Source organism: Labeo rohita, chromosome 23, assembly GCF_022985175.1.
Source record: "Labeo rohita strain BAU-BD-2019 chromosome 23, IGBB_LRoh.1.0, whole genome shotgun sequence".
NCBI classification, from domain to species: domain Eukaryota; kingdom Metazoa; phylum Chordata; class Actinopteri; order Cypriniformes; family Cyprinidae; genus Labeo; species Labeo rohita.
In genome coordinates, this window is record NC_066891.1 from 2,985,838 (window position 1) to 3,107,733 (window position 121,896).

The 121,896-nt window shown below is 30.8% G+C and overlaps 1 protein-coding gene and 2 long non-coding RNA genes across 3 annotated transcripts in view; 2 read left to right on the forward strand and 1 right to left on the reverse strand.

Annotated features, from left to right (window-relative positions):
- LOC127154395 (uncharacterized) overlaps positions 1 to 6,423 on the forward strand; it is an 8,554-nt gene extending 2,131 nt beyond the window's left edge. Inside the window, exons 2-3 of the long non-coding RNA XR_007825481.1 lie at positions 2,685 to 2,886; positions 6,286 to 6,423. This is a non-coding gene — a long non-coding RNA (uncharacterized LOC127154395). The remainder of the gene's footprint in view (positions 1 to 2,684; positions 2,887 to 6,285) is intronic.
- Positions 6,424 to 40,194: 33,771 nt separating this feature from the next.
- Positions 40,195 to 58,151, reverse strand: LOC127155265 (uncharacterized). The gene is made up of 4 exons (XR_007825566.1): positions 58,003 to 58,151; positions 55,742 to 55,853; positions 48,143 to 48,267; positions 40,195 to 40,418 (listed from the first exon to the last, which is right to left on the reverse strand). It is a non-coding gene; the product is annotated as an uncharacterized LOC127155265 (long non-coding RNA).
- Positions 58,152 to 58,179: 28 nt separating this feature from the next.
- ctnnbl1 (catenin, beta like 1) lies at positions 58,180 to 118,131 on the forward strand. Its single transcript, XM_051097383.1, has 16 exons — positions 58,180 to 58,321; positions 61,032 to 61,220; positions 63,729 to 63,835; positions 63,939 to 64,078; positions 65,534 to 65,631; positions 66,889 to 66,982; positions 70,861 to 70,952; positions 73,001 to 73,073; positions 74,922 to 74,980; positions 77,158 to 77,306; positions 79,264 to 79,445; positions 92,498 to 92,595; positions 96,273 to 96,353; positions 105,276 to 105,413; positions 105,503 to 105,575; positions 117,787 to 118,131. Exons 1-16 carry the CDS (start codon positions 58,292 to 58,294, stop codon positions 117,873 to 117,875), a joined length of 1,692 nt encoding a protein of 563 aa, XP_050953340.1. The 5' UTR covers positions 58,180 to 58,291; the 3' UTR covers positions 117,876 to 118,131.
- Positions 118,132 to 121,896: the final 3,765 nt, after the last annotated feature.

Consider the following 121,896-nt stretch of genomic DNA (forward strand, 5'->3'; position numbering starts at 1 on the left):
CTTGCATTCATTTTCACCCAGTAAATCTGCATGCTTAGCTAGCGCTCAGAAGTGTGTTAACTAGATCTTCCTGACAGCAATAATGAGTCTATCGTGACCCCATTCATCGCCATTATTAACAGGTCAATACCGGACTCAATATCCCATTATAAACGCCATTGTAATGCGGCGCCGAGCCACCGGCCGGCCTCGACCATTTGTATCTAGTCACATTACAGCCGTTTCAGTTCTGTCAGAAACAACATTAGTCTCGGCTGGATCCTGCTCATCTCTGTTTGGAGGGCTAAACAGGCCCTAATGAATTTTTTCGCCCAAATTTTCATTTTGAGTCAGAAAAGTTAAAATGAACAAATGGAAGTACTGCAAAATAAAGCCATCTGAGTTTCTGTCCAAACCAGCTGTGACTGTGACAAGCGATGAACGACAGGACGTTTCGAGCAGCTGTTGTGAAATCTCATTGGTCTAAAATCCTGCTCTGCACGTTAATTATCAAGTGCTCTCTGATTGGTTGCAAATGTGTCACATATGACTTATTGAACATATTAAACCTTATTGCATCACTGCTGTTGAGTTGAGTCCTGTCCCATATGATGTAGGCTGCTATACATTGTGCACTTACTCTTCTTACTGCCATCTAGTGTATGAAATGTAAAAGTACATCATAAAATTAAATAAAACAAAATAAAAAATGACAAAAAAACAAAAATACTAAAAATTAAATATCATGAAGATGATAAACACAATAGAAATAGAATAAAAGGTATATAAAATACAATAAAATAAAAAAGAATACAAGCAAATAACAAAAATAACAGTAAAATAGAATAAAATAAAATAACAAAAATAAAATAATACAATTAAGAACAAAATAAACTAGAAAAAAGCTAAAATAAAATGAAGTAATAATAGAATAAAATTAATAACAAAATAAAATAGAAAATAATTAAATTAAATAAATTAGCAGCAGAATAAAATAAAGAACAAAAATAACCAACAATACAATAGAATAAAATAAATAAAACAGAATAAAAAGTAAATAAAACAAAATAAATAAACAATAAAATAGAATTACAAAATAATAAAATAAAATGTAAATAACATGAAATAAAGTAAAAAAAAAAATACTAAAATAAAAATAAATACAAAATAAAATAAAACAAATTTAGAAATTTAGGGAAATTTAGTTTCAAAGGTAATCACACTACAGTGCATCATACTATGCTTTTAAGTTTAAATTAAATGTTTATGTAGTTTTTATTAATTTTAATTGTTCTTCTTTAGTTTTAGTTGTTTTAGTATGTTAAATTAAACTAAATTAAAATGAGAAATGATGAAATATAGTTGAAATAAAAATAGATTAAAGTAAATAAATAGAATTTTTATATTTGGGGTTTTAGTTATTTTAGTACATAAAGTTAAACTAAATTAATATGAGAAACAATGAAATAAAACTGAAATAAAAAAGATTAAAGGAAATAATAACAAAATAAAAGATACATGACATTAAAATAAAACAAGATAAAATAAAGAAAATTACAAATAAAGCTGTGGCAAAAATAAATTAAATAAGATAAATAGTGAAACTAACTAAATAATAAATTAAAACAAGAAGTAAATAACAGAATAAGAAAATTACATATATAAATATAAAAATAAATAGAAAATAATAAAATAATATTAAAATATTTTTATTTTGGTTTTAGCTATTTTAGTACATCAAATTAAACAAAATTAAATTGAGAATGGATGAAATATAGCTGAAATGACAAAGATTAAAGTAAATAAATAGAAAAAATAAAATAAAAAATAAATAACATTAAAATAAAACAACAAAGATATAGTATAAAAAATAAATAATACCGTGACTAAAAACAAATTAAAATAAAATGTAATAAAATAAGATAAAAAAAATTTAAAATAACAAAAATAGTGAAAACTAAATAAAAAAATAAAAACAAATCAAAAATAATAAAATAAACTAATGGAATAAAAGGGAAATAACAGGAAAAATATAAATATAAAAATAAAAAATAATTGGAAAATATAAAAATATTATTTATTTCGGTTTTAGTTATTTTAGTACATCAAGTGCCTAATATGAGAAATGTGGCTTTGGCAAATACTGTTTTTTTTTTTTTTTTTTTTTCCAAATGTTTTTACATTTCATTTAGTTTTTACTTTATATCATGTTTTTTTTTTTTTTTAAGTAAACACATGTATATTTGTTTATTTTAATTATTATTATTATTATTATTATTATTATTATTATTATTTAATATTAAAGCAGCAAACTAAACTAGAGAATAATGTTGAGTAACTGGTATTTCAGACCTAATAGCACAAGTTATTTGGTTTAACTTTAGCATGAAAATCATTGCAAAAAAAGAAAGCAGCATATCAGTGAACACAAAATTAGCTGTGATGCAAACAATGAAAAGTTCCAGTGAACAAGAATGAAGTCAAAAACATAAAACTAAAAAACGACATTACTTGTCTGAAGAAATGTTAACTGTGATTTCTTTAAGAAATAATATATTTATGAGTCTTTTACTACATTGCAGTTGTCGTGTTTTATAAAGGCGATAAGTAAGAGCAGCTTATTGCTTTTTTAGCTTTATTAAGCTTTGTAGTGTTGGAGAGACAAATGCTGGTTCTGAATGAAGCTCTTGTCTGTTTGTCTGCAGATTGAGACGCGTTTGATCTGCCGGCGTGGCAATTAGCCGAGGATGAAGCACCTGAGAGCTGAGAGCAGCAGAGACTGGAGTTAATGGGACGAGATGAACGGAGTCGCCGCGGGACGCGCTCGCTTCTGCTGCCCGAGCATCAGTCACACACACAAACACACACCGCATGGAGAACACGTGCCGTCTGCTCTCGACGGCGCAGGTGATTTTTACGTGGTCTTGTTGACATTTTAATGCTGATTAATTAGTAATTGACTTGCACAAACCACTAGCTGTCAAAATTGACCATCAAACTCAACTATGTTGGAGTCAGCATTCATTTAGTGTCATTGATATACTATTTTCATAGTCTTAAATGTCTTAAATGGTACAAGAAAGTTTTAATTTTGATTTCAAGAGGTCTTAAATTTGGGAACGGAAAGAAAAGATTTGCGATATGGTTTAATGTGATGATTAAACTTCAAAAAGTTATTTTTTCATTAAATAAACGAGTGCTGCACCTGTCAAAGTTGAGTGTTGTGGTGCTTTGGGGAAACCGCTATATTTCTGCCTTGACAAAAGCGCCACCTGCTGGCAGAAGATGAATTAGCATTTTTAATAAGCCTGTCTGCTGTTTTTCAGACCATTGGAAAATCAACCCATGTTTTTACGCTGCAAACATGCAGATTTGTAAATGTGAACTGGTGGATTGACGAGAAGATGCATTATAAAAGTCTAAACAATTAAGACAATAAAATATTTTATATAGTATTTAATTTATAATTGATTGATAAAAGTTGTTTATATAATATAATAGATACTTTTGACTCCATTTTTGTAAAAATGGTTTAAAGGCTGAAATGTGAATTTAATCGTTTTGTAAAACATTTTGTTTTTGTGAAAACCTATATCTAAACTGTAAATCATGCTTTTTACAGTCATTTTACAGTTTAATATGTTAAAGGAGAAGTCCACTTCCAGAACAACAATTTACAAATAATTTATTCACCCTCTTGTCATCCAAGATGTTCATATCTTTCTGTCTTCAGTCGTAAAGAAATTATGGTTTTTGAGGAAAACATTTCAGGATTTTTCTTTATATAATGGACTTGATTGGTGCCCCGATTTTGAACTTCCAAAATGTAGTTTAAATGCAGCTTCAAAGGCTCTAAACGATCCCAGCTGAGGAAGAAGGGTTTTATCTAGTTAAACGATTGCTCATTATTTTCAAAAAGTAAAAATTTGTATACTTTTTAAGCTCAAAAGCTTGTGTAGCACAGGCTCTGGGATGCGCGTTCTTGAACGATTTCTTCATTTTGAACGGATCTTTAATGTGACTCGGGAAGAACGAGTCGTCTCGGGGAGTGATTCGTTCAGTCGCGCATGTGCAACATCCTATTAGGTTCTGTACTGGAATTAGTTCACCTGTTTTGAGTCTTCGGGTTTTTCGAGTGGTTCGTTCATCTTATGGGGCTGTCACGTGATGAACAAATGACTCAAACCCAAAAACTTGTCAGATAAGAGGTGAGCTGAGCTAATCATAGACTAAAGACCCAGGTAAACAATCTTTTCTGTTTCTTATAGCATTATAGTTTTGTCTTGTTTGTAGTGTGATCAACGTTTGTGTAAGCAGTAGATGTGTTAGGGAAGTAACATGTAACATTTTAATTATATTTTGCTAAAATGAACGAAATGACTCAAAAAAAGATTTGTTCATTTTGCTGAAAGAGACTCAAAGGTCCGAGACGGTAAAATGATCCGAACTTCCCATCACTACTATGAATCACGTCTAAGTTCATCATCTGTGTACTCCGGCTCAAAAAGGAAGAGTATGGCAAAAAACGCCATCTTATTTTTTCCTACAACTTCAGAATTGTTTGACATTGTTGTACCTTTTTGTTTGCAAACAGCGTTTGACTTGCACTTTTTTAGTCTTTGCACGTTTGGTTTGTAAACACTGGGTCTGTGGTTTCGCCTACATTCGGCGTGACCTTTTGCGCATCCCAGAGCCTGTGCTACACGAGCTTTTGTGCTTAAAAAGTATACCATTTTTTTTTCCCCGAAAACAATGACCGATCGTTTCGCTAGATAAGACCCTTCTTCCTTGTCTGGGATCGTTTAGAGCCTTTGAAGCTGCATTTAAACTACATTTTGGAAGTTCAAAATCAGGGCACCAGTGAAGTCCATAATATGAAGAAAAAACCTGAAATGTTTTCCTCAAAAAACGTAATTTCTTTACGACTGAAGACAAAAGACATGAACATCTTGAATGACAAGGGGGTGAGTAAATTATTTGTGAATTTTTATTCGGGAAGTGGACTTCTCCTTTAACATTGCTCTACACTGCTCATATGGTATTAGTTTAATTTGTTTAGGTCTTAAAAAAGGTTTCATGTAATGAAATTTTAAAATTTAATTTTCATTGTATACTTTAATAATTTGTAATAATTTCTGAATTATGTTATACCTTATTATTTCATAATTTATTTCAGACCTTAAAAATTATGGCTTAGTATGTCATAATTTCAACTTCATATTTCAATTTAGTCATAATTATAAGTTTTTAAATCGTATTTATGACTTAGTATGTCATAGCTTTGACTTTTTAATCTCATAATTTCAATTTCATAGTTTTTCAATTTCAATTTAGGTTTGTTAATCCCAGTGTTGACTTTTTGTCAGTTTTTTATTAAATAATTTACTTTTTATGTTATAATTGACTTATGTAAAAATATTGACTTCTGTCTTTTATAATGATGACTTTTAATGTCATAAACTTGACAAACATTTTGACTTTTTTCCACTTATTCTGACTTATTTCATAATTATGACACTTTATGACGTTTCGACTGTATCTAATTTTAATTTAGTCATAATTGTATGTTTTTATATCATATTTATGACTTGGTATGTCATAACTTTGACTTTTTAATCTCATAATTTAAACATTTTAATTTAGGTTTATTACCATCACTGTTTTGATTTTTTTTTTTTTTTTTTTGTCGAAATATCGTAATGTTATCAAATAATTTAGACTTTTTATATCATAATTGATGTCATAATATTGACTATTTATCTCATAATTATGACTTTTAATGCCATAAAAGTTCGACCTTTACATCTTAATTTTGACTTTTTTTCCCTCATAATTCTGATTTATTTTATAATTGACATTTTATGGCATAATTTCTTAATTTCTGTGTTTCTCAGTTATGACTTAGTGTCCTAATTTTGACATAAATGACACAATTTTGACTTTCTGATCTTGTAATATCGACTTTTTTTTTACTTATTTTTTACTTTTTATGTAATATTTTTTACTTTTTATCTATCTGTCTGTCTATCTATCTATCTATACACACACACACACAGTATAGATATATTTCTTTAATGAAAAAGATGGCCTCGGCAACTAGCTGAAATAAGATAAGTTTATGTTTGTAGTGTTTTATTTTATTTCAGTTATTGATCATTTTATTTCAAGTATCACTTTTTTAATGGTTTTAGTTAGAGATAATAACCCTGGGAGTCGGGACTGGAGCCATATATAGATTGCAGATTATTTACATGTTTATGCTCATAAATATGTAATGAGGTAATGTGTGATGGTGTCATATTTCAGAGGCGCTTTGATGGATGCATGTGATCGTTCTGCATCAGAGACAAGCGTATTTCAGCATGTCGGGCCTCAGGGCGTCATTATGACCCTCGTTTGATGAGAAACGTGTCCGTCTGTGGATGTTTAACAGCACACATCAAGAGACTCATCACAAGGCAAGTTTATTACAGTCCTTTTTACATTACACACTGAAAATGAGCATGTGTTTTCATTGTAAAGACCCAGCATGCTTTGCAGTGGGGCTCAGATTTATGAGTTTGATCTGATTGCTCACTTGGAGTATAGAAGTGTGTGAAACGGGTTTAGTTGGGTATTTATAATTGGTTGTACAGTTACAGTTCACTGTAATGTTGTATGTTAGGTATATGTGTCACCATTGTTAGCAGTGATATTTTAGTTATTATTTATATACTATGAAAGTACTTATTAACATTTTGAATTATCATTTATTTTAATATTTTCCATAAATGTTTAGCTTAGTAAATTTCGTGCATTTGTAATTTAAAAAAAAAAATATTTATAATCAGCTTTGATGTATATTTTATTTCAGTTTTAGTTTTAGTACTTCAAGTTATTTATCTTTTGTCAGTTGCCAAGGGTTTTAAGTGTGTATTTTTCATCTAATATTCATATATTGTATTTATAAAATGTTATCTTTTGGTAATTCATTTGAGATTAAAAAAAAAAAAAAATCATAATTACGACATAAAAACTGTGATTAAACCTAAATTGTAATTGAAAAATTATGAGACTGAAATAATGAGAGTAAAAAGTCAAAGCTATGACATACCAAGTCATAAATATGATATAAAAAGTTATAATTATGACTAAATTGAAATATGAAGTTGAAATTATGACATACTGAGCCATAATTATTAAAGTCTGAAATAAATTATGAAACAATAAGTTATAATGACATAATTTAGAAATTATTACAAATTATTAGATAAAGTATACAATGAAAATTAAGACAAAATTTCATTACATGGAAAGTTTAAATTACAAGATTAAAAAATCTAAATTATGACAGTAATTCATAATTGAAAAAAAAAAAAAAATCTAAATTAGATAAACTGATGTTGACAAATAAATAAATTATTACATTAAAAAGTCAAGATTATGTCATAATTATGAAATAAAAGATGAAATAAAGAAAATATAAATAAAATAGTGACTAAACATTATTTAAAATAAAATGTAATAAGATAAAAAAAAAAATAGTGAAACTACTAACTAAATAAAATAAAACAAAAAATAAATACTTTAAAGTAAAACAAATAATACAATAAAACAATAAAAATAAAAAAAAATAAAATAAACATAAAACAATAAAAAGTAAGTAACAGAATAAGAAAATCTGAAATAAATTACTAAAATAAGTTTTTTAAAAATATTTTTTTTCAGTTTTAGTTATTTTAGTACATAAAGTTAAACTAAATTAAAATGAGAAATAAAACAGCATAAACGATAAATAATATTAAAATAAAACAACAAAGATAAAAACGGTGACTAAAAAAAAATTAAAATAAAATGTAATAAAATAAGACCAAAAAATTAAAAAATAACAAAAATAGTGAAACTAAATACTAAATGACATTTTATCTCATAATTTCAACTTAACTCATAGTTGTGTTAATTATAATTTTGACTTTTTATCTCAAAATTGATTTAGTATGTCGTAATTTAATTTTTTTGTCATAATTTTGTATTTTTTTTTTAAATCTCATAATTTCAATTTTCATCTCATATTTTTTTACCTTTTGTCGCAGATTTGTTTTTATTTATTTTTGTACATTTAATGTCAATTTTCACTAATTATGACATAATTTTGACTTTTTATTCAAATAACGATTGCTAACTTTTCCCATTTTAATATAGATTTTTTTGTGCTTTTTTTCATAATTGTTATTTTGTTAGAATTTTTACTTTTATCTCTTAATTTGTACTTTTTAATTTTTTTTCAGTTAAAAAAGTAAAAAAAAAAACAAACATTTTATTTCAGTCAGTTCCCAAAGCAACATTTCTAAATTCTAAAGTTTTTCATTTTCTAATATTCTATATTAAATATAAATAATATTTGGAGCTTTACTCCAATTGAAAAAACAAAAAAACAAAAAACTTTTAATAGTTTTAGTTTACATTTAACAACAAAACTGTTGTATACGTACTATACTGTGCATGGCACACATTTTTCTATCACGGTCACTTTTTTTTAGCATATATATTAAACCTAAAATGCATGTAAATGTCTTCATGAAGATGTTTATTATCCGTTTTCCGCATGAGGGCTGTTGGCTGCTCCTCACAGTGTAGCTAATTTAAGGTTTCACTACCCTTGAAGTTTGGTCAACTTGCACATACAGACGCTTTTTCTCGTCTACAGACACCTTGAGGTCCCAAACCATTTTCTCGACACTATCTTTAACCACAGAGGGCAAATGTCGCCTTTATCTCCATGTTATTCCCTCAACATTGTGACCCGTCGGTTTAAAGTGCGTTCGGCATCACGGGTGTCGCGGTTTCCCCGCCGCGCCGCGGTCTATCAGCTCTCCCGCAGGCCGCCGCAGGAAATGGGTGTTTTATGAGAACGATATATCACCGGCCGGCAACAGCACCAACTGACACATGCGATTTTTCTTCTGCCTTAAAGGAAAGAAGGGAAATAAATGGACAGGAACAGGCCCGCGTGTTTGTGGGAAAGGTTGAACGGTCACCCGAGCTGACAGAAGACTAGCTGAAGAGGAACAACAGCCCTGACAGCATATTTCAATGTGTGTTTAATTAAATCAATACGGCAGCGCTGTCCGTTCGCTCGCCTCCTGTCTGAACGCGTGAGGCTCACTGGAGATTTACCTCTGCCACGGCTGGGAGCTGAGCCTGGGAAAGCTGATACAAGTAAAACGGGAGAAAACAATGTCACCAGCGCTCGGTGATTACAACACACCTCAACACACTGCAGGCCTGAGGGGAGGTTTTCCATTGAATGTATTATAGCTGTTCATCGTGGAGCCTGAAATCGTTCTGCATGAATAAAGTGATCAAGAAATTGTATTCACCGCAACCCGTTTTATATCCATTATGAGACATATTTATGAGCAAAATAAGATATTCCGATATAAATCTGAGACTAGACTTAATTTTATCCTTTGGTAAATGATTGGAAGAGAAACCCATTTCTGCAACATAAGGAAAAATACATGTTTTTAAAAGTCATATATATGAGATAAAGTTGAAATGTTGAAAAATAGCTTTTTAAAAATTAACTTTTTGTTATAATTATGATTTTTTTTATTTCATAATTTCATAATGCAAACAATTTTGCATTTTTATCTATTTTTTCATATTTTTAGTGTCAGTTTTGACTTAATCTCATAATTATAAATTAGTATGTCATAATTTAGATTTTTAACCTTAACATTATGAGTTTTTTATTTTGATTTATCCAATAATTACACGTTTTTTACACCTAATTATATTTGTCTGTTTAGTTATTAAAAGTAAATAATTAAAATTATGATTTAGTATGTTGTAATTTTAAGTTTTGTCAAAACATTTTTTTTTAAATCTCATTTTATCCCTTTTTTTACTTTTTGTTGCAATTTTGTATTTTTATCTATTTTTTGTACGTTTAAAATCAATTTTGACGTCATCTCATAATCATGTCGTAAATTCAGTATGTCATAATTTTGACTTTTAAACTTAATATTATGATTTATTTCAGTTCGATTTATCTAATAACTATGCCTTTATTTAAACTTTTAACTTCTTCTTGATTATAATTATGACTGTTATGATTTTTTCTTATTTTAAAATTATGATTTGGTATGTTGTAATTTTTGAGTTTTTATTTTTTATCCCATTTTTATTTATTTATTTTTATTATTTTTTTTTTATCTATTTTTTGTATGTTTGATGCAATCTGATAATGATAAGTTAGCATGTCATAATTTTAACTTTTAACCGTAATATTATGACTTTTGTTTTGATTTATCTAATAATAATGTAATTTTTCTCATTTCAACTTTTTAACTCTTAATAGACCCAATTATAGTAATGACTTAAGTGTGTTAAAATTTTGTCTTTTTATTTCAAAATTATTATTTAGTATATTGTAATTTTGAGTTTTGTTAGAATTTTGACTTAGTAAATCACAGTTATGACTATCTAATATTTAAACTTTTATCTAATAATTTTGACTTTTTATCTCATTATTTAAACTTTTTAACTCATAATTGTGTTAATTAGAATTGAGTTAATCACATTTTGTCTCAAAATTATGACTTTGTCATTTTTTGGAATCTCAATTTCAGTTTCCATCTAATTTTTGCTTTTTGTCACAATGTTGCAATGTTTTATTTATTTTAATCTCATAATTATGACTTTAGCTCATAATTATGAGATCATTTACATTTTTTTAGTACTTTTTTTTTACTGCATTGAGTCGCTGTCATAATTTTGAGTTTTTATAATTTTAGATTTAGTTTTTTCATACATATTTCTTTTCAGTCAGTCGTCAAAGTAACATTTCTAAATTATATCTAAAATCTACTTCTAATATTTATATTAACTATTTGTAGCTCTACTTCATAAAAAAACAATATTTCTATAATTTAAAATTTTTATTGATGAGAAAGTAAAAATTGCATTTTTTAAAAATATTTTTTTTTTGCTATAATTAGGACTTGTATCATGTATCATAATTTCAAATTTTTTGTCACTTTTGTCATAATTTGGACATACTAAAATTTTGCTTTTTATCTCAGACTCAACTTTTTTTTTAACTCAAAATGGTCTTAATTGTAATAATAACCGTTATAATTTTGTCTTTTTATTTCAAAATTATGATGTATGTTGTAAATTTGAGTTTTGTCATAATTTTGACTTTTTAATTTTATTTCAGTTTTTTTTTTCCTAACATATTTTATTTTAGTTAGTTGCCAAAGCAACATTTCTAAATTCTAAGTTTTCAAATCTACTTCTAATATTTCTATTTAATATTTACAGCTTTACTTCTGTTAAAAAAAAACAACAAAATATTTTATTAATTTTAGTTCAAGTTAACAAAACTGTTCTATAAGTTCGATACATTTTTCTGTCATGGTTGAGACATTTCACTTCAAATTTTTAGTTTTTATATCAATAAAAAATAATAATTATGAGATTAAAAAGTCATAATTATGAGATAAAAGTTAAACATTATGACAAGATAAAGCTGAAAGGATGAACAAGTTAAAATTGCATTTTAAAATTTGACTTTAGTTATAATTATTCAATGTTTTAAATCTGCAATTTTGCATTTTTATCTTTTTTTTGTACATTTAATATCAATTTTGATGTAATCGCATAAGTACAACTTAGTATGTCATAATTTTGACCTCTAATCTTACTATTATGATTAAAATAATTTTGATTTATCTAATAAATATGCCATTTTTCCCAACTCAACTCCTAGTAAACCTAATTATAATTAAGATTTGGTCATAATATCATAGTTTTGATATTTACATCTTAATTTTTTTGTCAAAAATGTAAACTTTTTGTCTCATATATTTGACTTATGTCATCATTTTGCCCTTTTGTTTAACATAGTGATCATTTACCAAAGCAGCATTATGTGGTACATAAACTGGAAAGAACAATCATTTCAGAGGTGAAGTTGTTTTGATGAAAGATTACAAACATGTGATGTCTTTGCAATAATATGCATTGATAAATCTTTCCCAATAAGACCAGGAAAAAGCATTGGGTAAATGGCGTCCACTTTCACGTTATGACTTTCAGTACGTCACAAAAATAAAATAAGCGTTAACCGAGGAAAGGAAGCCGCAGGCGTAATTTACAAGGACCCGATGACCTGAATGAGCTCAGGCCGCTTCCTCTTTGATAATTAGCAGTGACTCATGGACACTAAAGGTGGAAGCAGCTTTTCTTGTGCGGGAAAACTAAATGTAATCGCATTTTTTTTACTGCTTAGGATGAGCTGCGACCTCGGATGAGAAACACATTTATATTAGAGCCAGAACTGCCTGCCTTTAATTTCACGCTGGGTGCGTCTCCACGAGAGAAAAATAAGGCTTAATTTTCTGCCAAGTTTTCTAAACCGGTGGAAATGAAAGTGTGTGTTTTCGGAAAGAGAGAGAGAATAAATATCAAAGTTTATGTTGAAATGCTAATTTGTTGCTTGGGTCGTTCTCAGGAACGGCTGGCGCTCGTGGCCCGTTTGTCCGATTATATTTTGCTGCTGAAATAATTAACAGGATACTGGATTTACTCACTCGTTGATGAATTGTGCAGTGAAATGATATTTGATCGTTAAGGCTGTAATTAAACATTTTTGCACTGATCTCTAACCCCAAAACATTTTGATTAATAACATTGTCATTTTACAGTTAGAATGTGTGAATTATTATAAAACACATTTCCATTAAAAATGTAAGTATCTAAACAATTTCAGTGAAAAGTTGAAGTTGCAGTGATCGATGTCACTAGAAATACACAATCTGCAATCATATTTACATAAAAACAACATTAGATTTGTTATTATTGTCGACACCAATAGCCTCGTAGGTGGCGTGTGACAATTTGTGACAATTTTGTCAATTTTGACATTTTATTTCATAGTTTTGACTTTGTCAATTTAGCTTTTATCTAATAATTTCAACTTTTTGGTCATAAGTATGACTTAATATTTTAATTTAGCATGTAATATGTTTTTTTTTTTTAATCTCACAATTTTATATTTTTAAATATAATTTTTGACCATTTTCTCTTAATTTTGACATTTTATTTAATAATTATGACTTTATATGTCAGTTGAGCTTTTTATCTAATTTCAAGTTTTTGGTCATAAATATGACTTAATATTTCATAATTTTGATTTAGTATGTAATAATTCGTGGTGTTATTCTCACAATTGTAATTTTTTTAAATGTAATTTTTGACTCTTTTTTCATAATCTTTCTCATAATTTTTTAACCTAATAATGAAATGTTTTTGGTCATAATTATGACTTATGTCGTAATTTTAATTTAGCATGTAATTATTTGGTCTTTTAATGTCTCAATTTTTATTTTTTTAAATATAATTTTTGACCATTTTCTCATAATTTTGACATTTTATTTAATAGTTATGACTTTATATGTCAATTTAGCTTTTTAATATAATAATTTCAACGTTTTGGTCATAAGTATGACTTAACATTTTTAATTTAGTATTTTTAATTTAGCATATAATCATTTAGTTTTTTAATCTCACAATTTTTATTTTTTAAATATAATTTTTGACCCTTTTCTTTTAATTTTATTTCGTAATTATGACTTTATATGTCAATTTAGCTTTTTTTAATCTAATAATTTCAAACTTTTGCTCATAATTATTAATTAATGTCATATTTTCATTTAGTATATAATAATTTGGATTTTTAATCTTTTTGTTACCATTTTCTTATAATTTTGACAGTTTATTTTATAATTATGACTTTATATGTCATAATTATTGACATATAAAGATATTTATCTAATAATCTAAACTTTTTGGTCATATGTATATAGTTTTTTTTATTTGGTATGTAATCATTTGGACTTTTAATCTAATCATTACATTTTTTTAAATCTAATTTTTGAAAATTTTCTCATAATTTTTACTTTTTTTCATAATTATGACTTTATATTGACTTTGTAAATTTAGCTTTTTTAACCTAATAATTTCAACTTTTTGGTCACAAATATTACTTAGTATGTCATAATTTTTATGTAGTATGTAATAATTAGGAATTTTAATCTCACAATTTATATTTTTTAAATATATTTTTTGACCCCTTTGACCCATTTTATTTCATAATTATGACTTTATGTGCCAATTGAGCTTTTTATCTAATAATTGAAATTTTTTGGTCATAAGTATGACTTATATAATTTTTGATTAAGTATGTAATTTGGAATTTTAACCTCATAATTTAAAATTTTTAATCTAATTTTGGACACTTTCCTCATGATTTTGACATTTTATTTCATAATTATGACTTTAAATGTTAATTTTGCTGTTTAACCTATTAATTTCAACTTTTTGGTCATAAATATGATTTAATATGTCGTAATTTTTATTAAGTATGTAATAATTCGTTTTTTATTCTCACAATTTAATTTTTTTTATATAATTTTTGACCCTTTTCTCATAATATTGTCATTTTCATTCCATAATTATGACTTTATATGTCAATTTAGCTTTTTTAATCTAATAATTAAAAAAAACTTTTGGTCATATTTATGAATGAATATGTCATATTTTCAATTAGTATGTAATAATTAGGACTTTTAATTTCATTTACATTTTTAATGTAATTTGACAATTTTCTCATAATTTTGACAACTTATTTCATAATTATGACTTATGAGCTTTTTATCTAATAATTTTAACTTTTTGGTCACGAGTATGACTTGATATGTCGTATTTTTGATTAAGCATGTAATAATTTGTTTTTTTAATCTCACAATTTTTATTTTTTTTTTAAATATAATTGTTGACCCTTTTCTAATATTCGACATTTTATTTCATAATTCTTTTTTTTTTTCGAATGTCAATTTAGCTTTTTTTAACCTAATAATTTAAATATTTTGGTCATAATTATGATTTAAAATGTTGTAATTTTGATTTTAGCATGTAATAATTTGTTGTTTTTTTTAATGTCACGATTTCTTTTTTACAATATAATTTTTTACCTTTTTATCAGAATTTTTTCATTTTATTTCATAATTATGACTTTTAATCTCAGTTATGACTTGATGTCTTAATTTAGATTTTTTTTATTTAGTATGTAATAATTTGGATTTTTAATCTCATATTTTAATCTAATTTTTGACCGTTTTCTTATAATTTTGACCATCAACTGAGCTTTTTATCTAATAATTTCAACTATTTGGTCATAAGTATGATTTAATATGTCGTAGTTTTGATTTAGTATGTAATTATTTGTATTTTTAATTCTGACTTTTTATGGCAGAATTTCCACTTTTATTCTCAATTTCAACCTTCATAAATTTGACTTTCATAATTATTGAATATTTTATTGACTATTTCGTAAAATAATTTGGATTTTTGTTTGTTTATACTTTTGACTTGCGTAACAATCTTGACTTTGTTGAAATATCAACTTTTTAGTCTAATTTTTGACCCTTTTCTCGTAGTTCTGTCATTCTATTTTATAATTATGAATTTTAATCTCGGTTATGACTTGATGTCATCATTTGTACTTTTTTTGGTCATAAATTTTATTTAGTTTAAACCCATAATTTAGATTTTTTTTTAAATCTCAATTTCATCCTTCTTTTTCCTAATTATGACTTTTTAGCTATTTTTTTTTTTTTTTTGTCATAATTATGACTTAATGTGTCATAATTTAGATTTTTGTAATTTGGATATTTTGTCTAAATTTCAACTTTTTGACCTCTTTTCTCATAATATTGACATTTTATTTCATAATTATGACTTAGTATGTCATAACTTAGAATCAGCATGTAATAACCTGGACTTTCCAATCTCATAATTCCAATTTATGTCCATTCCTTTGATGCTGTCAGACTTATTCCAGAGCTTTTTTTACAGATGTTTTTTTAGTCAGGTCACTCTGACACCATCTTTCTGTTGATGTGTTTAAATTACTGGCTTTTTCCATCTGTGCGTTGGTTTCTGGTGGCTTTGATAGAAAGCGTGATTTAGCTGCTAACCCGAGCATCGCTCACGGATGGAGAGAGATGCCGGCTGAAATCTCTCCCGCGGCTCTGATTGATGGAGGACTTGAATAGACGAGCTGGCAGCAACGCTGAGTATCGTTCATTGTAATGCGTTTGCCCTGAATAAATGCCCTGAATATGAGCATGACTTTGCCGCATTTTCCTGCACAAATCAAAGGGGTGAAATAAAAGACAAACACGTGAAGTCCACTTATAGATGGTTTTCATGTCCCTCCATCTGACAATTAAATATGATTTTTGATACTGTAAGGTGGGCGGTCATATGTTAATGAGCTCATGAATGTGTAATGAACCCTGAGTTGTTTTCATTCCGTTTAGTCTAGTAAAGTGTGTTGAACTTGTATTTCAAAAGATCAAGCAAAATGTTATTTTCCATAAGAAATGCCAGTGAAAATAATCAAATGACCCAAGCGGACAAGCACACAGCTGATGGATTGTGTGTTGTGATAATCTCATAAAATGTTCATGCCAGTAACAGTGTGATGCACAGAAACTATAAATGTCTGTATGCTGTGTTGTAATGTGCCGTGTTATGTCATAATTGCATTTTTTGGCAACCGAAACCCTTGTAATGGGCAAACATATGCTCATTGTGGTTTGGCTGTATTCTCAATAGTATATTTTTGAGTTATTCTGCAGCATATTGAGCTGAGCAGGTTGTATATGTGGTTGATGATCAAGTCAGCATCCTGAAGAACAGCTGCTGGATTTAAAAATGTAATGTTTTTTCCTTCTTTCCCAGTAAATCGTTGTTGCTCGTCTTGCTATATGAACTTAAACACAATCTGTCCTTAACAAACAGATGAAAAGAGAGTTTGGATTTTATCTCTTAAACACACAATTCTAAGAAAAATCTGGATTGTAAGATATAAACTTGCTTTTGCGACAGAGTCACAATTGTGAAATAAAAAGTTTCAGTTGCCTTTTTACATTTTTTTTTATTTGTGGAAACAAAAAAACTGAATGGTGAGACAAACTCCAAATTGTGAAATTTAAACTTATATCCCGCAAATTCTATTTTTCAAAGTCACAATTATCTTATTTAATATAGTTTTTTTTTCCCATTCCATGGCGGAAACATTCTTCCATATTTTCATGATTCTCAATTACAATTTAGACCAAGGTGACACTGCAAAAAAAAAAAAAAAAAAAAAAAAAAAGGCTTATCATACTTGGTATTTTTGTCTTGATTCTACTCAAAATATTTTACATTTTTAAGTTAAGATGCATTTACTAGATAAGCAACAATTTACAAATAATTTACTCACCCCCTTGTCATCCAAGATGTTCATGTCTTTCTGTCTTCAGTCGTGAAGAAATTATGGTTTTTGAGAAAAACATTTCAGGATTTTTCTCCATATAATGGACTTCACTGGTGCCCCGATTTTGAACTTCCAAAATGTAGTTTAAATGCAGCTTCAAAGGCTCTAAACGATCCAGACGAAGAAGAAGGGTCTTATCTAGCGAAAAGATCAGTCATTTTTTTCAGAAAATAAAATTTTGTATACTTTTTAAGCTCAAAAGCTTGTGTAGCACAGGCTCTGGGATGCGTGTCCACGATGCTACGAATTAGTAATGTGTCGTGCTTGAACGATTCTTTCATTTTGAAAGAATCTTCAATGTGATTCGGGAAGAACGAGTCGTCTCGGGGAGTGATTCGCTCAGTCGTGCATGTGCAGCATCCTATTAGGTTCTGTACTGGAATTAGTTCACCTGTTTCATTCGTTCATCTTATGGGGCTGTCACGTGATGAACGAATGACTTAAACCCGAAAACTTGTCAGATAAGAGGTGAGGTGAGCTAATCATAGACTAAAGACCCAGGTAAACAATGAATTAATTTTTTCTGTTTCTTATAGCATTACAGTTTTGTCTTGTTTGTAGTGTGATCAACGTTTGTGTAAGCAGTAGATGTGTTAGGGAAGCAACATGTAACATATTAAAAATATTTTGCTAAAATAAACAAAATGACTCGAAAAAAGATTTGTTCATTTTGCTGAACGAGACTCAAAGGTCCGAGTCGGTAAAATGATCCAAACTTCCCATCACTACTACGAATCAAGTCTAAGTTCATCGTCTGTGTACTGAGTATGGCGAAAAACTACATCTTATTTTCTCCTACAACTTCAGAATCGTCCGACATCATTGTACCTTTTTGTTTGTAAACAGCGTTTGACTTATTTGCACTTTCTTAGTCTTTGCGCGTTCACTTTGTAAACACTGGGTCTGTGGTTCCACCTACATTCCACGTGACCTTTCGACGTGATTCAATAGTATGTGAACGCGCATCCCAGAACCTGTGCTACACAAGCTTTTATGCTTATGTTTATTTTCCAGAAAAAATGACCAATCGTTTGTCTAGATAAGACCCTTCTTCCTCGACTGGGATCGTTTAGAGCCCTTTGAAGCTGCATTTAAACTACATTTTGGAAGTTCAGAATCGGGGCACCAATGAAGTCCATTATATGAAGAAAAATCCTGAAATGTTTTCCTCAAAAACCATAATTTCTGTACGACTGAAGACAGAAAGACATGAACATCTTGGATAACAAGGGGGTGAGTAAATTATTTGTGAATAAATCATACAAAAAACACAAAGTAAATAAAATAGAAAACGCAGAATCTAGGGAAAAATAAAGTGAATTTATGGGGCCCTAAATTAAAAGTTGGCTTGAAAAAATTATTTAAAAAATAAATTAATAATAATAACAACAATATCAATAATAATAATAAATATTGATATGATATGGTAAAAATATTGTCATAATTATTTCTGGACATATCACCAGCCCCAATTTAAAATGTTATTATGAAAAAGTGCTGAAAAACGTAATTATGAAACGTTCTGAAAATGAAAGAAAGGGTAAAAGAAAAAAAAAAACACTACAGATTAAATAATTGCATATTCACATACTACATATGAACAACTCTTGCTATGTTTCACAACATAGAATAAATAAAATCAATATGTTTATTTTAAAGGGCATTAATGAAATAAAGCTGTCAGCTGTGATTGGACAGGGCAAAATTGGGCTAGTTTTAATTCCTTTTGGGTGGTTTTTGAGTAAGCTTTGGGCTGGAAATTTTTCTGGGACCTGGCAACCCTGCTGTGTGGTCAATTTATTTCCATGACATCAAATATTTTTTATTTTATTTTATTTTTTTATTTATTTATTTTTTCTTAGTGGTGATCAGAGGTGTATATTTTTGCAACAGTTTTTTTTTTTTTTTTTAAATAAAAATAATGATTTAAATATAATAAATGATAAAATTTTTATATATTTTTTATTGTTTGCTACTCTAAGTAAAATTAAGATTTTTTTTCTTAAGATTAAGAAATTGTAATTTAAAATTATAATTCAAATTAATTTTATTTTTGCTACTGTAAGTAAAATGACATAATTTAAATAATAAAATTATTTTACAAATCCTAACAAATACAATTAAAGTATAAATATATATAATTAAAATAAATATAATTTAATTAAAAATGTTCTTCTTAGTTTTACTAATATAAGTAAAATTTAATATGTAATGTAATTATACTCATATATGATGTTATTGGTGTTGCTTCAACCCACGGACATCAAAAACAACCCGCGGCAACAGTGTTAAAGTGGCCCAATTCTGTGGGAAAAATGTGGACTTGGCAACACCGCACAGCCACATCGAGGCAACTTCGATTAGCCTTGAAAGTGAGTTCTTGAGTTGTTTGTCTCTCATTCTGCTCCATATTATGAGCTCTAAAACATCCCACTCGTCTAAACACTCGTTCTGTTCTTCTACCCTTTCTCTAGGCTCATTTTCAAAACAAACATGTACTCCTCCTGCATGTTGTTGTAGTATTTATCAGCGCTGTCAGTCTGGGGTTCAGGTGAGGGTGTGTGTTATCGGAGCGCTGCAGCCGCGCCTCTGTCAGCGCAGGCCGTGCCTGTCCGGCCCGCTTTAGTTGTGGGTGTTTAAAATTAGATTTAACATCTATCATTTCTGTTGGCTGAATGGCTCGGTGTCAGGGTTTGGCAGAGGCCATCCGTCACCGACCGTGTGTCTGCCCCGTCCCACCAGATCATCCGTCAAAGCAGCGGCATCCAGAGCCGTGGCGGCGGGAGAGAGGAAACATCACCGCGGGTCGAATGCAAACACAAAACATGCCTCGCACACAAAGGGGTTTGTCTGCAATGTTATGCACACACTCATCTTTGAACAACTCATCATGTTTTATTCTAAAATGAAAAGGAAAAAAACTTAGATTTTACCCAAGTAAAATTAAGCTTATTTTTTAGGGCAAAAAAAAAAAAATAAATAAATAAAATAAAATAAATAAATAAAATAAAATATATATATATATTATTGATTCAGTATAAATTATAATAAATAATTTATAAATTAGCAAAACATAAAATAATTACAATTTACATACATGATTTATCCAAGTCCACATGATGAGATGTAATAATAATAATGTACAGTAGTATTACAAATTATATTTTTAATTTACATATATTTATATTTTTTTATTTTTGAATTATAATTAAATTAGCAGTTAAAAGTAGGTATATCAATTTATTTTAGAAATTATTTTAGAAATATGATATAATGTTCATTATATTTCAGTCCAAAATAGATTTTGCCCATGTAAAACAAAGCTTCTGGAGTTTATTATTATTATTATTATTATTATTATTATTATTATTATTATGTTAAAGTTATTTTCATGACAAAATATTTTATTTTATTCTAGTTTGTTCATTGTCAATTTTAGTGGTGATCAGTAGATGCATATTATTATAACAGTATTTTTTAAGAAAAAAAAAAGATTCACATGATTATATAATCTCATAATTAATGTTCATATAAATATTATAAATGTATTGTAAATAAATAATTGTTATTATTTGCTACTCTTAATAAAATTAAGATTGAAATTATAATTTAAAGAGTATAATTCAAATTATAATTAATAATAATAATAATTTGTGCATTAGTATTCCAAAATGATATTTTTAATTTACATATATCTATATATTTTTCTTTTTGAATTATAATTAAATTCTAAGTTAAAAGTAGGCATATCAATTAATTTTAGATTTTTTTTTTTTTTTTTTTAAGAGTCATTTTAGAGTGAATATGAGTCAGTGTCCTTGACAGGTTTCGTGAGATTCGACCTAGTACGGGACCACACGACAGGAAGGAATGCAGGTATTTAAAGAAACATCAATATGAACGCAAACACACACCGGAGAGATGCAGGAACATTGCGGATATTTTGTGCCACCTGCGGCCTGTTATGAATGTTGTGGGTCTGCAGATGAAGCAGAGGCTGCTGGAGGTGATGTGTGTGTTTCACAGCTCAGACTGTGTGGGTTTGTCTTTCAGACGGATGAAGCGTGTCTCTGACCTCCTGACTGCACACATATAAAGATCTCAGAGTGTCACGACTCTCGCTGTAAAACTTTATGGGAGAAATCAGTCATGCTGAAACCCTCCAGACCTCTGAGGAGCATCACTATCATATTCAGCTGTTTAAGTGCAATCTGTCAAATTAAATACCAGACTATGTGTTTGATTAGCTGATCAGATTTAGATGAAAAAGACTGGAAAATCTAACTTTATACTGATGAATTATATTATAATATACAATATTGTATATTTGAATCTTTCTTTTTATAAATTATATTTCTAAGAAATAAATTGATCAGGGTTCCCACAGGTCCTTGAAATCTTTCAAGGTTTGTGAATCTGAAAAAAAAAAAAAATAATAATTCAAGGCCCTGGAAAGTTTTTGAAAATGAACATACTTAGATACAGGTCCTTGAAAGTGCTTGAATTTATTTTGTGCAGGAAGTTTTCTGGAAAAAAATTCCATATTATTCCCTCCGGGCCGCTAATGTGTTATTTTGCCAACATACTACCTTGCTTGATTTCTGTTAGTTAGGGTGACCATATGTCCTCTTTTCCCCGGACATGTCCTCTTTTTGGACCTGAAAAAATGCGTCTGGCCGGGATTTCTATCGCCTAAAATATCCGTGATTCTGCTTTTTATATTAAAGCCCTATGCTGGACTGTTTTCTTGATCCCGCTCCCGCTGAATATAATTTTTAGACATCAGGGAGCAGCTATCGTATGCGGTGTGTGAGCGGCTATTCACTTTCACTTTCAATTTCGAGATCACACGTACTCTGTATAAAGGGAGCACATCCTACAAGATCAGATATGAGCACACTAAATCCTCCAGCATGATTTGCCAGCCATCTCTTCTTACTCTTGTCTTGACCCCACGATTAGTTAAATCTGATTCCTGCATCTGGGATGCAGGGTTGCCAAATTTGCGTTTTTTTGCATGGAATTGGGCTGATTTTAAATTGTTGCGAAGGGATTGAAATATTGCATAAATTACCTTTGACTGAAATGCTTGTATTGAAACATTTTGCATTCTACCTGTGATAAAACTGTGCAAGATATTAAGTTTTGGAAGGTAGGAAGCCTTTTAGCTGTGTTTATGATCAGTCTGCACAAGGGTGACTGTAAAATATACATTTTAGGTATAGAAATGAAATATTTTGAGTTTTGATGTGGAATATGGTCACTGCACTACTTTGAGGGCTATTTAATTATAATAATTAAGATTAGAAAGAATGGCTGGCCAGAGATCCAAAGGACCATCACTTGGCCAGGTGCAGTGCCAAATATTCTTCAGTTTTATGCAAAACAGTAATAAGACAAATAGAATATCAGATATCTGTCATATAAATAAAAATCCAAAATCATGTGGACTTGGATAAATCATGTATTACATTTTTTCAATTATTTTATGTTTTGCTAAATTATTATTTAAGTAATTATAAATTTATAATAAATCAATATTTTTTTTAATACAGTAGGAATAATGTAATATAATTTAAACATTTTAGTGATTACAGGTACAATTTAAATTACTTTTTTCACCAAACACCGTAATAAGTGAATATTTCAATATATTTTATTTGTATAATAATATATTACATTTTTTAATTTTGAAGTAAAAATGTGTTGCCATTCACAGTGCATTTAATATAAAACTATTAATGTAAAATTGTAATGTGAAGTGATGTACTTTCGAGTAATATATATTATTTAATATAGTATTGTATATTTTTAAATTGATATACCTGTTTTTAACTATATATAATGTAATTATAAATTTAAAAAAATGAAAATAAAAATATATAATTTTATACTTTTGCTACTACTAATTACTATTATTATTATTCTATGTTATAAAATAAAATTCTAATTGAAAAACGACTGTAATGTATGAGTATTTCAATATATTTGTATAATAATATATTACATTTTTTAATTTCGAAGTAGTGCATTTAATCTAAAATTATTAATGTAAAATTTTAATCTGAAGTATTTTAGAGTAATGTATATTATTTAATATAGTATATATTTTATATTTTATATTTGTTTACCAAAAAAGATGTGTTCAGAAATATCTTTGATTAGTTGATCAGATACTGGTAAACAATATTGTAATTTTTACTTGAAATTTGAACTTCTATTCTATTCTATTCTATTCTATTCTATTCTATTCTATTCTATTCTATTCTATATGTTATTATATATATGTTATAAATTATGTTTTTAAAAATAAATTACTATATCTATTTTTGAACTGAATTTAATTATTTAAAAAAGACTAATTGAAAATAAAAAATGTAAATAAAAAGATAATTTTATACTACTACTACTAATTCTTATTATTCTATTTTATAAAATAAAATGATGAATTAAAATATATGTCATGCATTTAAATTTTTAAATTATTTCATGTTTTTATAATTTATCATTTAAGTAATTATGATTTATAATGAGTCAGTTTAATTTTTTTTAAATTATGTTTTGCTAATACAAGTATAATACAAGTATAATGTAATATAATTCACACATTTAAATAATTACAATTACAATTTAAATTACTTTTAACACCAAACACCATAAATATATAATAATTATATTTATATTCTTATTTATTTTATTTTATTTTATTTTAATTTATTAAAAAATACATTTATATACCTTTTTTTTTTTTTACAAAAATTTAATTATAATTTAAAAGACAAATTAAAAAAAAAGGTAGTAATAAGAGGTAAATAAAATATGTAATATTATACTGCTACTACTACCACAAATAATAATAATATTCTATTATCTAAAATAAAATTATAATAATATATGTACATATATACAGTATATATACAATATACAGTATATATACAGTATATATATATATATAGCATGTATATATAAGAATGTCATTGCATTTAATGTATAATTATTAATATAAAAATGTAATCTGAAGTGATGTATTTTAGACTAATATATATATATATATATATATATATATATTATTTAACATATTGTAAATATTGTATTTGTTTACAAAAAAGACCTATGATGTCTTTAGAAATATCTTAGATCAGATACTGGTAAACAATATTGTGATTTTTACCTGAAATTATATTATATTATATTATAATACATTATAATATATTATAATTATTATTCTTAGATTGTATATGTTATGTAATTATATAAATATATAATAATTATATGTATATTCCTATTTAATTTTTTAATTTTATATTTTTTATTAAAACATAAATTGATATACCTATTTTTGTTACAATAATTTAATTATAATTAAAAAATGTAAATAAAATATGTAATATTATAATATTATATAAAATATAATATATTATATTTATATATATATACATATATATATATATAATTTTTTACTGTTATTACATTATATTATAATTATTATTCTTAGATTTTATATGTTATATAATTATATAAATATATAATAATCATATTTATATTCTTCTTTTTTTTTTAAGAATTATAATTAATAATAAATAAAACCAAATTTCTTTTTTAGAAACAAGTGCATGGATGAATCTTTCGCAGTAAGACCAGGAACATGCATTAAATTGGACCAGTTGACTTCAACATGTATTTAGTGCATACATGCATTTTTTGTTCTAAGCATTAAAAATCATGTTGTTGTACAGGAGCAGTAGGTTGAAGCGAGCGGGTTGATGGGGTGTTGACGTTGATGTGAGCCGAGGCTCCAGCATTGATTATCCTGCAGCTCTTGCTGGGTTTGTTGATTAAATCAGTGTGAGATGGGGAAAATCCAGCCGCATCTCTGTGTGTTTGGAGGGCAAAACACGCGTCCTATAACTCAGAGTCCAATCAGAGCGTGTTAAAAACACCTCCAACACCTCGTCCTGAAATAGCACCTGATCCGAGTCGCTCTTCTGCCGGATGAACATTAGGAAAGGTCAAAACCCAGCGTGCGCTTTCACCGCGTGAGTCCTGCGCCTCAGGTGAACACTGACTGAAGCTTCACTGTTGACCAGTGATTGTGATGAGTCCTGTGATTATATTGTGTTTGTGTGTAAATGAACAGCAGGATCAGTGTGTGTCTGTGACTCATTGTTCTCTCTGGATTCAGTCAGTGTTCATCTCAAAAGCTAAAATATCTCACACAAGCCGTTCCTCTCTGGCCGACTGACTTTCTCCTGGTGAAATGCCATTTGCAGTGCATTTAATGTGACGTGATGCATTTCGGAAAGAAACTGAATATTTAGCAATAATTATGAAATACTTTCATGATGATTTTATTGTGTTTGTGTAGTAATAATTAGTATTAATGATTTTATTTTTAATCACAAATACATGAATATTTCCATTTAATATATATTTGTATTATATTACTTTTTTGCATTATAGTAATGAGAATTATTGAATTGAAAATGCATTTCATGTAATTAATATGTCATTTAATAATTTAATTCAGTCAGTGGTTCTTAAAAAACAAATATAATTTGTTATATTAATTTAATATTATTTAAATAACTATAATTAAAGGTTTAATTAATATCTTTTAAGCTAATATCAGTATAATTTAATAATTTATATTGGTCAGTCATCATGAAAAAATATATTAATTTAAATAATTATATCTTAAATTATTCTAATTAAATGTTTAATTTTTTTTGTTAATTTAGGTATTAAATTATAGCTGAGATAATTTGTAATTTTCATTTTATACATTTAAAATGTATTTTTTTTACCAACATAGATATGATTTAATAAAAGTGAATATAATTTAAATAATTTTAATTAGGAATAATTATTTTATTTTTAATCAAATACATATATAAATATTCCATGTATATTTCTATAATAATTTATTACTTGTTTTGCATTATAGTAATGATAATTAAATTGAAAGTGGGTTAGCATTTACAGTGCATTTCATGTAATGAATATGTCATTTAATAATTTAAATTAAATCAGTGATTCTTAATATATATATAATTTTAATATATATTAATTAAAATATTGAAATGGCTATAATTAAAGGTTTAATTAATATCTTTCAATAATATAAGCTAATATCAGTATAATTTAATAATTTATATCAGTCAGCCATCAAGAAAAAATATATTTATTATATTAATTTAAATAATTGTAACTTAAATTATTTCAATTAAAATTTTCATTTATTTAGGGCAGTTTGGGTATAACTGAAATAATTTGTATTTTTCATTTTATAAATGTCAATTTCACATTTTTTCAAACATGTATGATTTAATAAAAGGTACTATAATTTAAATAATTATAGTTATAATTAATTACTGTTTTTAATTATAAATAGATTCATATTTCAATTTCATATATAGTTGTATTATAATATATTACTTTTTTGCATTATAGTAATGAGAATTATTAAATTGAAAATGAGTTAGCATTTACAGTGCATTTCATGTAATTAATAAGTAATTTATTTATTTAATATGTAAAAGTTTCATTTATTTAGGGCAATTGAGGTATAACTAAAATAATTAGTATTTTCACATTTTTGCAAACAAGTATGGTATGATTTAAGTTAACATTAATTTAAATAATTATAATTCATTATTTTATTTTAATCACAAAATATTTAAAATGAAAATTATATATATATATAATTTTAATAAGATAATGATAATAATTATAACATAGGTATAATTAAAAAAAAATAGAATTGAATTCTGAGTAATTATATTATTTTTAATTGCAAAATACCATGTATAAAAAATTTCAATTTCATATATATTTGTAAAATTTATAATAATTTTTTTCCCCATTACAGTAATGAGAATTATTTAAGTGAAAATGTTTTAGCAATTACAGTGCATTTCATGTAATACATTTTGGAAATAAACTTGAGCAGTATTTAGTAAATATTTTACTAAATACTTTCATGATGCTATTATAGTGTTTGTTTAGTAATTCAGTCTCAGCTATTATTAAAAAGAAAAGCATAAGTGAAACAAGTGATGATGGTTTTCATACACAAGTCTAGTGTATCTGTTTGTTTATATTTTCTGACTGTCATCTCTTTGTGCTTGCATTTCCCTTTTGCACGTCACATCTGTCTGACATGTTCGTGTGATTGGTGTTTTCTCGCTGTCACTCGTGTCGTCGGACGCTTTCGTTTCTGCTGCTTCTGCTCCCTGTGAGATGCTGGGTGGAATTACCTTCGATTTCCAGCTGACATTTCAGCTTCCTATTTTTAGGCAGGCGCTCCATTTGCGCTCAGAACACACCTGTGATCGTACGCGTGTGATATTACTGTCATTTCACCTTTGATCTCTGTCTTTCTCGGCAGGCCGCGTTTGCTTCACAGCTCCTGCTCTGTTTGACAAAAGAAAGTAGTTCAATATTTTCTTCAAACGTCACAACACGCGTCTTTCTTTGCATATTTTGTCTCTAAATTTTGACTGCGCATCTGCTGAAGTTTCATGCACTTTCTAGTCGTGTCTTTTCTTAAAACTCATCATTACAGCGACTGCAGATCATTATGTGCTCAGGTCTGTTTTTGAGAACATTTTAACATCCAAAATAGTTGGAGTAGGCGTGCGGCGCGGCAAAAATAGGAGCGAGGTGTCCGTCAACCGATTGCATCACACCACGCCACTGGCAGTTTGGACAGCTCCGTTCATTAAAATGTTTGTTTTGGGTTTGTTTATTTAAATCTCTGACCTTAAAGCAATAGTTCAGCCCAAAATGACAATTTACTAACAGTTTTCTCTTTCTCAGGCCATCCAAGGTGTAACTGAAAATATTATAATTAAATGTTATTTAATAAATAATTAAATTTATTTTTGATTAAATTTTTTCTAATATAATTTAATAGCAAATATTAAAAAAAACTAAAATATAACTTTATATTCATTTAAATATTATTTAAATGATTAAAATTAAAGGTTTAATTAACATTTAATTAAAAAATGTTTAGCTAATATTGTGGAGGGCCAAATTACTCAAAATTACATCATTAAATTTAGAAATATATAACTAAATCAACAAATAAATCAATAATTTAATTATTTAAAGCATAAATAAATAAATATTTATTTATTTATTTATTTATTGTCTCCACATTTCATTTTGAGGTTTATGGTTGTCGACATGTCACTCGACAATAGTGGGCGTCACCTTTCATTTTTTTTTTAAATTTAAATAAGTAAATAAATAAGTATTGAAATAAATAAATAGATAAATATTTAAATAAACAAATATTTTAATTAAATAAATAAAAATAAAATAAATATTAATAAAATACATGTAAAATAAAATAAATACATAAATAAATAAACATTTAATAAATAAATGCATGAATAAATATTTAAATAACTAACTAAATAAAATTAATTAATTTGTAAATAAATAAATATTTATACATTTATTTATGTGTTCAATAATTAAATTATGCATTCAATGATTTATTTATATATTTCAACATTTATTTAATGATTTAATTTTGAGTAATTTAGCCCTCCATAAATATATGTGTAATTCAATAATTTAATTTACCACCATTATAAAAAACTAAAATATAATTTATATTAATTCAAATATTAATTAATTTAATTATTATTTTAAATGATTGTAGTTAACTTAAATATTTAGTTTTTTGACTAATTCAAATGTGATTTAGATAATTATAATTTTAATGATTCAAATTATTTTATTTTTTGCTAACATGAGCATAATTTTATCATTTAATTTAATCAGCAATTATTAAATAACAAAAATATAATTTGTTAGATAATTTAAATTCTATTTAAATGATTATATTAAATGGTTAATTAATTAACTTTTAACTTTTTGTTTCGTGGACTTAAGTATAAAATTATTATAATTAACTTTATTTTATTTTATTTTTTGCTAATGTAAGTATAATTTAATAAATGATTTCAGTCAGCCATCATGAGAAAATATAATTTGTTATATTAATTTAAATAATTATAACTGAAAATGTTATAATTAAAAGTTTAAATTGTTCTTCCTTAAATTATTTTTTTGCTAATATAATTTCATAATTTAATTCAGTCAGTGATTATTAAAAAAACAAAAATATAATTATAAATAAAAAAAATAAAATAATTTTAATATAAAATATATTATAATTAACTTTTTTTTTTTTTGCTAATGGAAGTATAATTTAATAATTTATTTCAGTCAGCCATCATGAGAACATATAATTTGTTATATTAATTTAAATAATTCTAATGTAAAATATTATTTATATTATATTTTTAATTTATTTTTGATTCATTTTTTTTATAATATAAGTAAAATAATTTATATCAGTCAGCCATTATGAAAAAAATTAATATAAATAATTATAACTGAAATTATTATAATTAAATATTGATATATTGATAATTTTAAGTATAACTGAAATAATTAGAATTGAAACAATTTGTATATTTCTTATATATATATATATATATATATATATATTTTTTTTTTTTTTTTTTTTTTTTTTTTTTTTTTTTTGCTAGCATACAGTAGGTATATATATAATTTCAATAATTATAACTGAAATTAATTTTTATTTTTAATGACCAAAAAGGCAGTTTTCTCTTTCTCAGGCCATCCAAGATGTAGATGAGTTTGTTTCAAACTTGGAGAAGTGTAGCATTACATCACTTGCTCACCAATAGATGTGAATGGGTGCCGTCAGAATGAGAGTCCAAACAGCTGATAATAACAGATAGACTGGAGTGGTATGGATTACTAATGGATTATTCTGATGTTTTTATCAGGTGTTTGGACTCTCATTCTGACGGCACCCATTCACATCCATTGGTGAGCAAGTGATGCAATGCTACATTTCTTCAAATCTAATGAAGAAACAAACTCAAACTCTGTCCGTGAATTTACATTTCACCCTATGTGCACTGCTCAAACTCATGCATGACTCGTGTTTGCATTCTCTGGTAAAGTTTTATTAAAGTCTGGACTATTTCTGTCATGTTTTAATCAAATAATCCTGCGACTGCGGGAACCGCACACCTCTGATTTCACAGTTATTGTGCTCCTGCCTCGGGGCCTAGTTTCAAGGTACGAAAACAAAACTCGCTGTCATGCTTGTCATCGCCAACTACTGAATACATTTTCTGAACTCATTCTCTTGTTACACATTCGCAGCCCATTTTTTCCAGGCAGCTCAGATGTGTTCATTGTTTTCGAGCATTCGTCTTTTGGTTTGCGGATATATATATATTTTCATGCACCGGTGATGGTTATGGAAACGGGCTGGTGTTTATTGGCTGGCCGAGTGAATTGCACACAATATATCTCACTGTAAGATTAAGGACCCAGAGCGTGAAATCCAGCCTTTCCTGACTCTAATACAGATCAGAAATATGACAGCATAAAGAAATTCAGGTTCAGCCACCTTCAGGGATTTTAGATTCAATCAGATTCTGCTAGACATTCAATTAGATTTCAATAGATTAAACCAGAATAAAATCTGAAGTTGACAGGATTTTTATTCCATTTGTTCACTTTTACAAGTTTAGAACTTTAGAATCACTATATTTATGAAACAAACTACTTTGTACTCAATACATACATATTAACAGTGACATGTGATCCATGGACCGTCCGATTATTTTCAGTGAACTGGTTTGGAAAACAGACTGATTGATTCATTCGCAATTTGGACTGGGCTGCGTTTCTCAAATGCATAACAAGCTTACAGTAAATAGATCGTAGAAACCATTATATTTTAGTAAAACATTTAGTTTCTTGGTGTTTATGAATAAATAGGCTGCAGTGACGTGTGATTCGTGAACCGTCTGATTCTTTTTAATGATCTGGTTTGGAAAACAGCTGAATGATTCATTCACAATGTGGGCTGTATCTTAAAACTATCACAAACTTACATTAGCCTGAGTAGATCGTAGAAGCCTTTATATTTCCATAAATCATTTTGCTCCATGGTGTTTCTAAATAAATATATGAACTGTCTGAATTCTTTTTTTAATGAACTGATTCGGAAGATGGACCAAACGATTCGCTTGCGATTTGGACTAGGCTGTGTTTTTCAAAAGTATCACAAACTTACAGAACGTACAGAAACATTTTCATAAACATAAAAACATTTTCATAAACATGAATCGTCTGATGTTTTTTTTTAACAAACTGGTTCGAAAACAGACTGAATGATTCACTCGAGATTTGGACTGTTCTGTGTTTTGGTTTCAAAAGCATCACAAGCTTACAGTAGTTGGACTGGACTGTATCTCAAAATTGTCACAAACGTAGCTTAAGTAGATCACAGAAGCCTTTATATTTGCACTTATTCTAAACAAATAAGTGATGTTTGATCCGTGAACCATCTGATTCTTTTCAATAAACTGTTTCAGAAAACGGACCGATTCATCGGGATTTGGACTGGGCTGTGTTTTTCAAAAGCATCACAAGTTACAGAAGTTGGATCACAGAAACCCATATATTCACATAAAACATAAAAATATTGATGTGTGATTCGTGAATCATCCGATTCTTTTCAATGAACTGGTTCGGAAAACAGATGAAGAATTCATTCAAAATTTGAACTAAGCTGCATTTCTTAAAAGCACCACAAGCTTACAGAAAGTAAATCATAAAAACCATTATATTTCAATAAAACATTTAGTTCCTTGGTGTTTATGAATGAATATGTAAATAGTGATGTGCGATTTATGAACCGTCCGATTCTTTTCAGTGAGCTGGTTCTGTAAATGGGCCAAACAATTCCTTCACAACCTGGAATGGGCTGCGTTTTTCAAAAGCATCATAAGGGCACAGTAAGCGGATCATAGAAACCATTATATTGCCAATAGGGTCTGGCTGCAGACATCTGCACCTGCACTCTGAGACACCTGCACTCTCAGAAAACTGCACTTCCGGAAGTGACGTCACTTGCAGTCGATTTTATTTTTACTTTATTTTATTTTGTTTATTTATTTTTTAACTGAATCTCTCAACATTTTACAACAGTAGCCAGGTGGTGAAGACAAGAAAAAATAAACTAAATTACAATGTCACTCGCAATTGCCACTTGCACTCTCAGCTACCTGTGACGTCACTTGCAGTCCACACAAATGGTGCGTGTTGCCGATAGAGACAAGAAGCTGTGGTCGTTAAACGATTAAAACTAATTTAATAGCATAACGTAAGGGTCCTGCAAGTCATCTGTAGGAGATAAAAACAAGACCCGCAAATCCGTGGCCACAGAACAGCAGAATATGAACGCAATGTGCAAAGTCTCTCGTTAAGCTTTTTCCTCCCGTAGAAAACCATTAACACTCGATGTGGCTTAATGTATTAAGATACATATTAAGTGTAATATAGTTTATTAATTTAATGTACTTCAAGGCAAGCATATGGCCATGAATGCGCAAACTTTCACTTTTATACTTGCCCAGCAAACACTTAATGTGGCAAAACGGACTAAGATGATAAAGACCAAATTCAATATAAACCTTACTGTTGTCAAACGATATACCAGCAGATATGAACGCGCCATAAGAAAGGCATTATGTGATATTAAAAGGACCAACTCTGAATAGGCAAGCAGAAGAGCCCAGAACGCAATGCGTTAAATAGACGTTTTCCTCCCATAGAAAATCAATATAACCAAAAGACAATGATTTAAAACAGCTGTAGAGATTATTCTCTATGGGAGAATGCGAATGTACGCGGCGTTGCGTTTATTCTGTCTCACCTGCTTGTCTGTAGTTGTTTTAATAATGAATAGGAGCATATTGAGCTTAGTCTTTATCATCTTAATCCGTTATGCCACATTATGCCACGTTTTGCGAAGGAAAACACTATATAGCCTACATATACATTATATTAATAAACTGTATATCGAATTTGATCTTTTAATTGCATCTTAATACATTAAGTCATATTATGTGTTAATGGTTTTCTACGGGAGGAAAATGCTTAACGAGAGACTTCATATTCTCTCGTTCATATTCTGCTTCATATTCATATTCGTTCATATTCTGCTGTTCTGTGGCCACGGATTTGCGGGTCTTGTTTTTATCTCCTACAGATGACTTGCAGGACCCTGTATGTTATGCTAAATTAGTTTTAATGTTTAACCAACACAGCTTCTTGTCTCCACTGGCAACACGCACCATTTGTGTGGACTGCAAGTGACGTCGCAGGTAGCAGAGAGCGCAGGTGGCGATTGCGAGTGACATTGTAATTTAGTTTATTTTTTTTTAGCTCTTCACCACCTGGCTACTGTTGTAAAATGTTGAGAGATTCAATGAAAAAAATAAATAAACAACCAATATAAAGTAAAAATAAAATCGACTGCAAGTGACGTCACTTCCGGAAGTGCAGTCGTCTGAGAGTGCAGGTGCATGTCTGCAGCCAGACCCTTCTCTTATATTGCGATAAAACATTTTGTTCTGTGGTGTTTCTGAATAAATACATAAAAATAGTGATGTGCGATTTGTGAATTGACCAATTCTTTTCAATGAACTTGTTTGGAAAACGGACTGAACAATTCTCTCACGATTTGGACTGGGCTGTGTTTTCAAATCATCACAAACTTAGAGTAAGTAGATTGTGGAAACCCATATATTTTTCATAAAATGTTTTCATAAACACAAAAATAGTGACGTGCAATTTGTGAATTGTCCAATTCTTTTCAACGAGCTGGTTCGGAAAACGGACTAAATGATTCGTTCGCAATTTGGACTGGACTGTGTTTCTCAAAAGCATCACAAGTGTACACTAAGTAGATCGTAGAAACCCATATATTTTCATAAAACATTTTTATAACCCTAAAAATAGTGACATGTGATTCATGAATCATCTGATTCTTTTCAATAAACTGGTCTGAAAATGGACTGAGTGATTCACTCGAAATTTTGACTGGACTGCGTTTCTCAAAAGCATCACAAGCTTACAGTAAATAGATCGTAAAAAACATATTTCAATAAAACATTTCATTCTTTGGTGTTTATGAACAAACACATAAATAGTAACATGCGATTCGTGAACCGTCCAATTCTTTTCAGTGAACTTGTTTGGAAAACAGACTGAACAATTCACTCACAGTTTGGACTGTGCTGTGTTTTCAAAAGCATCATAAACAGTATTAAATGTTAAAAATTCTCTCAAGATTCAGTGCAGTCAGGATTCGCTGTTTTCTCAAACATCAGTGATTGTTTTAAGATTTATCGAACATTTTGCGGCCCCTGCACCGCATGCAACAACAAGTTCTCTCAGAAACTGTTTATACAGAGATCCTCCAAAGACAAGAAGAGCTGCCGAATCCTGTGGGTATGGTGGATTCTGTACAAATTCAGAGCGCAGAAGCTCCCGTGATGCTGCGGTTAAGCAGACCCAGCAGCCCGCCGATCGATCGCTTATAAATTGTTGATCAATGGCCGTGTGCAGACTCTCTCAAACGATCTGGCCTGATTCTCGTGAGACGGCGCCTCAATAAAGCGGAGAGAGGCACTGCATCTGAATCAGAGAGCTGAGACGCTTGAGCGAATCTCTCCCTGTGTAATGTCGCAGTGCTCTGAAAGGCCCGTTACCACCATCAGTGGCGGCTAATGTAGAAAGACGAGGCCTGTCTGGAGCAATCTCAGAGCTCTCAGCTCTTTTTACACCGAAAGAGAGACTAATAGAGCCGCTCAATGAGAATGAGAGAGAGGGAGACTTGAGGGCTACGCTTAAAAAACGCAGAGAAAGAAAGTTAGATAGGATGAAGTGACGAGAAAATGAGGTTAAATGAGAGAGGGAGAGAGAGAGCTGGATGGGTGGCTGAAAGAAAAAATGTGAAATAGATGCGTATTAAATGTCCTGTATTTTATATATTAGAAATAAATCTAAAAATGCAAATGCAAGAAATAAATGCAAAAACAGGTTCATTCATTGGATCTAATAGGTAGGTATGTATATATGTTTTTTATATATATTAAAAATTTGAAATATATATATATATATATATATATATATATATATAATTTCAATGTAAAATATATAAACACACACACACACACACACATATATATATATATGTTTGTGTGTGTTTTAATAAACAAAAAGCATTTTTATAATATTCTACATAATATATATAGTATTCAATTATTCAATTTTTTTAAATCACATAGATAGATCTAAACATTTTTATTATTTAAAATTATGAAAAATATATTTTTGTTTTATATACTTTAGAATACTTTGTAATATTATATACTTTATAATATATATATATATATATATATATATACATTATTTAAAATTATTAAAAATATACAAAATATATTTTGATTTTTTTGTTTTATGTACTTTATAATATTTATTAAATGTTTTTGTAATTTATTTTATATATTAAAAAATAATATATATTTAATATATTAAATATATTATAATGTTATCTTATATTTATACATTTAAAATATTTTTTAAAAACTAAAACAAATATTGACAATATGAATTTTCAGCTTTTATAATATATATATAATATATTACAATAAAATAAATAAAATATAATATAAATAATTTATAATATATAAATATATTATAATTTATATATATATATATATATATATAATGTTAATTTTCAAATAGATTTTATATATAAGAATTGCATATATTATATATTTAAAATATTTTTAAAAAATGTAAACAAATATTGACTGAATTTTCAGTTTTTATATATATTAGAATAAAATCAATATAATATAATATAATTGGTTTATATTTTATTTATATTTAATGATAATTCTATATAATATTAAAAAAAGAACAATAAATATGTTCATTTTCAAATAGATTTTTATATATAAGAACTGTATGTTTTACTTGTAATATTGATTATTACATATAATATTAGTAAAAAAGTAACGTATATGTTAACGTTGTGTATATGTATATCTATATATAAACGAAATGTTGAGTTTTTATACAATACATTTGAAAGTATCATTTTTATTTTTGTTACACATACATATATCTATATAGATGTGTGTGTATGTGTATGTATGTATGTATATATATATAGCATATTTTATGTATATTGATTATTATATGGCTGTTAAAATGAAATAACAGTATGCAGTTACAAATCAAAATACTTTATTTAAGAAGAATAAAGTAGTGGATGGACATCACACCTGAAAGTAGTAGACCACAGTCCAGTTTTCTAAAAGATGAAAGTGCATTATATGCATCAGTCTGCGTTCAGTGCATCTAAATCCAGCAAAAATACACTGCAATTAAAGAGCCGGAACGATGGGAATCAATGCGAAACGCTCTTAAGGTTTGGGAAGAGGTGAAACAAATTCATCAAATAATGTTTGGTAAGTGGTTTCGTTCTGCGGGCGGCAATTTATCATCGTTACTGGGCGAATCAGGAGGGAAGGGAATCAAGGTAATTGGGGTGGAACGCTGACAAGACTGGCTTTAAAAACACCTCGAACCCACAGACTGTGTTATTCCCTCCTGACGGCAGGAAACTTTGCTCCTGTGCTGGATTTGCTTTGCTCGAGAATAAATTCAATCTTACTTTCCAAGTAAATGTTTTGGTAGTGCAGGGACAAGCTTCAAAAAGTCGACCAGCTACTCCAATTACAGGTGTGTGTGAAATCATAAATGACATCAGATTCGTATCGCAGATGTTTCTCAATGAGATTTAGTAAAGAACAAATCAAACTTTTGTTGTTTCTCCTAATAAAAACACCCCAGTAATCTCGTGTTTTGAAACACTTTGAAGTCTGCAATCAAAGGTTGCTCATTTCTCATCGGATTCAAGTTTAAATCATGTCCATTTTATGGCTCTAAATAATGTATATATGCTGTATGAAAACTTACTATTGATAGTTTTAGAAGAAACATCTAATACAAGCGTGATACGAGACCTATGTTCGGACCTAACAACAACTTACGCATCCCAGCATAAACATTCCTGATAAATAATTTGTTATTAAAGCATCTGTGTTTACAAAACACTGTTAATGCATGTGTGATCTTAGAAAATATTAGTCAGGCATTTAAGTTAGTTCCTGTTTTTGTCATTCTGATGTCATTCACTTGTTTTGGCAATGTGTCCACAAATAGAAATGTTCATCCAATCTCATTTTGGCCTAAGTGACTTTTCTTTCTGTTTTAAAGATGTTGTCTTTTGACTACTCAAAAGAGAATATAGAAAATATAACTTAATTTGTTTCTTGGTAGCTAAATTTTACATACATGAACATAAATTTACTGGTCTAAACCTATTTTCTTTATTTATCGATCTGAAGTCGCGCTTCAAGTTTGAATCAAATGATTTGCAATTAGTGCTCAGAAGTCCCATTTTGAATAAAAAGATTTGTTTTACGCACTCCAATTTGATTTGAATCAAATGATTTGTGATTAGACTCTGAATTTCTGATCTGAATCAAATGATTCACTATTCACACTCAGAAGTCACATTTTGAATAAAAAGATTCTTTTTACGTCCTGATTTGAATCAAATGATTCCCGATTGGACTCCGAAGTCCTGGTTTAAACCAAATGATTCATGATTTGCGCTCCGTAGTCCCGTTTTGAATAACATTTTTTTTTTACTATAAGCTATTCCCAAATTGAATCAAATGATTCATGACACACGCTCCTTAGTCCCGATCTGAATCAACTTGCTCCGAAGTCATGATCTGACTTAAATGATTCTCGATATGCGGTTTAGGTTCTGATCTGAATCAAAAGATTTGCAAAATTGCTCTGAAGTCCTGATCTAAACCAAATGATTTGCGATATACATGCTTTGAAGTCCCGACCTGATCAAATAATTTGCGCTCAGAAATCACGTTTTAAATAAAAAGATGTGCTCCAAATCCCGACTTGAATCAAATGATTCACAATATGTGCACCGAAGTCCCGATCTGAATCAAACGATTTGTGATTCGCACTTAGTCCTGATTTGACTCTGATTTCTGACTCAAATGATTCTCGGTATGCGCTCCAAGTCTTGATCTGAATCAAAAGATTTGCCCAATCCCAATCTAGAGTCCCAATCTAAAAAGTCCCAATCTAAACCAAATGATTTGCGATAGACATTGGTTTGAAGTCCCGACCTGAATCAAACGATTCGCGATTCACACTCCAAAGTCCTGATTTGAATCAAATGATTTGAGATATGCGATCCGAAGTCCAGATATGCCCTGAAGCCCCGTTTGAATAAAAAGATTTGCTATGTGCACTCCAAGTCCCGATCTGAATCAAATGATTCGCGATGGGATTCCAAAGTCTCGATCTATAACAAAATGATTCGCGATTTGCACTTCAAAGTCCCGATCTAAACCAAATGATTCGCAAGATGTGCGCTCTATTCTGACCTGAATCAAATGAAACATGATTCAGTCTCTGAAGTCCTGGTTTGAATCAAATGATTTGCGATATGTGATCCAAGTCCTGATCTGAATTGAACAATTCACAATACCTCATGAAGCCCTGTTTTGAAGAACAAGATTCTCTATATGCACTCCAAGTCACGATTTGAATCAAATGATTCACGATACACACACCGAAGTCCTGATCTGCGATTCGCGCCTTAGTCCTGATTTGAATCAAATGATTCGCGATCTGACTCCCAAGTCCCGATCTAAACCAAATGATTTGCAAGATACGTGCTCTATTCCGACCTGAATCAAACAAAACACGATTCACACTCAAATTTGAATCAAATGATTTAAGATATGCGATCTGACGTCCAGATCTGAATCAAACGATTCGCATTACGCCCTGAAGCCCCATTTTGAATAAAAAGATTTGCTATATGCGCTCAAAGTCCCGATCTGAATCAAATGATTCACGACTGGATTCCAAAGTCCCGATCTAAACCAAATTTGCAATACCTCACGAAGCCCTGTTTTAAAGAAAAAGATTTGCTATATGCACTCCAAGTCCTGATCTGAATCAAACGATTTGCGATTCGCTCCAAAGCCCTGTTTTGAAGACAAAAATATATAAATAAACTTTTTCTGTATAAATAAACTTCCCTTTCCTTTCTATACATGCTCCAATTCCCGATTTAAATCAAATGATTTGCGATATGCGGCCCAAAGTCTGATCTGAATCAAATGATTCGTGATATACTCCAAAGCCCCGTTTTGAATGGAAAGATTCGAAAACGATTCTGACACTTCATGAAGCAGTGTTTTGAAACGTATTCGTCAGTACAAGAGAGAGCTTGCCTTATTTGTGTGTTATCGAGCATGTAAATGAGCTCTTTGCTTCAGGGTGAATGTTTGCAGTAACAGTTTATTTGCCTTTAGATTTTTTATTCTTAGATATTTATATTTTGTGGGAGTAAATAAAAGATTTTTGTATAAAATACCATTTTAGTTTTTATACTTCAAAAATTGTTTGAAAATTCAGTGAAAATTGTTATACACTAAATTTATTTCAGTGTAGTCAAATAATTTAGAATAGTCAAACAGATTTTTACTTGTTAATATTAAATGGAGACAAGCACTGATGAGAAACACCGGTATGCAGAGGGAATGTTTATGAAGCACTTCTTATGTTAAGGACAAGTCACAAATATCTTAGAGAGAAAGAAGAGAAAGGCACTATACCATACAAGCAGATGAAACGGCAAACAAGCAAAAAAGAGACTAGAACTCACAGTATAAAATATAAAGACAGTAGCTCATGAGAACCAACAAAACAGACTTATTTTATTCCCAAATGCATGAAGAGAAGCTTTCTATATAACATACATTTATTAGAAAGAGAAAACAGACTGAAAACAGCTTTCATTCCAGTGAAAATGCTTTGATGAAGATGAAAGTCTGAGAAGAAACTTATGATCCAGCCACACCATAGATGTAGATGTGATCGTCATCATCAAACTTGATGACGGATGGTTTTGCCTGAACCTGCTGTATGATGGTGTCCATCTTCAGCATGCCGTCCTTATTTAGACACTCCACCTGCTTCTCAAGCAGCATGGGCACTTCACCGGGCTCTCTGATCTCTGATGAATCATCTGCGTTTAATAATGAACATTCAGGCATCTTAGTCCTGCAGCATCAAAGATATGAGCTCAATATTTTTTGTAGAACTCATCATTTGATTTAAAAAGGGGAAAAAGTTACAATCTCTCATACTGACTCTTAAAAAATAAGGTTCCTGAAGTATTAGAATGATTTCTGAAGGATCATGTGACACTGAAGTCTGGAGTAATGATGCTGAAAATTCAGCTTTGATCACAGAAATAAATTACATTTTACAAGGTATTCACATAGAAAATAGTTATTTTAAATGCTAATAATATTTCACTTTTTTCGGGTAAAAAAATCCTGTATGTATAACAAGATTTTTTAATCACAAGAACATTTGATCTTCAAACAGCTGACACAAAGTCATCAGATATGAGTCACAGGTCTTTCAATATTTCAGATGCTTATCAGTAGATGTTAGATGTGGAAATGTGACCTCTCATATATAATGTGAGACAGATTTAGAGGACGGCCTATCACTCATCTTTAATAAAGCTACTAAAATTGAAGGTCCTCTCTTGAAGTGTTTTAACCTTCTACTGAGCTCCTGCTGTTTGACTGACTCATGTTGTGTTTGTGTTTGTCCTGTAGGGGCCGCTGTGAAAACAGCATGCTGGAATACTACAGACACAGCGCAGCTCCAAACAACATCAAGTCAAGGAATAAAGAGCCTGATCTGAAATCAGATGGCCTTCAGACACAAAAAGCAATCAGCATCTGACAGGAAGAAACATGAGCTGTTCACAGATCAGTGAGTGCATCCCTTTATTGGCACAAACAGATTAACACTGCATCCCTATTTACACACTTATACTGTCCTGAAGGTGTTCACTGTGGTGTATTAAGACAAGCAACAGCAGTCTATATAGACAGAAGAAAATTCAAACATGAGCCAGATGTTTTCTGCTACATCTGTGGGAAAACTACACATTTTTTTTGCGAAAAAAGTTCATTTAAATAAGTGTAGAATTCTTTGATATTAAATGTACTACATGAATATGTTTTTGTAAGTTAAATGATCTATTTTAAACTTTTAATATTTTCATTAAACTTGTATAATGAAGAGCTTTTATTAATATTTCTGTGGTCAAATGATTTGTGATACGCGGCCCCAAGTCCCAGTCTGAATCAAATGATTCATGCTCAGAAGTCACGTTTTAAAAAAAAAAGATTCGCTATACATGCTCCAAATCCAGACTTGAATCAAATGATTCGTGATGTACGATTCAAAGTCCCGATCTGAATCAATGATTCGTGATACGCCCGAAGCCCCGTTTTGAATAAAAAAAGATTCGCTATATGCGCTCCAAGTCCCAGTTTGAATCAAATGATTCGCGATATGCGACTCGAAGTCCTGATTTGAATCAAACGATTCACGATACACCCCGAAGCCACGTTTTGTACAAAAAGATTTGCTATATGCGCTCCAGGTTAGATTTGAATCAAATGATTCGCAATTTGTTGTGTAAAATAATTATTTAAATGTGCTGCCTTTAATTGCCAGTGTTATTTTAGTATGATTGAGAGACTGTTTATTTATAGTTTCATTAATGTTTTAAATCAGTGTTTATTTTTATCATTTCTGTTTTTATTTTAATTTTTATTAGAGTTTCAATAATTATAAGAGTTTTATAAGAGTTTTATAAGAGTTTCAATAATTTTGTTGTTTTTGTCATTATTAAAAAAATATTTTTAAATATAGAATTATAGTTTTTATACATTTTATTTCAGTTTTAGTTATTTTAGAATAAGTTAAGCTAAATGAAAATAATACATTTTATCTTTTTTTCAGTTATTCTTTATTTTATTTCAGTTAACACATTTTTTATGGTTTAAGTTTCAGTTTGAATTAACTATAATATAGCCCTGATAACTGCACAAGATCTTGATTACCATTTTAGTTTGATTCATTGTCCAGCCTTGTTTATTATTTTTGACTTTATTAATTTATTTATTAATTATTAGTGGTTAGTGGACTCATTCTCATTCTAGAGAGCTTCTTTGTTGAGCTGAAATGTGTTTATGCATTGCAAATTGCATTGATTAAATGCAAAGAAATAGTGAGATGAAGTAAAATCATTGCATTATAATTAACAAAAATGAACAGTAAGCAGTAAAAATCACTTTTTTGAATGTAGACAAGCTCAAAGCTGACAGACACAGAGCAGCACTAAACGGCATAAAGCTCGTTTGATTTCACAGGGTCTTTAAAGTGATTTGCGAGTGATTATCGAGGCTTCATGATGGTGTTAGACAGATAATCTGGGTTCAGTCTCTGCCACCGCAAGAAAGAGCAAAACAACAGATTGTTGTTTACCGCCAGAATCCACTCAGTGACCATGGCAACCTCATTCCCGCCAAACAGCTGACCCAATGCAGAGGTCAAATGGCTGGCGCTGCATTACATCACCGTGGAATTTTCAATCTTCCCCACGACCGACGGATTCCGCCGTGCCGAAACGGAACAAGGAACTCGTTTTGATACCTGTTCTGGAGATTTGTTTTCCACGGTAATGAAAAAAAAGCCCAGATAATGGAATAGCTTAATATATATTGATTTTATAATGTTGTGGAAAGGTTGTTTGCTAATAAGAACCGAATTGGTTTCTTTCTCTGCGTCTGGCCTCCGCCAGGCAATCAGAAATAGCCATGTGGATCTGTGGAGAAATGTAGCCTTCTCGCGCTCACGTACACACGCGCAATTTATCTCGGAGCAAATGGAAAAGCACTGAGAGAGAAAATAATTTCATCACGCCGTCCTCAGTGGTTCCGAGATGAGGAATTCTGTGAATTCATCAGGGGTGAAATATTATCACAGTTTAACGGCGGCGCATGAGATGATTCACTGTACAAGCCAACACGCTTAAACAACAGATGGACCTAAAACAGAGACGGAGGATATAGATAGACATGAAGTTTTAAGAGATGTGTGTTTAAGATATAAGTCTGTGAAACAGATGGCTTTTTCAGTTTTTAAAGTTGTGTGAAACTTAAGTAGCGATCGATATTTTCTTCACCTTTCAGAATCTGCAAATTATTATTTTACCAAAATAAGAGGGATCATACAAAATGCATGTTAGTTTTTATTTAGTAGGGACCGAATCAAGAATCGTTTGGTTCATATTGGGACTTTAAATCGCATAACCAACCAAAAACTATGTGTTTGTAAGAAACAGATCCATCATTAAGGTGTTTTTCACCTCAAATGTTTGCTTCCAGCTAAAAAAAACTTTTCACAAAAGTCCATAATCTGTAATATTACTTTCTTCAGTGAAAAAGTCATCTTATCTGAATCAGGAAAGGAATTTGCACAGATCACTATTTACAAGTCAAAACAGCTCTGGAGGAAGAGTTATTATAGATTATGGATAGTTTGGCCAGAAGCAATGGTTTAAAGTTAAAAATGTTTTAATGATGTATTTGTTTTTTACAAATGGGCAGGTTATGATTTTACAAAATGTTAATCGATTGACTGGAGTGGTGTGGATTACTTGTGGTTTATTGTGATGTTTTTATCATCTGTTTGGACTCTCATTCTGACGGCACCCATTCACATCCATTGGTGAGCAAGTGATGTAATGCTGCGTTTCTCCAAATCTGATGAAGAAACAAATTCATCTCCACCTTGAATGGCCTGAGGGTGAGTAAATCTTTAGCCAGTTTTCATTTTGGTGTTCCTTTAGGTGTTAAACATCCCCCTTTTATACTCCTTCGCATCTTCGTTTCATGTTCAGTTTTGTCCCGCAATTAAACGTTTATCCCCACAGATATGTAATTTGTGTTTGCGCGGCACACCTGCTGTAATTAAGAGTCGCCGACGAACACCTATGATTTAATGTGTCAGCTCAAACGGGACTGGTGCGGCCCTTAACGACTTCAAACCAGACTTCACACACTGCTCTCATTTACATATTAATGACATTTTCATGCTACGTTTCACTTTACGCAGTGTCACTAACCGCGGAGAGACAGTGGAAGAGAAAAGAAGAAAAGGCCGACGCATAATAACAAGCTGTAAAACGGCGAAGGTAGCTGTGAACAAAATCATAATTGCACGCCGGTGAATTGCGCGGCCCCCCGAGCGCCTGTTGAGCTGTGAATGTACTGCAGATGTAGACGAGCAATAAAAACAATAACACAAGAATAGTGCGAACCGGCGCTAACGGTCGCAGATAAACGTGAGAAGTGACTAGCATGTGCTTTAAATATGAATGAGGGGCCGTTGGCGTGTTTCTGATAACAGTAATCCGCAAAACACAGTGTTTCCTGCTGTGTGATAAAGAAACTAATTCAAGGGAGGAAAAAGAAGTGAAAGTGCTGAATATAAAGCAGACAACAAATAACTCGACATGTCGACTAGTATACTTCACTTGCATTATTCCTAAAGTGTTAAAGCTTTCCATGGTTTACTATGGTCTTTTTTATTACTTTATATACTTTGCTTAATGAATTACCCATCCAGAACCTGTTGAAGAACAATACTTTTACAGCATTTATTAATCTTAATGTTAAATTCATCATTTACTAACGCAATATTAAAATCACAAGTTGTGTTTGTTAACATGATTTAATGCACTGTGAATTAATGTGAACAAACAATGAATGATGGATTTTTATTAGCTAACATGAACAAAGATGAATGAATAATGTAATAACTGTATTGTTCATTGTTTGTTAATGTTAGTTAATACATTAACTAATGTTAATGAATGACACCTTATTGTAAAGAATTACTGATAAGTCATATGTGCTACTGGTGGCTGCCCTTTAATTAAGTAATAAATTATGGCAGATTTTCCAATTAACAGCTTGTGAAGTCATTTTTGTTGATGTAGTATGCATATTATATTTTAGTAGTATTTATATAATATTTATAATGGTTTAAATTTTAAAAAGTTTTGAAAGTTTTAAAAGCTAGAAGTTTTCAGTTTGAAGTAGTTTTAAAGAATAGATAGAGCAAGTTACTAACATGCTACTAGCATGTTTCTAGCATGATTAGCAAGTTACTAGCATGTTGTTAGTATGATTCTAACATGACTAGCAAGATACTAGCATGATTAGCATATTACTAGCATGCTGTTAGCATGATTAGCAAGTTACTAGCATATTGCTAGCATAATGATCCTAGCATGATTAACATGTTATTAGCTTGTTAGCATGAATTTAGCATGATAGACAAGTTACTAGCATGTTTCTAGCATGATTAGCATATTACTAACATGTTGTTAGCATTATTAGCAAGTTACTAGCATTTTGTCAGTGTGATTCTATAGCAAGTTATTGCATGATTAGCATGTTACTAGCACGTCACTAACATGTTTCTAGCATGATTAGCATGTTGCTAGCATGTTTCTAGCATGATTAGCAAGCTGCTAACATGTTTTTAGCATGATTAGCAAGTTACTAGCATGTTGTTAGTATGATTCTAACATGACTAGCAAGTTACTAGCATGATTAGCATATTACTAGCATCTTGTTAACATGATTAGCAAGTTACTAGCATGTTAGCATTATTCTTGCATGATTAGCAAGTTCCTAACATTTTGTCAGTGTGATTCTAACATGTATAGCAAGTTACTAGCATGTTTCTAGCATGATTAACATGTTGCTAGCATGTTTCTAGCATGATTAGCAAGTTACTAGCATGTTGTTAGTATGATTCTAACATGACTAGCAAATTACTAGCATGATTAGCATATTACTAGCATGTTGTTAACATGATTAGCAAGTTACTAGCATGTTGTTAGTATGATTCTAACATGACTAGCAAATTACTAGCATGATTAGCATATTACTAGCATGCTGTTATCATGATTAGCAAGTTACTAGCATATTGCTAGCATAATGATCCTAGCATGATTAACATGTTACTAGCTTGTTAGCATGAATTTAGCACGATAAGCAAGTTACTTACTTAGCATATTACTAGCATGTTGTTAGCATGATTAGCAAGTTACTAGCATTTTGTCAGTGATTCTAACATGTTTAGCAAGTTACTAGTATGTTTCTAGCATGATTAGCATGCTACTAGCAAGTTACTAACATGTTTCTAGCATGATTAACGTTGCTAGCATGTTTCTAGCATGATTAGCATGTTACTGGCCTGTTAGCATGAATTTAGCATGATAAGCAAGTTACTAACATGTTTCTAGCATGATTAGCATATTACTAGCATGTTGTTAGCATGATTAGCAAGTTACTAGCATTTTGTCTGATTCTAACATGTATAGCAAGTTAATAGTATGTTTCTAGCATGATTAGCATGCTACTAGCAAGTTACTAACATGTTTTTAGCATGATTAGCATGTTTCTAGCATGATTAGCAAGTTACTAGCATTTTGTCAGTGATTGTATAGCAAGTTACTAGTATGTTTCTAGCATGATTAACATGTTACTAGCAAGTTACTAACATGTTTCTAGCATGATTAGCATGTTGCTAGCATGTTTCTAGCATGATTAGCCAGTTGTTAGCATGTTGCTAGCATGTTGTTAACATGATCAGCATGTTGCTAGCATGTTTTTAGCATGATTAAGTTGTTGGCATGTTTCTAGCATGATTAGCAAGTTGATAGCATGATTCTGGTTGCTAGGCATAGATAGATAGATGAGTTTGAATAAGTTTAAATGGATTAGAAATACAGTACATAGAAGGGAAGTTTGATTGAATCTCAAGGGATTCTGGGAGTTTTGACAGTTGGAGTTTAAATAGTGTTGCTCATTTGAACATTTCGTCAATGTAAGTCTATGGGATTTTTTCCAGTTTTAATTGTCATTTTTAGGAAAATCGTAAGTCCGATCAGTTAGAAAAGATATGGCACACTCAAGTCACATCAGTTTGAAGATCTGGGCTGAGTTTGGAGTTTGTAGAGTTAAAACTCTAGGAGGAGTTAGTGTCGACAGATGTAGTCTCAGAAGAAGAAGAAGAAGTTTAATAATAAGAAATATTTTATTTAATTTCAGTTCACATTTATTTAATTTTAAGTTACAGTAATGTTTTTAATGGTTTTAGTTATGAGCTTTATGCACCAAATCATGTTTTATTTTTATATTGCATTACTATTACAATAGATAATAGTTCATACTAATGAGCTCCTAACACTGCATGCTTTTTTTATTAATTTATAAATACATAACTGTATAATACAAATACAAAGTTATAAGAACATAAAACGGAGTCAAGAATCGCTATCATTATTGCTTAAGTTTTCCAAGTGATCAAACTTGTTATTTTTGCTGTCAGGCTCCAAGGGTCACGCCAGTAATCCGGTATATGAACATCCGATAAGACTTCCACTGGAAATTCAATTAAAAATCCGACAAGCGCAGCAGCGCGATGAAGAGTCAGGTCGCGCTTATCAGGTTTGACACAGTCAAATGCAAAATCGCTTACTTTTCTGAACTTAAGAATTACCGTTGTGGCTCTCCTGACCCGTCACGTGACTTTGACATCAGGATTGATGTGCCAGTGGAGAAGAAATCACTACCAAATCACTTTAAATTAAACAGATTTCACATTACAATCATATACCTGATTACCTGCATGTCCCTTGGAGCCTACCAACAAAAATCGCAAGATTTAATAAATGCATTAAGACCAAAATGGCTTCTAAAAAAGTACAAATAATGCACCACACATAAATATTGGGATTGCATTCTCATAAGAAAACATGCAGTGCTACTTTTCTAAAGGTATCTTCATGATTCCGCTCACCTCTTAAAAATGCTGTCTGGATAGGCCAGTTTTGAAACCTGGTCTCTGTCTGTTGTTTTCCCTCGGTCTGTCTGATCTAAATCACTTTTGTTCATCAACGTTCCAGCGGTAGCAGGATGCCCCGTCTAATAAAGAGAAGAGATTGAAAATTGGGAGGTTAATGAAATTTTTCTAAAGTGTCTGTCTGGCTGTTTAAAGGCAGATTAAATCGCCACGCCATAATTAGAGTGAATTGACCTGTGAAATGACGGCGTCTCTCCTCGGTTAAGTATTGATAAATAGGTTGGAGAGATTGGCAGATCAGGTAAATCAGCATGTGGTTGTGAGAGAGAGACTCTGATTAATGTCTGCTCTGACCTGCATCAATTCAAACGCTCAAAGTTTTCACTAAGTTTTGCTTTTCTTGAGCTGTTACTCTGAGAAAATTGTAAAGCAAAAAGCCATGGAATGGAGCAGTTTATTAAATCTTTTAACAAAATATCTAATGTGTTTTTTGTTTAGTGTCATATTTGATCCATTAGGCTTTAATGGCTCATATAGTCTGAGAATATGCAGGAAAAACCAGCTCAGTTTTATTCTGTTTTAATTCTGATGCTTGTGATGTAAATCAATGAGACCTTTATATCAACATAGCAGATACTGACATAAAATGATCTAAATATCAGTGGTGGCTCTGTACCTCCAATAATGTGTCATAGTAAGATGAGATTGAAATGATCCAAACATATAATGCAATGCAATGATGATTGAGAGATGAACAAATAATGATGATCAGTTTTGAGACTCACTGATTTTTCTGCAAAATGATTCATGGAGAATCAAGTAAAGCCAAGTTGCTTCAGTCCAGTAAGTGTTTATCTGGAAATATTACTAAAGTTATTCTGACATTTAGTTGAGAAAAATCAAACAATTTCTGATTAAAGGAGAAGTCCACTTCCAGAACAACAATTTACAAATAATTTCCTCACCCCCTTGTCATCCAAGATGTTCATGTCTTTCTTTCTTCAGTCGTAAAGAAATTGTTTTTTGAGGAAAACATTTCAGCATTTTTCTCCATATAATGGACTGATATGGTGCCCCGAGTTTGAACTTCCAAAATGCAGTTTAAATGCGGCTTCAAACAATCCCAAATCCCAGCTGAGAAAGAATGGTCTTATCTAGCAAAACGATTGGTTATTTTCATAAAAATAATACAATTTATATACTTTTTAATGTCAAACACTCGTCTTGTCTTACTCTGCCTGAACTCTGTTTTGTTCCTGGTTCATGACAGTTAGGGTATGTCGAAAAACTCTCATCTCATGTTCTCCCTCAACTTCAAAATCGCCCTATATCGCTGTTTTACCTTTTTTGTTAAAGACGTCATCGGATGCAAAGTTCACTTTTTCATGTTGTTTGAACATTAATGTGTGTTGGCAGTGTATGTACACATCTACCCTTTAATGATAAAAAAAATCCATGTAGTGGTTTTTAATAAATCTGTAAAAATAATATCCCCTTTTTCAAATCGAGCTGTTCTCAGATGTGTCACCCACGGAGGCTGCTCCCATGATAGTTGATTGACATGAGCGTTTTACCTCAGATCAGCTGTAACAGTCCGACCTCCATTGTTTTGATGCCGGATCAGGGATGTAAGTTAGACAAGAATATCTCGATTGAGGTGTTGTGTTGCTGGATGTAATAATGAACATAGTTGTCGTCATTTACTCCCAACATCTGAGCCGCTGAAGATGCAGTAGATTACATTTGTTTGTGAAGGGAATGCGGCTCCCGATCTACATATATGTGTCTATGTTCGCGCAAATCATTCGTGATCCAGCTTCACTTACAGCAGAAGTGAGTATAAGTTTTTTTTTTAATGAATCTCTGCAATCACCTTTCCTAATAACGTGCTAATTAGCAAGTTTAATGGCTAAACACGGCTAAATGTGGCTAAAGTAAACAGGCTTGTCACTCCACAGAGAGAAGAGAGGGGCGGGGCGATCAGGGCTCATTAACATTTAAAGCAACCTCGACCAGATCAGGATGATTTTTGCAGAGCTGATTTTGGCAAGGTAAAAAGGGTGTTGTTTGACACAAACATTGAGGATTTTTAATCAAAGTATATTATAGACTTTTCATTAAGACCCTAAAGAATCATATCAACTTGTGGAAAATGGGCATCCGATAACCCCTTTAAGGGTGTTTGATTTTCTTTGCATGTTCACTTTGCAAAGACTGGGTCGGTACTTCTGCAGTGATGTAGGATGATTTTGAAATGATTTTTAAAGTTGAGGGAGAAAATACGATTGGAGTTTTTTGACATAACTGTCTTGAGTCAGAATACACAGAGATCAGGGAAAGCAAGACAAGACAAGCATTTGAGATTAAAAAGTATTTAAACTGTATTTTTTAATAAAATAAAACCGATCGTTTCACTAGATAAGACCCTTCTTCCTCGGCTGGGATTGTTTACATCCGCATTTGGGATTGTTTGAAGCTGCATTTAAACTGCATTTTGGAAGTTCAAACTCAGGGCACCATATCCGTCCATTATATGGAGAAAAATGCTGAAATGTTTTCCTCAAAAAAGCATCATTTCTTTGCAGCTGAAGAAAGAAAGACATGAACTTCTTGGATGACAAGGGGGTGAGTACATTATATGTGAATCTTTGTTTTGGAAGTGGACTTCTCCATTAAGTTTAAGTTTTTCAAGTTTAAGTTTTCCATCTAATATTTCTGTACGTAATAGTTCTGTTTTTATTAACAATAACAGCACTGTTCCCAGTGCCCTTGCGGTGACCTCACTACTGCGCAGTGCCTGCAGTAGTTGCAGATTGTGAGGCGGGGCGATTGGAACGAGCCCCTTTGAGCTGCTCTGTCTGTGGGGTTTGTGTTTTCGTGCTGTGCGGAGGCTAATTGGCTCCGCCCCCTGAGCAGATGTTAACACCGCACCCCCTCTGACCTCTCACACCTGTTTCAATTAGACGCCGTCACCTCGTTCCCGCGCCCGCCGAGCTGAGACTGACACACACACACACACACACACAAACACACACGCCCTCAGTCATGTAGTTCAGAAGCATTCAGCCATATACCCTTCTAATAACTCAAAATGTCAATCAATGTTAGAGAGTTACACTCACAAAACATCAATTCATGAGATGAATTGAAGAGGTTTCCAGTATTCCAAAATATTTCCAAATGCAAAGTTTCTATGGTTATCACAAGCCAAACATATGCAACATTAAAATTTTGAGTGTGTGTGTATATATATATATATATATATATATAGGTAGAAAGATAGATAGCGATATACACTGCCGTTCAAATGTTTAGGATCAGTAAAAAACAGTAATATTGTGAAATATTATTGCAATTTAAAATTGTGTTTTTCTATTTTAATATACTTTAAATTAAAATTTATTCCTGTGATCAAAGCTGAATTTTCAGCATCATTACCCACAGTCTTTAGTGTCACATGATCCTTCAGCGACACGAGATGAATACAACTTTAATGAATAAAACATTAAAAAGAACAGCATTTATTTAAAATAGAAATTTTTGTAACAATATACACTATTGTTTAAAGTTTGGGGTCAGTACATTTTTTCTTTCTTTCTTCCTTTGAAAGAAATTAATAATTTTATTTAGCAAGGATGTGTGAAATCGATCAAAAGTGATAGTAAAGACTTAAATTGTAAAGTATATGAAAATAAAAAACAGTTATTTTAAATTGAAATAATATTTCATAATATTATATTTTTCAGTATTTTTGTACAATTAAAAATTAAAAATATTAAAAATCATACTGATCCCAAACTTTTGAATATCAGCGTATACATAAAATTGTATATAAAATTTTATAAAGATATATATAAAAGATGAAATTTTGAAAAAAAAATTGAAATTTTTGGATTTGTTTTTGTTTTTTGTTTTGTTTTGTTTTGTTTTTTTTCTTTGTTTCTGTCTTTCTCTTGTTATTGAAGAAAAATGTTTGTAATATTGTTTATACAACATATGTTTTGCTTCACATTATAACTGAAAATAAAACTATAAAAAATGATATATATAAAAGATAACATTTAAAAGTAACATTGATTATGTATGTATGTATGTATGTGTATATATATATATATATATATATATGTACATAAAATTTGATATAAACATTTTAAAAGATGTATATATATAAAAGATAACATTTAAAAGTAACATTAATTATGTATATATATATATATATATATATATATATATATATATACGTACATAAAATTTGATATAAACATTTTAAAAGATGTATATATATAAAAGATAACATTTAAAAGTAACATTGATTTATGTATATATATATATATATATATATATATATATAAGGGTTTTATATATATAACAAATATTTAAAACCACATGTAAACTTTATATTTTTCAGTTAATCGTTAATTTTAGCTATTATCACATTTAATTTAATACAATTTGAAAGTATAAATAAAATTTAAGGATAAAGGTAAATAAAGTATATAATAAATATAAAAATAAAAAATTATTTACATACATATATACATACATACATATATATATATTTGTTTGTTTTTTATCACATCTGACCATTTAGATCAATTTCACTTATTTTTTCTTTAAATGCAATGCTGAATCTGAATAAAGACCTAATAATCTCATTTCCACTCACATCAATCTAAATATGTCATGTGTTCTGAGTAGGGCCCATTATAACACCCAAACCCAGTGTGATTCACCGCCTCCATCAGTCTTCAGCACCATTCACTCCAGCTTCTCTCTGTTAGTGTGAGACGTTTGTGTCTCATATTCAGTTTTACAGTGTAAAGTCATTACTCTCTGAGTGTCTCTGCTGAGAGCTTCTGCTTGTTTCCCCTTATCTGCGCCGCTTCACCAGAAACACCCGCACGTCCGCCGGCTTCATCACGTGTCCGCGCGCTTTCATTGAACACGTAGTTAGACGTGTATTCATTACTAAAGAGAGAGCACGAAAACTGCCCTTGTAGGCCGAGATATTAACATATGGTGATTTGCAAGCTGGTAAACAACATAAAAATCATGTTTTTTGCTCATGAGCATCTTTATTGTCAAGGACGCAGCATGCGAGACTCTTTAAGGTAAGTTTTCCAGGGTCAAACCTGCCACAGATTCACAGAATCACATCTGAAAATGTTGCTATAGTAACCATTCATTTGGACGGGCTAAAACAGGAGGTGACATGCAAATATCGCTCTCTGCCTCCCTCCCGCTCGCCTTTATCAGTCCTCGTCTTGCTCCTGATCTCTCGTTTCTGCATCAGTCGGGTGGATGTAGGTTGAAAGCATAAAGCCTGGTGTTGTCTGACAGCCATGTGTGATGTAAAGGTCTCTGGCATCATTTTTTATTGCACATATATTCATTATGTATGATATAATTCACAGATTTTCAAATATAGATGGTTTTTTCACTAAAATAAAGGGTTTCAGTCAGTTTCTACACAATGTCAGGTTTCTTGTGAAGCAAAGCAATCATACAGTGTAAAAAAATGATTATTTTTAAAGTTTAAATTAAAATACTGAATAATGTTTTATAAGAAAATACTATTTCAGTCATTCTGCATCAAAATTTCACATTTAATTCAAATGAAACTCAATAGCAATTTCTGACTAAAAATCCTGTTTATTAAACATGCCACTGTACCTTTAAGACTTGACCTCTCTGGGTCAGATATGTTAATGAGCTCATGGTTGTGATGTCATACAATGATTTCTGAGTCGTTTTTGCTCTTTTTAGTTCCTTTAAATGCTCTTGCTTATTAAAAGTTTGGCATTTGCATCATTACTGAAGTCTTGATTAATATGCACGCTATCCGTTACTGTGGAAACAATAACGTAAATCTGCATATTAAACGATTAACTTCACCGCGAACCAAGGAAAATGAACGTCATGTGGTTTGAGGAGCAAATTAAATGCATATGCACAACTTGCATTTGCATATTCATGTGTGCACATACATATTCATGTCGCACATTTGACTTGATACTTGTCAAGAGCATGTTTACAGCTTATATTTCACCCCAAATCAAATAAAAGAAATAAAAAATTATATTTTGCTTACAGAAATGGATAATAATGGTTATTTTTTGTAGCATGTTTTCATAGCAAATCTATATATTATATATAGCATATGGCATAAAAACATGACATATATATACATAATTATATATATAATTGGTGATATATATATATATATACATATATATAATAACAATAATAATAATCATAATAATAATAATAATGAAAATAATAAATATTAATTTGGTATCATTGTGATAGTATAGGTTTTAGTAATATTTTTACTAATATTTTATTTTAAAAATCTGGTTTGATATTCATTTAAAAGTATTTATATGTTTGTGTAGTTCTTTTGTCATTTTGATAAAAATGATTTCTGAATAATAAAATTATTTCTTAATCTATTATATATTTTATATATATATATATATAAAATTTCGGTTAAAGTTTTTGTAATTTGTGTACTTTTGTCAGTTTTCTTAGTTTTTATATCAAAATATAAATATATATCATTATTTATTATATGTGTGTGTGTATCTAATTGTACTTTAGTTATATATTTGCATATTTAATTAATAATTAAATTAATTTAATTAATTCTCTCTCTCTCTCTCTCTCTCTCTCTCTATATATACATAGAATTAGATATATTTGTAATTTTCAGTTTTTTTTTTCAAATATATATATAAATGATAATACAGTTCTACATTTTTTCTACATTTAATTATATATATTTTGAAACTGTTTTTATATTTTAGAAGTTTTAGTAATTTTGTTGCATTCTTTTGTCATTTTTCTTAGTTAAAAAATGTATATACTTTATATATTTAATTATATACATTTTGACTTTTTAAAAATATTTTCTTATAGTATTTTAACTACAATTAAAATACTATACAATTAGGCACGTACATTTATGCAACATAAAACTATGAAATAAAACATAAAAACATAAAATATATATATATATATATATATATATATAAATTATAGATATATATTGTAATATATATTTTAAAAAGCTAAGAAAAATGACAACAGCACATCAAATTACTAAAACTTTAACTACAATTAAAATACTGATGTGCTGTTGTCATTTTTCTTATCTTTTTAAAATATATATTACAATATATATCTATAATTTATATATATATATATATATATATATATATATATATTTATGTTTTTATGTTTTATTTCATAGTTTTATGTTGCATAAATGTACGTGCCTAATTGTCATATACATATCTCCTCAAATTATGATGCATTTTCTTTATGCAGCATAACTTTATGCATTTTCTTTATCTAATTTATGATTTTGTAGTGTCCTGGACATCTACTGTACAAATATCATCCATCAGAATAACATAATTTAATCAGAATTTGAAAGGCATTGGTAGCAGTTTCCAGTTGAATGAAATACGTCTGCGATGGCAGCAGAAAAGTAAGATAATATTCTCAAACGCAGCCCTGATCCGCCCTTCAGTACGGATTCATGACAGGATGAATATTCCACACGGGTCGGCCGGCGAGCAGGCGGAAAATCACCTGTTCGTGCTGGATTTATGAGTGTTGTCTCGATCGTGCCTCTGTCTTGTCAAGTCTCACAACAGCCAGTCATCCGTGACACGCAAAACAGGCCGGACAGCAGCGGTCAGACCTGAGAGCGAGAGAGATGAGAGAGACAGATGCACAAATGAGGCCTTTCAATCACTGCAGCAGCTCTGCATTATTTAAACATACGGTAAATATTAATCTGCCTACAGACCCACAGACCAGAAACATGCAACCTGAATGCCTGGACAACATATTACACACAAAAACAACATTCAGTTTGCAATACATTTACTTGTGTTGCATTATACATTATTTTCAGACACAATACAGTTTTAGTAATTTTGTTGTATAATTTTGTCATTTTTCTTATTTTTTGATATGCATATATAGCTTTCTTTAATTCTATATTAAATATATTAGGGTTATTTTAACAGGGTTCATTTAGTTAAGTTAGTATCACTGAGATACTATTGTAGTTTTTTAATAATATTTTAAGTTAGTTTTTATTTTTAGATTTTGTTTTTATTTTAATTTTAAAGTTATAAAGTTTGTTTTGTACTTTTGCCGGTTTTCTTCTTTTCTTTTTCTTCTTCTTCTTCTTCTTTTTTTTTTTTTTTTTTTAGATTTGTCTAGTTTTATTTTATATAAAAATATATTAGCATTAATTGAATAGGGTTATTTCAGTTTATGTTAATATCACTCAGGTACTATTATATTTTGTATTATTAATATTTTGAGTTAGTTTTTATTTTTGATTTTCTGTTTTCATTTTAATTTTAAAATGATAAAGTTTGTTGTGTGCTTTTGTCATTTTTCTTTTTTTTAAGATTTGTCTAGTTTGAATTTATATAAACCTATATTAGGTTTAATTTAATAGGGTTATTTCAGTTACTAGGTTACTTTAGTATCACTAAGATACTATAATAGTTTTTTTTAATTAATATTTTGAGTTAGTTTTTATTTTTAGATTTTCTTTTTTTATTTTAATGTTAAAGTTATAAAGTTTGTTGTGTACTTTTGCCATTTTTCTTTCTTTTTTTTTACATTTGTCTAGTATTAATTTATATAAAAATATATTAGGATTAATTTAATAGGGTTGTTTCAGTCATTTTATTATCACTGAGATAATATAATTTTTTTATTAATATTTTAAGTTTTTATTTTTAGATTTTCTGTTTTTATTTTAATTTTAAAGTTATAAACTGCTGTGTACTTTTGCCTTTTTTCTTCTTTTAGATTTATCTAGTTTTAATTTATATACAACATATTAGGATTAATTTAACAGGGTTATTTCAGTTACTAGGTTATTTATACTATTATAGTTTTATTATTAATATTTTGAGTTAGTTTTTATTTTTAGATTTTCTGTTTTCATTTTAATTTTAAAATGATGAAGTTTGCTGTGTACTTTTGCCGTTTTTCTTCTTTTTTAAAATGATCTAGTTTCATTAATTTATACAAATATATATTATCATTAATTTAACAGGGTTATTTCAGTTATTAGGTCATTTCAGTATCACTAAGATACTATTATAGTTTTTATTAATATTTTGAATTTGTTTTTTTTTGTTTTTTGTTTTTTTTTAAATATGTTTTCTGTTTTCATATTAATTTTAGTTAAGGTTTTAGTAATTTTTTTAGTAATTTAGTAATTTTGAGTGCTTTTGTAATTTTTCTTCGTTTTTAATTATCTTTATAGTGTTCAGTATTTTTTTTTATTATATTTTATAAATTATATATACATAATTTTTTTTTTTTTTACAAGTAAAGTTTATTTTATTTCAAGTAAATAAATAAGTAAATAAATGTACTAAACTATAAATTAACCAAACATCATTTACTGAACTAAATATGCAAAATAATAATATAATGTGAAAATGTCTAAAACATTTATCTATTGTTACATATTGCATACTGTTTCATAACAAAAATATTACGCAGTGTGCTAAAGAAGTGTGCTAGCATTCCTATCTTGTGTGAATAAAGCTATAGGGAAATGTAGCTGTGTTGCTGTGCAATCTCTGATGTGTGAATAATTAAAGCTGTCTGCTTACTTGCTTATCTCGTAAAGAAACAGATAAAAACCTGCAGCAAGGTGTGCATAAGCCAAACAGCACAAGACACAATGACAGAAATACTGCTATAGATTGGTGCAAGAGTGATAGAGGGTAAAAACATGGATATTCAAAAGACTTTTTGGCTACTGCTTATCAAAACTCTTTCAACACAGTAATCAAACGGACTTTGTTTACCTTCTTAATACGTGTTTCCGGTCTCATTGTGAACCATGAGTTATTTAATTGTGGAACCCAATACTATTATAATCGTTACAGGCACTATCTGTCCGTGTTGTCTATGTAGTGTGCAGTGTTAGTGCGTCTCCACCGCTGCAGGTGTCGCTGTTGAGTGACGTCACCCCGGCGACAGGCGCCGGTTAATCCCGCGAAGAACAGAAATCAAGTTTGTTCGTAAGCGTGTTGTGCTCGTACACTTTTATACGCAAATCTGTATTTTTAAGCATTAAACCACAAAGAAATCATCATGGATGTGGGAGAGCTGCTGAATTATCAGGTAACGTTACTGATGCGCTTGTGTCTCTCCGTGAGCTTTGTTTGGATGAATTTATTAGTGGTTGATGTGTTCTGCTGCTAATGTCAATATTATCTTAAACTTAAGTGATTTAATGCAGAAATAAACAGCTTTTGAATTGTTACAAGTGGTTTGGGTGTGTATAAGGTTGTTGTAAGAAGCTACAAGTGCTAATTAATCATTTATTGAACTAGTACACACGCATGCGGGATGTTGAGTGTTTGTTTATGTTTAAACAATCACTTATTCAGTTCATTTGTTATTTAGGGTATTAAATTAAGTGTTTATTTTATCTGGGTTTTGTATAGCTTCAGTCGTGCCTTCTTGAACTACAGTAGAAGTACTGTGGTGGTACCATAGTACTGAGATGTATTAGCTGGGTCTTTGATATATCATGGTACTGAATACTTACCGTATACACTGTGTGCAGAATTATTAGGCATGTTGATATTCTGATCGTATTTTTTTTTCCAAACACATTTTACCAATTCTAAACCACATCAGTCTTAATAACTACTGTTAATTTTGTATTTAATCATTTATATGTGATATATAACTGTCCGTGAAGGCTGGAAGTGAAAAACTCCTTATATTCAGGTGTGCATAATTATTAGGCCTGTTTTCTTTTACAGATAAAATGAGCCAAAAAAGATATTTAACCCAGACTGAAAAGTCTAAATTATTAAATGCCCATGAGAAGAATGCAATACTAATGCATTACAAGAATTTGCAAAGTTAAAGCTTGACCATTGGACAGAGAAATGCTTGTTGAGTCTGCATGGTCAGAAAAAACAGGTGGAGAAGAAAAGATGCATGTTAACTGCAAAAGAATTAGGAATTAAGGTGAAGAATTAGATAAGTTGAGTTGAGAGTGACTCTTGAAGGACAAGCATCACATCCTCTTGTACCTCTGATTCAAGAATTTATCTTCCAAAATCTGGCAGTACATTTTGGGAGTTCATGTTTAGTCTCCTATCCTGAAAAGTCTGACTTGCAGAGATGGACTAAAATGAACTCCCAAAACTTACTTCCAGATTTTGGAAGATAAGTTCTTGAATCAGAGGTGCAAGAGGATGTGATGCTTGTCCTTCAAGAGTCACTCTCAACTTATCTGTCTATAAAGCCTATAAAAAAAAAAATTAAAAAAAAAACTGTTTTCATGTATTTCACAACACGTCAGCTTGTTATTCTTATTAAGTCAGGGGCATTTTTTAGCATTTTTTTACCAAGCAAAGTCTCTGAGAACCTGACACATTGCACTTCTGAAGACTCCAGGTAGGTTGCAGTTCTGGAAAATGGTGGCGCTGGAGACTAAACGGTTCCTGATGGTGTCACACCTAATTCTTTACCTTAATTCCTAATTCTTTTGCAGTTAACATGCATCTTTTCTTCTCCACCTGTTTTTTCTGACCACGCAGACTCAAGCATTTCTCTGTCCAATGGTCAAGCCTTAACGTTGCAAATTCTTGTAATGCATTAGTATTGCATTCTTCTCATGGGCATTTAATAATTTGGACTTTTCAGTCTGGGTTTAATATCTTTTTTGGCTCATTTTATCTGTAAAAGAAAACATGCCTAATAATTATGCACACCTGAATATAAGGAGTTTTTCACTTCCAGCCTTCACGGACAGTTATATATCACTTACAAATGATTAAATACAAAATTAATAGCAGTTATTAAGAATGTTGTGGTTTGGAATTGGTAAAATGTGTTTGGAAAAAAAATATGACCAGATTATCAACATGCCTAATAATTCTGCACACAGTGTATTTAGGTTTTTCAATTTTGTAAACTGGCAGCTAAATAACATTTTCTGTAGATGTTTCTTGAAACAGAGTGTCTAAGGTTTATTAGGATTTTAGTCTAATAATTTTAGGATTTTAGTTTGACATGTGTTCATTACATTTATATTTATTAGTTGATCAGATGATTTTTATCCAAAACAAAGAAAAAAACATAAAATATTATATCAGTCTGATTATGCCAATAATAAAAGTGTTACTAAAAAATAATTTTATTTATAATAATAAATCATAAAATATTGGTTATTTGTGACCGCAAAAACAGTCATAAAGGTCATACACATCATCTGAAAGCTGAATAAATAAGGATAAGATAGGATATGACAACTATTTGAAAATTTGGAATCTGAGGGTGCAAAAAATTCTAAATATTGAGAAAATCACCTTTAAAGTTGTTCAAATTAAGTTCTTAGCAATGCATATTACTAATCAAAAATTAAGTTTTGATGTATTTATGATAGGAAGTTTACAAAATATCTTCATGGGACATCATCTTTATTTAATATCCTAATGATTTTTGGCATAAAAGAAAAATTTAGCATTTTGACCCATACAGTGTATTGTTGGCTATTGCTACAAATATACCCGTGCAACTTATGAATGGTTTCGTGGTCCAGGCTCAGATTTAATTTGCATTAGGTAAGATCAACAATTATGACAGTGTATTTTTTTTAAACATTAATAAGAAGGTTTTCTAGTCATAGTGGCAAATCATCTTTTTTATGTTATCTAGCTATTATGGATTTGCATTGAGTTGTGAGTGTTGATGTCTTTGATGCAGATGTGTGCGATCCCTGTTGTATGAATCTGAGAATAGTCTGTCACGGTCAGATGGACCGTCTGAATCCGTCTCAGCTTCACAGTCATCTGAAATCTTCTCTTTTTAGCCTGACCGAGGTGCCAAGAGACCCAGAGATCAAGACAGCCATGAGGAGTCCAGAAGCAAACAGAAGACGGCGGGCCGAGACACCGGACGGGTGCTGGTGAGATCAGAGCCGGACAGTGAGGAGCAGACAGGAGAAGATGGGGAGAAGATCCTGGAGAGACTGATGGATCAGGATGGAGAAGATCCAGAGGTGAGACGTGACCTCATATGGGGTTATTTTATATGCAACAAGGAGGTTAAAGTTCCCTTGACTGGTAAACACAAATGTACTCTCTGGATAGGTGAATAATACACTACTGGTAGACTGTTTTATGCCAGTATAATTGTATTTAATAAAAATCAATTGAATAATATTTAATACATTTAATAATATCAGCAATTAGGTTTTAGTCAAATTAAGTTTTATTTCATGCTCTTTACAATGCAAAAAAAAAAAGTTTCAAAACAGCTTTTGTCAAGATAATGCAGTAATAATAATGTCGTAAAATCTATAAGGTCCTTATTTAGCAATTCAATTAAAAAACAGTTATGCTGTACTATATTTGTGTGTGATTAACACATATGTAATTTATACTGTTTAACTTTTTTTTAACACATATTTGTGTTATATAACCAGTATTTGTTTTGTGTAATTACAAAAACATTTAGATTTATTGTTCAGTATTTGTGTTTTTTTCTTTTAGTCTTGTGCCAATATTAATATTAATGTAAATAAATAAATAAATAAATAATAATAATAATAAATTTGACCAATAACAGTTTGTTTGCTAATATATTAGTGTTGTCAAAAATATCGATATTTCGATAAATATCGATACTGAAATATCTGAACGGTACCAATACTAATTTCCCGAAGTATTGATATACCGATACTAGCCCAGCTGTCACTTTCATTTCCCTCCAAAGGCGCGTTGACAAACACCACACGTGACCGCAGTGTCTGTCTCGTCTCATTGGCTCTGGTTAAAAGGGGCCGTTCACATATCGCGCCTAAAAACGCGTGGAAAATGCTGGCGCACCAATTTCTCCTTCTTTCCAAAGCGCTCTGTAGCTTGTTCTTCTGTGGCGTCTGCCGTTGCTAAGCAACCATGACCCGCACTCTCAATGAAGACGCAGAAGTTTCAAAGGACAAACGGATTTATAGCACTAAAATCTGAGCTCTAATCAGAGCACTAAGCTCTGTTGCTACATTTAATGTAAATCAACTTGCCTATTTAATTTATTAATTAAAGTAATAAATTATTACTTAAATTCTGCAATTTGTCTTGATGTCGATCCAGCGAGCAACTGAGCATTGTTTTCGCGTGTGATGCACGCACGTTTGGATGCGTGGATCAGTGATTATCTGTGAATCCGGCATTAAAATCTGTTCATCAGATAATTTTAATGTATTAACCAGCATTTATGAACGATGAGCAATGCATTAAGTTACAGTATATTTTGATCTTTGATAACGGTAGGTAATAAAAAGACAACGGATCATGTTAGCTCTGGTCCAATGAAAAAAATATTAACAGATAGAACTTTGGATTTTAATTAGTTCATGTATTAGTAAATGTTAGTTTAAATTAACTTTTAACTAAGATTAATAAATGTTTTGGAAGTATTTTTCACTGTTTATTCATGTTAACTAATGTTAACAAATATCTATTACCGTTAGCTTAAGTTCTAAGATTAGTTAGATAGTTCAGTTCATTTTAAAAGTGTGGTCTAAAAACAAAACAAAACAAAAAAGTTTATTAAAGTTTGGCACCAGAAAGAAGATAAGACTCAACCTGCAACAAAAACAACACGCTCACAACCTACACTACAAGCTGTATTTGAACAGCAAAGAAAGTATGACGCAAACTCAAATGAAGCGAAGAAGCTGAACAGGGCTGTAGCAGTGTAGCACCTCAAAACATTTTTGTTCATGTAAAATATACCTCATTGTCACGTTCTAGATTTGTTATATTTATCTTTAAATGAAAAAAAAAGTACCCCCTTAATATTGTGGCAGTTTTCGTGGTATCGAAAATGGTATCGAATATCGATATTTTTCAAGGTATCGTATCGAAGTTAGAAATTCCAGTATCGTGACAACACTATAATATATATTTGCAGGGTAACCTGGTTTTAAACACAAAATACAGTTTTTCATATTTTATGACTTATAACCAATAATTCTAAATAATTTAGATGTATTTTTAATAATATTAATAATAATAACATATTAACCAATTCGATTGCTAATATTGTAAATGTTTGTTTAACCTGTTTTTAAACACAAAGTTTTCATATTTTCTGATTTATAATCAAATAATTAAATAAATAATCAAATAATTGTGTAATTATAAATTAATTAGTTTTAATTTTTATTAACTTATTTTGGCACCAGTAATAGTAAAATATTTAATATTTATTACCACCATTAGTCTGTTTTAACCAGTACATATTTTTATTATATGAATGTGGTGTTATTGCCAATATTAAAAATTTGCACTGTTTTGCATAGGTTTTATAAATACCAATTACACTAGAGCTTCATCAAAACATTTAAATGTGCTGTAAAAAATGTGCATAACTGTCAACAGTAGTGCACCTTTAGGTGTATAAAATAGTATATTGACCTTGAAAAAAGGAGGTCTTATGTAATTCAGAGGCACACTGGTCTCTACATGTGTGACCTTTGACATTCTGTCCTGCTGTGTGTTACTAGGGCGAGCCTGTGGATGAGAGCACAGTGAAGAAAATGATCCTGACCTTTGAGAAGAGATCTTACAAAAACCAGGAGCTGAGGATCAAGTTTCCTGACAACCCTGAGAAGTGAGTCTAACTCCATTTAAACTGTTTTTAAGTCCCACCATTCATTTTAAAAATGAAATGAGATTCAGACAGAGACATGTGACCTCACTTCTGTTGTTGGCAGGTTCATGGAGGCGGAGCTTGACCTGAATGACATCATCCAGGAGATGCACGTCATTGCAACTATTCCAGAGCTCTATCACCTGCTGGTGGAGCTGAACGCCGTTCACTCTCTGCTCGGCCTCCTCAGCCACGACAACACTGATATCCTTCAGAAACCTCAAAAGATCATTTTTGTAAAATGGAAATCACAGTGATATAATAACACCATAAGAAACACCAGTGCTCAATAAAAAGATACTTTTAATATTCGCAAGTTAGTTAAATTAGTAATTACATGCTATGTAGGGATGCACTATGTATTGGCATTTTTATTTAACATTTACTCATTATATTTACATTAATTAATTTAGTAGAGCCTAAATATTTGCTAATTTTTATTTTTTTCCCTTGTATCAAAAGATTTAAAGGTATGCAAAATCTTTTCAAAAATATTACAAATATTTTATTTGAATTTTAAATATATATATTTTTTCAGTTCTGGATTGAAAGTTCACTATATAAAATATATATTTATTTAAATTTCTATAAGCAATCATATTGTTAATCAGTCATGAAAAATATTAGTTATTATCTATAAAAAAGGAAATAGTTATTAGCCATTAAAATATGTATATTAAAAATTTGGATATATAAGAAAGCTGTTATAACAGTCATAACACAAAAACCGTCATCTAAATAACCATAACAAAAATAAATATTAGTTATTAGGCATAACAGCAAAAATATACACTACCTTTCAAAAGTTTGGGGTCAGTGTGATTCAAAACTGCATTTGTTTAATTTAAAGTATTTCACAATATATTTAATAAAATATACAATATTTAATACAGAATAATATATATAAAATGTTCACAAAATAATCAGACAAAATTTAGTAAAAATATTTAATGTTGTGAATATGATAGTATTTTCATTTACTGATTATCAGTATATTTTCTGCTCACCAAGGCAGCATTTATTTGATTAAAAAATACAGTAAATACAGTAAAATTGTGGAAAATTATTACAATTTAAAATAAGTGTTTTCTACGTGAATATATATTAAAATGTAATTTATTGCTGTGATCAAAGCTGAATTTTCAGCATCATTACTCCAGTCTTCAGTGTCGCATGATCCTTCAGAAATCATTCTAATATGCTGATTTGCTGCTCAGGAAGCATTTCTGATTATTATCAATGTTGAAAACAGTTGTGATGCTCTATATTTCTGTGGCAACTGTGGTAAATGTTATTTTTTCCAGGATTCTTTGAGTAGAAAGTTAAAAGAACAGCATTTACTTCAAATAGAATTCTAGAAAATATGATTAATATTTATACGATTTATAATAATATTATAAAATATTAATAATATTATTCAATGTCTTTCATGTCTTCACCCCCAAAACGTTTGAGCAGTAGCATATATATATATATATATATATATATATATATTGCTTATTGCATGTAAACAAACAAAAAAACATTATTGACCACAAAAAAATAAAAGAATATCGGTATCTGCCAAAATTTCTGTATTGCGCATCCCCATGTAAAATATGCTCATCATCTTTTGTGTTCAGCAGTTGGTCAATATTGTAAGTCCTTAACGTGAGTCACATATCAGCATCGCGGTGGTGGATCTCCTGCAGGAACTGACAGACATCGACACGCTTCATGAGAGCGAGGAGGGGGCCGAGGTGCTCGTCGACGCTCTGGTAAGAATACATTTATTTAATAATCAAAGAATACACATCATCAGTGGTGTTACAGGAGATTACGGGCTGATTCACCAGCGTTAGCGGGTCACGGTCCAGCGGCACAATGAGATTATTATGAGAAAATGACATGAATTACTGCTGCGAGAAATACTAGCCTCGTATTGGGCCTGATGTTTGCAAGAGAAGCGGAGAGAGACGACGTTAATATCCAGACTACCGTTGAGGTTGTGCAATCAGACGGCTTGTGTCAGATGGAGCAGAGGAAACAGGAAGCGCTTGTGAACAATCAGAGGTTGATTGAACCGCATGCGTCTGATTGCTGCCGTTTAGTATTTGTGTTGTGCAACCAAGCAAACGCATTTATACATCTGAGTAGCTGTTTATATGGCAGCTCAACAAACAGGGAACAAAATAGGGCTTTGTATGTGTGTGTGTATATATTTATATGCAGTATATATTATATATTTAAGAAATGTATATTATGTAATATATTATTTATTTAACAAACTACAAGCAACATATAAACAATGGATTTTCCAAGTTTGCCATTAAGAATAATCGGAATTTCGAGACACTTTGTAGCAAGTAAACCAGATATTTATGATATGATATATTTATACTTTATATTTGTTTTCAGATTTACCCACCTCTAAATGAAAATAAACACTAAAATTCGACAGGAATGTATTAAATTGTTCAAAAGTGACAGTAATGACGTTTATGATGTTGCAGAAGATTTCCGTTTCAAATAAATGATGTTCTTTTGAACTTATAAAAATAAAATGTATCGTGATTTACAAAAAAAAATGTTGTGCAGCACAACTGTTTTTAAAATTTATAATAATTAGAAATGTTTTTTTGAGCAGCAAATCAGCATATTAGAATTATTTCTGAAGGATCATGTGACACGAAAGACTGGAGTAATGATGCTGAAAATTCAGATTTGATCACAGAAATAAATTACATTTTAACATAGATTCACATAGAAAACAGTTATTTTAAACTGGAAAAATATTTCAAAATTTTGCTGTATTTACTGTATTTTTAATCAAATAAATACAGCCTTAATGAGCAGAATATACTGATAATCAGTAAATGGAGCTCATAGTAAATTGTTTTATTTTACATTTGTACATTATTTTACAGGTTTTGTCTAAATTTAGTTAAAAGCCTGATTTGTGTGATTTTCTAGCATTAGCTTAAATAAAATCCTACATGTTTTTTAAATGTTTTTTTTTTAATCTGTTTGTGTAGTTGGAGGGTCAGGTTGTTGCTCTCATGGTACAGAATATGGAGCGTTTGGACGAGACGGTGAAGGAGGAAGCTGATGGCGTTTACAACACTTTGGGTAAGTCGCACAATAACCAACTAAACACCACACACATGAACTAGCCTGTAGATCGGGCTTTAATCACATTGGCTGGAGTCTGATTTACCTACCAGCTTTAGTTTTGATTTAAATTATTTTACAATATATTTCACTAAATAAATATTTAATTAATAAATTAATAGTATATATTAATAGTATGAAATGTTTACAAAATAGTAAAACAAAATTTAGTAAAATGAGTTTTTTTCATTTGATTATCAGTATATTTCCTGCTCACCAAGGCTGCATTTATTTGAATTAAAAAATACAGTAAATACAGTAAAATTGTGAAAAATTATTACAATTTAAAATTAGTGTTTTCTGTTTGAATATATATTAAAATTTAATTTATTTCTGTGACCAAAGCTGAATTTTTTTATCATCATTACTCCAGTCTTCAGTGTCACATGATCCTTCAGAAATCATTCTGATATGCTGAATTGATGCTCAGGAAGCATTTCTGATTATTATCAATGTTGAAAACAGTTATGACACTCCATATTTTTGTAGAAACTGTGATAAATTTGAGTTTTTCCAGAATTCTTTGCATTTACTTTAAATAGAATTCTAGAAAATTGATTTGTGGGTTTATTTATTTTTAATTTTTTAGATAATGCATGAACTGATTAAAATGAATACCTTGATTGCAATGCAAGTCGATTTAGATAGAAGCGTCAGCCAAATGCATGAATGTAAATGCAATGCCATAAATCAATTATTTTGTGTAATTATAAATTATTTAATAATAATAATAATAATAATGATTTTTTTTCTACAAGAAGTGACAGCTAAACTTTGATTTAGCCAAGTCTGCCTTTGAAAAATATTCAACGAGTTTTTTTTTGTTTTTTTTCCAGAGTATTTTTTCAGGAGTTATGAAAAACAGTATTCCTGTAGCTTAAACAGTAAAGCATAATGCTATTAATACCAAAGTTATGGGTTTATTTATTTTTAATTTTTTAGATAATGCATGAGCTGATAAAATGAATACCTTGATTGCAATGCAAGTCGATTTAGATAAAAACATCTGCCAAATGCATAAATGTAAATGCAGTGACTTGTAACAATTATTTTGTGTCATTACATATAATTTAATAGTAATAATTATTTATTTATTCTACAAGCAACAGGTAAACACTGTGGTTTCTGGTTTGGAATTAAAAATATTCAGATAATTTTTGAGACGCTTTGTAGCAAGTAAATGACATTTATGAGCACAACTGTGTATTTGTGTTCAGTGAAAATGCCTGTTTCAGGTTTACCCACCTCTAAATTAACATATGAAATGAAATGATACTTTTACTCAGCAGGGATGAATTAAATTAATCAAAAGTGACAGTATAGACATTCATAATGTTACAGAAACTAATCAATTTCAAATAAATGCTTTTAAATGTTTATTCATCAAATAATCCTGAAAAATAAAATGCATCACAGTTTCAGCAAAAATATTCAGGAGCACAACTGTTAAATATGATAATAATCAGAAATGTTTCTTGAGCAGCAAATCAGCATATTAGATTGATTTCTGAAGGATCTTGTGACCCTGAAGCCTGGAGTTATGATACTAAAAATTCAGCTTTGATCACAGAAATAAATTACATTTTAAGAGATATTCACATAATAAATGGCCATTTTAAATTGTAATAATATTTCACGATTTTTATGTTTTTCCTATATTTTTGATCAAACAAATGCAGCCCTGGGAAGATTAAGAGACTTCTTTCAAAAACATTAAAATCTTAATTATTCCATACCTTGTGTATAAACATGGCTAAAATAAAACAAACGTCTTTTTATGAGGGGAGAAAATGCCTGAATGCTCATTTAAAGCTGTTTGCGTGTTGGAGATACTGCGTCTGGCTTGCGTTTGTAGGTTTGGTTCTGGAAAGATCCTGTTCAGCTGCAGAGAGAGATAAATGGTCTGACTGAACGGATTTAAACGGCACATTTCCTCCATGTCTTCCTCTTTCCCCGTCTTCCTCTGCCGTTCCAGTTCTTGTGTAATCTCTTTCCCTTCCTCATGAGATTTCGCACCCTCTCTCCCTCTCTCTCTCTCTCTCTCTCTTTCTCTCTTTCTCTCTCTCTCTTTTCCTCCCACTCATCGCTTTGAGATTTTTCTCCCATCATGCCTCTGATTGAGTTATCAGGTGTCCTCAGAGTCTTTTATAATACAGATGAGTCTCAAACTCCCTTGTGATGTGTCATATAGAGCTGTTCGCTCCGCTTGCTCTTTCCATCTTTTTGTGCGTCCCGGGCTCCACAATGATGTTTTTTTTTTTTCTCTGCTGGTCCGGGCGGTAGTTCAGATTTTTACTCATGCTGGTGACATTTTCTCAGCCCCTGAGGCGAAAGCAGTTTTTTTTTTTTTTTTTATATACATATTTGCTTTTTTTAACAACCTATTTTTAAATGGTGTCAGAAGCAAAGAATTTTTTTTATTAAAGCAATAGTTCACCCAAACTGCAAGTTTATAAGTTAATAAATTATGTAAAAATAAAATAAATGTGTATTTTGTACATGCACCATCAAAATGTTTCATTGTATACCCACATCATATTCTGAGTCTTAATTTATTTTTTTAACGCATTTATTTATGCATTTTTTTTGTGCTTATGCGTTTATTTATGCATTTAAGGATTTATGCATTTATTCGAGCATTTATTTATCTGTTTATTCATTGATGTGATTTTATTTATGTATTTATTTATGCAATTTAGGATTTATGGTTTTGATCCATAAATTGTTTATGGATTTAATCATGCATTCATTAAACGATGCATGTCTTTAAGCATTTAAGCAAAATTTTGTTTATACTTTTGTTTTTCATTTAAAGATTTACTTTTATTTATGTATTTATTTATGCACTTTATTTTTTACATTTATGCAAAATTATTTATTTCTGCCTTTATGCATTTAAGGATTTATTTATGTGTTTAAAAATGTATAAAACTTTCATTTATGCAATAAAGCATTTAATGATTTATTTATTTATTTATATGATTTTTATGTATTATGCAAATTTAGGATTAATACATTTAAGCATTTATTAAGGATTTATTTGTGTTAAAGCATTTATTTATACATTTATTTATGCGTTATGTATTTATGTATGCACTATTTTTTTACATTTACGCAAAAGGATTTATTTCTGCATTTCTGCATTTTTATTTGTGTATTTTTATTATTTATATTTATTTATTATATTGTTGCATTTTTGTTTATAAAAACTTATATATTAACACATATATAAATGCTTAAATGCATAAATGAAAATGCATAAATGCATAAATAAAAATGCATAAACACAGAAATAAATCCTTTTGCGTAAACGCGTAAATGCGTAAATGTAAAAAAAATAGCGCGTACGTAAACACATAAAAATGCATGAACAAAAGCTTAAATAAATAAATGTGTATTTTATACATTTATTATTTATTTATATATTACACATTCATGTAATGAAATTCACAAGAATTGAACAGGAGTTTTTAAATTTCTTAATGCTTGTCCAAACCAGACGGTCATTTGCTTTTTTGCACAACATTACACTTATGTAAACTCATCTGACAACGTAGGGAACGGCTCAAACCTCAGATCATCAGGTTGTCCTTACTATCAAGTCCTGGTTTCTATCTGGACCGGATGTCAAATAAGCGTTGTGTTTCATGCATTCATGTGTCGAGTGAGTGTGTTCTGTTCTCACTGCAGTGTCTCCATCAATAATCATGGCAACTAGGTGAAGCAGAAGCTTCAAAAACTAGGTCATAACACAACACACGATCCACAAAAGCATGTGTGTGTGTGAAAAGCTTGGACTTACAGTAACAGTAGATCTCTCTGTCTTTCTATGGCAGCTGTGATTGAGAACATGGCCGAGTTTCGTCCCGGTCTGTGTACAGAAGCAGCCCAGCAGGGTTTGATGCAGTGGCTGCTGAAGAGGATCAAGGTAAGACAGCCATCCGTCACAGGTAACATCACTGCTAATGGAACACAACAGCCCATTAGAGCTGTGAAACTCCATTCACTGATGGATCCTGTTGTATTTATGAATGTAGTGTGCTCATAAATGAAAAACGAATAATGGGGTTTGGCTGAGTAATATTTTGGCTTGACAAACCAATATACTGTTATTGTACAAAACTACCAAAATCTCTAAAGTGACCAAACCCTGGGAAAAAGTTTTCAAACCACATCCACTAGACTTGGCACAGACATTCAGCCAGTCTGAGTCTGGTTGGTTGGTCATTCATTTATCCATTCTTGCATTGATTTCTGCATTATTGAATTGATTATTTGTGCTTTTATTAATGCATTTCTTTATTTTTTGCAATTTATTTAGACATTTAAGCGTTTATGCATTAATGCATTCTTGAATTGATTTATTTATGCATTCATTTATGCATTATTGCATTGTTTTTTTTTTTTTTTTTTTGCATTAATTTAATGCATTCATTTACGCTTTTTTTTTTTTTTTTTTTTTTTTTTGCAATTCTTTTAGACATTTATTTAAGCATTTATGCTTTTTTTTTTTTGCATTTATTTACTTAGATATTTATGCATTCATTTATGCATTCTTGCATTGATTTGTGGATTCATTTATGCATTTTTGCATTAATTTACTTACACATTACTTTAATTTTGCAGTACTGTATTTAGACATTTAAACATTTATGCATTTATTTATCCATTCTTGCACTGATTTCTGCATTCGTTTATGCATTATTGCATTGATTTATTTGTGCTTTTATTAATGCATTTCTTTATTTTTTGCAATTTATTTAGACATTTAAGCATTCATGCATTTACTTATGCATTCTTGCATTGATTTATTTATGCATTCATTTATGCGTTTATGCATTATTGCATTGATTTTTTTTTTTTTTTTTTTTTTTTGTGCATTCATTTTGCGTTATTTTATTTTTGCAGTTCTTTGATATATTTAAGCATTTATGCATTTATCCATTTATTTATGCTTTTCTTTATTTTTGCATTTATGTACTTAGACATTTATGCATTCATGCATTCTTGCATTGTTTTGTGGATTAATTTATGCATTTTTGCATGAATTTATATAAGCATTCATTTACACATTACTTTAATATTGCAGTTCTTTGTTTAGACATTTATGCATTCTTGCATTGAATCATTTATGCATTCATTTTTGCATTTTTGCATTAATTTACTTAAGCATTCATTTACGCATTACTTTAATTTTGCAGTTCTTTATTTAGACATTTAAGCATTTATGCATTTATTTATCCATTCTTGCATTGATTTCTGCATTTGTTTATGCATTATTGCATTGATTTATTTGTGCAATCATTTATGCATTTCTTTATTTTTTGCAATTCTTTATTTAGACATTTAAGCATTTATGCATTTATTTATGAATTCTTGCATTGATTTATGCATTCTTCATTTATTTAGCCATTTATTTAATTTATTTTTGCATTCTTGTATTGATTTATTTATGCATTAGTGCTTTCACTTATTTTACTCTATATTTAACTGAGTAGCTTACTCAGAGATGACTCTGCACATTAAACTGGGATAGACATCAAAAGAATTACACACTTCACCTTTAAGTCAAAAGTCAAGCATGAGATATATATATATTTTAAAATAACTTAAGTCTTTTTTTCCTTGAAGTGAACAGACAGTGTCAGCTGGTGTGAAGTTGGCTGTACGTTATGATGGGTTTAACTCGATCATTTTTTATTTTTTTGAGCTGGATTTGAGATTTTCATAAGAGCTGTAGGCCCGCTGCCACGATTCACACTGTCTTTTATCCACGTGAGGTGAAATCCTCCTCAGATTTACCACTGGCTGCTGGAATAAGAGCGTCATGCTGTTCGAGTCTTAATGCTCCCTGAAGACTTCCATGAATCCAGCACACCAGCAATTACACTGACAATAGAGAAGACGGCACACGGATCGAATGGGATGCTACTGCCAAAGCCATTGAAATTGTGTGTTTGTTGTGTTCCCAAACAGGCCAAGATGCCTTTTGATGCCAATAAGCTGTACTGCAGTGAAATACTGGCTATCCTGCTGCAAAACAATGACAGTAAGTAAAAATAAGAGACTGATTGCTTTGATTGGCTCTGTGCATGGGTTTATTACAGACTCCAGTGAATTGCATTCATGCTAGTGAATTATTACAAGCTCGTTGTTGAAAATAATGACGTAGCAACATTCCTTTTTAAAGGAATAGTTACCCAAAAATGAAAATTCGCAGGATTTTCCCTCCGCCTCTGGCCGTCCAAGATGTAGAAGAGTTTGACTCTTGGTCAGATTTGGAGAAATGTAGCATCACACCACTTGCTCACCAATAGATGCTCTACAGTTAATGGGTGCCGTCAGAATGAGAGTCCAAACAGCTGATTAAAAACATCACAATAATCCACAAGTAATCCACACCACTCCAGTCCATCAGTTAACTTCTTGACAAGTGAAAAGCGGCATATTTCTAAGAAACAAATCTATCATTAAGATTTTTCTAACCGTTTTGGCTTGTAAACAGTGTTTGATCTTTGCAGATTTCTCTCCTGATTCAGACCATACAACTATTTTACTGGAGAAAGCAATATTATGAACTTGTATTTCAGCAAAAGCAAAAGTTTGAACTTAAAAACAAAAGCACACAGCTTTTGGCTACTCAAGATGTTAATTGATGGACTCTCATTCTGACGGCACCCATTCACTGCAGCACATCCATTGGCAAGTGATGTAATGCTACTTTTCTCCAAATCTAATGAAGAAACAACCTCACTGATGTCTTGGATTGCCCATTTTAGGGTTGCCATATTTTTATGCACATAACTTGCATATCCATTCTAAATAATAACTGCATAATTTATAAATGCAACAAGGAAAATTGTGATGTTTCAAAAGAAGCTTATAGCCAATGCTGATATTTAGAGAGCAGAGTGACTGATATATTGCTGATTTTACTCTACGTTTCAAAGTAGTAGTAGTGATAATACAATTTAGAAATATAATTTCTTTAAGGAAAATCATACATTTATTGTCCATGTTTTAATTTAAACAGTTATTTTTTATTTATTTATTAACATTTTTAGTTTTATTTTAGTAACGTTATTGTTTCAAGTTTTTTGGTAATGTTAAATTTTCGTGACAATTAAGCACAATGTGCTTAAATCTTCGCAAAAAAATGTATATATCTTTAATTATTTTTGTTTATTCTTTTATAGTTTTTTTTTTTTTATTCACATAACTTTTAAAATATATTGTTAATGCTTGATTTCTATGAGTTAAGCACAATGTCTTTATAAAATCTTTTATAGAAGGCTTTTTATTTATTTATTTATTTATTTATTTATTTATTTTTCTTTCTTTCTTCTTTTTTTCTTTATTAACATTTTTACAAAGGTCATTGATAATGCTTAATTTTAATGCAAATTTAGCATAGTCTGTTAATTTTTCTTTACTAGTTTGTTAGTTATTTTATAAATAACGGCTATAAGTTAAATACGATAAGATGCTGGTATGGCAATAAAAAAAAAATTAACATTTTTTTTATTTAAAGCTTTTTGAAGCAGATTACACTGCTTTTTGATAGTCAAATTTTGATTACAATAATAAAAAAAAAACCATACACTGAATTTGGGAAAAATAAAACTCTTTTTGAGTAAAAACCAAGCATTTTTCATCGTTGTGTGCATTGCTCATGCTGTGATGTATGACTTTAGTAATGCAGCGCTTATAGCTCCATAAGGTTGTTGATTATTTGTGTTGTTTTGGTGTGTAATATTTCTCTTCTGAGCTCAATACCTGCGTTTATCACATGCGTGTCTGTCTCTAGGCTTTATTAGCAGACTGAACTAGCATTCATCATCTTTTCTCTTCATGTCTGTCTCTGATTTCTTTCCTCCCACTCTTCTCTCTTTCTCAGAAACACGGGAGCTGTTGGGAGAAATGGATGGTATTGATGTACTCCTGCAGCAGCTTTCAGTAAGACGGTTTTTCTTTCTCTGTTTCTCTCTCTCAGAGCAGCAAACCTCTTTAAATCAGCTGCCGTCTGAAATCACAGTGTGAGACTCTTTCGAGATCATCATGACCCAGAACATATGGCCCCCTTCATTCATTCTGCTCGAACGCTGCTGTTTTCTCATTTCACATTGTTTTTAAATCCCTTTGATCATGTTTGCACGTTGCACAACATGACCAGGCAACCTTTAATTGTTTATTTGCAAATAATCTAAATGCAAATCGGTGTAATAAAATAAAAAGAGGTATTGCATTATTTTTTGGCTTGATGAAATAAGGTTTATATTTATTCTACATTAACATTTTGAGTTATTTATAAGGCCTGATTATGCATAATGTGCTCCTAAAAACTTCATAAAAGGCTTATTTATTTTCTTTATTTCTTTTTTATTTATTAACATTTTTAATTTGATTTATTAACATTATTTTTACAAGTTTATTGCTCATGTTTAATTTTCATGACAGTTAAGCACAATGTGCTCCTAAAATCTTCATGAAAGGCTTTTATTTTTTTTTCTTTCTTTCTTTCTTTCTTTCTTTCTTTCTTTCTTTCCTTTTATTTATTTTTTATTCATTAACATTTTTAATTTTACATTTTAAAAGGCATTTATTTATTTATTTATTTTTCTTTCTTTTGTCTTTCTTTTTATTTAATAATTTATTTTTTATTCATTAACATATTAATTTAATTTATTAACTTATTATTATTAATATTATTATTATTATTATTACTACAAGTTCATTGCTAATGTTTAATTTTAATGACAATTAAGCACAATTGAAAGAAAGTGCTTCTTTCTTTCTTTCTTTCTTTCTTTCTTTCTTTCTTTCTTTTTTTTTTTCTTTCTTTCTTTTTATTTATTAAATAATTTATTGTTTTTTTTAACATTTTACATTTTAATTAACATTTTTAATAACATTATTATAAGTGAGTTGCTAATTTTTAATTTTCATGGCAATTAAGCACAATGTGCTCCTAAAATCTTTATAAAAGACTTTTATTTCTTTATTATTTATTTTCTTTCTTTCTTTCTTTTTATTAAATAATTTATTGTTTTTTTTATTAACATTTTACATTTTAAATAACATTTTTAATAACATTATTATTACAAGTGTGTTACTAATGTTTAATTTTCATGACAATTAAGCACAAAGGCTTTTATTTATTTTTCTTTATCTTTATTTATTAACATTTTTAATTGGAGTTATTAACAATATAATTACTAGTTTATTGCTAATATTTAATTTTCATGACAATTAAGAACAATGTTCTGCTAAAAACTTCATAAAAGGCTTTTATTTTATTTTTCTTTCTTTCTTTTTATTAAATAATTTTTATTCATGAACATTTAAAATTTTATTATTAAATAATTTGTATTCATTAACATTTTAAATTTTAATTAACATTTTAATAACATTATTTTTACAAGTTTATTGCTAATGTTTAATTTTTATGTGCTCTTAAATCTTCATAAAAGGCTCTATGAATGTATGTATGTATGTATTTATTTATTTACTCTTTCTTTATTAAATAATTTATTGGGTTTTTTAAATTTATTAACATTTTTCATTTTAATTAACATTTTTAATGACATTATTATCACAAGTGTATTGCTAATGTTTAATTTTCATGACAGTTAAGCACAATATGCTCCTAAAATCTTCACAAAAAGATTGATTTCTTTATTATTTTTATTATTTAATTTATAGTTTCGTATTCATTCATTTTTAATGTCTGAAATGAAAATTCATTTCATATTAATTAATTATTATTGTTTATTAACCGTTTTAAAGTGGTCATTGATAATGTTTAATTTTGATGCAAATTTAGTATAGTTTGTTCAAAATCTTTATAAAAGGCTTTCTTTTTCTTTATTTGATAATTATTCATTTTTTTTTATTCATTAGCTGTTTATTCATTAACATTTTTACAATATTATTGATGATGCTTAATTTTCATGACAGTTAAGCACAGTATGTGCAATCTTAGTAGGATTTATTTATTTATATTTTTGTTTGTTTATTTATATATTTTTATTCTCTTTCTTTCTTTATCTACTTTTTTATGTTTATTTGTTATTGTTATTACTATCAATATTACATTATTTGTGAGATTTGTCCTGTTAATGTTCTGCTCGCAGGTGTTTAAGCGTCATAATCCGGCCACAGCGGAGGAACAGGAAATGATGGAGAATCTTTTTGACGCCCTCTGTTCCTGCCTCATGCTTCCAGCCAATCGTGATCGTTTCCTCAGGGGGGAGGGGCTTCAGCTCATGAACCTCATGCTAAGGTCTGTCTTTGATTGACAGCTGGATTTACTGATTTTTCAGAATTAACTACTACTTTTAATTAATTTTTTTTTTTTTTATTTATTATTTTATTTTGTAGTTTATTTTATTATATTTTGAATTTTGAATTTTATTTAATTTTTTAATATTTTTATTTTTCCATTTTGTCACTTTCTCTCTCTCCACCACTCTGTTTTATCCTACGTCCTTCTTTGACATGTGAAATATTTTCCCGCGGCGTAGATAAACTGTTGTTTGTCATTGGCGGATGAAGGGAGTGCCAGTATGACGGACAGCTACATTTCCCTTGAGCGAGGCCATGATAGTCAGCTTCCGTCTGTTCGGTCGTCTCTTGTGGAGCCGTTTCAGTCTCCAACATGCTGTTTATATCAATTTCTTGTTTTATATACACCTGCAGAAAATTTATACAATCTCCTCCTAGACTTCAGGAACAGCTCATGAATGTGTAAAATGAAAGTAGACTGCTGAGAAAAAGAGACAAAGCCTTTGTAAATGAACATCAGTTTTCTTTTTCTAAAACATGTTAGAAATTAATTCCGCTTGTGTTTTTTTTTAAAGTCCAAAGTCTTTCGCTCTCAAGTCTGATTTTAGCTAAATCAGGTTTATTTATATAACACATTTCATACATAGTGGTAGTTCAAAGTACTTTGCTGAGAAATGATGGTAACACTTTACAGTAAGGTTCATTAGTTAACTTTAGTTTACTACATTAGTTAACTTAATTGATTTTTAGCTAATGGTAATTTCAGCATTTACTAATGCAGTATTAAAATCACCACTTGTGTTTGTTGACATTAGTTGATGGACTGTGAACTAACAAGTACAAACAACAACTGTTTTTATTAACTAATATTAACAAAAATTAGTAAATAGTGTAATAAACACATTGTTCATTGTTCATTTGTTAGTTAATACAGTAATTAATGTTAACAAATGACACCTTATTGTAAAGTGTTACCAAAATTATTTAAAAAAATAAAATTCTTATGAAAAAAGAAGTTAAAATAAAATGTTTAAAGTGATTATTATTATTATTATTTTTTATTAAAACAGTTGGTTGTTAGGGTTAGACATTTTTAATATATACATTAAATGACTAAATTACTTAGTAAATGCATGCAGTGTAATTAATTATTATTATTATTATTATTATTTTGTTATATATAATTATATATATTTTATTATATATTATACTGTATATTATATACACTGTACTTACTATATAATTTAATTATATTAATTTTATTATCTTTTACCTCTTTGTTTTGTTTATTTGTTTATTATATATATATAATATTTTTTTTAACATATTTTTTTATTATTATTTTAATGTTTATTATTTGTTATTTTATATATTTAAGTATTTATTTATTTCATTATTAACTAATTCATTAATTTTATTTATTTATTTCAATATTTATTTAGGCATTTATTTATTTATTTATCTTAGTATTTTTTTTGCATTTATTTAGTTAGTTAGTTAAATATTTATGTATTTATTTATTTAATTAATTAAAAAATTTTTTTTAAAGATGACGTCCACTGTTGTTGAGTGACATGCTGACAACCGTAAACCTCAAAATGAAATGTGGAGGCAATAAACAAATGCATAATTCATAAATGAATGCATAAATAAATAAATATGTAAATATTTAAATAAATATGTAAATATTTAAATAAATTAATATTTAATAAATAAATGCATAAATACGTAAATAAATTAATTAATTAGCTAATAAGTAAATAAATAAAAATGTATACATTTACTTACGCTTTCAAGTATTAAATTATGCATTTAACGAATTTATATAGTAGTATAGTAGTAGTAGTTTCTGCCAACAAGTAGTTTGTTGCTTCTTGTTCGTAGTTTCAATTTAGTCAGATTGTAGTATTTCAAAATTGTGCCAATGATGTATTTATCGTCATACATCTGTCCAGGGAGAAGAAGATGTCTCGAGTCAGCGCTCTGAAGGTCCTGGATTACGGGATGATCGGTCCAGAGGGGTCGGATAACTGTCACAAGTTTGTAGACATCCTGGGCCTGCGGACCATCTTCCCTCTGTTCATGAAGACGCCCAAGAAGATGAAGAAAGTGGGCATATCGGACAAGGAGCATGAAGGTTTGTAGCGTTCAGACGCAGCATTTTGACTCGCCGTTTTCTGCTGCAGCTTTTTCCGTTGCAGAAATGCCTCTTTATCTGTGGTAGTTGTGTTTTGTTTCCAATTCAATATTATTTCTCACCAGTTTTATTCTTTTTAAAATGGATTTAGTTTGCCGGAGTTGCTCAATTAGCGGCGAGCGCACACACACACAGAGGCGTTTGTAATATGACGGCGAGTTCACAGTAATATCTTTTTCTGGGCTATTATTTACAGTTCAGTCGGCGGTTTATTCCGCGGGGAGTAAAACTCAGCGGCTGCTGCTCTTATTGTTTTGCCACAGCGATACAAATAAGCTCCTCATGCTATTCTTAATGGTTATTAGAGACCTGCAATGAGACATCCAGGGAGAGAGAGAGAGAGAGAGAGGATGAATCTCCCTTCTGCTGTAATTTCGAGGATTTACACACTAGAGGAAGAGCGTTTGAGGGATAGCAATGTTTAAGATGTGTTTTGACTGGGTGGAAAGTGGCCTGGCTGAAATGGACCTAGAATATAATTTGAATGCACACAATGTATTTTCTTTTTTTTTTTTTTGTTGTTTTTTTTGGAAAGTATGTCAGCTGCTATAGCTGATAATACAATATTAGGAAATGTTGCCATGTTATAAAATTGCATCTTAACTCTCCAAATCTCTTTGCATATACATTTATGCATTCAGCAGATGCTTTTATCCAAAGCAGCTTACAAAAGAGGATTAAAAACTAATTAGTAAAATCATCACTGCTTATATAAATTAGGTCGTCATAATATTATTCAAAGTGTGTATTGTTTTACAATTATTATATTACCTTTAACTTGCATTAGTTTATTTGCAGATGTAATGCAATGCTTAATGGTCATGCAATTTGTTTAATTTGTTTTTTTAAATAAATATGATCTAAAAAGATGGAATATGATAAAAAAAAAAAAAAAACTTACATATTTTATCTATCTTTTTTATTATTAGCTACATTATTTTTTTTTTTTTTTTTTTTTTTTTTGAAGTGCATGTTGTTTTTTAATGAAAATTAAGCCTATTTTTAGGACTGATTAACTTTTTTTTGCATGAAAATTAAGCCAATTAATTTCCACCCCATGCAACGCCAAAAAATATTTGTTATATAACATATAAAAAATCTATTTCCCAATGTTAAGTGTTTATTTTTCCCAATATGAAATTTTTATTTTGTTTTTCATTTTCATCTTAATTTTCATTCAAGTTTTAGTTATTTTGTTTTTGTTTTTGTCATTTTTATTTTTTATTTTATTTTATTTTTTAAATATGTCTTATATAGTTTGTATTACATTTTATTTCAGTTTTTGTTCAGTTTTAGTTATTTTAAGTACAGCAGGTACAACTATATATATATTAAGGGTTTGTCTTATCATTTATTTATCATTTATCTTATCATTGTGGTATTTGTTCCAGTTTTTTTTTTTTTTCTCATTTAATAATAAATGTGATCCAAAATGATGATTTATTACAGTATTACATTAGTGAGAGTGTGTCAGGAAAACGATCATGTCATGAAAATGATCATAATGCAAAAAATAAAATAAATAAATAAAATAATAGCTCTAAAAATGAGGCTTTATTGGCATTATAAAAAATACAAAAATATAATTATTAGCTAAATTTGCATGTTTTTTTCTTTTTCTGTAAATTACATGTTGTGTTGTGAAGCATATTTTTAGAGCAATTAACCATTTTTGGATGACAAGGAAGAATTGGGAAGAGGATTTTTTTTTTTTTTTTTTTTTTTTTGTGTTTGGAAGTGTCTTCTGCTAATCAAGGCTGTATTTATTTGATAAAAAAAAATCAGAAAAATCAGTAATGTGAAATTATTACAATTAAAAACAATTTTATATATATATATATATATATATATATATATATATATATATATATATGTATGTATGTATGTATATATGTATATATATGTATATGTGTATATATATATATATATATATATATATATATATATATATATATATATATATATATATATATATATATATGTATATGTGTGTATATATATATATATATATATATATATATATATATATATATATATATATATATATATATATATATTTTTAGTATTATTTATTTTTTTTAATGCAATTACATTTGTCAATATATTTATATATTTCTAATTTAATTTAAAATATAATTTAATCCTGTATGTATTCCTATATATATATATATATATATATATATATATGTATATATATATATATATATATATATATATATATATATATATATATATATATATATATATATATATATATATATATATATATATATATATTTTTTTTTTTTTTTTTTTTAGTATTATTAAATTTTTTTTAATGCAATTACATTTGTCAATATATTTATATATTTCTAATTTAATTTAAAATATAATTTAATCCTGTATATATTCCTATATGTATATATGTATATATGTATATGTGTATATATATATATATATATATATATATATATATATATAATTTTTTTAGTATTATTTAATTTTTTTTAATGCAATTACATTTGTCAATATATTTATATATTTCTAATTTAATTTAAAATATAATTTAATCCTGTATGTATTCCTATACATATATAAATCCCAGAACTCATTGCATTTTTTTTGTTACAAATTTAATTATTAATTAACTAAATCTGCATATTTGTAAGAATATATTTGCATATATTCCATCTTAGTAAATTTGTCCTCAACAGTGACCGTTTATCCTTCAAAATAAAAACACATGCGCATTTTTATTTTTGTAAATTGGTTTGTTTGTTGTCTAAGGAAACGCCATGCGAAATATGTTCGGTGTGAGATTACGCCTCCATCAATCAGCTGTTAGCGTCTTTAATACTTGACAACAAACGGTGTTTATGAAGATGCAGTGGCTAATTAATTACCAGCTTTGACAACTGAGAGTTCGAGTAATTAAACGTCTAAGCTCTTACGGCCGATCGACAAAGTTCAGACTGATCCCTGTAAAACCCCTTCTGAAACTTATACCGCATACTCGCGTTAGCATTCGTAATTAGCTGATTGGAAAGCGTGCTTTCCGTTTGCAAAAAGACCTGAAAGATTTAGCGAGAAGAAATAATGTGTTTTTGCCACATGGCACTGTGTGCGAGTCTTTTATTGACGGACAGTAGTTTAAAAGAAATGGGAAGAAGAACAACAAAAAAGTTGAAACTCGAGTGAAACTTCTGCGCTGTTAATCACCAAACAAATTAACAGCGTCCTCCTTTTGTGTAGGGAAGTGAAACGGACCGTCGGCAGGTAAACAATCCTGACAGGCACAAAGAGAAAGAGACGGCGTTAATCTTCCCGTGCGCTTTCAGCTCGAGCACAACCGCGTGAAAAGAGCGCTGGCCGCTTTCACTTAACAAGAGCCGCTTCGGCAGAATAATTGCATGTCGTTGAGCTGGAAAGCAGAAGAATCGAGAAATTGTCAGGATGTGTTTTAGCTAATGATGTGTTAACGCCGGCGGGAGCAAAATAAGTTTTCTCTGAGTCGTGACACACAGAACGTCAGTCTAGCGGTCGCCGTGAACTTTGAACTCATCAGCCAATTTAAACTTGCTTGGTTATAAACTTCTTGAATGCGGTTTGGCCGTTTTCTCCAGAGTGAGAGGATTGTGTGTGTGTCATTGAGAACGCTCTGGGAAATGCTCTGAAGTTGCTGAAGGTTTTGTGTTTTGAGTTTGGGCCTGCCGCAGGGATGAGGGTCACATCAGCGTCGCTCCAGGTTCTTTCTGACGCCTTGGGCTGATTAAGATGAATATCCTCAGGATAAAGCAAAATAAAGTTCAGACTCCCCGACAGGGACAAATAAGTATGGACCATTTTTCATAGTTTTTACAATTATTTAAAATTACTATTATTATTATTATTATTATTATTATTATTATTATTATTTTATGTATTTTTTATTTATTATTATTATTTTTTTTCCATTTTCATTTTAGTTTTGGTTCAAGTTTTAGTAACTTGTTTTGTTTTTGCAATTTTAATAATAATAATAATAATAATTATTATTATTATTATTATTATTTTTTAAATGTCTATATAATTTACATTTGCATTTTATTTGTTTTAATTGAAAAATGAGAAATGTAGCAGAAAATAGTTTATAGTGTATAATTCTGACTAGTTATTTTTGCATCACTGAAAAGCTAGTTTTTAATAATATTTTAAATTAGTTTTTATGTTTTCCATTTTAATTATGGGTAAATCTTAGTAATTATGTTGTGTTTATATCATGTTTATAATTGTTGTTTAATATAACTACACTTTATTAGTTTATTTTAGTTTGTAGGGATACTTATTTTAGTAAATCAGGTTAAGCTAAATGAATAAATAAAATAAGTGTTTTTTTACATTATATTTGAGGTAATGTTTGTTTTATTTCAAGCAAAGGAAATGTTTTAATAAAAATTATTAATATTTTAAATCAGTTTTTTATTTTTATTTGATTCTGTATTTATTTTCCATTTTCATTTTAGTTCACGTTTTTGGTAGTTTTGTGTGTTTTTGTAATTCTTTTTTTTTTTTTACTTATTAACTAACATGAACAAACAATGAACAATGCATTTATTACAGTGTTTATTAACCTTGTTAATGTTAGTTCAGAAAAAATGCAGTTGTTCATTGTTAGTTCATATTAGTTCATGAAATGCTATTGGCTATTTAAAAAAGAGAGTGGGGCTGCTTCATATGTCCCGCCCCTGTCTACCTGTTTCTGTTAAAATTATGTCAACGTACAGAATGACGCTGCTCGTTTCAAGGCACATCAGTGGATTTTTTTAATGTTTATTTTTTTTAGAAGATTTTTTGGTTTTATTTTCATTGAACTATAATAGCCCTGATTCTGACTCCTGCATCTAAAAACCCGTCAAGTGGCTGTCGTTCTGTTCGGCTGATTATTTATTACACTTTCTAGGGCTTTGTGAGCCCTTTTAGACTAAATTACTCGAGTGGTTTGTCCAGACGTCTCCCGTTACAGAGAATAATCATTCTTCGGAGAGATGTAAGACAACGTTCCAGACAAACCCATTTGCTTTCGACGTCTCAGCGGCGACTCAAAATTGGCCGAATGTGAACCGAACTGATGGCGGAGGGGAGAAGCGGCACTTCATTTATTTCTAATGATTGTCTTTTAACTGCTTTTTAATCTGTACCGGACACGTAATAATTGCGGGAAGCGCTCGAATCGCTGTGCTAAATTGGATCAAAAGCGTCGGTGTAATTGCGCTGATCTCCAGAGCTCTGCTAATTCTCCCGCTTGAAATGAAACTTGGAATCGGATCATTGTTCCGCCGTCCTCAAAGGTTTCGCTAATGGATTCATTATTGAAAATTAGCAGTTCTTTAGCTGCAGATTCGTACCATGATAATGTGATAATCCGCTTTGTTTCCAGGGATTTTCTTCAACTGTAACAAAACACCTTTGTCTTGTGTCTCTGTGCAAAAGAACACATGATAGATGCTTTGGTCTATGTAATGTAGTCGCATATAAGACTTTGGAATCAAGTATCTTTTCATGTGGTGTTTCGTAAAGTATAAAAATGTAAATATGTGAGGAATATTTTCTGCTGGGTAGCTCTTGTTCGCCCAAAATGCAAATAGCCATTTATTCACCCTCATGTTGCTGACTTCCTTTTGTCTGCAAGCAAGAACTGAGTTTGTCAAGCTCTAAAATGGGCAAAAATTATTTTAAAGCATAGTAAAAGCAGTTCTTTTGACTTATTTCACATTTGGTAAAGGCATATGATAGGTTTGTGTGAAGAATTAATATTTCTTTACTAATTATTTGCACATATGTGTATATTTTGAAAATAATTATATATTCATATTTTATTAATTATATATAATTTAAAATTTTTTGTTTAGTTAAATTATTTACATGATCATATATACAGTTTGTTTTATTAATTACATATTTTCAATTATACTTATTTTTCAATATTTTTCAATAGTTTTATTTATTTTAATTATTCTGTTTAATAATTGTGTATAGGTATATAATTTTATTTTAATAATTATGTAAAGTTGATAGATTTTTAAAATGATTGAATATATAATTTATAAAAAATATATTTTTTTTATTTTTTAATCATCATATATGTTTACATATTAGTTTTATATATTACATATTATTTTTAGATATTTACATTATAGTTTCAATGTTTTTAAGTAATGCTTAAATATATGTATGATTAAAAATGAATTCAAAATTATTTTATTAATTTATTTTTTTAATTTTCATGTGTATCATATTTGTATTAATTCTGATAAATTCATTTGCATGTGTGTATAATATAGTATGATAATTATAAATTGATAATATTCAAGTAAATATATTAATTTAGTTTTTAATTAATATTTAATTAATTATATTTAATTAATAAATGCATTTTTATTAAAAAATCATGTTTTATCTTATGCAATTTGTTTTATTAATTACATATTTCATATTTTCAAAATTATTTTTAATTTTAAATATTTTTTTAATGAATGTATGTAATTAATTGTTTTTTTAAATTAATTGTAATGTATACATTTATAATAATATTTCTTTAATCGTATTTAATTATAAATTTCTATTTTTATTTATTAATCACATATAATTTGTTTTTGTTAATATTATATTATATATATATATATATATATATATATATATATATATATATATAGATATAGATATATATAGATAATGCTGTTTTATGTATAATTTGTTTTTAGAATTACTTTATTACATTTATTTATATTTAATTATTTGCATATGTGTATTATGTATTTTTATTCATTATAATTTATAATAATTTAAAATACAAATATAATTATTTAAAATGTTATATTTTTTCATTTAAATTTAGTTATATATTATATGTAATTTTTAATGGGCTCATTACAAATGACTTGTTACAAATTATAGAAAATCACTAATTAATAAGATGTTAAAGTCTTTTAAATTACACATCACAGATAAAATGATTAAACTTTCTCTTTCTTTGTATTTTCACTTATCATTCGATTATCCAGCCAACAGCTAACGGCTTTCGTGAACCGTTTCTCCTGCTCATTTGTGTTTGTCCCACATAAAGTACCGCCCCCTACTGGACGTCCCGCCGCATTCGCGACCCGCCAGCCAATGGCCTTCCTCCCTGTTGCCACGGCGACCTGGAGTGATGTAGTCGGGTAGCCGAGTCCTTTTTCCTGTGTGTAATGATGACAAAAGCTTTCCCGCGGCAGAGCTGCGAGATAACGCACTTATCTCAGACCTCTAGCCTGCACCTCTCTCCTCTCATCCGCTCCCTGTGGCTGTATTCCTCACCCCAGACACTTTATTCCGCCGCTAATAACGTTCGTTTTTTTTTCCTCCATCGCTCCTGGTGGCCGCGCTCCCCAGAGTCGCCTTGAAGACCCGCGACATCCCTGTGCTGACCGAGCGCTTCCTCTCGCGTCTGTTGATTAATGCGTCGCCTCCGTTTACCCGCGGCATTAGAATGCGTGATGTGTTGGTTAAGAGATGCACGCGAACTGATGTTGAAACTCATTTATATTCAGCGGCGGCGAAGGCCGAGGACAAATTAAATAGTTTTATCAAGGCCGTCTGATTATGGGTTGTGAGTGCTGGTGCGAGATAGCGTTTAAATATTGATTTTTAACCTGATGAAGAATAACTCTAATGGACGTGATGTTATAGAAGACGTCAAATGTTGTTTGGTCCAATATAACCATCATCAAACACTCATCCAGTAGCGTGTCGCTACAATAAACTCAAACAATGTAGAAGTCCATTAACGTTAATGGAGTAGTTCAACCAAAATTAACAATTTGCTGAAAATGTACTCACCCTCAGGCTATCTAAAATGTAGATGAGTTTATTTCTTCATCAGATTTGGACAAATGTAGTTTTGCATCACCTGCTCACCAATGGATGTGAATGGGTCAGAATGAAAGCTGATAAAAACATCACAATAATTCACAACCACTCCAGTCCATCACATAACATCTTGTGAAGCCAAAAGCTGTGTGTTTGTAAAAAAAAACAAGTCTATTAATAAGACATTTTATATAGTGCATAATCCAAAATAGTGCATTCCTCTAGTCTGAATCAGGAGAGAAATCTGCACAGCTCAAGCAATCTAAAACCGCTGTAAAAAAAAATATGTGGCTTGATTTTGATGTGAGCGACAACAGGAGATGGACTTTTTTTTACTGTTGGAAGCGTTATTATGGATTATGGACTTTTTATGGTATTTTAACCAGAAACAATGGTTTGAAGTTTAAAAACGTCTTAATGTTGGTTTTGTCTCTTACAAACACACAGCTTTTGGCTTCTCAAGATGTTAATCGATGGGCTATTATGGATTATGGATGTTTTTATCAGCTGTTTGGAATCTCATTCTGACGGCACCCATTCACATCCATTGGTGAGCAAGTGATGTAATGCTGCATTTCTCCAAATCTGATAAACAAACTAGTCTACATCTTGAATGGCCTGAGGGTGAGTACATTTTTGGTTAATTTTTAGGATGTTCTGTCCTGATGTCTTTCTGTCTTCAGTCGTAAAGAAATAGTTTTATGGGGAAAACATTTCAGAATTTTTCTCCATATAGTGGACTTCTATGGTGCCTGTAAATTTGAACTTCCAAAATGCAGTTTAAATGCAGCTTCAAGGGGCTCTAAACGATTGTATTTTCTTAAAAAATAATAATGTGATAATGTGTTCTCTGTGTAATCCGCGTCAATACAAAGATGAGCATTTGAGGTCAAAAAGCATGTGTAAGTGTAATGTATGTATGTATGTATGTATGTATGTGTATATATATATATATATATATATATATATATATATATATATATATATATATATATATATATATATATATATATATATATATACATATTATTTTAGAAAATAACCCATTGTTTCGCTGGATAAGACCCTTTTTAAGTAATGCTATTATATGTGTAATTTTTATTTAAAATTCTGTTATTAATTTCTATTTTTTAAATTTGCATATGTGTATATGTGTATTGTATATTTTAGTAATTCCAATTTATAAATTAATATTTTCTTTAATTTTGTTTTATTTAAATTTATTTGCATACGTGTATAATATTATTATAAGTTAATAATATTTTACTAATGATATTTAATTTATAAATTAATTTTTGCATTAAAAAAACAATTTTTTTTTATCATATATGCAATATTTTTGATTAATTACATAGTTTCAATCATATTTTCAAACTTATTTGTGATTTTTTTAAAATTATAAATAATTGTTTAATTAATTCTATTTAATAATTAATTGTGTATATGTGTATAATGTGTTTTAATTATAATGTATAAATTGCAACATCCTATTAGGTTTAGTACTGGAATTAGTTCACCTGTTTCGAGTCTTCGGGTTTTTCGAGTCGTTCGTTCATCTTATGGGGCTGTCACGTGACACTGATTTTGCCAAAATTAGTGACTTGAAGTGACTTGAAAAAAGATTCGCTCATTTTGCTGAACGAGACTCAGTCGGTAAAATGATCCGAACTCCCCATCACTACTACGAATCACGTCTAAGTTCATTGTCTGTGTATTCCGGCTAAAAAATGTAGAGAATGGCGAAAAACTCCATCTTATTTTCTCCTACAACTTCAGAATCGTCCGACATCGTTGTACCTTTTTGTTTGTAAACAGCGTTTGACTTACTTAAACTTTTTTAGTCTTTGCATGTTCACTTTACCACTTTACACTTTACTTTTGAGGTAATACTTTCCTCAAAAACCATAATTTCTTTATGACCGAAGACAGAAAGACACAAACATCTTGGATGACAAGGGGGTGGGTAAATTATTTGTAAATTGTTATTTTGGAAGTGGACTTCTCCTTTAACCTCAAATGCTCGTCTTTAGCTGTGCGATGTGCATGCATAGTCAGTGCATTCTGGTTCAAGACAGTTAGGGTACGTCTAAAAACTCCCATCTCATTTTCTCCTCCAATCATCCTACATCGCTGTTTTTTTGTTTTTTTTGTTTTTTGTAAAGGCCATTTGATATTCTTTGCATGTTCACTTTGTAAACACTGGGTCGGAACTTCTGCAGCAATGTAGGACGATTTTAAAGTTGAAGGAGAAAATGAGATGGGAATTTTTTGACTTACCCTAACTGTATTGACCTGGAATACACAGACTACATATGCACATCACAAAGCTAGACAAGATAAACATTTGAGGTTAAAAAGCATATGAAATGTAATTTTTTGCTAGATAAGACCCTTCTTCCTCAGCTGGGGTCGTTTAGAGCCCTTTGAAGCTGCATTTAAACTGCATTTTGGACATTTAAACTCACTGGCGCCATAGAAGTCCACTATATGGAGAGAAATCCTGAAATGTTCTCCTCAAAAAACATCATTTCTTTTCGACTGAAGAAAGAAAGACATAAACATCTTGAATGACAAGGGGGCGAGTAATTTATCTGTAAAATTTTGTTCTGGAAGTGAACTTCTCCTTTAATAAGTAGTCATTTACCTCTTTTAGACTCCCGGAGTCGTGTATGATAGACTCGTTCTTACCGTACATTCCCGTTTGAAGGAAAACAAGGCTTCAGATCAGATTTGTGGTTGTGTCTGATGTCTTGTTGCATGTCATTTCGCTCGGCTCTAATGCTTCTTCATTAGTGTGTTTTTATAGGCGACATCAGTGCGTGAAGACTTTCATGCACTTCACTCCACGTTCATTAAAGCTTTTAGTGCAGCCTCGTGTTTTCCATTTGCAGCATTTATCTAAGGCAGTCAGAGACTCGCTCACCACTTTCTCTGCAATTTCTCCTTTTATGTTTTTAAGTAAATTATAACTTTTGGCTGTGTGGAGGCTTTCTATGAAACAAAAAAAGGAAGTAGATAAAAATTGATCAAAAGTGGCAGTGAAGACATTTATGTTATGGTTTCTATTTTTAATAAATGCTGTTCTTTTGAACTTTCTGAAAAATAAATTCTATCACAGTTTCAACAAAAGTATTGGGCAGTACAACTGTTTTCAACATTGATAATAATCAGAAATGTTTTTTTAAACAGGAAATCAGCATATGGGAATGATTTCTGAAGGATCATGTGACACTGAAGACTGATGATGCTAAAAATTCAGCTTTTATCACAGGAATAAATTACATTTTAGCATATACTCACATAGAAATCAGCTATTTTGAATTGTAAAAATATTTCCCAATTTTACGGTTTTTATGGTGTTTTTAATCATTTTGGTGAGCAGAACATAAAGAAATCTTACCAACCCTTGTCTCGGTAGTTTATAAACCCCACAAGCTTCATAAAAGTGATTCAAAGGCAATATACGCATAAGAAAAGTCTGGATTGAGCTCACCCAGACTGCAAAAAGAGCACTAAAAATGTGTTTTATAACTCAAACTCTCATATTCAAGTTTGTTCTGCAGTTTCCCCAAGTCAACTTTACTGTCACTTCTGCACAACTTTTGATCAGGAGCGAAAATCGGCTGCAATCACTGACAACTGCAAGAGAAAGTTGTAGTTGTTAAAAAAAAAACAACAAAAAAAAACAAGTAGATGAAAATTGATCAAAAGTGGCAGTGAAGACATTTATAATGTTATGGTTTCTATTTTAAATAAATGCTGTTCTTTTGAACTTTCTGAAAAATAAAATCTAGCACGCTTTCAACAAAAATATTGAGCAGCACAACTGTTTTCAACATTGATAACAATCAGAAATGTTTCTTGAGCAGCGTATTAGAATGATTTCTGAAGGATTATGTGACACTGAAGACTGGAGTAATGATGTTAAAAATTCAGATTTGATCACAGGAATAAATTACATTTTAGCATATACTCGCATAGAAATCAACTGTTTTGAATTGTAAAAATATTTCCCAATTTTACTGTTTTAACAGTATTTTTAATCAAATAAATGGCATCTTGGTGAGCAGAACATGAAGAAATCTTACCAACCCTTCTCTCTGTAGTTTATAAACCCCACAAGCTTCATAAAAGTGATTCAAAGGCAATATACGCATAAGAAAAGTCTGGATTGAAATTACCCAGACTGCAAAAAGAGCACTAAAAATGTGTTTTATAACTCAAACTCTCATATTCAAGTTTGTTCTGCAGTTTCCCCAAGTCAACTTCACTGTCACTTCTGCACCACTTTTGATCAGGAGCGAAAATCGGCTGCAGTCACTGACAACTGCAAGAGAAAGTTGTAGTTGTTAAAAAAAAAAAAAAAAACGAAAAACAAAAATTTTTCAAAAGTGGCATGCTGTTTTTTTTTTTTTTTTTTTTTTTTTAACTTTTTATTTATCAAAGAATTCTGAAAAATAAAATAATCAGAAATGTGTTTTTGAGCAGCAAATCAGAATATTAGAATTATTTCCCAAGAATCATGTGACACTGAAGACTGGAGTAATCATGCTAAAATTCAGCTTTGATCACAGGAATAAATTAAATTTTATCATATGTCTCTCTCATAGAAATCAGCAATTTTGAATTGTAAACATATTTCACAATTTTACTGTTTTTACTGTATGTTTAATCAAATAAATGCCATCTTGGTGAGCAGAACATGAAGAAATCTTACCAGCCCTTCTCTCGGTTGTTTATAAACCCCACAAGCTTCATAAAAGTGATTCAGAGGTAATATACACATAAGAAAAGTCTGGATTGAGCTCACCCAGACTGCAAAAAGAGCAATAAAAATGTGTTTTATAACTCGAACTCTCATATTCAGGTTTGTTCTGCAGTTTCTTTAGCGAAAATCGGCTGCAATCACTCTGACAGCTACAAGAGAAACTTCAAAACATACTTTTAAAACAGCAGGAGAACTTATATGAACCGAGGACATCTAATCTCTTGTGTTCAGCCTGTCGTTTTGCGTCCAGTTTCTTCTTGTCACCTCCCACTCATTGCTTGCTGCTTTTACTTCACTTAAGGTGAATGGATGACACGAGTGTGTTAAATCAGGACACTAAAGCCTTGTTTTCTTCTTGCAGAGCATGTGTGCTCCATCATCGCCTCCATGCTGAGGAACCTCAAAGGGCAGCAGAGAAGTCGTCTCCTCAGCAAGTTCACAGAGAACGACTGCGAGAAGGTAAAAATAAGACAGCTGACGGTACTGCTTTATTATCTTCTGCTGCTAAATATGGCGGAGTGACGACAAAAGAGCGCTTCGGGAGAGTTCGCTGGCAGATGGGTTTAATGCTGCCATAAAGATAATATAGACTGTTTCTGATGTTCAATCAGAACATGCTGTGGTGCTTTATGACTTAATTTGATATGAGCATAAAGTCAAATTATTTTAGAAACATGGACGTCTTGGTTATAAGTTGTTGTACTTGTTAATAAGTTACTATTAGGGCTGTCAAGCAATTAAAATTTTTTATTTAATTAATTAGTCGATGTGGCAGTTAATGTTCGTTACCAATGAACGGTGTGAAATGATGGTATGAGATGACCTATGTAAGTCTAGGCTGGGACTGGTTGTGTTAATTGCATTAAAATATCTTAATTGTTATTTTCCACAACTAATTAAACAGATTAACATGTTAAATCGACAGCCCTAGTTATTGTAAAATATAAATTACATTTTACAAACTTAAGATAAAGGTCTTTCACAAAACATTTAAAAGAAATGTATTGTGATTTAAAATTTCTTCTTTTGTTTGGTGTTCTTTGTTTCCTGCCATTTTGTTCACTCGTGTTTGTTTATTTTTGTTCTTTCTTTTTCTTCTTTTGTCTGTTTGCCCATTAGTTTGTTTATTAGTTGTTTTTTTTAATTTCTTCACTTATATTTACTTTTTTGCTTTTTTGCTTGTTTGTAGATTTTTGTTCTTTCTATTTCTTCTTTTGTCCATTTGTTTGTCCTTTAGTGTTATTTATTTTTAGATTTCTTATTTTTAGATTTTTTTTTTTTTTTTTTTTTTTTTGTTCATCCATTTTCTTTTTTCCTGCTGTTTTGTTTGCTTTTGTTTGTTGGTTTTTGTTATTCTATTTCTTTGTTTGTTCATTTGTTTGATTATTAGTTTATTCCTTTTTTTTTTTTTTTTTTTTTCATTTTGTTGTTTTTTTCAAAAAAAAAAAATTGTTTGGTGTTTTTTATTTCCTGCCTTTTTGTTTTGTTTCGTTAGCTCTTGTTGGTTCTTTTCATTGTATTTTATTTTTTTTAATTATTTTCTGCCTTTTTGTATTTTTTTTTTTTTTTTTTTTTTTTTTTTTTTTATTCTTTACTGCCTTTTTGTTTTGTTTGCATTCGTTGGTTGTTTTTGGTTAATTCTTTCCATTTCTTCTTTTGTTTGTACTTTCGTTTGATGTTCTTTGTTTCCTACCATTTTGTTTGTTCGCGTTTGTATATTTTTGTTCTTTCTATTTCTTCTTTTGTCCATTCGTTTATTTATTTTTTTTATTTCTTCACTTATTTTTCAGTTTTTGTTCATCCATTTTTGTTGTTTCAGTTGGTGTTTTTGCTGTTGTTTACTTTTGTTTGTTGGTTTTTGTTATTGTTTCTTTGTCCATTTGTTTTATTAGTTTATTTCTTTCAGTTTGTTGCTTTTTCCATTCTTTTTAGTTGCTCTTTTGTTTGGTGTTCTTTATTTCCTGTCATTTTGTTTGCTCTTGTTGCTCTTCTTTTCATTCTTTGTTGCTCTTTATTTCTTTTTGTTTTGTCACTTTGTTGTTTTGTTCACTCTTGTTGGTTTCTTTTTGTTCTTTATTTTTGTTCTTTCTTTTTTTTTTTTTTTTTTTTTTGCTTATTTTGTATTCTTTCCTGCGTTTTTGTTTTTATTGCATTTGTTAGTTGCTTTTGGTTAATTCTTTCCATTTCTTCTTTTGTTTGGTGTACTTTGTTTTGTGCCATTTTGTTTGCTTGTGTTTATTGATTTTTGTTCTTTCTATTTCTTCTTTTGTCCATTTGTTTGCCCTTTAGTGTTATTTATTTATAGATTTCTTCACTTTTCAGTTTTTTTTTGTTCATCCATTTTGTTTTGTTTTCCTGCTGTTTTGTTGGCTTTTAGTTGGTTTTTGTTATTCTATTTCTTTGTTTATCCATTTGTTTGATTATTAGTTTATTTCTTCCTTTTTTTTCATTTTGTTGCTTTTCCATCAATTTTTTGGTTGTTTTTTTGTTTTTGTTTGGGTGTTCTTTATTTCCTGCCTTTTTGTTTTATTTCGTTAGCTCTTGTTGGTTCTTTTCATTTTATTTTGTTTTTTTTTTTCTTTCCTGCCTTTTTGTTTTGTTTGCATTCGTTGGTTGTTTTTGGTTAATTTTTTCAATTTCTTCTTTTGTTTGTGCTTTTGTTTGGTGTCGTTGTTTGTCCATTTGTTCGATTATTAGTTTATTTCTTTTTTTTTTCTTTTTTTTTCATTTTGTTGCTTTTTCATCCATATTTTGGTTGCTCTTTTGTTTGGTGTTCTTTATTTCCTGCCTTTTGTTTTGTTTCATTAGCTCTTGTTGGTTCTTTTAATTTATTTATTTTTAATTGTTTTAATTCTTTCCTAAATTTGTGTATGTTTATGTGTGTGTGTGTGTGTGTGTATATATATATATATATATATATATATATATATAGAGAGAGAGAGAGAGAGAGATTTATATTTATATATTTATTCTTTCCTGCCTTTTTGTTTTGCTTGCATTCGTTGGTTGTTTTTGGTTAATTCTTTCCATTTCTTTTGTTTGTTCTTTCGTTTGGTGTTCCTTGTTTCCTGCCATTTTGTTTGCTTGTGTTTGTTGATTTTTGTTCTTTCTATTTCTTCTTATGTCTGTTTGTTTGCCCATTAGTTTATTTATTGGTTGTTCTTTTTTATCTCTTCACTTATTTTTAGTTTTTTCTTTGTTCATCCATTTTCTTTTAGTTGTTCTTTCGTTTAGTGTTCATTTCTTGCTGTTTTACTTGCTCTTTTCATTCTTTGTTACTCTCTATTTAATTTTGCGTTGTTAGTTTTGATGTTTTGTTCACTCTTGCTGGTTTCTTTTTGTTCTTTCTCTTGTTTTTGTTTGTTCATTTTTTCCATTTCTTATTTCTTATTTTGACCTTTTGTTCGTTAATTTGTTTTATTCATTAATTTCAGTCTGTTGCTCTTTTAATATAAAGTTTGGTTTGTTACCCATTTTCATTTATTCTTTTGTTTATTTAGTTTCTTTATTTCCTGCTCTATTGTCTTGCTCTTGTCTGTTGGTTTTTTGTTCTCTCATTTTGGCTAGTTTCTTTCCTTTCGCTTGTTTTCTTGGCTTTCTTTCTTGCTTTCTCTGTGTGTCTCTCTCTCTCTTTGTGTCGTTCAGTCATGCATCAGTTTAATAATGTTTCACGCCGGTGTTGTTTGGACTGTCTCAGCGGCGTTCGTGCCGTTTTCTCCCGTGTCCTGCGTTATACGTCTCCTTTAGTCTCCGTCGGGGGTCTCCATACATCACCTGGACGGACACGTGTGCCGTTATCGCTCAGCAGTCACTACTCTTAAAATAACCCTCACAGTCCTGCCGGGGCCTGTTTCATCACTCTGACAGCAGCAGTGCATTATTGGTAGTTTCTCGAGCTAAAAGATTTCGGCCATATGGGCGTCATGCCTCACTTCTGTTCATCTTCAGATTGTCACAGGAATTGCTCGAAAGAGGATGACGAATGCCTCTGCTTGTCTTTAAATAACACGGCCGGCATTCGTCTCGTTCGCCGCAGTTAAATATGAAAATCATTCACATAAACGCAAATTCGGGTCCTAAAGCACATCTCTGGTGTGTTTTGGTGCATTTGTAACGCGCTCACCCTCTTTCTGCAGGTTGACAGACTCATGGAGCTGCATTTTAAGTACCTGGAAGCCGTTCAGCTCGCAGACAAGAGGATCGAAGGAGAGAAGCACGTAAGATTCACGCACACACATTCACGCTTGATTGGCAGTATCTCCTCGGCGAGGGCAGATCTGTGTGCGAAGATAAGAGCAGACCTACCAGACTCAAACGTCACTGTGGGATCTGCGGGTCGGACGCTTTGCTCGCCTTTTAAACCGAACGCTGTTAAACTTTTACGCTGAGTGCTGATTCGCACGCACTTTCTCATCAGGAGTCTGTGTAGTTGCAGCTTGACAAACACCCAAACAAAACCTCATTGTTGGGTTGGTCTTGCTCCATTAAAAACGTAACATCTCGAACAACTCGTGTTGGCAGTAAAACACTGATTCAAATACTTCAAATATGTTCTCACTACTCACTACTGCTTTTTTGCGTCCTGGAAAATTATAATGCTCTCTTATATTACTAAGATTTCTTATCTCAATAATAATAATAAAGATAGTTATTTATATAATAATAAACAGATTTTTGGAAAATCCATATGCAAGAAGTGTGTAAAAAATAAATGCATAAATAAATTTCATATATTTTCGCAAAAATGCTGAAAAGCATTTGCATAATTCCAAATATGATAATGTTCCTAATATAATATTATTGCATATTACTGTCAAAAAAAAAAAAAAAAAAAAATCTCTCATTTTCATGTACTATTAACGTTGTGAATGCATGCATTCATGAATGCATGAATTCTGCAAATGTTTGTATTCACAATGATAATCGATTATTGTTAAATTAATATGCATAACAAAATGCATTTTTATTATTATTGTAAATTAATTTTAAAATATTCTATTATTATAATTTATTATTTGCATTGTGAATGCCAATATTTGCTAAATTCCATATATGATAGTATTGCATATTATTTAAAAAAAGATCTATTACTATTATTATTAAAACATTTTATTGTTAGTGCATATTCATTTTAAAATAATCTCTTATCATTTATTAGCATTGTGAATGCCAACATTTGTGAAATTCCATATATGATAATATTGCATATTTTAACATGATCTGTTACTATTTTTATTAATAATACATTTTTGTTGTTATTGCATATTAATTCAAAAATAATCTATTATCATTTTTATTATTAGCATTGCGAATGCCAATAATTGCAAAATTCCAAATAATAGTATTGCATATTACTTTAAAAAGATCTATTACTGTTATTATTATTATTACATTTTTATTATTGCATATTAATTTTAAAATAATATCTTATAATTTATTATGCCAACATGTGCAAAATTCCAAATATGACAATGCAAATTATTTTAAGATGATGATTATTATTATTATTATTAATGCACTTTTATTGTTATTGCATATTAATTGTTTAATAATGTTATCATTTATTATTAGCATTGTGAATGCCAACATTTGTAAAATTCCATACTATAATAATGCATATTATTTTAAAATGATCTGTTACTATTTTTATTACTAATACATTTTTATTGTTATCGCATATTAATTTTAAAACTATCTATTATCAATTATTATTATTAGCATTGTTAGTGCCAACATTTGCAAAATTCCAAGTTTGATAATCTTACACATTGTTTCAAAATGATCTATTGTTGTTATTATTATTATTATTACTATTATTGTTATTATTATTAATAATAATAATAATAATAATGATGATGATGATGATGATGGTGATGATATTAGTATTATTATTATTATTGCTGTTGTTTTCATTATTATTAAAAAGATTAATGCTAGTCATAAATAATTTTCAAGGTTTTGTGACTTGGTTTGTTAATGCAGAGTTTAACTGGCGTGCAGTGTGTATTTAAAGGCTTTTTACAGTCGCTCCCAACGTGTCTCATCCAAACAGGTTTTAGAGCCGTAGCTCTCATTATATAAGTTGTGGGGTCGCAACCAGCAATAATTAACGTGGAGATGATTAAAGACAGATGCTAATTGATGATAATTGTCAGGTTGGGTGGTTATTCCACATTGTGCAACTGTATTTCATTAGCAAACATCTCTGTGTGTTTGTGGGGTAGACTGCACTTTGTGTGTGCATGTGTGTGATTATAGTGTGCGTGTGTGTGTGTGTGAGTGCGCTGGAGGATATTGGCGTGTGTATGTTGAGGATGTGATCTGGGCACTGATGTGGACTCCTGCAGCTCGTGTCTCATCCATCCTAATGTGTGCGTGTGTGTTCAAGATGGTTTCAGGGATGTTTCAGCTTGGGCTGGGTGAATCATATCTAGTTTTGAGCCTATTTGATATATACAATGCTGTTCAAAAGTTTGAAGTCAGTACAACGTTTTTGAAAGAAGTCTCTTCTGCTCATCTTGGCTGTATTTATTTGATCAAAAATGCAGTAAAATTGAAAAATATTCTTACAATTTAAATAACCATTTTCTATGTGAATATATTGTAGAATGTAATTTATTCCTGTGATCAAATCTGATTTTTCAGCATCATTACTCCAGTCTTCAGTGTTACATGATCCTTCAGAAATTATTCTAATATGCTGATTTGTGCTCAAGAAACATTTCTGATTATTATCAGTGTTGAAAGCAGTTGTGCTGCCCATTAGTTTTGTGGAAACGGTTTAATGATTCAAAAGAACAGCATTTAAAAAAAATAGAAATCTTTTGCAACATTATAAATGTCTTTACTGACACTTCTGACCAATTTAATGTGTTTTTTTTTAATTGCTGAATAAAAATATGAATTTTAAAACATTTAATTTAAAAAAAAAAATACTGACATATTTTTGAACGGTAGTGTATCTTGAGTTTTTTAGTCAAACAGCCACTGTCAAGTGGATTTATTGCAAGATGCAAAACTGCCTGATAAATCGGACTTTAATCGTGATCATGATCTGCATTTTTTTTTTTTTTTTTCTTTTTTTTTTTAAATACTGAAAACGTTTCATCTTAATTTGGCATTTCAGCTTAATTATCTTGCATTGGTAATAAGATTCCACAAGCTTTCATGGCTATGGTTGCCAGATTCCAAGAATCTAAATCCGCCAATCAAAGTTTTTATCAGAAATCGATACATTTTCGGCCCTGAGGATTACTTATTCTTCCCAACCTTGCAACCATAAATAATTACTTGATTACTAATTACTTCTGCTCACCAACCCTGCATTTATTTGATCCAAAGTAGAGCAAAAATGTTAAAAATTAAAAAAAAAATTACTATTTAAAAAAACTGTTTTATATTTGAATATATTTTAAAATGCAGTTTATTCCTGTTTTCAAAGCTAAATTTTTAATATCATTACTCCAGTCACACAATCCTTCAGAAATCATTCTAATATTCTGATTTGCTGCTCAAAAAAACATTATTATTATTATTATTATTATTATTATAAACAGCTGAGTAGAATTTTTTCAGGTTTCTTTAATGAATGAAAAGTTATTGGTAACAAGCTTCCACGAGCTGTTATGGCTGCGGTTGCCAGATTTCAAGAGTGTAAATCAGAAATCGATACGTTTTCGGCCCGGAGGGTTACTTATTCTTTCCAACTTGGCAACCCATAAATAATTTCATATATCAGAAGTTTTTGAACAGTAAGATGGTTAATGTTTTTTAAAAAGTCTTTTCTGCTCACCAACCTGCGTTTATTTGATCCAAAGTACAGCAAAAACAGTAAATTTGTGAAATATTTTTACTATTAAAAATAATATAAAAATAATAAATTTTAAAATGAAATTTATTCCTGTGATCAAAGCTACATTTTTAGCATAATTATTCCAGTCACATGATCCTTCAGAAATCATTCTAATATTCTGATCAAAAAACATTTATTATTATTATTATTATTATTATTATTATTATTATTATTATTATTTATTTATTTATTTATTTTTTTATGTTAAAAACAGCTGAGTAGAATTTTTTTTTTTCAGGTTTCTTTGATGAATAGAAAGTTCAGAAGAACAGTATTTATTTGAAATAGAAATCTTTTGTAACGTTATAAATGTCTTTATCATTTTTTAATCAATTTAAAGCATTCTTGCTAAATAAAACCTATTAATTTTCAAAAATTCTTTCAAAAATAAAATAAAAATATACTGACTCTAGGCTTTTGAATGGCACTTTTTGAGTGACACTGAAGACTGGAGTAATGATGCTGAAAATTTAGCTTTGATCACAGGAATAAATTCCATTTTATAATATATTCAAATAGAAAACAGTTGTTTTAAATATTAAAAATATTTCAAATTTTTACTGTCTTTGCTGTACTTTGAATCAAATAAATGCAGGCTAGTTGAGCAGAAGAGACTTCTTTGAAAAATGATAAAAATCAAAATCACCTTTTGACTGGTAGTTTGTGTGAGTATATATCATTTATTTTTTATTTATTTGGGGAAGAAATATCGATTTGGCAGGGATGTTTTAAAATTGTATTTTTAATGGTGTTGCTTGTTGCTGCAATTTTACATGACCAGCAAAACCACAGAGCGTTTTGTAAATGTTCAATATGCCGCTCAGCTCTTGTTTCAGGTCTTTGTGCAGGTGTGTCGATTTAAATCTGTCTCCTGTGTGAGAGTGTGTGTGTGTTTCCCATCCACCTTATCTGACTTTCTGCTCTGCGTTTTCTTCAGAGGCCTATAAATCGTCTCTCAGAAGCAGTGACAGGAATATGACTGTGGAAATGTCTGCTCTTGTTTCGCGCCCGTCGACTGAGCGCAGCAGCACTCCCTCCAGATGGAACAGCGTTCGCGGCTTTCTCCGAGCGCTATAAAAGTATATCACCCATAGCAGAGCCCTTGTTTAAAAACGCCTCGGAGTGCTGTCAGCGCCGCGCTCATGTGAACCCGTCTCGCCTCCTTTTACTGCCTAATGACAGCTACAAATTCTCTCCGAATTGCATTTCCTAAACACAGACCCCCATAAACCCCCTCCGCGTTCGGTCTGCTCGTCTTCTGCTCTTCTCGTTTTTGCCGCAGCGCCCCGCAAGCGCACACATGCACGGCTCTTTGGGAAATCTCGAAAGGATCCGCGGAGGACGTGTTGGCAGGGTGTGCTCGGATTAATTTAGTCTCGGCGTGTCCCGTGAGACTCAATCACAGGTCCCGGCGCTGCTTTGTTCTGCCTGTCATATTAACACCTGTGCCAGCCTGCAGTTCTCCAACAGGAAGTGACTAAAAATCGCTCTGTTTCCCGGGGGTGAAGCCGCTTGTTATTTGCACTCGTGTAATTGACTTGCCGAAGGCTGTACCTCTGTAATGAGACTCGAATAACGCCTGCGAAAGATCGAAACAGCCTGTTCTGACGGCGTGATGATGACGAACATACTTTTTTTTTTTTTTTTGGCACTCTAAATCAGCCTTGAGTATGAACTAAAATTCCTTAAATCAGCCTGAAAAATATTTACCTTTTTAATACATTACACATTACAGTATACAGTAAACATTATTTTAAGAACATCATTTATTGTAATTTTAATCTTTCATCAAAATTTTACTATATATATATATATATATATATATATATAAAATCCAAATATAAATATTAATATAAAATCTTTTATATAAATCTTTTATATCTTTTTATATAATATATATATATATATATATATATATATATATATATATATATATATATATATATATAAAATTAACAAATAATGAAAATCATTAATAATTATTAAAATAATGGTTATTAAAATATTTGAACATTTTATACATTTTTAAATATATGCTTTATGGACACACAATATTATATATCAATGTTTTATATTTTATATATTTTTCATTAAACTGTTTCAGTAAACTGTATGTATTTTACATATTTAAAATATATATTTTTTAAATATTAATTTAAAATAATTGAAAAAGCATTAATAATTAAAATAACGGTTATTAAAATATTTGACAATTTTATTTAAAATCTACAAATTATTTGAAAATTTTTCAAAATATTTTCTTTCATTTTTCAAAATATGCTTCATGGACACACATACACACAATATTATATTTTTATGTTTTATATTTGATATATTATATTTTTCATTAAACTGTTTCAGTAAACTGTGTGTATTTAAAATATTTTTCTTTAAAATATTATTTTAAAATATTTAAAAATCATTAATAATTATTAAACTAACAATTATTAAAATATTTGAAATTTTTCTTTAAAATATACATTTTTTTTAAAATAATTATTTTTATATTTTATTTTTCATTAAGCTGTTAGAAGTGCTTCAGTATATTTGTATGTGTATATTTATTATTAGTTTTATAAACTAATAAATAATTAATAATAATTACAATCATTAATTATTAAAATAACCATTATTAAAACTTTTGAAAATACTTCAGATATTAAAAATATACATTGTTAAAACATGCCACACACACAATATTATATATAATATATTATAATTGTTTTTATCTATAATGTATTAAATTAGTATGCTTATATATGCATAATTGAAATCATGCATATATACTGTATTTAACTTATAAAGTTAACATATACCCTATATACTTTACTGCAAATAAATTCTTCTTATAAAATAATAATGAAATACTTTACAGATAAATTATTTCAATTAAACATTGACATGTTCCTGATCTTAGTTTTCTTGATTTGGTATTTTAAATAAATAAAAGTTTGTCTCTTTAATGTTTTATCAAAATGTGAATAACTTGTGCCACCTTAATGCTAACCAATGGCCAAATAGCTTTTGAATCATTGTGTTTGCCTGCTTTTATAGGCAATTCAGCCTCTCTGGAAACTAAATGGTTAACACATTGCAATTCATTTAGTAAAGCTTTACTTTTATGCGTTTGACGGATGATTTATCCAAAGCAACTTGCGTTGCATTCAGTGCATTCATTTTATAAGCTCATGCATCCCTGGGAATTGAACCCATGACCTTGCGTTACTAGCTTCATGCTCTACTTTTTGAGCTATAGTGATGAATGCTTGCAGCAATAATCACAAAAGGCCACTACTGAGACGCTCTGCAAGGTGAACTTGACCTCCATCCTGCACGTCCTGTTAAAAAATCCCACTTTTCTCCATACAAACCATTTTTAATGGACAAAATCACATCCTGTCATGAGTTCCATTGAGTGTGATTCAACCTGTCCTGATTTTTTGGAAAACGTCTGAATGGTTTTGGCACAATTGAGCCCGGATCTCTCAGAAAGCCTCTCGCCGCGATCAGAGCCGCGTTCTGTGTGTCTTCAGCAGTCCGTGACGGCCAGCTCTCGCCAGCCTGCTGTTCCTGCGGCGTTCCCTTTGTGTTCACAAGCCTTTCTGCTCGTGCACGCTCGCACACGTGTGCGCTTGCCAGCGTTTTATGCTCGAAAAGATTGAAATCCCCTGGAGAGAGGCCAGTGTCAATCGCCGCAATTATGGCACTCAACAAATGCCAAACGTCTTTGTCCCTTTAGATTCAGCTGCAGGTGCTGAAATGCTGCAGTGTGTGAAAAATCAGCCTTTTTGAAGTGATCTGAGATCATTATCCACAGCCTTTTTAACATGCATGACGCTGCGTATCAATCACTGCATGTGATTTTTCTTGCTAATCAATATGCATTTATTAGGTTGGCTTGAGAAAGTCAATGTACTGACCTTCTATTTAATCCGCTGCTTCTTCGAAGACTAAATTTGGACTGTATCTCATCCTAGAGCTTGCAAGCTACAACCACCCAACTCTGGTCAGAACTTCAGACTGGTGTGACTCGGGTTGCTATATCTTTTTTTTTTTAACTGATCTTACTTATGATTTTTGGTATACGGACGATAAAAGCCATGAAAAGTCTCATAGACTTTCATTGAGGGGGTCAAAACTTTTGCACAAAAAGGAGTATTTAAGCCATCTGTCACCAGCAATACTTAATGCTAGCAACATGCTAATTCATGGTAACAACGTGCAATATCATGTTAGCAACATACGGTGTGTTAAATCATGTTAGCAACATGCAAACAGCATGTTAAATCATATAGCAATGTATTAAAACATGTTAGCGGCATGCTCATCATGCGAACATCGGTACCAACATAATCATGTTAAAACATGTAAGCAACACCTTATAAACACATTAACACATGTTAATCATGTTAACACTAGTAATTGTGTTAGAAACATGCTAGCAACATGTTAAATCATGTTAACACCATATTAAAACGTGTTAGCAACTTGCCAATTACACAAACATGTTACCAACGTGTATATCATGTTACAAACATGTTAGCAAACATGTTAATCATGCTAGAAACATGCTAGCAACATGCAAAATCATGTTAGCAGTGTATTAAAACTTGTTAGCATCATGCGAATCATACAAACAACATGTTACCATACATGTTAACAACATCATTGTGTTAAAACATGTAAGCAACATGTTAGAAACACGTTAACATGTTAATCAAGTTAACAATACTAATTGTGTTAGAAACGTGCTAGCAACATGTTAAATCATGTTAAACATTAAAACATTAAAACATGTTACCAACTTGCTAATTACACAAACATGTTAGCAACATGATAATCATGTTACAAACATGTTAGCAAACATGTTAATCATGCTAGAAACATGTTGACAGCATGTTAATCTTGTTAACACTGTGCAAACTGTGTTAAACATGTTAACAAAATGTTAAAGCAACATGTTAAATGTTAAAACACAACTAGCAACATGTTAATCATGTTAACAGCATGCCAAAACCATGCTAATCATGTTAAAACAGGCTGGCAGTATGTTAAATCAACATGTTACATATGTTAGAAACGCCTTTACTCATGTTAACAACATTAATTGTGCTAGAAACATGCTAGCATCATGTTAGCAACATGTACTAAAGTTTTGAAGTTCAAGCTTTTATAACTGCTTCAAAATTTCAGGTTAGACTTTCTCAAGCCAACCTCAAAGTTTAACAGTTTTACTCAACTAGTTTATTATAAAGTGTCTAACGGTCATTTTTCGTATTTTTTTTAGGATATGGTTCGTCGTGGTGAGATTATTGACGACGCGATGGACGATGAGTTTTATCTGCGGCGGCTGGACGCCGGACTCTTCGTTCTTCAGCTGCTCTGTTACATCATGGTAGAGATCTGTAACGCTGGTGTTCCTCAGGTACATTAGCATCTTTTCATGTGTGATTGAAGCTGAATGTTTTCAATTTTGTGTGCTGAAGCAACATAACAACATGTTTTCTCTTTCAGTTACAACAGAGAGTCCATCAGATCCTCAATCTCAGGGGAGGATCCGTCAAAATAGTCCGTCATATAATGAGAGGTAAGATTACAAATGATTTTCAAAAGCAACATATAAAGAGAAAATATGCTTTGCATACATAAAATGAAGGCTATATTTATATTTAGGATTTTTGTGTACTGTGACATGACAATTACATACATATTCCACCAAAATTTTCATTACCGTAAAGCATCGGCTTACTTCATTTTAGAGTTTTATGTTTCTCAGTGTTCTTACTGTTTATTCTCATTAAATTGATTACTGTTGTAATACAGTAAAATATTTGATCACGCTTTATTTTAAGGTCCAATTCTCGCTATTAACGAACCATTAACTATGACTTTTGCCTCAATAAACTTCTTATTTGTTGCTTATTAATAGTTAGTTCGGTAGTTAAGTTTAGATATTTAATAGGATTAGGGATGTAGAATATGGTCAGAATAGGTGCTTTATAAGTACTAGCAAACAGCCAATATGTTAATCATAATCATACTAATAAGCAACTAGTTAATAGTGAGAATTGGTCCCTGAAGTGTTACCAAATACTTACATAAATTTCAGAATATTTTATGGTTAACATAAATATAATGTAATTTTGCATAAGAATAGGTTTTATATTATATTGTGCATGAATGTTATATTTTACATAAAATCAATGCTTTTTTGCATAAAATGAAGACAGCACAACGATCTAAAAATCTAAAAATTTAATCAAACCAGTGTTTTTTTTAGTATCACTGAGTTGTTTTTTTAATATTTTAATCCATTTTTATTTCTCAGTTTTTTTCTATTTTATTATATTTTTATATTATTTGTTATAGTATTATATATTTAATTGTAAAATTGTATTATTATTTCTTTGTTATTTTTATAAAAAAAATTTATTTATATCTATATAATTTTCATGCATTTTTCTTTTAGTTTTAGTTATTTTAGTACATTAAGTTAAACTTAATTAAAATGAGAAATGTTGAAAACCATTTTCAATTTTAATTTAAAAACCATGAATTAAACTCGTTGCCAACACTTTACAATAAGGTGTCATTTGTATAACACGAACGAACAATGAACAATGCATTTATTACACTTAATAAATGTTAATGTTAATACAGTAAACAACTGTATTTTTATGTTCATGTTAGTTCACAGTGCATTAAACAAATGTTAACAAACACAACTTTTGATTTTAATAATGCAATAGTAAATGTTGAAATTAACATTAAGATTAATATGCTGTAGAAGTATTGTTCATTCTTTGTTCATGTTAAGTAAAGTAGTTAACTAATGTTAAAGGAGAAGTTCACTTCCAGAACAATAATAATTCACATATAATGTACTCACCCCCTTGTCATCCAAGATGTTCATGTCTTTCTTTCTTCAGTCATAAAGAAATTATGTTTTTTGAGGAAAACATTTCAGCATTTTTCTGCATATAATGGACTGATATGGTGCCCTGAGTTTGAACTTCCAAAATGCAGTTTAAATGTGGCTTCAAACGATCCCAAATGCAGTTGTAAAGGATCCCAGCCGAGGAAGAAGGGTCTTATCTAGCGAAACGATCGGTTATTTTCATAAAAATAATACAATTTGTATACTTTTAATATCAAACGCTCGTCTTGTCTTGCTTTTTCCAACCTTGTTTTTTTCCGGTTCATGACAGTTAGGGTATGTTGAAAAACTCTCATCTCATGTTCTCCCTCAACTTCAAAATCGTCCTATATCGCTGTTTTACCTTTTTTGTTAAGGGTGTTTGATCTTCTTTGCATGTTCACTTTACAAAGACTGGGTCGGTACTTCTGCAGTGATGTAGGATGATTTTGAAATGATTTTTGAAGTTGACAGAGAAAATACGATTGGAATTTTTTGACATACCCTAACTGTCTTGAGCCAGAATACACAGAGTTCAACAAGAGCAAGACAAGACGAGCGTTTGAGATTAAAAAGTATTTAAATTGTATTTTTTTTTTTAATGAAAATCACAGATCGTGTCACTAGATAAGACCCTTAATCCTCAGATGGGATCATTTACAACTGCATTTGGGATCGTTTGAAGGCACAATTTCTTTATGACTGAAGAAAGAAAGACATTACCATCTTGGATGACAAGTACACCCCGAGTACATTATCTGTAAATTGTTGTTCTGGAAGTGGACTTATTCTTTAACTAATGAACCTTATTGTAAAGTGTTACCAACTTGTTTCAAAGATGATTGAACCAGAAAATGTGAATTATGAAATTTCTGTTCAATCAGCCAATTTGTATAATGCTGTTAATCTCAAACTGTCTGATTTATCACTTTGAGCGTTATATTCGTCTATCAGGACTTATAAACCTTCAGCACTTCAGTTTCTCTGTTTTTAGATGTTGAAGATTTCACTAGCATTTTCCCAGCAGTTCAGTCTCAGACTAAAAGCGTATAAAGCAGCACCTCTCATCAGGTATCAGGTGTACAATGTGAAGCTGTTCACGAAAACATGTCCGCAGGCGATCTGCACACGCGTCACAGCGCTGAAACAGGTTCCCTGTTGCTAAAGCTAAAGGTTTGCTGTGCGCTGCAGTGCTGCTCGCTGGCGGCGTATTTCCCTCTATATTTCCTCCCACCCCTCCGTCCTTTCTCTCTCTTGACCGATACGAGTTGTTCGGCTTCGCCCACTCTTCAGCCCAGAGCACCTTGATTAAGTCTTGACAGCTTTCTATTTCTCTCTCGCTCTTTTGTGCTGACTTTCCTTCTTTTTCTCCAACGCTACTCTTTCATACCTCACCCAGTATTTCTCTTGGGAAGAACCCAACTCTCTTGATTTTTATTTTTATGAAATTTTAGTGAACAATGTGCTGTCTGGACGGGGTTTCCAGCTGTCTTGTCCCATATCTGGTTGACGGGATCAAATACTGACCATATATTTGTGGTAATTTTGCTGGCGACGTAAAATTGAGTACCATAATGCATTTTTATTCAGCCATTCATATACATATATGTAACCACTTATAGTACCAATATCTTATTGCTGGTTGTGTTTTCTGTATAAGATGGCTTTCTTTCCCAAATCAGTTAATGGAAAGCACAACCCCTTTCTTTCTGCTCTTGTTAAATTCTGCATTTCCTCATCATTAATGATTCATCAGAGGGAAGTCGTTCCCACCTGAACTGTGCTTTAGCTGGTGACAAAGATGAAAGCGCAGGCTGTAATGGTTAAGATGACGCTCTCGCTGCTCGTTTTGAGAGGCGGCCGAGAGTGTTCAAAGACGTAAGCATTGCTCTTTAGAAGGTGCTATTAATGTAAGCTAATGGTGTCTAGGATATGAGTGCTACATGAGAGCCATTTAACTTATTTTTAGCCACTTCAAACTATCTGTTTACTGCAGATTCTCGAAAATGTTTGTATTTTACATGTAACATAATTAAATTCAAACATACTGCATTTGGGAAATTTGGACAATTTACATAGCATTAAAGTGTATCATAAAGGTCTATTTGATTATCATTTTTATTATTATATTACATCCAGTTCCACGTTAAAAAAAAAACAAAGATTATGTATCAAAAAATTGTATCAATATTTGTTATTATCTGTATTAATTAAATATAATAAATAAATAATTGTCAGCACAAAATTCATCATCGTAATCTTATATTTATTAATTATATTATAAATAATTACATAAATATAAATAATTTTGCAGCAATGAATCATGAGAATCTGTTTTTTTTTATTATTATTATTATTTATATTATATGCGACTACATATAAATATATATATATATCAGACATACGCCAATGCTTTTGTAAAATGTAGCATTTTACATCTAAATTCGAAATGACTGGTGCCCAAAATTGCTTATTTAGGAAAATGATGCGTTATCATGGGTGTGGTTCGACTGCGCATGCTGCACTGAATCTAAAGAGACCAGTTTAGTGATTTTTGGGCTAACCATTCAGAAGTTATAAGCAAAAATAGCCATTTTTCATATCTCCTGACCACTAGGTGGCGCTGTGCCAAAACTGTGCAGGTAGCCTCAGGTCATGGTTATTATAACACACACCAATTTTGTTCTCAATATGCTGAAGCGTTGTGGAGACGGAGCCTCACACCCATTTTTGCGTTATCTTCGTCATATTCGTTCACACTTTATTCAGGAACGGTTTGACTAATCAACTTGAATTCCAGAATACTAGAATAACTTTTTGCCAGCATGGGCTGAAGATCGTCTGAGCCAAGTTTGGTAAAAATATTTTTTTTTTCTTTTTTTTTTTTAAACTACTAAAATTTGTGAAAAATATTGACCCATAGAATTTTAAATTTTGGTGTTCATTCGACTCTGCGTTTATTAGAGGAAAATGTTTATTATTATTTATTATTAGCATAAACATGAGTGAAAGTTTAGACAAGTGGTGGCACTAGAGAGTTTGAGTTAGAGACTCCAAACTTGCTATGGTTAATGTTGAGACTGTCCTTTATTAGTGTGCCAAATTTCATAACTTTCCCACAAGCGGTTCTATGGGCTTCCATAGACTCGAGTGGAAGAAGAAGAATAAAAATGCCAACGGATACAATAGGTGCCTACGCACCTTCGCTGCTTGGCCCCTAAAAATGCATTTACACTGTAAGTAGCAAGAACAAAACAGAATTAAATCATTAATCGCAGTTATTTATATGGTAATTAATCTTCAGTGCAATGATCTGTCTTGGTCATTTATAGCTTTTTCTGATTAGCATTATCTGTCTATGCCACTTTGCAATAAGTGCTATATAGTTTTCATGTTTAGTAGTGCACATTTAAATATTTTGACAATTTAGTTTTTTTTCATCTTTCATATCTTGGATTGAAATTTTAAACCTCGTAAAAGTCTTTCTTGTGATTTGGCACCTTTCATGGTGTCCCTCAGACGTGTGGTCAAAGATTGTCTGGTCCTGCGGCTTGTGGAGGACATGTGACTGGTCTAATGTGAGCCGCGGGTCGGGATCGCTCTCAGCTGCAGGAAGAGTGTGAAAGCGTCTCCCAGCAGCTGGTGTGGGCCGGATCTGTGCCCCTGCCGGGCCGCTGCGCCTGGGTGAGAAATTGAAATTTTCACCTGGCCTCTATAGCAGCTGTGGCCGTGTCAGACGGGCGAGCATGTGCCAGAACGGCCTGCCCGCAGCTCTCACACCCCGGCAAATGTGCTTAGGCGGTATTAAACGCAATCACAGGAAAAATGAAAACAAATGTTACAGGAGGAATTAGACAGGTTGCGTTTTCTCTGCGGTTTAACTGTCATTGCAGTTTGTTTACTGGTTTGGCGGATGGAAATGTTTCAGGGCACTGTAGGAAAACACTGCGAATTGTTTTGATTCGTTTCATAGTGTTGGACAGACGCCTAAAAAGTGTTCATTAAACTCTGTCATTCTGTCTCTGTATTTGTCTGTTGTTCTGTCTACCATTCTATCTCTTGAACTGTATGTCATTCTATCTCTTGATCTCTCTGTCAGGCTAGCTCTTGATCAGTCTATCTACCTCATTCTATTTGTGTTCCGTTTTTGTCATTTTATCATTCTGTCTCTTTTGTTCTGTCTGTGATTCTGTCTCTGTATTTGTCTGTCATTCTGTTTGTCATTGTGTCTCTCTACCTGTCTGTCTTTCTATCTTTTGATCTTTCTGCCATTCTATCTACCTGTCTGTCATTCTATCTCTTGATCTGTCTGTCGTTCTGTCTCTGTATTTGTATGTCACTGTCTCTGTCATTCTATCTCTTGATCTGTCTGTCGTTCTGTCTCTGTATTTGTATGTCACTGTCTCTGTCATTCTATCTCTTGATCTGTCTGTCATTCTGTCTCTCTGTCATTCTGTCTCTGCATTTGTCTGTCATTCTGTCATTTTGTCTCTCTCTGTCGTTGTATCTCTTGATCTGTCATTCTATCTCTTGATCTGTCTGTCATTATATCTGTCTGTCATTCTGTCTCTGTATTTGTCATTCGGTCTGTCTGTTGTTCTGTCTTTCTGTCTCTGTCTCTGTCTGTCGTTCTGTCTATCTGTTATTCTATCTCTTGATTTGTGTCATTCTGTCAGTCTGTCATTCTGTCTCTGTATTTGTCTGTCATTCGGTCTGTCTGTTCTGTTGGTCATTCTATCTCTTGATCTTTCCGTCAATCTATCAGTCTGTCATTCTGTCTCTGTATTTGTCTGTCATTCGGTCTGTCTGTTGTTCTGTCTGTCTTTCTATCTCTTGATCTTTCTGTCACTCTGTCTGTCATTCTGTCTCTGTATTTGTCTGTCATTTGGTCTGTCTGTTCTGTCTGTCTGTCATTCTATCTCTGTTGTTCTGTCTGTCGTTCTGTGTCTCTGTTCTGTCTGTCTGTCATTCTATCTGTCTGTCATTGTCTCTGTATTTGTCATTCGGTCTGTTTGTTCTGTCTGTCTGTCATTCTGTCTCTGTTGTTCTGTCTGTCATTTTATCTCTTGATCTGTCTGTCATTCTGTCTGTCGTTCTCTCTTGATCTGTCTGTCATTCTATCTCTCTGTTGTTCTGTCTGTTATTCTGTCTCTTTATCTGTCATTTTGTCTCTTTATCTGTCATTTTGTCTCTGTATGTCATTCCTTTTCTGTCATTCTATCTCCTGATCTGTCTGTCATTCTGTCTCTGTATTTGTCTGTCATTCTATCTCTTTTGTTCTGTCTCTCATTCTATCTCTTGATTTGTGTCTGTCAGTCTGTCTCTATTTGCTTGTCATTCTGCCTCTCTGTCTGTCACATCTATCTCTTAAATCTGTCATTTTGTCTCCGTATTTGTCTGTCATTCTGTTTGTCTGTTGTTCTGTCTGTCATTCTCTGTATTTCTGTCTTTCTGTTTCTTGATTTGTCATTCTGTCTCTACTTGTCTGTCATTCTTATGTCATTTTTATCTGTCTGTCATTCTGTCTCTCTACCTGTCTGTCATTCTCTTTACCTATCTGACATTATATCTATCCGTCTGTCATTCTGTCTCTCTATTTGTCTGTAATTCTCCCTTTTTTCATTCTATCATTCTGTCTTTGTATCTGTATGTCTGTCTCTGTCATTCTATCAATGTCGTCAATATCTGTTTTCTGTCAGTCTGTTTATCTATTGTTCTGTCTGCTGTTCTATCTATCTGTTCATTCTACATCTGTTACTTCTATCATTTGTTTGTTTCTATCGTTCTATCTACTGTTCTGTCAGCCTGTGTATCATTCTGTGTATGTCATTATATTGTTTCACTTTATTTTTTGTTCTTTCTACATTATCCTTCTATTGTTTTATCATTCTATCTGGAACGTGTCTGTTAAATACGATTGACTAATAGAAGGCTATAATTTCTCAGCGGAGAGAATAATTGTATTTTTGCATACAGAAACCAACTGTTGTGCATTCTTCATTTTTGATTAAATGAACAAATCATCTCATTAGTAAAAGTCTTGTTTTGTTGCATGCACATTAAAGACATTTTTGCATTATTTTTTAAACCGCTTTTTGGTGTAAGACTTGAGCCAGAGAAGCAATATTTCTAACATCACTGTCAGAGTTTATTGGTAATTTGCTGTAGTTTAACCTAATGCCCGTTACCTAGATAGAAAATAGCTGCTAAGCAAGAAATCACTGGTGAAAACAGGTTTCATTTGCCGTGTTGGGCAGCGACTGTGTTGTACTGCCGAAATTCGGAAATGAAAACGCCTACAGAAGCCTTGATGCGCTCCAAGGCCACATTTGAGTCATACGGAGTGTGTCATTCTCTTACATGCGTGACCTTGAGCTGTGTGTACTGGTGTCAGTGGGAAGCGCCTCTGCAGTGGGCTGAAGTTTCCGGCATCTCGGAGCTCATAATGGATAATCCCCCTCAAATCATCCAGCATGCAGACTCCCCCAATCCTCCCTCTGTGTTATTCCAGCCGCTTTCTCCAGCCCTCGGGCTTGTGTTTCAGTGTGGCACTTTGCTTTTTTTTTCCTTCTTAAAAAACCCATCTTATTGATTTATTTATTTATTTTTCATTGGGTTTGATCCTCTGTCCCAGGGCTTGAGCAGGGCTTAGAAACTAATCCGAGAGCATGTCTACCTTTACACGCTTGCCGCTTACTGTGTACACTTCCAAAAAACACTGTTAAAGTCAGCATGAAATCAGAACGGACCCTATTTGCTTTTTTTTTTAATGCACGTTCCTGGTCGTATTGTGAACGGTTTGTCAATGCTCGTTATTTTAAAGACAGGCTTTTCCATAGCTCGAATTGTAGAGTATGCCGCCAGCAACACCAAGGTCATGGTTTGAGATCCTAGGGAATGCAGGAATTGACAACATATGTGAAATCACCTGAAAGCTGAATAAATAATCTTTCCATTGAAGTATTGTATGGTTTGTTAGGATTGGACAATATAGGTTGTTTGCACATGACGTCATTACTGTGGCGCGAAATGCAGCTGGAGGGCAGGAAGTGATATTTCTCCATAGGAATCACTAGCAGAAACTCAAAAATGCCTATGTTTTGCGTTGTTTATGGATGCTCAAATCGGTCAAACCGAGAAACCACAAAATATCTTTTATCATGTATGAAAATTTGCTGTTCATAAGTGTGGAAAGGCAAGAATTTGCTGAAAAGCGCAGGAAAAAGTGGCTTGTAAACCTCCGTCTGTGGTCAGGAGGAGAGTCGGATAATGCTTGTGTGTGCAAATGGTTAAGAAAAGATATAATAATATGTTAAGATATTAATAAAGAAATATATAAATATACACAGGGTGAGACAGTGAGAATTCACCTAATACTAAACGCCACATGTATATACAATGTAAGATATTATATTTGTAGTTCTGAGAGCGTCACTGATTATAACGGAACATTGTGACATTGCAATACATTGAAGTGAGTGACAGCTTTTTAGTGACTATATGGAAGCGCTATTTGCTCGCTTTCTATAATCAGTTCGGATTTTGAATAAAATTTTCGCTTTACGTGATGCAGGACCAATAGCCACAAAACCCTGCACATGCAGCGAACTTTCAGGAGTGACTGAAAAAGCAGAACGGATGAGATGGAGGAATGTCTGTACTGTACAGGAGAAATGTATGAACAGAAAATCACAACATATGTTGGATGTGATCCTTATGTTACGAAGAGGAGTGACTTTTCAACTAAATTGAAATAGCTGCCTCAGTTGCCTGTCATCGAGGCGGTGGAAATAAGCTATGCACCTAAACCTGATAGCAAACAAACTCTTTCGAAAGTGATTCCCACATTTATATGAAGAATGCAGGATATATGTCACTCCTGAAACTACTGCTGTACAGGTTTTTTGTCCATTTGGTCCTGTTAGCAGCATGTAAAGTGAAACTTTTTTTCAAATTCTTAATTTATTATAGCCTAGAAAACGAGCAAATAGCGCTTTCATATAGTCACTAAAAGGCTGTGACTCATTTCAATTTATCGCAATCTCACAAGGTTCAATTGTAATCAACTGCAAATATAATATCTTATTTGCACTGTATGTACGTGTGGCATTTAGCATTGAGTGAATTCTCACTGTCTCACCCTGTATCTATTTATAGATTTCTTCATATCTTAATATTATTAATCTTTTATTAACCATTCGCACACACAAGCATTATCTGACTCTCCTCCTGACCGCAGACGCAGGTTTACAAGCCACTTTTCCCATTTTTTTTTTTTTAGAGAATTTCTTGCCTTTTCCTCCTTATGCAACAGCAGATGTTCATACACGATATGAAATAAAACTTCTCGATTTGACCGATTTCCATAAACAACTGAAAACACAGTCATTTTGAGATTTTGCTATTGATTCCTATAGAGAGAAAAATCACTTCCTGCCCTCCAGCTGCATTTCGCGCGTCCTCAGAATCACATGATTGCAAACAACCTATTAGGGCAAGATACAACTATTGTGAAAATCTGGAATATGAGGGTGCAAAAAAATCTAAATATTGAGAAAATCGCCTTCAAAGTTGTACAAATGAAGTTCTTAGCCATGCATATTACTAATAAAAAATTAAGTTTTTATATAATTGCGGTAGGAAATTTACAAAATATTTCATGGAACATGATCTTTACTTAACATCCTAATGATTTTTGGCATGAAAGAAAAATCAGTCATTTTGACCCCTAAAATGTATTGTTGGCTATTGCTACAAATATGCCCGTGCTACTTATGAGTGGTTTTGTGGTCCAGGGTCACATATATACTGTAACAACATGTATACCTTCAATGCAATGGTTTTATTGCTTTTGATCATTTTTGATAATATTTTCTGAAAATAAATGTGAAAACGCCTTAATCTTTAAAGGAACCGTTCACCGATAAATGACAATTCACTATTTTTTTTGTTGTTGTTTTTCTGACTCTCATTTATTTGTGTTATTTCAGTATTATTTATACACTATTATGTTTTTTTTTTCAAAGTTATCTTTACTGTATGAAATTAGCTTTTATTTTTATTTTTATTTTTTTAATGTTAAATATTAATATTTGAGTTTAATTTTATTTCAGGTATTATTTTTTTAAAATGTATTTCCAGTAATTTTAGTGCTTCATGTTATTTCATTCAGACTTATTTCAGACTTCTTATTTAGCTCATTTACTTACTTAGTTTCTTATGTGTATATATATGTATGTATGTATGTGTGTGTATACGTGTATATGTATGTATGTGTGTATATGTGTGTGTGTGTATATGGTAACACTTTACAGTAAGGTGTCATTTGTTACCATTAGTTAATGTATGAACTAACATGAACAAACTATGAACAAAACATTTATTACACTATTTATTAATCTGTGTTAATGTTAGTTAATAAAAATACAGTTGTTCATTGTTAATTCATGTTAGTTCACAGTGCCTTAACTAATGTTAACAGATACAACTTGTGATTTTAATAATGCATTAGTAAATGCTGAAATTCACATTAACTAAGTTTAGTAAAGGGTGTAGAAGTATTGTTCATTAACTAATGAACCTTATTGTAAAGTGTTACCGTATATATGTGTGTGTATGTATGTATGTATGTATGTGTGTGTGTGTGTGTGTGTGTGTGTGTGTGTGTATATATATATATATATATATATATATATATATATATATATACACACATATACACATATATATATGTGTATATGTATGTGTGTATATATATATATATATATATATATATATATATGTATATATATGTATGTGTGTATATATATGTATATATATATATATATATATATGTATGTGTATATGTATGTATATATATGTATATGTATGTGTATATGTGTGTTTATATATGTGTGTGTGTGTGTGTGTGTGTGTGTGTATATATGTATTATTATTATTTTTTTTTTTTGCATTGAACCAAAAATAAGTAAGGGTGTTTTTTTTGTTTTGTTTTTTTTTTCATTTTATGCAGCTCTTTTCCTTTTTGTACGAGAAGCTGAAATTAGATCTTGGATGATCTTGTTCTTCACTGCAGCTCTCAAATCTAATTCTCCATTCACCATATTCAAACTGTCACAACACATGCCAAGAACCAATGTTGTATGCCGTCAATGACGTCAAACCTGGCTCAACGTGTCCACGTGCTTTCTCCTACTCGTAATGCAGATGCTAATGCCATTTCAGAGCTTTGGTAGAGTAGAAGATTTCCAGATAAATCAATAAGATTTCAAGCTCGTTCTGTGTAAAGTCAAGGAGTGTCCTCACTACAGTCTGATCACTTTGGTCCAGAGCGGTCATAAGAGTCTCATTTGAAGCATATGTTGCCTTTATCGTAGCGTCTGTAGCCCTTCGAGTTCTCGGGCACCGTTCCAGCTCGCTGCAGGTTACGAGAAACTGGAGTGTCCCAAAATAGCTAGACCTCAATCAAACCGGCAGATTTGATCTGACTGAGGGACACGCTCTCAAAGGCACACATCAAACGGCCACGGATCTTAAAGCTATTTGCCCGTTTAAGGACGGTACTTCTTAAATCCCGCTATCTCAAACCTGAACTCCAGACTTAGCTTTTTCTAAAGCCTAGTTTTTTTTTCTTCCATAGCTCATATATGAAGGAGGAGAAAGTCTGAAAATAAACTCTGGTGGGCAGTCAAGGGATGTGTGACAAATTTTTTTAAAATACTTCCAGGGATACAAATTCTCCCTTTGATTTTTTTCGGATTGAAGTATGCTGCCACTCCTTTGAGACGGCATTAGGAAGGGTTTCTTGGCAGGGCTCGGTGGCGTAAATGAAATTCATCCAAATTACTAAACATCCTGTTTCTTTTTCCCTCTCGTTTTTCAGAATACGCAGAAAATATTGGCGATGGCAAGAGTGAGGAGTTTAAGGAAAGCGAGCAGAAGAGGATTATGGAACTGCTTGAGAACTTCTAAAAATCCAGTCGGAGCTTGCGTAGGGTTTCAGTGATGCTGTGTGGATTTTGACCAATCCTCATCCTGTCCTGACTGGACGGGAAAAATCTGATTTTTAAACCTTTGCGTGACTGATTGTATCCCAACAGATTGAATCTGGATATTGTCTCTGTTGATATCCAACATGTTTTGTTCATGTTTATAGTTGTTTTTTAGCCCAGATATTTTGTCAAAACACCTTTAATTTTCTTGTAATTAAAGTTTGTGCTTTTCTTTACTTCATGCCGTTTCCTCTATTAGATTTCGTAGATCACCTTCCACGAGACTTAATGTCTTGTTAGACCAATTTATGCAGGGAACAACTCCTGCGCTGAAACATAATTTAGGAAAATGCTGTGTTTATGTCTCTTTTCTCCTCTCCGGCGTTCCTGCAGATGGCTGATTAAGTGAAGACTTTCCTATCTTTTCAGCCTTTGTTTGTCATCTCATCATTCAGGTCCCTTTTTATGGATCTAGGGTCCAAAATTACCTTTCTAAACCTGCTAATGGCTGGTGGATTTTACTGTATGATGCCTTTTTGTCATATTTTTTGGTCTAGCTGCTTCTCCCTGGAATATGTGTCACACATTGGACGCCATTGTGTCACTGGCAGCGTTATACGTTTGCCATTCTCTCAGTGGAACAGCAAACTCTAATTTTGTTTCTCTTATTTTAGTTTCAGTGGGAAATGTGTCAACACATGGAGTTTTGGAGTTCTGACAGTGAAATATATGGCTTCTTAATAAGCTAAGCCAAACTTCCAATGGTAAATTGCAGGGTTCTGACATTTGACCAATAATTTCCATTTACTCCCCCTCAGGTTGTTCCAAACCTGTATGAGTTTCTTTCTTCTTTTGAACTTAGATGAAGTTATTTTGAAGAATGTTGGTAACCAAAAAGATGTTGGGCCACATTGACTTCCATACTATGGAAGTCAATGGGGACCAGAAACTGTTTGGTTACCAGCATTCTTCAAATATCTTTTTAAGTTCAGCAGAAGAAAGAAAACAACTTGAAACGACTTGAGGTTGAGTACATGATGAAAAATGAATTCAAATTTTTGGGTGAACTAATCCTTCCAGTTTCAGTTATTATAACCAATTTGGTGTTTACATAAGCAATAATGGCTTGATGATGATTTTTCCTAAAATCTAAATTGGTTTTAGATTTCCTAATTTCCAGATTTTCCATTGAGAAACCCTGTTGGAAGATATGTAACTATATACAGTTGAAGTCAGCTGAAGTTTGCATACACCTTGCAGAATCTCCAAAATGTTAATTATTTTACCAAAATAAGAGGGATCATACAAAATGCATGTTATTGTTTTATTTAGTACTGACCTAAGTAAGGTATTTCACATGAAAGTTTACATATAGTCCACAAGAGAAAGTAATTGTTGAATTTATAAAAACAACCCAGTTCAAAAGTTTACATACACTTAATTCTTAATACTGAATGATCCAAAGCTGTATATTTTTGTTTTAATGATAGTTGTTCATGAGTCCCTTGTTTGTCCTGACTGCCCGTTGTTCTTCAGAAAAATCCTTTAGGTCCCACAAATTCTTTGGTTTTTCAGCATTTTTGTGTATTTGAACCCTTTCCAACAATGACTGTATGATTTTGAGATCCATCTTTTCACACTGAGAACAACTGAGGGACTCATATGCAACTATTACAGAAGGTTCAAACGCTCACTGATGCTTCATAAGGAAAAACCATGTATTAAGAGCCGGGGGGTGAAAACTTTTTGAATTTGAAGATCGGGGTAAATTTAGCTTATTTTGTCTTTTGGGAAACATGTAAATATATTCTGCAGCTTCTGAAGGGCAGGGCATATGATGTTTAGGCAAAATAAGAAAAATGTACACATCTTTATTCTGTTCAAAAGTTTACACCCCTGGCTCTTAATGCCTAGTTTTTCCTTCTGGGGCATCAGTGAGCATTTGAACCTTCTGTAATAGTTGCATACGAGTCCCTCAGTTGTCCTCAGTTGGAAAGGATGGATCTCAAAATCATACAATTGTAGGAAAGGCTTCAAATATACAAAAATGCTGAAAAACCAACAAATTTGAAGGATTTTTCTGAAGGACAGCGGGCAGTTTAACTGTTCAGGACAAACAAGAGACTCATGAACAACTATCACTAAACAAAACAAAACAAAAAAAAAACAGCTGTGGATCATTCAGGTAACAACACAGTATTAAGAATCAAGCATGTATAAACTTTGAACTGGGTCATTTTTCATTTTTATAAATTCAAGTATTATTTTCTCTTGTAGACTATATGTAAACATCTTTTATGTGAAATACCTTATTCAGGTCAGTACTAAATAAAAAATAACATTTGTTTAATCCATCTTATTTTGGTAAAATAATTTACATTTAGCAGATTCTGCAAGGTGTGTGTAAACTTTTGACCTCAACTGTATTTTTATATGTATATACACAGATTTTGTTTGCAATTAAGTGTTAATTTTGTAGTCAAGATTTGATCTTTCTCTTTCTTTTAGAGGCTGATATGGCTGCTGTGATTCTAATGGCCATTAATTAGATGTTTGTCCAGTGGCGATGAGCCAGAGAATCACAATCCCCTGCTAATAGCGGGCCTGCTGAGCTAGCGCGAAAATGCTACAACTCTCTCTCGTTCTCTAACCTCTCTCACATCCCCTTGTTAATTTACAATCCCTGCTTCCCTTTTTCCCGTGGGCTTAACGTATGCATCGCCGTGGCCAGGGAACGTTCTGCCGTATAGAGACAGTTTGCTTACTAAGCTCTCCTTCGGTTCGGACAGAGTCTTTAGCTGAAGGTTGAGAATAATTGTTAAAGCTCTAGAGCCAAATTGAATCAATCCAGCGGAGTTCTTCAGCAGGCCGAACGGGGGGCCATTACGCTGGATTTATACTCACTAGAGGCCCAGCGCTTTAAAACAGACATTATGTAGGGAAATTATTATTGTAGTAACAAAAACATCTCTGTGCGGCTCCGGGCCTTGATGAATCGTCTTCGTTTGACGAGCAGAGAAAGGCGGCGCTGCATTTCGCCAGCTAATTAAGTGCCGCAGTCTCATTACGGCTTGCACTTTATCAGACATCGACAGCTCGTGGCCCCTGTGGTCATCGTCCGCCGTAGCCCGGCTCCAAACACTCGTACGCACCTCGAGAGGCCTCGTTTCCCGCCCCGTTGTCGTAGAGCGATAACTTCCTGTCCTTTAGCCTCGGGACAAGTGCACAAGAGTCATTATCTCGCCAACTCTTTCTCAGCACGTTCTCTTTTGTTTATCCATCGGCCTTGTCCTCGGAGGAGCTCCACTTTCCCGCTTCCGGCTGATGCTCCTGGCATATTAAATATTCTCTGGCTGTCCTTTCCGTGCTTCTGTTGGCGTAGCACGGCTTTATTTGCGAGATCTCTGTATTTCCCTGCGTCTCTGGAGGTCAGTGATTGCCGCTAGTTCTCGTCGTTACCAGGGAGATGGTTTGCAGAGAGGGGGAGGCGTAAATACTGTAGAGGAATGCCGACAATCGGAGGAGGTGATGTGCGACAGTTACCCATCTGTTGAATTGTACATTATGATGAATTGCGTGCGCCTAGAACATTATTGATGCCCCTCTGCCGGCGCGTCAAACTTGAAATGCAAATGAGCGGTAACTACAGAACAGGGCGAGCGCCTGGCGTGCTTCAAGGACACGCTCATTACCGTAGCAATGCTTGTCAGTAGCGAATGCCAATCACTCTCGTCTCCGGTTTGCCGTGGCGGGGCGGAGGCCGTGGCTGCTCACGCAGAGCAACATCTGCTTGCGCCCTCCCTCCAAAATCACCCGTATAAAACTCGGGATCGTTATTTGCATTTTGAATTGACGGGAAGGGCAGGTATCCCAGCACGCATCTCTTATCAGTGATTATGACACCGGCGCGCTAACGGTGATTCAACAGCAATTTCACAGCCCAGAGAGCTCGGAATAATTGTCTTTTTCCGAGTGATTGAGTTGAGCTCTGCAAGCGCTGA

Bases quoted from the DNA above. Each gene is read 5' to 3' on its own strand.
- ctnnbl1 (XM_051097383.1), top strand. From the start codon at position 58,292: ATGGATGTGGGAGAGCTGCTGAATTATCAG. The intron at 61,221-63,728 runs GTGAGACGTGAC...GTGTGTTACTAG, and splicing joins AGGATGGAGAAGATCCAGAG to GGCGAGCCTGTGGATGAGAG. The intron at 63,836-63,938 runs GTGAGTCTAACT...TGTTGTTGGCAG, and splicing joins TTTCCTGACAACCCTGAGAA to GTTCATGGAGGCGGAGCTTG.